The sequence below is a fragment of the Thunnus thynnus genome, chromosome 4, assembly GCF_963924715.1.
Source record: "Thunnus thynnus chromosome 4, fThuThy2.1, whole genome shotgun sequence".
Taxonomy (NCBI): domain Eukaryota; kingdom Metazoa; phylum Chordata; class Actinopteri; order Scombriformes; family Scombridae; genus Thunnus; species Thunnus thynnus.
This window is the reverse complement of record NC_089520.1, coordinates 15,324,552-15,463,202: the sequence shown is the minus strand read 5'-3', so window position 1 is coordinate 15,463,202 and position 138,651 is coordinate 15,324,552. Positions and strand designations below refer to the sequence as shown.

Here is a 138,651-nt window from a genome sequence, read left to right as displayed (position 1 = left end):
ACACACTCTTTTGTTTTTCAGGTGTTTCATAGGAGTTTCATAAACTCTGAGAGAGGCAGGACGGGACAAGGTCTTGTCACAGAAAACAGAAAGTCACACAGGAAAAGATGATATCAGTCAGCCCTTGTGTGTTGACTATACTAAAGAAACTAATGGACTTTTAAGTGAGACTTCATATAAGTCAGTGAGCCCTCTCACCCACCCACACAATCAGTCTCTTAGCCACACTTTTCAGTTACTCACTGAGTTATTCTTGGTCACCCACTCACTGAAATGCAGACACAGACACACACAGCTGGTTCCAATAAGCTGATTGATATTCTCTCTCCCCCCTTTAACTGTAAGTACATTCACACCTTCAGTGGCTTCAGGTTTCATTCACAGTTCAAAACTGCTTCAGTCTCTGATCAAATGATTAAAACAATTCAAACCATGATGAATATAGATAGGCATGTTACTCACTTGCTGCAGACTGTTACACATATGAGTTTATGTAACCCCGCCCATAGATGGCGCCACAACATTAATAGAAATTGCTGTTAAAGCAGCTGGAAATGCACATTCTAGTTATGATTAAGCTTTACCTCTTACAACTTTGAATTTATCCACTGTATGAAATGTGTTATGTAAATAAAGTTGCCTTGCCTTGAATGCAATTCATGCAACACTTAATGTTAGAAAACGTATTATTGGCGCAATAAAAAAACAAGTATAATGAACTTTTGTGCAAAACAGATTTTCATTGTAGACACTAGTATGTGATTTTGACAATTGTATGAGGAGTTTTCATAACATAACATCTTTTTGAAGGTTTGCATTTTGCACATGGAAACACAGTTTTGTTTCTAACCGTGCATCAAAGCAATGGAGCTTGCTTCATAAATAGTCTTAAAATTAAATCCAGTTTTATTATAAAATCCAAATTATATTACCGGTTGTGTAACAAAACACTCCATTTAGCCTATTCCTCTGGGATCATGTGCAGTGAAATAGCTAGAATGGGTGTGCTCGCATTTCATCCTATAATAACCAGTACCACTCCCTCTTACAGCATCCCGCACTATTCATTAATCAATACAGTAATAGTGCTGACTGCGGCTATCTCAGTCATCGAACAGAGGGGCGGCTAAAATGGGAAAAATGACCCTGCCTGTATATGCTGCTGCCTGCTAGCCGTCTAAAATAAGCTCTCTCCTTGAAGTGTGGCTCAGACTGCTGATGAGCACTTGTATTGGGATACCAGAATCATGGACGTTATGGCAGATAATCTTTACAGTCAGCCATTACTTCCTCTTTTCTTCCATCCTTCCCTCTAACTGTGCTTTGTTCTGTCTGAAGGCATTCTTGTTTGGCCTCCTGCCCTAGCTGCCATTAAGATGTTTTCAGCATTTCTTGACATCCTACGCCATTCCTTTCTTCTTTTTCCTTTTCTTCTGCTCTGTGGAATACTTCTGGTATTTATATCTCAAATCCATGTTGCCCAATATATGGAGAATGGACAAGAGAAACACTATGTTACAGTTAGAAACCAAATGTTTTGTTTGTTTTTTTATTTTAGGTAATAATCCGGGACTCATATGAACCAAGGAGTTGTGTGTGGGAGCAAATGCTGACCTTAGCACAAACTCCCATCTACACACACTCCCTCTGACTGATCCTCCTCCCAAGAGACGCAGGCATGCCAAACTTTTCCACATGCTTGAAAACACAAACAGATATGACAGCATTATACACAGTTCAATATTGTTAAATCTGTTACATTTCTAAGGATGAGTAAAAGATTTCCAGCATTATTTATATTTTGATATTTTTAAATCTTTTCCATTACTTAAGATAATCTAAGTGATAAGAAGTTTCCAGTTAAGTTACAAAAGACTGAACCGCTGAGTTTTGTTCTCATTAGTGAACATATGGTTATATAAAGTTGGTAGGTTGGTCGGGTGGTCCACCACTTTCTTTCAAACTGAAATATTTCAACAACTATTGGATGGATTACCATGACATCTGGTGTAGACATTCATGCTCCCCCAGAGGATGAATCCTTATGAATAAAGTGATCCCCAGAATATTCTTGTAGCACCACCATGGAGATGAAGCTAAGCTAGCACCATCATCGGGTCTAAATTTTAATTTGTCCAATAATTTGGTTTTTGACCAAATATCTGCAGAACTAATGACAAATTCCATCACACTCAGATGTATTTTGTGTTTTGTACTAATTAGCAAATGTTAGCATGCTAACACACTAAACAAAGATGGTGAACATGCTTAAAGGATAAGCCTGGTGATTTCTTGTATTATTTTTCTTATTGTCAATAAACCTCATGTGCAGAGCCAAACCAACAATGAACTCATCCTTCTTACAAGTATTTTGTATGTATCCAAAGCCTGACACAGCTTATTCCTCTGTGCCATAGACTTGTGTTGTTGTCCAAAAACAGTGAGACACACTGCTGCGCTACATTCACCTCGAAGAGTTTTGGGCATGTTAGTTTGTTTAGAAACGGCTCGCAAGACAAAGAGCGATAACATATTCAGTCTCAGGAAAGTAGTTCCGTGTACGACAGACGCCACTGTGCATGCACAGGAAAGTACTTCGGTTTACAAAGCTTCGCCAGCTTGTTGTGCTACATCACAACCTCTTGACTTTGTACTACATTGTGAATTCTCAAAGAACTTCAGTACAGAAAAGTGATCACTGTTATTAGTCTTTGGAGCCGTTTCTAAACAAACAATGGTAGCCATTGCCTTCAGGATGAAGGAAAATGTCGTCCAGTGCAATGTTCTGGCTCAAAAACATGTTTTAATAGTTTTTGGACAACAACTAGGGGTCTACTGCACAGAAGAATACAATATATCAGACTTTGATACACACACAATACCTGTAAGTAGGAACAGTTCATTGTTGTCTGGCTCTGCGCAAGAGATTTGTTGACGATAAGAAAAATATAGAAGATTGCCAGCCAAGTCTTTTTACATTATACCTTCTTTGCATCAGCATGTTTGCAGTGTCATTGTGAGCATGTTAATATGCTGCTGCTACCATTTAACCAAAAGCACCACTGTGCCTAAGAATATCCGCTAAAGTGGCTGCAAACTTAATCTTGTTATCAGAATAAGTTCACCAGACTGTAGAGCATAATGAAAATAAAAGATCCTCAACCCTACACAACAAAGACAATGTTATATTTAATCAAAAATAAAATATATCCTGTTCAGAGTTATGAAATGTGACTATAGATACCGTAAAACTTTTCAACCCTCTTCTCATACCTCATAAGGGCAGCAGGGGGCAGTGAGTGTTTGACACCAGAAGCTAGTTCATGATGCCAGATCACATGAGAAAAATTCAGCCTCATCCTTCTAGGAAGCCTCTGTATTTAGATGAAGAAGATAGTGCCCAGAGACACTGATATTACATCAGTTTTTAATCCTCCTTAATGTGAAAGTTTTGTAAAGAAACTCTCTTTGTCAGTGCTCCAGCAAACTTTTCTCGTGAAATTTCAGACATTAAAATCACACCAACCCATCCAATACTGGGAAGGTAACTTGCAAAAACTGCAAGAATTACACGTTCCTCAAAACCGAGTATTTTATCTGCTTGTGTCGTTAATGTGCGGCTGCTGTGTGTGAGGTTTATTGTGTGGAACAGTTGAGGTAACAAACTGACAGCTGCTCACAGATTGACACACGAGAGACAGAGATCAGCTGGTTAAAACAGAGCAGCTGTGGGTGAGAAGGCATAAGTGAGATAGGCTGGCATTGTATTGTTTGTTGGAGCTTCTTATGTCAATGACGTGAACAACTTATGACTCATATCAATGAATAGATGAAATTATATGTGATAAGCTTTGTTGTAATTGTACAATTATCTTGTTCATGTCTCTATGAAATCTGCTCTGTCATGACGCACACATTTCTCCCACTCTCCCTTTTCAAAAAAAGGTCTGTAATAAAGTTTCCTGGGTCACTGTGCACATTTCGGCTCCTTTTGTCCACCAGATTCATTCCAGGTTGCTGCCACCAGAAGTCAGATGTCAGGGCTTTCAAGCTCAAAGTGTAAAAAAAAGCCTTTAGATTTTTCAAAAGCTTTTTAACTTCCAAAATTGTGCCCCAGTTTTTCCCTTAATGTTCCTCAGATCCACAAGCACCTGTAACGAGTGGAGAAAGAGGCAGCTTGGACCGTGTGAACTTAACAGATAAAACAGTCTAGTGTCTTTTCACCCTCTCTGTCTCTATTCAATAGCCTCCAAGTATCTTGACAACCCTGCCTGGTATTTTGGCAGCAGTCCCTTGAGTGTTGATGTCAGCTGAGAGGAGGGTGGTGTTGGTGGTGGTGGTGGTGGGGGGTCGTTGGAGGGACTGAAAGAGAGAGGGGAGGGGGAGGAGTGAGCGGGCTATTCAAGGCACTTGTCCTCTGTCTCCCTCTGAGCATAGAGGAGGGGGGAGGCGCACATGCATCGAGGGAGACACACACTCACATACTAGTAGCCACATTTTCACAGCCTGCTCCTCAGACTGACAGCAGCAAACGGAGTTGAGAGCCAGCACGACAGAGCGAGGGAGGAAGAGAAAGAGGATTGGAAACAAGGGAGGCATCCACAGAGGCCATAGAGGAGAGGAACAAGAGAGGATTTGCCCCTTTTTTCTGGGAGCCATAAAAGGAATCTCCCCTATACTCCTTCTTGAACTGAACTTGCTCTGCACCCTGCCATGACAGCCCCGGAGGGACATGGGAACACCGCCTCCCTCTCATCTTGTTCCTCTCATCGTTGGACTATCCTCCTCTGGGCTCTTTTGACTCTTTTAAGCCAGGTCTGGGGCTTTAACCTGGATACTACTCACACACTGCATAAGTTTGGGGACAATGGCACCTTTTTTGGTTTCTCTCTTGCACTTCACCAACAGCTTACCCCAGAGCCTCAGAGCTGGTGAGTGGATGAATGCGGCATTGAGCTTGTCCCTTGTGTCCTCTGCTCTCTTGACTTTTTTCTGCACCTTGCATATTCAGTCAGTTCAAATGTGTAATATGTTGTATCTGCACCTGCTCCTGAAAGAATATGTTCACTGCACCATGCGTGATCATTTTAAGGTTCTCAAAAGCTGAAATCTGAGTTGTAAGGTTACAACAGTCAGCATTTTTATGCTGCACCAGTTCTCAGTTCTGCTAAATCATTGTCAGTGTTAAACCACTCAGAGTTTTACCATTTTTTTGTGTGACATGTACAGTGAGAGCAACTGAGCTCAGTGAATAGTGGGTGAGAGCAGGCTTGGTGAATCAGCAGGCAGACAGTGATTTCTGAAAAATTGTGATTTTCTTGGAGCAGTTTAGATTTGATGTTGAAGATCCTTTGATGGGGTGTCCCACTGTCAGGGGAGCTGAGATACTAAATTGTCCTGTAGTGTGTAGCGCTGTGTGTGTGTGTGTGTGTGTGTGCATGTGTTCATGGATGTGTCGCGCATGTATGTTTGCTTGTCTTTGTGACTGTGTTTGTTCTCTGATCCGCCACCAGCTGTTTTGATCAGTCTTTCAGTGAGACTGGGACACTCATAAGCCCTGTTCCTGTCCTCCAGAAGTCATGAATAAATTATGACAACAGGTCTGCCTGTAAATCTTTGGAAATGTTTACTGCATGAATGTGAATACGAATCAACTTAATTTACCTCTGCTGATGCTTTGCAGTTAATGTTGAATGCAGAGAAGGTATTTCACCTGATGAGAAAGAACTAGTTTGTAATATATCCATTCCCTACACATTTTATTACCCCTCTCTGTGCTATTTTCCACTACAAATTCAGTTGGCACAGTATATATAGCCATCATAGATGTTTGCATTAACAACTTCCAGAATTTGTGTTAAACATTTCCTTTTAACAGAGCTGCAAAAGAGTAACAGGAGTGAGACATAAACACAACGCGCAGAAATACTATGAGAACTAGTACTCATAGTATTCAGTACTCAGATCTGTTACTTAAGTGAAAGTAACAGTCCCGCATTTAAAATCTTACTTAAGTGAAAGTACAGAAATATTGTGATCAAGAAGTACTCACATTATCAAAAGTAAAAGTACAAACGCAGAAAAATGGCCCCTGTGAGTGTAAGCTTAGCTGAACTGTAAATAATTAGTACTGAATCGATAATGCATTCTGTGTAATTAGGATTTTGCAGCTGTAGTTGGTCATGGTGGAGCTACTTTTCACAACTTTATTGTTCGTTAGTTTAATCTAGTGATATAATGTTATGTTTTGTAAGATCATATAGTATCCTTTGTACTGTATTTATCATATATACTAATCTTAATATGCAGAGTAGTTAGGAAATAAATGTAGTTGAGAAAAAGTACAATATGACACACTGAAATATAATAGACCAGAAGCATAAAGTGGCATAAAAGTATAAGTATCATAAGTACAAGTAGCTCAAAACTGTTCTTACTAAACCCATTTACTTTACTCCTGTGAATATAACAAATGCCACATTGATGTAATGTTTATAATTAAAAATGTATTCAAAACATTCTGAGTAGGGGAATAAATTTACTACAGGTTCCTGTTGTGAAGCTCCATTTTTAACTGCTGGTTCCTCAGTTTACCCGGGCTGGAGTCATCCTGTCGCCTGGTAAGACCAGGAGAATGACATCAGCATTCAGAGAGACACACAGACAGTCAGAAGAGCTGGAAAGCATGTCACCCCTCTGAAAAAACCTGCTCGCTGTCCAACAGCATTCCTGGAGCTTATTTTAAAAACTGACTGTAATCTTAAAGTATTGCAAAGCTCTGCTTTGGCCTGTTTTAAAGTGCACCATGAAGAGGGAAACACTCCTGAGAGAATACATCAGTAGAATTAGCTGCTAGCAGAGCGTCAATAAATGAATCTAACTTGCTGATGTGATGCACCTACTGGAAAAGAGTGGCATGAATAATGCTGTTTCCAGTACGCTGTGACGTCACACTGTATGCAGATGACTTTCACGGAATCATGGATTTATATTATATTTGTTTTGTTTTTTAAACCAATTTATTTAGTCACTGTTCAGTTATATTGTTATATTATATATTCAGTTATTGTGAATTCTGTTTATGACCATAAAAATACCATAAAGCTCTCTGTCCTGTGAAAACAAGTATCTCCAAATCTCATGAGTCAAGAAAAGCAGTCCCATTTTGAGCTTTGGACATTAATCAGATAGTCCAATGGCTTTTAAATGGTTTATTTACATTAAGACAATGTATGCTCAGCTGCTAAAGGAGCACTTAATCCTGAAGTTTATCTGAAAAAAAATCATCAGATTTGACCAAATTTTGGACTCTGCTGAGCTAAAAGGGGTCAAAATATTCTGAGTCTAAAAAACACTAAAATCAGCCAATAAACTATCTACCTGTGTAGGAGATAAATTCCTCAAAGGTTGCTAAAACCCCAAATTCCCAGAAATAAAAGAAATCATGACCTCAGTGTCTTCAATAGCTACAGCCTTTTTGATGATTTCATTAGCACTTAATTGATTTCAAAACATTTGGAGTTGATGCGATTGTATTTTCAGAGGGAGAAATGTATTATTCAGACAGCAAACTTGGCAATTATCTCTCTTGTCTGAATAGTACATTTCCATTAGGCTTCATGATAATGCCCTTTGTGTGTTATGCAGTTCATATCAGGGAATTTAGTTTCCAAGATGCTCCCATTATTATTATTTCTGCTCACATTCTGTCATGAAACAATTTGCCTGAAACTTATGTAATTAGATGCTATTGACTCATTTTCTCTTTGTATCAGAAAGGTTTGGGTTACTGTCGCCTGTGGCCGTAATGTGTTGAGCTCATTGTGTGTTATGCCACTCGATTCAAGGGTGAAAATGATATCACTGCTTTGATGCTCTGTCCTGTGCTTACTCATGATTGTATCACACAGCCCATAATGTTAAAGTGCTTATAGGAATCGGCTTAGTCATACTGTCTCACTTGGAGAGTTTCACCTTCTCTGGTATTTTGAGTTGCAAAGTTTAAAGTTTGAGGCACAAAGAAAAAAAGTTGATTGCTAAAGCATCAGAGAAGATATGTGTAATTCATCAAAGCCAAGGATTTTAAAGATCACACATTATCGGGGCACAAGAACTTCTTGTACAGCTGTCAAGTTCATGGAATGAATGTCTTTTTGTTCAGATTTACAGTATCTATTCAGTACGGGCTTACAGCTGCCCTCAAACCCTAAAACTCCCTTTCGGTATGGCAGCAGAAGTCAAAGGTCAACCCATCTGACAGAAGGAACTCTTACTGACTGATCGCTGTAAGGAGATCCTGGTCAATGACATATCAGGAGGAAGTGAAAGTATGCCACACTCAGAGGGGGATAAGAGCCTTGATGTGGCATCTTGGATGTCTGTGTACTTTCCGCATTATCTCTATTGGTTGTTGTTGTTGTCCTGAAGCAGCTAGAGGCCCCAACCTGAACTTCGGGGGCTTCTTCTGCTTCTGCTCCTTCTGCTGCCAGACAGAGGATGAAATGATAGGGTATTTGAGTCTGAGTTATGTGCACGTCTGCTATTTATACTGCTATGTGAAGTGCTTCCGCTAATAGTTCACTGCCTGGTGAAGACAGGAAGCCCCCATGTGCTTAATCCCTGCACTGCCAGTCTCCTTGAAAACAGCTCCTGTATGTATGTGTTTACACTGGAGTATATCTGACAGTAACATATACCAGAGCCTAAAAAAATGACCCAACCTTATGATATGATACATTTTTTAGAATAATTAAAGGCTGGAATGGTAAATGCGCTACTAATATAGGGATAAATGTTACATAATGGGGAAGTAATGCCTTTAAAGTCAGACATGACTGAGAGTCTATAGACATGCCAGCAGCTCTGTGAGACTGTACTTAGGGATAGCAGTGCATAAGCTAATCTCTAATGTCAATATACTAACTACAGTAGCACACAATGCCAGTGCTAACATGCTGCAGGTATAATGTTTACCATGTTCACTATCTTACTTTAGTGTGTTAGCAAGTGAAGGTCATTAGTTTTGCATGTATTTGGGGTGTTTGGTCATAAACTAAAGTACTAGACAAATTAACATTTTTGATCCGATTATGGCGCTTATTAGTTTTACTCTGAAATGTCTAAAAGAATATTCAGGGGATTAGCAAAGTTTTTACAGTTCATCCTGAAGAAGACATGAATCTATGTACAAAATTTCACAGCAATCCATCCAATAATTGTTGAGATATATCAGTTTGGACGAAAGTGGTGGACCAACCAACATACTGTCACTATGGCTAAAAAAGACATTATGCTGCACTGCTAATAATCTATATGCATCATTCAGGGTAAGATGATTTTACATACTGCAAGCTTTTAATGTCATACACCAATATACTTAGAACAGACTCATGACAGCATTATATAGCATTAAGTGCTCTGCATATATAGATGTTTAGCTCATTGCCAGAGGCATGTAAATCACACTGCACCCAACAAACTCGTGCATGCTGGAAAGCATCCAGCTTTACAATTTCATGTCTTTTCTTTATATTGATCACTGCCTTGTGATTTAATGTTGGAGTCTTTTCTGTTTTAGAGTGTTTTGACAAAGGTGGGGGGAGGTATTCTGCTTGTAGGTCACAAATCATCTGTTATTGTTTCCTGCTGAAGGAGCTCTATCTATCCTTGACAGACGTCTATTGTACTTTATCTATTGACCCAATTGCTAGTCACTCTTTTGTGTTGCGTTCCGATTCATAGATGTAATTTCCGTTTTCTGAACATTTTTTTCCAAACCCTGCCAATCTGTTAGTGGGTGCAGCAGCCACACATTGACAACATTGTTAGACTGTGATCTATGAGGCTGTCCGGCTGCTGAAGGCAGTAGATCTAGAGCTGGCAGCGTTGCATTGCTGTCATATAGAGAAAGTAGAAAGTCTCAGATTGCATTCATGTTTACCATGAACCTGGAGACATACTCAGTGTCATGGGCAGTTGGGCCACAGGTAGCTGATTATCCCAGACATCTAGTCTGGAGTTTGGTTTCATTGGCTGAGTAAGAATCTAAAACAGCTTTCTGAAGCTGAACAAATCCTCTCACTGATCTGGAGCCTTGATTAACACCACTCAAAAAACAGGAGTGGAACGTGGATGTGATTGTTAGATGACCTCCAAAAGGGGGAGAAGGAGATTGCAAGAAAGGTCAAATGCAAAAGATAAGAAACTCTCTTCAGTCATTAGAAGGTAACATTTATATATATGAAAGAAGCAGTTTGACATTTTGGGAAAAACACTTATTTGCCTTCCTGCCAAGACTTAGATGAGAAGATCGATATCACTCTAATATGAGAGTGGTATTGATCTTTGCAGCTGACTCACAGACTGACCAAATGTTGAACTACTACCAAATCTGTTTTATGGTTTATAACTCTTACTTTGCTGTTAAATTGTGATTATGGAATACATTTGTTTTTTGTACCTTCCAGTATCATTTCTTTTGTATAACAAACATAAATGTGTATAAATGGGGCACAGCATAGCTCCTTCACACTTACAATACGCAATGTAAAATTTTTGTGGGCTAATTTGCATTAAAATAGCCATATAAAAGCTTCCTTTTCAGCCCTAGCTTTAGACATGAGAATGAACCTTCCCCCCCTTTTCCCTCCCTAATTCAATTCATGATTTTTCTCTCGCTGTCACTCCCTTTTAGTTTGTCCCACAGTAACTCTTGTTTCTAAATCTCCCAGACGCTATTCATGTGAAAGCCTCGTAAATATAGGAACTCACCTTATCGCAATGCTTTTTATATGGAAGATCAGAAAGAGTAAAATGTATGTAGCATGGGTTTTACAGTCTGGCACACACACACACACACACACACACACACACACACACACACACACACACACACACACAAATACGATTAATGCTCTTTACTACCTCCCACTTACTCTCTGTCTATTTAACATTCTCCCATTCCTCTGCTGACCTGCATGGGCCTGGACAAAAGCTCAGTGGGAATCAGCGCTGCCTGGCTGAGAGCTTTCAGGAATATTACTCTGTGGACCACGTGCTCACAGGAAAGAGAGGGACAATCTGCAGAGTCAGGAGGAAATATACAACTTAGATCTGATGGAGGTCCAGAAAAAAATGCACAGTTTGGCAGTGTAAGAGGACCAGGAGCTGATTCTGCATCTGCACCTTCAGAGATAGTTGGCAGATAAAGTCCAGAGATCCCCCGCGAATATCACGTTTTCTGGCGTTTTGTTGCATTATCAGCACACATGATTGTTTTATCTTCAATCTTTAGTGTTAATGACTCATACCTTTTTACTGATATTTGATAAAAAGCCCAGCTGTTAAAGTATTACCTTGAGTTGATTCCTGCGATCGTCTCTGAATATCGTATGATCTGTATGTGGGGGAGGGGTGAAGGGTCTGATGGTGACAGGAGCTGCAGGGATGAATAAATCATGGAGGGCCTTCCCTTTGATTAAGTGTGTGTGTGTGTGTGTGTGTGTGTGTGTGTGTGTGTGTGTGTGTGTGTATTTGGGGGCTGTTGGGTTGACTCTGATAAAGGCGCAGTTTAATCAATCAGCTGATGGCAGCTCTGCAGGAAAATGATTCTGAACTGAGATTGTAAAGACACCATGAGAAGCACACAGGAAAAGGAAATTGCAAAGGATGTGGAGGCTTTTTGTTTGGATTTATTGAGAGATTTGCTGATTGATTTTGCAGGAGTTGCAAGTCTTGAAAACGGTTTAATTACTTGATCATTTTGTAGATTCTTCATATAGGTGCCCTTTGCATTGTCACTTTCACTTGCTCATCTTTATTCATCTCCTCAGACAAGGTTGTGTATGTCCATGGATGTTAGCATGTGCCATATTGTTGTGCCAGATTTAGTAAATTCCTAGTTTGAAACTAACTAGTGGGTTATGAAGAAATTACATGGGACGTAACACACAGATTTAGTAATGGATTTACAAATAGCTGGTGCATCTTAATCTAGGACTTGTGTTGGGTTAATCCCTGCATGACGTTAAAGAATATTTCTTTGTTGTTTCCTGAAAACAGTAAACACATCTATTCAACAGAGATACCCAGACAGTTCTTTATTATGACAAAACCTGTCTACGTAGCTAATTTTGGAATAGTCCAACCAAATGTTTTGGTTAACACGCCTTCACCAAAGACTCGTACCAGTGTTAATGCTACCTCTCAGTAAAGTCAGAAACTTTATGTAGACCCATGAGAAATACATTGTACCATAAAGGGAATATTGTTTTCAACCTGCAAATCCAGATTCTGGCCCTCTGAAATAATTAATTTTTTTGGGGGGGGGGGGGGTTGTGAGACTGCATGTTGTGTGAAGAGAAGTCCATATTGGAGACTATATGACCATCATGATGAAGAAGCAATTAGCAGTCTCTCACTTCAATCTTGATTCTGTGATTAGGAGAGAAACGAACCTCATCCTTTCTCTGCACTCTCTCCTTTTGATTGTTTCTCATATTTTTTCACACACAAATAAAGAATGTGGTGAGACTGGAGTGCCCTCATAGCTGATTGGTTATGGCGCATGCCATGTCTTGGATTCAATTCCAGCCAGGGACCTTCCTTGTTTCTCTCCTTGATGCCAGTGAGACCATACAGCCTATTAGTTTCCCCCAGGTGCTTCTCCCACAGTCCAAAGACATGCAGGTCAAGTGACCTGGAAACTCTTAATTGCTTGTAGGTGTGACCTATTGTCTGTTGTCGTTTGTTTCCCTGCTTTTCACTCATTGCATGCTCTAGTCCCCAGGAAGATAGTTGGAGGGATAGCTGATGCTCATGACCTGAACCACCAATACGGCAATTATCACACTTTAAGACATGAAGCAGGAAAATAACAAGAGGAAAAAGACAGCACTTAAAATAGAGGTGAAATTCAAGAACCAAAATAGATGAATATCTAGGTAGACAGATCAATAGATGGAGGAGTGGATAAGAGGGGAGAAGACAGGCGGAGATAAAAAGGAACAGGGGCACAATGGTGTAGGGGTTGTGTCCTCTTTACACTTTGGACCTGAGGGCCAATCATTACCCCATCTATGCCTGGAAATAGTCATTCACTTATTGATCAGTGGTGGGGCAGGTGGTGAGCTTAGGGGTTGTTAAAGATGCATGTGGAGTGAGGATGGGGTTACAGAGGAAAGCATAGTTTTTGTGTCCTTCCACCTTAAATATACTTTCACTGTGGTGTTGCAGTTTGAACAGTCTAAACGTTTGTCGTTTTTTAAGTTAATATCAAACTGTTCTCATGATGCCCATGACCAAATTGTTTAAGGAGGAAGTTGAGTCACATCTGTGGGCAGTGAACCCAATATCCCAAAGGGAATTTTGCATAGATTGCCAGCTGTTTCTGTCTCTCTCTTTTTGCACTTTCTTGAGCATCACCCTGCCTATTTCTCTTCTGCCCAGAATGGGAGAATAGAAATGTTAGAGAACTCGATGATTCACAACTCGGTCACCTCATTCTCAGCTGTCTTTTTCTCATCAGCAAACTGAGAGGAGAAACTGGAGTCAAGTGTGGAAGCAGGATTTTAGCTCTGTTTTATGACGTTGTTGGACAGGCTGCAGTCAGTGTGTTGATCCCTAGTTTACACAGTTGTTTCACAGCCTTCTGTTGTCTGCACATGTGCATGTATGTGTGTGTGTGTGAATAAATATTCAGGTCAATTTCTTCACTCATGCTTCTATTAACGTCTGCATGCCTGCACGTGTTTTCCTTTGCGTGTATGTGTGTTTGTGTGTCCAGGTCAGAGGTCACAGTCTTGCCTCAGGATAACAACAGAAGGTCTAAAGAGCCCATGGCCCCTATGCTGATCCTGTGGAGCCACTGTCTATAGAGCAACAGCCTCACATTGCTCTCTGATGGACAGATGTTAAAGGGTGTGAGCAGAGAGATTAGGAGGGAGGGTTTATGAAGCAACTGAAATGGTCATGAATATTGAAAACTAAATATTGAAAATGTTTTAGGGTGTGTTTCACTCAACATTTTAGAAATGTTGTTAGCCTTATAAGGCCCACGCCTGGAGCATTCCAAGGAAGGGTTGAGTTTAAGAAAAACGTTTGTATCCTCTGTTAAAAAGTTTTTCTTTAAATGGTTCTTCACACTAGAAATACAAGTGTGAAGCTGCTGTCTCCTTCAGCATATTGGTTGGATAATGTGCAGTCACATTGACAGTTTACAAATTGATAATGGCAGCTTGTGTGGCTACATTGTTAGTGTCTGAAGTGCTTTCCAGTCTTTTCTCCTCTTACACATCGTCTTTGAATTATCTCTCTCCTTTTTTGGTTTTCCTTTCCATAAATAACAAAACAAGTCATTGATTTATGTTACAAAATACCTCTCTGCAGATCTTATTTGGTGTGTTTACATCTATGCATGCTGCTATTGCCAGGTGAACATCTTGCATCTCTGTATCTCAATATTTTTTCAGGAAAAAAAACAGGCAGCCTTGTTTCTGGCTTAATGTCAGTGGATGTTTGAGTGTAAAAAACTGATTTTGAAAAGGTTATAGCAACACAAGAACTGGGGGATTATATCAGCCAATCCAAGAGCTTGTGATCCTGCAATGGAAAACATGAAAATTGATAAGATGAGCTTTAAGAAACTGCAAATGCATGTGTATGAGGACACTCTTGAGCATTGTTTTTAACTTTTTTTGCACTGTTTTCTTGATGTGTCGAGAGCGAACTCTGGTCTGAGTTCAAGTTACATGTGTGATGCATTGTTGTCCAGTGTTTCCCTCACTGTTGTATGTGAGGCTGTACACAGGGATGTGACTCCTGAGAGTGGGGGAGGAGTGAAGGAGGATAGGATTGTGTGTATGTGTGTGTGTGTGTGTGTGTGTGTGTATGTGTGGATGGGGGAGGGGTGGACAGGACCGTGGAGAGAATGAGGGTTGGGGTCACTGCACATGCTCCCCTCAATGAACATGTGAGTGTAATGAGAGTTTTGTGTATGTCTGTGTTGTGTTTGCAATGATCAGCTAGAAACAGGGATCATTCTAATATCAGTGGAAGGGGGGGCTATAAATCACTATCAAATAAGCTGAGGTACATTCATTTTAGGGGGTTTGGAAATGCTCCATAATACATTATTATTATTTCAGTGACAGCAGCTGTTTATCTTGGACCATATAAATCATATTCAATCATGATATAACAAGAAAACAGTGATTTACATATTCATCCCTTTCTATTTACATCTATATAATGAGTAGTTTTTCCTTGATCGGTGTTAATTACTTAATTGAACAGTGACTGAGAACTTGATGAGTCCTTTCATTGACTATTATTATTTGTGGTGAGTGATGCACCTTTTTATTTAACTCAAACCGCAACAACCACAATTTTGGACCAGGCTGAGATATCTTTTTTTTTTTTTTTAATATATTTTTGGGCATTTTATGCCTTTATTGGACAGTGACAGTTGAGAGATGACAGGAAACAAGGGGAGAGAAAGACAGGGAATGACAAGTGCTGGAATCAAACTGTGGATGTTACAGTTATGTGGCATGTGCCTTAACCCGTAGGTAACCAGGGCACACCCAGACTGGGATATCTTAACAATTCTTGGATGGATTTCTGTGAAGTTTCAAACAAACATTTAAGGTCTCCAGAGAATAAACCCACATGACTTTGGTGATCCCTGACTTTACATCTAGCGTCATCAGCAAGTCGACTGTGCTGATCCCACTGAATTTTCCGGTAACACCATCTATCATCAAGTCATTTTTAAATTTGTTTATTACTTCATGACTGTCACAACCTGGGTCAAGTCTGGACAAAAGAGGGGAGACCACACATGAGTTGTAACTATAAAATAGGTTTATTGTACACAACTAAAAGAGAAATTAATTTAAAGACCAACTAAACACAACAAAACAAAACAAAACAGGGTGGAAGCCAGTGGAGAGAGGAAGTGCGTCTGACTGCCAACAGTTTATATAGAGCAGCCAGTCAGTCAGTCCAGGTGAGCTGAATCTCCCTGATGACCCAACTCTGTCCACCAGATTCCTGCAGAGAGGCCAAGGTGTCCTGTCATGAGAGGGTCGTCAAATATCAGCAAAAATGATATTATGCTGCTCATATGGCTGTAAATTCTTAGTCTTGTTTTAATCATTTTGTCAGATCTAGTGGGGTCCCTGATGCAGGCAGGGCCCAGGTGCATTATCTACAGTAATCTGTACATAGCACCTGGCAATGTAAATCACACAAAAACACACACACTTGAGTCATGCTGGTGCCGGCTCTGTGGTGTCTGGGTTCATGTAGGTTTTCCACTACAGTCCGTCACATTCACACTCAATACCCTGATATCTCCTCTAGACTCAGGATACACACACACACACACACACACACAGTCCTCTCACTCCATGTCTAATGTGGGTTAACTGAAAGATGAGCTTGGGAGTGGAGATCATGATCGTACTATCTGACTCAATCCTGAACAATGAAGTCAGCGGAGAAGTGGGTAAAGGGTAAATAAATGAGTATATGCAGCTGTGACTTTTCATCTGTGTTAAATTGGGGACAAGTGTGCCTGTCGGATCCAACAACTACATAACACAATCACTGAACTCCATCCAAGCACATACGGACATGCTGTTCAGGGCTGTGATGAGTTTTGGGAACATCAAGGCCATGCCCTAAATTTTAAAATCACATAACATTTAAATAAAAATAAATTTTTCAGACAAAGATGCTTTTCATTTTTGGGAGATGAATGTAGGAATGAATGGTCTCAAATATCTTCCCAAATATGGGACTATGGAAGTATAACAAGTAAACGGTAACTGCTAATTCTAGTAGTGATTCATGCTGAGTTCAATAAATAAAAAAAAAAAAAACACAGCTTAAACTTCTCTCACATGAGCTCAACCAGTATCATCGCTGTCTACACTTGATTTATTTTTTAAGTGCTGGTTATATGCACGTACATTTCAAGGTGGAAAAGCTCAGATACACCTTTATATAACACAGACTGCCTTCTTCTTTGAGAAAACATTGCACCCAGTATTTTAAATAAAGGAATGACAATAAACTATATGAAATCTTAAATGAGACTTCTTGGGGAAATAAGCCTTTGGTTTCATCTCTGGATATGAGATACGGGGGAACCATCTTTTTTCACTGAAGAGTTATCTGTCAGAGTTGTCAACTGAATATAATAATTTGCCACACAGACAGTTCGGGAGTCATCCGTTTGTCTTTTCCAAATACTGTTGGTATAACAGCTTAACAGACCCCCCCCCCCCACCTTTACACTCTGACACCTGCCTGTATATCTGCACTTGTGGGGAGGAAAGAGGAGTATCGCCTTAACTCTTTCACATAAACCAGAGCTCCCAGGAATGTTGAGCTATAAGTGGGATCAGATCTTATCATGTTTTACTTAGTGATGTGCACTTCCTCTTAACCAAACCCCTTTTGTCTGACATGTGCTTGCATTAGCTTAACACTGTTTAGTTGGGTTTTTCATGTGGACCACCACTGATGTGAAGTGGTCATTATTTCTCATGATATGCCTTGCTTTGGGTGGCTGTTTGGGGTTCTCACTCATTAAGGTGAGGGGAATCGTTCTCGAGGCATGCACGGCTGCACCTCAACAGAGATATTTGTCAGGAAAGACAAGGCAGGGGTAGAAAATAGAGAGTAGAGCTGTCTGGCAGTCTGGGTGGTACAAGAAGTAGTTTGTGTGTATATTGTGATGGCTAGTGTGAAAGTAAGGACAAAAGTTTTTCTCACTGAAAGAAAAGATGTTGAGTCAGAGTGTACAGCTGTTGTTGTGGTGTAAAACGAGTGAGATGTTGGGATTTACAGCTGTCGGGTACATCATGTTTGGCTCCCTGCTCTTCCAATCACCTTCAAATAGTTTTTTCTTGTGGTTACTTCTGTGACTTGTTGTTGTTCTGACTTGTGGTACCATGATGCTGTGATGCTCATTACCCTTCAGACAACGAAAATGTTGTAAGGATAAAAGGTGGATAATGTTCCACTACACTATTTGTGATTTTAAGACCCTAGTGGTAAGATTAGTGCTGCGCTACTGTGCTGTATGTGCTACAAAATACATCTGAGCCATGCCAACAGCATGCTTATAGTTAGCCTCATTTGTAACCTCAGCACTTAAAGTAAAAACATCACTTTTTATTTATTATCCAGCAACAAGTTGCACCCTCAAAAGTATTTTCCAGTTCCCACAGATGTCAACAGTCTGCCAGGAATGATAAAATACTCAGCTGGGGCGATATCAATGTTTAAATCCAACATTTCCAACAGATTGTGTCAAACAGTGCCCCAGCCTGCCATAGCTAGCACAGCTGAGAAACAGAGTAGAGTGGAGTGGCACAGTCTGTGGAAATATTAACATTTAAATGTTGGTTACATCCTGAACAAACATTTTATCATTCCTCACAAGTTATTAAACTTCTGTTGGATCACAAAAATACCTTTTGAAGATATAACCTGTTGTAACAGGTAAATAATAGTGTTTTGACTTCTCCCCCCAGTGTTTGCATCAGGAACGCTATAAGTTATGAATGAATAATGATGTAACTTATGAAATGTTAGGGCTAGGACTAGGACATGCTAATGTTTGGCATGTTAGAATGCTGTGTAGTAGCATTAAACACAAGTAAATACATTAGTGTGTTAGCTATGTTAAATATTAATGCTATGTGTCAATATTGTTATATAATTAACTAGCATTTAGCAATTAGCATGCTGATGTAAATTTGGTGATTCGTTTATAATGCGTCTATTCATAAAGTTCTTGGACAAGTGGAAATTTTGCTATTGTTAGATTAAAAATGACAACTGTTAACCAAGTACATCATCTGGGGACTATGAATATCAGTTTGGTAGTTTATATTTTAATCATCACTCAGCTGGTTTTGCTACTAACTAACACTTTCCCCAGAGCCATTGTACTAGCTCGGCCAAAAACTTTGTGAAACTACAAAAGATGAAGCTGTAAGTTATTGTACACTCACATCAAAGTCAATGACAGATAAAGCAGATAAATTAGAATTCAGTAAACTGTACATTTCCCAAAACTAGTGTCTACATGCTTGCTTTCTGTGGGACAGTGACACTTAGTAGGAAAAGAAGGCTCACAAAACTCATTTGACCCAGTTACATTACCAAGAACGGAGTGGAGCTTATGTTGTAAGATGAAAACAATGTGCTCTATCAAACATTTACAATTTCAATTATCCAGCACAAGAGTTATTTAATACAGGAGTTGCTGTGCTCCCAGCTCTCGTGTTGTGGCTGGTTAATGAGTGTCTGTGACCACTCAGACATCCACTTCTCTGTCTGGGTTTCTCACATACAGTGCTATCAGCTTGCTACACTGTATTTATAGGCAAAATACTTCTCAGCCACAGAGATAGCTCTAATTTAAAGTGTGTACATAATAAGATAGGTAGGATGGGGGGGCTGGTGCACGGTGGGAACTCCTCACACAGGCATTGCAGCTAGTTGGTAACATTTTCTCTGCCAATGCTGTTGTTAAAATGATAGTGTAAGAATAAGAATAAGAAATACTTTATTGATCCTGACGGAAATTTAAGTGTCACAACAGCATCGTCCAGCACACATGATACACAACAATATAATAAAATAAAATTAGTTAAATAGTAAAACAGAAAAGGATGCTATTGTTCATTGTGCAGTAATTATATACATAATGAGAGTAGTGAGATGGATAAAAAATAGTTATTATTCATTGTGCATTGATTATACAGTCACATAATAGCTGTTTTTATTGTTTCATCGAATTTAAGATTGATTCCTCTCACTGTATATTTTAACGCTCTCCTTCTCTCTCTGACTTGTCTTGTTTTCTTTCCATCTTACACCCTGATCTTTATTCTCTGATCTCTCTCCTCTCCCTCTGTTTCTCCATGTCTCGCTCCCATGCATATGTCATGGCTGACAGTGTTAGGTGGAATGTGGCTCAACGCTCAGTTTTTAAATAGCATCCTCGCCTGATTCAGCCACTCCTAATAAGGCAGAGGGCAGTGACACTGGCCCCAAAATATCAGCAACCAGCTCACTGAGAATAAAACCTTTACCTTGCCTTGATAGTGAGTAATAGCTGGTGACAGCCACAGCATGTTAGTGCAAACAAGATAGAGCACACAGAGCTGTTTTGAATCAATTTCAAGTCAAGATAACAGTATGCATAGTAACTGCGGGTGGTCTCAGCAGGATATGAGTAGACTTGTGTGAGCTGCAGGTGTTTGTACTTGTACAGTATTGGTGTCTTAGGTCAGCTAATAGTCAAGTGTGAAACAACATGAGAACAGATGATGAACAATGGACCTGCCACCAGTGACAGTCAGACAGTTACATTATGGAAACTTCTTCAGTCATGTTTAACCACTCACATTAATTTTACCTTATATTGCTGTTCATTAACGTAAACGTGCCCCATATCGAAGTTAGATTTCTTGTAAAACTCACCTTAGAAGTTTAGCCATGAGACTCAGGATGAATTGACAAAGCAATTCTTCTTTTTGTACAGACCTCTGAGACATACAGTACATCCCTGTAACATACCCTATCAATCTTGACACCACGTATTGACAATTAAATATCACTGATGTTCTTTCAGGATCCTGGTGGGGGCACCACAGGCGGCAGGGCAGGGCTTGTTGCGGGGCAGTCGGCCAGGAGCCCTGTTCAGGTGTCCAATCACACCAGAGGAGTACGACTGTGAAAGGGTGGATATCGATGGAGAGGGTGAGTTTAGACATAACAGAGATTTAATTTTATTGAGTTTTCCACTGAGACTAACCTTGAATTTATCTTCCATCTCTGACTATTTTGTGGCAGTGGTTCTTCTTTAACATCAGATTAAGCCTTTCCAAGTGTATTGGGGGGCTGCAGGATTATGTGAATGTTACCATTATATTTTTGCATCTTATAATCTTATGCTCTTACACTTAGTTATTTACAATGCATTATAGAAAAGTGAAATATAATTTAAACTTGAATATGATCCCTCTCTGTTGCATTGCAAAGTGCTGTTTGCTTACTTTGGGCCAGATCCTAATTGGTTTACAATATGGAAACCTTTATGATTGCCATTTCCTTCTGTGTTTTCCCTTAGTGAGTCTGGACAGAGAGAGCAAAGACAACCAGTGGCTGGGAGTGACTGTAAAGAGCCAGGGAATTGGAGGGAAGGTGGTGGTAAGTGAAGAGCACATCATGTAAATGCATCAGTGTAAGGAACTTGTGCTTGTTTTTTCAGCTGTTGATCCAATGATTCGTGAACATGGAAGACACATTTTAAGCTTTAGTTGACATTTTAAGTTATGTTAAATTATGCCTTATATACATTTATTAGTTTCTTATCGCAACAAGCACAGTGAATGTCATTCCCTGTCCATCACCAGACCTGTGCTCACCTCTATGAGCTCAGGCAACGTGTAAGCCAAACCTCAGAGACTCGTGACCCCATCGGACGCTGCTACGTCCTGAGTGAAGACCTGACAGAGCGAGATGACTTGGATGGAGGGGAGTGGAAGTTCTGCGAGGGTCGGCCGCAGGGACATGAGCAGTTTGGCTTCTGCCAGCAGGGCCTGTCTGTCAGTTTCACCCCAGACAACAACTTTATTCTGTTCGGGGCTCCGGGAACATACAACTGGAAAGGTATGGTGTCTGTTTGGCCGGCGGAGGGCTGGATCAGAGAATCAAGGCTGTGAAAAAAACAGTTCTTAAAACAAGTTTTACAAATATTTCTCCTTATGTTGAGAGCGTTTCTTTAGGTAGAATCAGTTAATTTTTTAAATTCCTTCATATTTTTTACTTTATTATACTATACTATACTATACTATACTAAACCATACTATACTATATTATCTATTACACTATAATTTACTTTTCTTTTTTACTAAAACACATTTTCAAATGTTTTGCTTAATATATATGCTTAAAGAACATTGTGTCACATTTGATTTACAGAAAATAAGGACAAAAGGTAAAGCAAAATATACAATATTTTATCAAGGAAATTGATACCCAGTTGATTTCGTTCAAAGGAAGATTTGTAGTGAATATTACCTATCTCTTAAATTATTTCTGTGTTCAAACATTATTTTTTTTTTGCTGACCTCTCGCAGTGGACAATATAACTTATATTAGAAACAATTCTGGGGGCAGAATTGTTTCTAATATAATGTGCCTATAATGCTCTAATGTGAGCTAGAAAGAAAACCAGTCCACATGGACCATATTTACTGTAATTACATGGACTGTATTTACTGTTATTAAAAGAGTAGCACTAACAGTGCAGTACTCATATAGATAAAAAATGCTAATTGATTTATAAGACAATCTAGTGATTGGACACAGAAATTATGCAGAGCAGTGGCATGTACTTAATCAAAGAAAGCACTGGTAGTCCAATATGCTTGCTTTACATAATAATCTGACCAATTTATAAAATTTCACATAGTATAACGTTAAAATATCATCCTGCATTTTGTCATCCAGGAGATTTCTCAGATTTTACTCTAAAGCCCTGTGGCTAAAATGGTTTCCACTCTTTCTGTCACGGCTACTTTGAGTGCACAGAACATGTAATAGATGAACAGATATTGTGTGATTATACGTGTGTGTGTGTACGAGGCACAGTATGTCCACTGCGTGTGTGTGAGAGCGTGCAAATGTTTTATTGTTACTTTGCTGTGTGGCCTCAACTATTTCCATTCCAGGTGAGATGCGTGTCCAGCTCCTAAACCAGACTCTGCTTGACCTCGGTTTCTATGACGATGGACCCTACGAGGTGGCAGATCAGAAACAGCTTAATGCCCAGCTCATCCCTCTGCCCTACCACAGTTACCTGGGTAGGATTTGCCCTCCCTGCTCACTGCTGCCTGTGCACAGGAGAGAAAGAGAGGGCCAGGGGAGAGCGACACCAGGGCTCAGACTGTACCCTGACATAACCACAGGAGCTAGCCACAGTAGCAACTGCCAAACTGGTTGAGGCAGTGACACAAGCCATTCATGTCACTGGGATTATTTCTGGCTGATCCTATCTGTGTGTGACTCAATTTTTTTTCCCGTGTGAATGTGCGTTGATATTGTCAAAAATGTCCACAGCATTTTCTGGCCTGACCTGAATTCATATGATTCCAGTTTTTGCTAAGGTTTGGCTCTCACCCTATCTTTGGCAAACAAGGAAAATATTTAAGAGGAAGTGGAAATGACCTCATGTTCTTTCCATCCACCCCCCTCTTCTAAAAAATGAAAACATGTCAAAACTGTGGGTGGTGAGCAAATTTTAGGGTACAGCCTGAGCCTGAAACGTCGTTTCTCCACCAGGTACCCAGTGGTTTTGCAGGAAAAACCTCTGCGGCACCACAAAGACAAAACACCAGTCAATCACAGCCTGACTCACATGCACCTCCCTCTCCCCTTTTTTCTCTCTCTTTTCACTCTTTCTCCCCCCCTCACCATTTCACCACCCCATCACTCCCCTCCCACACTTCTGTCTCTCTTTCTGTTTTTCTATTTCTGTCTTGGGCCATAGGGCTCTTGTTCATGGCTAGCCCCATTGAAGATGCACTGCTGTACAAAACTCTGGAGCCTTCCAAGCGGCCTACACCGTTTGAGGATGTAGCTCATAATAGCTACTTAGGTTTGTAGGCGTGAGGTGTTGTTATTGTTGTTTGGACCGGACTGGGCTTGTAGTTGAAGTTGTCCCACCTTCTTCTTCGTCTTCGTTTTAATCCCTTCTGCTAATTCCACCTCGTGTCTACGTATATAGATTTTAAGTGTGTAATCAATGTACTATGTGGGAATTTATCACCTTTACTGTTATAAAGAGACAGCCATCCAAAACTGTAAATTTATTGTAAAACTGGGTAATGCTTTATTTTACTGGTCCCCTCACTCTATACCAATTTCCTGGGAATTTGCAGATGTGTAACAATTCATTTTTAGGACATTTTTTAGAAAGGGTGGGGCAATTTGGTACAAAATATAAGAAAAACAGGAAAAAGTGTAAAGTTGGTTTAGTTCAGTTGTTCTCAAAGGGGGGTCCAGGGATTCTTGAGGGGGTTCCAGGGGTTCCCCACCAAAAAGGGGAATAATTTATTTTCACCATTATACCATCCATAAGTAACACAATGACTGAATGTATTACTATTTTGGTCATGGGTTTCATACACTTTCTGTAATAAAACATCTAAAAGCAAAAATCTTATCAGACGGGGGACCCTTGGATAAAATCTTATCAAATGGGATTCCGTGGTCTAATTTGTCTCAGTTTAGGGGTCCTTGATGTGAAAAAGTTTGAGAACTGAGAGCTGTTTTAGTTGGTAAGTATACCTACTCATTATAGTTGGGTTCATATGTAGTTGTTAATTTGCAAACATTCTTAATAAATTAGATTCTTAACTATTCTTAAACAGACGGAAAATACTTAGTTTTCAGTGTGTAGTTTTGTGGGTCAAACAATAAATTAGTATATTAGTTTGTTTCTTCAAAACTCCATAATGAATGAGCATCTATCAACAATTTCAGTAACACTTTCCTACTAATTTCCAGGACATTTTTTCAGTAATTTCCTAAAAGTAGCTGCTGTGTAACTGTTCACTGTTTAGGACATTTCTTTGAAAGGGTTATTTAGTAGGATACGAGAAATGTGCTCATTATAGAGTTTTTAAGAAAGAATCTAATATGCTGATACGTAGTTTGACACACAAAACTACACATTGAAAAGCAAGTATTTTCTGTCTGTTAAAGAATTGTTAAGAATCTAATTTATTAAGATTGTTTGCAAATTAACAACTACACATGAACCCAAATATGAGTGGGTGCTTACCAACTAAAATAACTCAACACTTTTTTCTGTTTTTCTTATAATTTGTAACAAATTGCAAAATTACCTGTGTAAATACCTGCAAATTACGCAGAAGCTTCTTAGGAAATTAATATAAAATTAAAGTAGCTGTAAAGTAAAATGTTACCTATAAGCTTGACCATGTCTAATTAATTTAATTTAATTTTGTGTTATTTAATTTTGTTTTATTATTTTTATTTTATTATTTCAGCCACTAACTAGCCTCTGATTTGACAGATGGTTGTCTCTTATAGCAGCAGAGTGTTTGTCTGTTCTGTCTGTAGACCTCTGTTGTCTGTAGTCTGCATGTGTGTGTCCAAATGAAGCTTTCCAGGTTATCTTGGTGGTGGTTTTCTCATCGATCGTCGTAGCTCTACTAAACTGTTTTACTGGTTGAGCTGTCTCACTGGTTTAACTAACAATGAACTATGTGTTAGAAAGATTTTCAGATGAATGTGGAAATCAGGACTTCAGTTTCTCCCTTTGAAGAAAGTATTTCTGTCATTAATCTCTAGATATTTTCTGTAGTTCTGTGTCGTGTTCATGTGTAACGATCCGTCGTCTGCTTAACAGGAATTATTTATTGTTATTGTATTGTAGGGTTCCGGTTATTACTTCTCACCGAGTGTGTGGATCTACTATAAATCTCTCTATTCACATACCTCCAAGCCTGCTTACCCTCTTCCTCACTCCATATCGAGCCGTCTCCTTGACAACACTAATTCCCACATGACCTTTTAGCCTTCATTTATAACTCACATGCTTCCATTTATCCTAACCAGATGATATGCCACACCTATGCATGCTAAACTAAAAATCTCAGAGACAGTGTTGTAGCCATTTCTGATTAGTATTTTTTTTTAATCATTATTATACTATCATTAAATCCCAAATCACAGGCTCACAGGATTCCAGCTGTTTACTATATTATGGTCACACACACACACACACACACACACACACACACACACACACACACACACACACACACACACACACACACACACACACACACACATACACTCACAGAAGTCCATAGGAAGACATTCAGGAGTAGTGTCTCACTGAATAAAGGCATACATCCCTTTTTACCTCCGTCAAGGACAAATCAAATCCTGTCCATAGAATCTCTTTATTACAGGGTGTTAGGCTAAATGCAGTGTCATGACAAAGTCAGATCTTCTGGAGGCGTTATGCCACATTTGTGGTTACAACCATTAACTGTGGCAAACACCTCAAAATTGTAGTAAAATACATTGTAATTTGTTATAATATAACCATATATAATATAAACTCATTGTCTTTATTAACTTGCTTAATTTGCCAAAAATAAAAGAAAACAAAAATCCCCCCAGCAAGAACCAAATATCAAAATAAACAACTGATTTATTTATTTTTAACTGCTTATTTCAGATTGCAATCATTAAGAAACTACACAAAAACGAAACAAAACAAACAACCCAAGGTAAACAGAAAACTAAAAAAGTGAATAAATAGCAGTAAGAGTTTATGGATATATTATAGCTTATGGGGTTGCATTATGACTTAACAAACATTCATTTATTTAGGTTTGGGTCTATTAATACTACTTAAACATATTTTACAACACAACATATCTGACTTTGTCAGGGATAGAACAATAAAGTCCTAGACTTGTTTTCACAGACCATAATTCAGCCAAATTTAAAAATAAAAAAGGAAGCTGAGCTCAGAGAATATATTGAGAATGAAATATAAAATTAAATATATAAAAATCTAGATATCAGCACTCGTTGAGAATACCAATGAAATATGATCAAAACATTTTTTTTAACAGCGAGAAAATGTAGAAATGCACATTGGTTTAATGAGGACACACCTCCCACAGGAGAACGGACACGCTGATTAAGTGTGGGAAATGAAAAAAAAAACACCTATTGACTCCTATTACAATTAATTTCTTTAGGCTTATGAAACAAAATGAAACCAAACCATTTATTAATATGACCAGTGTTGGCACCTCCTTTGTAAATCTGTTGCAGGGCCCCCCTCCCCTTTAAAAACCTTTTGCAGCATTAAGCTTCCATTCCCCATTTAGTTTTACAGTGTCGACCTTGTAGCAAGCCTGTGTGTTAAAAGCCACCATGTGTGGAAAAAGTGGCACCTTGCCTCCGTCCGTTGGTTTTTACAGGAGCGCGATGCAGACTGTTGCATTCCACACCTGCCACCCTGGAGCTGCTCACTGTTTGTCTCTGTTTTCGTCTCCCTGTGCATGTTTACTCAGGACTAACAAACGTCTTGATAGATTGTCGTCTCTTTTCACGCTTTTCATGCATGTTTTAAATCAGTAAAGCAAATGCATGAGGTTGCTTCTGTTTATATGAAATGTTTGATATGTGCTATTTTTCACAGCTTGATAAAAAAATTTCACCACAAACATGTCATGAAGCAAAAATGCACACCCCTCCCCCCTTCACTTGTTCACTCTTTTTTTTGCTACCTGATTTATATGCAAGCACATCCTCACATTCCTTCACACACACACACACACACATACATATGTACACTTTCACAATGTACACTCACACAAAGGAAGAGATGCTTTAGGCCATAAATCTTATTAATGTCCACCCACTATGTTACTCACTGGCTTCCACCAAAGGCAACTGATACAAAGCTGCAGCATCATGAATCTCATGAGACGTTAGAGAAGCCCAATACATCTCCCTCTGTTAACATCACAACCGGCCTTTTTGCTCTTATGAGTAGACACACAACCATTCGCTCTCCTCCAACAGCCTCCCTGTAGCAAACACGGCACACAGGACATTTACACCCATCATGAGTTTGGCATAAAATCAATAGTCGCTTAAGGCACACATTTCATTAGTAAGAAGATGAGCAGAACATGCTACACTGAGAGGAGATGAGCCTCTGATCCCCACAGTCAATACTAACCCCCCCGTCTTCCCCTCCATCCTGCCTTCCTTCTTCTTCAAGGGTTCTCTGTGGACTCCGCCATGGGGATAATGAGCCCCAGGGAGCTGACCTTCGTGGCGGGGGCACCCAGGGCCAATCACACAGGGGCTGTGGTGCTCCTGCGGAAGGACAACGTGTACCGGCTGGTGCCGCAGTACATTTTCTGGGGGGAGGAATTGGCATCTTCGTTTGGGTACTCGGTAGCTACCACAGATCTCAACAAGGATGGGTGAGGAGAGGCTGAATGAGAAGACAGTATAGATGATACTCATAAAAAAGAGGGGGATGACTGTAAATTAGAGGAGGTGGGATGCAAACAAACAGGGTGATAAGTTATAGAGACCCCCAAAACTCAAAAAAGCTTTAAAAAATGTTATTAAATGTCAACTCTGTCTCAAAAATGTGCTTTGCTTTTGGTTACAATGATGTATGTTAAAGTTTGACACTAGAAGGCTGTTTTCGCATTCATCTGCTGCACGGGGAAAGTTTCTCTGTGCTCACTTTAAATCTGAGTTTATGATGTGTGTACAAGCATAATTTGTGACATCACAAGTAGTTTGGAGCCAGTCTTGGTCCAGTGTGTACCTTCCAATGAGGGAGAAGGGGTGGATGTAATTTCAAGAATTTTTAAGTTGTTAATTGAACTTTTTGTGGGTAAATAATGATCAGGAACAAATTATTATAATTATTTTTTGTGTATTTTTACAATAAAAAACTTGTCTGAAGGGGATCTTTAATTTGTAATTCTCTGTTTCTGTTGCTGTCTCCAGCTGGACTGACCTGATCGTGGGAGCTCCTAACTTTTTTGACCGTAAGGCAGAGATCGGTGGAGCTGTGTATGTGTACCTGAACCCGTTTGGTCACTGGGATGATCAGGCCCGGCCCATCCGTCTCAATGGGACATATGACTCCATGTTTGGAATGACAGTCAGCAACATAGGAGATTTGGATCAGGATGGATACGGAGGTGAAAACAAAATATTTTCAGTTCATAACTGCCAAAGAACAGAACTGTACCCGTAGAGAAAGTGAGAATAATGACTACAAGGTATTTGTCATACCCCACAGACAATGTTCGTTAACATAGATGTGCACTTTGAGTCTAGATGTTCATGATGGAGGTTGTGTTGATGTTACTGTAAGTCTAAATCTAAGTCAAGACCCCGGATATTTAAACCAAAAAGTTACTGTTGCTTTTTACAGGTGAATAATTAGTATGAAAATACTCATGCAGCAACATATCTGATATGTGGGTAAAAGGGATATGATATAATGTTTTTTAGGCAATATCATCACAAATTTGCTGTGACATTAGCTTTAATTCATTTAAGAAGGAGAAACAGAAAAGGCCAGATTCTGTTCAATTTATGCTGCTTTTGTTTGTACAGTAGGATTTCAGTGTTTTATTGGGGTAACTGCAACTTATAGTTATGAGATTAAATCACACAATTGACGCTATAATTTTCATCAACTGAAATGTAAATTATAAAAAATTAAATGGGGTATTTAGTTCCAATAATGTGCAGTAAAACTGCAAATCAATCAATCCTGTTTCTGTTCAGATATTGCTGTGGGAGCACCCTTTGATGGAGACGGCAAAGTTTTCATCTACAGAGGCTCAGATGCTGGAATTGAAACAAAACCTGCTCAGGTGAGTTAAACATTTCATATAGTAGTTTAATCATTTAACAGATGGCAGAATAGATGAAAGGTTAAAAAAAGATGAAAATTATTGTAAGAATGAATGAATGATCTGTATTCTTTATCCCATCAGGTGCTGGATGGTCGTGACTTTGACGTGAAACATTTCGGATACTCCATCTCAGGTGGTTTGGATATTGATAACAACCACTATCCAGACATTGCAGTGGGCTCTCTTAATGATTCAGTGGTTCTCTTCAGGTGAGAAAAGAGTTAGTTTAAGTGTTATTATTATTATATATATTAATTTTTAATTTTGTCAACACATATGATATAAAATTTGCCCCATACGTCTCCACGTATAGGGCAAATTTTATATCTTGTTGCTCTAAATATATTTTTTAATGTAAAAATTCAGGATAAAATTCCAAACATAATAAAGACAAACATGAAATACACATCTGACCATAAATCCTGCATCTGTACTACTGTTTTAACCATCAGTTAGTCATACTTCGTTCTACCTGCACACTTCTGTGTTTTTCTATGTGTCCCCAAGGTCTCGTCCAGTCATCCATGTGATCAGGGAAATATCTATTGACCCACAATACATTGATCTGGAGCAGTACAACTGCAAAGGCAGAGATGGAGTCTGGTAAGAACTGATAATGTGACAGGCATGTAGGATAACTTAACTAAACCCATATTTTTTAAAAAAAACAAACAAATAAAACAGTTGCTAATGAATTTTTCTCCATGATTTTTTCAGAATTATATATTATCTTGATTTACAACAGTGCCAAAAAGTTGTAATACCTGTAACACAAATATTTTTTTCCCTTTCCACCATCTGACTTTTTTAGCGTGGAGGTCAAGGCCTGCTTCATCTTCACAGCCCACCCAAAACACTACTCACCACACATAAGTAAGTCACACCTCGGTTTTCACGACCACTTCTGTTCTTCTCTCACATGGGACTTCATATCACCCCCGCTCAGTGTCAGGAGTCTTTTCTATTTACAGTGGAAAGTAACCTTATATGTGGGGTAACATTAGACTTTATTATGATTAATTCACAGCTGTGTAATACTGTATTCCCTCAGATGGGGGGGTTTAATATACGTTCTGCCCCTGGTGGGCTGTTTAAGTGCTCTGTGTGTGTGTCCTGACATTTCTGTATTCCAATCCCCCCACCACCACCTCTCTCTCTCTATGCATTGCCCCTTTTTTTTACTCTCTTCAAGCCCTAATGGTGCTCTTTGAAGCTGACACCGAGCGCAGGAAGCTTGGCCTACCGCATCGTGTTAATTTCCTGGGCCGCAGTGCCCTGGAGCCGGAGTACACTCAGACAGAAGAAGTGGAGCTGCATAACCAGTTTCACCCTGCGTGCACCACTGCTGTCTTCCAGCTCCATGTCAGTAACGTAGTAACATCTTTATTCTTGTGTTTTCTTTTGCTGGTAGGCACAAAATTGATGTTGATAATAATGCTTAAATAATAGGTGAAGGTACACAGTGTGTTTTTGACATTTTTTTCAGTTTCAGTGCAGTGAATACTTAGAAGTCAAAATCAGCACTCTTTTACACCCTGTTCCCACTGTAACTCATTGACTTTTTGTTGATCATTAATCTGTTTTATAAATTCTCACCATGCAGGAGAACATCCGTGACAAACTGCGTCCCATCTCACTGGCGATAACCCACACTATCAAGCCGGTGCCACCACGCAGACACTCAGGTGCCAAGAAGCTGGAGAAGCTGGCGCCTGTACTGAGTGTTTCTCCTTCTAATACGCTGTACTCTGAGGTCTGTAACAAAAAAAGGAACAAGAAGTATTTTGTGGTCAGGATTAATTTTAACGGGCTACTCCTGCCCACACATAAACAAGTTAAGTCACTTGTTACTGTATAAACAGGTCAGGCCTTTATGTAACACTTGCCATCAACAGTTTTCTTTTGACTGTAGTTTATACTTTTCAAGGGTAGTTAAAGCTGAAAATTAAATTAAACATTAAACACTGTTTGCAGTCCAGAACATAAATATGCACAAGAATGAGATTAGTGTTTAACTGCAGGGTTTTATATTGTCGTAAAGACTTCCTCACTCTGATTCTGATGTTGGGAGATGGTTACTTCACATGCACCACTGTTAAATATACAACTGCTGCAAGGAATATCACCTGCATATAGTGTAAGATCTTCATAAAGTACAATTAGGTTTTTGGGTTTTTTTGAGTCAGAGTCCTGGAAACTTCTGCTGATTACCCTTCCACACATATCCTGCAACCTTGGTTTTGCATTACCTGTGTTTTTTCTGTAATATCTGCTGTATAGAAATTTCAGTATCTATAATTTCTCTACCATATCTGTATTTTAAACATATGTGGATGTGGTGCACATTTCATTGTTCACCATACTGTGTGATTAAATTTTGTATTAAAAACACACTATAAAAGTAGAGGGAGAATGTGCTTCTAGATTTAGGAATGACTTCACATCTCTCACGTCTCGTTTACCTCCTGAAGGTGAATTTCCTGCGGGAAGGATGTGGCAACGACAAAATCTGCCAGAGCAACCTGAAGCTGAGCTACCAGTTTGGAACGCGACCCCTGACCTCTGACCTCTTCACTCCTCTGCCAAAGTTAGTATCTGCATAGCCCATTTTGTGTGAGCTGGTGGATTTGATGATGTTAAATGCTGCCTGAGAGACTGTTGCTTAGCAACCTATACCCCAACACAAACAATAATGTGTATGCAGTGGGAATTATATGTCTGTGAATGCTTACCATTAAAACATATTTTACTGTTTCTGGGTGTTTATATTTCAACATCCGCTCCACTAACTAAAGGGTTAGTATATGCTAGTTATAAGCCTTTGATAAGAACAAATTTTGGGTTGCTGGGTTGTGAAAAGTGCTTTGGTTGGTTATCTTGTCTGTGATTACTAATGTTTGTAAGCCATTAATAATGAGTTTCCTACTCTGTATAATAATAATATAAATTTATTTATAAAGTGCTTTTTAAAACAGTTACAAAGTGCTTTTACGTGGGCAATTAATAAAATTAAATAAAATCAGATCACTAAAGTATGGAATTGATAAAATACCCAACACACTTACATACATTTAATGAAATAATCAATAGAACAGGTAAAACGTATTGGATCCAAAGTAAAACAAGTGCTGAGATGTTATTTATTCTACAAGCCTCGGATGTTCAGGCAGGGAGTTCTAACAATAGTTCTGAAAAGCCTCATACTGTATCTACAAAGAGCGCCATTGTAGGAGTCTCCGTGATGAACCAAGGGGCTGAACAGACAAAGTGTTGTCTGGAGCACAATAATCACCAGCCAGAGGGATTTTACAACTTCTAAACCTTTTATAAAGGGTGATTCATTAGAAAGTAATGAAATGAAAGAATGTAATAAAATGATGTGAGGAGTCTTATTTAAGATTATCTTCAAAAATCTGGTTTTGCTTGAATATTTGATTGTCAACAGTAAATGGGATTTTCATCTCCATCCTCACTGTCTTCTCTGCGCTTATGTAGGGATGAGGATGATGTGCAGGTCTTCTCCCTGTCTGACCAGCGGATGGTGGTGCTGGAGATCACTGTCACCAACATGCCCTCTGACCCGCTGTACCCTGAGGAGGATGGAGATGACGCCCATGCTGCTCAGTTGCTCATCTCCCTTCCAAACACACTGTCGTACGCCGGCTCCAGGATCCCACCACAGGTATGAACTTACAATAAATCACAGAATCATTTGGAACAAGTCTTGGATTGGTGTTTTATTGGTTGGTTCATATATTGTATTTAAACTTATGACAATGAATCTTACTGCAGTAATTAATCACTGGTATAATGGCTCATCTATGTGGTGAAATTTCACTTCAGACTGAAATGCTCTGTGAACTGCTTGTTAGTTTTTACTGATACTATTTTTTTGATATCCTGACTGACTGTAGATGCAGTGTCAAGCGAACCAGAATGGCTCCCAAGTTGAATGTGACCTGGGAAACCCTGTGAAAAGAGATACTAAGGTACGGAAAAAAAACAGTGTGAATATGTATTTTACAATTTTTTATACTTTTGATACCTTTGATTACTTTCCTGAAGCATGAAACAAAGTCAGCAGAATTTGCATCAAGCCAAACCTTCAACGCAATAAAATGTGTAATTATTCTTGCTTTTTCACGTATTATTTCATCGGACTTGCTTTTCAGCTTAAATTCTCTATCAACTTGAGCACATCTAACATTACGATCGAGACCACTGAGCTGACAGCAGAGCTCTTATTGACTACGTAAGTCTTCTACATTTTTTTTTGAAAGTCAAAATGACAACATTGACAATCAAGTTTTTTTTAAAAAATCATTTTATTGCAGATATTTGACTTGAATAGATGAATAAATTCTGTTATCACTATGTTTGCTCATTGTGTTGTCCTCAGTATCAGTGAACAGCTTGATCTGGCCCCAGTCACAGCATTTGCTAAGGTTGTGATAGAGCTCCCTCTGTCTGTCAGCGGGTGAGTAAAACCTCTGGTTTCTCCATTAATAATTTAAAGCTGTCTGTGGTTGAGAAAGCTGCTTTATCTTAAGTTAGTTTACTTCAACTTTATGGCTGCATATTAAATGAAAACAAAAACTCATCCATTATTTTCCACCTGTCTGTCTAGCAGCTCTACTCATATGAAGCTGTGTGAGTGTGTATGCAGCTGCCTGACCTACTGATGTGACTGTATTTTACTGTAGGCTTGCACGTCCTCACCAGCTGTTCTTTAGCGGAAAGGTGAAGGGAGAGAGCGCCATGACCAGTCTGGAGGACATCGGCAGCCCTGTGGATTTTGAGTTTGTGGTGAGGAATGAGTTTGTGTGTATGTGTGTGTGTGTGTGTCAGGATGGTCATGTGTGGTTCTTTTACTCCATACAATATGTGTGTGTACACATAAGATAGTGGTGGTTAACACATCATGGTGTATGACACATTTTTATATAACTGATATTACATCTAACTGATATTATGTCTAATCAAAAGATGAGATCTTCAGAAAAATAAAAATCCAATAAAAATCCTTGGTACTTATTTATTCATTTAGATTCCCATTAGCCTCCACAATGTGGTTGCTAGTTTTCCTGGGGTCCAGCATGAAATAAATTACAATAAATCAAAAATCAACATTAGTCAATATGAGAGAAAATATATTTTTAATATTTATGCAGCATAAACAAATTGTTACAACTTAAGAAAAGTCAATACAGACATATTTATGCCAACACACACCGATATATATAAATATTTCTTTCTTTCAGGTGGCTAATCCAGGTCAAGTTCTGCAGACGCTCGGCTCGGCCTTCCTCAACATCATGTGGCCTTACGAGCTGGACAATGGGAAATGGCTCCTTTACCCTGTCAGCCTGAGGTTTGAAGGTCACCCAGGCACAGTCTGCACTCCCACAGGGGCCTTGAATCCTCTGAAGCTACACAGCTCCTTATTTGCAGAGCTTCCACAGCCTGCCAATCACATGGTAGGTGGGGCAGTTAATGTTTGGCCATGGCAGGAAATCTGCTCCAACAACAAAGGATCAGCACATTTGTTTATGGATCTACAATCCACTCAGTCTGCATCCACTTTTAAGTACAGAGGATTCAGCTGATTAATCTTTTTGGCAAGGAGTAAACTGATACAGAAATACAGCACCAGTCAAAAGTTTGGACATACGTTCCTATTCCTTTGAATGTGAAAGTGTGTCCAAACTTTTGACTGGTACTATATGTCAGTAGCAGTCATGATAAGAGGTGGCTGAATTCTCTAAACGCTAAGGAACAGAGCTTTCTTTCATATTTCTATTAGCCACAAAAGTCACAGGAACATGCTTTATGGATCTCTAGAAATCAACAATTGTCAACTGTGGGCCAAAACACAAAAATCAAGATAAAATAATCACAAATAGTTACACAAATTACCACCAGTTAAGAAAAGGCCAAGATAAGGTAAAAATGAGTTTTAAGATCTGATCAGATCTAGTGGACTTTTACTTAAATTTCATTTTTGTTATTATTTGGGATTGATAATCATATATTTCTGTAAAAATACTCCAAATGCCAAATTTATATCGGATTACATATGTTACATGACAAAAAATTCTTTAATATTTCATTCTGGTCAAGGAAAAGTGATTCTTTTTGGGTTTTTTTTCACCTTTTGCAGATTTCATAGCATATGAACAAACTATTATGTTGTAACATGTATGATTATGTTGACACTGACACTAACATCATGCTGTTCTTCCACATTTGTGCAGTTTTACATTACGTCCACACACACACACACACACACACACACACACACACACACACACACACACACACACACAGACACTTTAATGTGTTTTCTTGAACCATCTCAAGCAACTGATCCATCTCTGCATGTATCAATGCATCACTCCCACCAGGCTGGACGGAGGCGCCGCTCCCACCCAGAGGACGAAGGTCAAGTGATGACAAAAGGCAGCATGGGACAAACCACCCCAGCTGTGGCAGCTTCAGAAAGACGCAAGTCACTCAAACTGGTGAGAGGGGAGGAAAAAAAGAGGGAGAGGCAGAGGAAAAGGAGAGGAAATAATGCAAAATCATGTTTTACTGATTTCCTGGTAATGCATACAGACAACTGAACACCCCTAAAATATAGATGCACAAATGAATAGAGGCTGTGTTACTTTGCTTGTCACTGCTCTTGTAGCTGCTTATCTCCATTCATTTGAAAACGTTACCCAGGGTGCTCAGCTGTCATTTTTTCTTTCAGGATTGTCTCTTGGGGTCGGCACGCTGTTTGCTCTTCCAGTGTCCCCTCCACAGCTTCTCTGGTCAGGCCGTCCTCAAGATCCATGCCATACTGTGGAACAGCAGTTTCATAGAGGTAAAAGATCGTGTCATAACCGCATCAATCAACATCTTTCTGCACATTACTCCATCTCAGCTTCAATTCAGCTGTTACAGCTGCTGCTGGCACTGAGTTAAGTATATGACTAATGTAAGTGAATGAATGACAACTGCAGGTTGTGCAATTACAGAATGATTAAGATGAGATATCAGGAGGCTCTGATGTTAGGCGGTCAGCAAACTGTGAATACAGCTGCCACAGAGTGTTGTGTGGGTGTGTATTTGTATTTTAGAGTGAGAATCAAGAGAATCAAGGAATATGGACTCAATATAGTGTTATTTATTTATATATTGGCGATTTATTTTTATAAAATGTTTTTTATGTTTCATATTTCTACATGAAACAATGTTGGGGACATTTCTCATTTTATGGTAACTTTAAGAGCTGTACTGTATCTGTCATGAAAAAAGCGCAATCACTCTGAACAGTTCATGTAAATGATTAGCTATTAAATGGTTTTCATTATGGCATGTCTCTCTCTCTGCCTCCCAGGAGTTCCCAACAGTCAGTGCTCTGGAGCTGCTAGTCAGAGCAAACATTACTGTGAAGTCCGGCATCAAACACCTGATCCTCAAGGATGCTGCTGCACAGGTACTCAGCACACACTCTTACATTCATGCAAAGATTTATCTTCCAAAAAAACAAAAAAACAAATCTGCAATTAAAGAATAGGTTTTCAATTTTTAAAGTCTGTCTTAAAATAACAGGCAGGTGCCCATATGAACACTGAAAGAGGTTTTCCTTGCTGTAATCATTCCTGCTGCTCATACTGGCTATTAAAAGATCCCCTTCAAATGTGCTTTCATTGTAATTGATAGGGCCAAAATCTACAGTGTGTCCACAAAGTCATTTTATGCAAAAATGCATTTAAAAGTTTATCTGAAGCTTATATGAGACTTCAGCAGGCTGAGTTAGTCATATCAAGTGGATATCTTCCACATTTACAGTCTTTTTAGCATCAATTTCCCTCTTTGTGTTTCCTCAGTGTTTCCCTGTTGAACTGCGGTGGAAGTATAGTAACAAAAAGAGGAACTTTGGCACTAAAAACATTGTACTGTTGAAAGATATCTACTTGACTAATTTGAAAGCTTCATATTAGCTTCAGATAAATATTTAAATACATTTTTGCACAGAAGGAGGCTTGTGGATTTTGGCCCCCACCACTTACATGGTAAGTACATTATGAAGGGATCCTCTAATGGTCAGTATGAACAGGAGGAATGAATATGGAAAGAAAAACATGTGTCAATGTTCATCTGGGCACCTGATTGTTGTTTTCAGATAGACTGGAGAAATTGTGAACCTCTCCTTTAAGTCTTTTCTATTATAAGGTATCATAATGCTTACACTGCACAGTGAACAACTGTTAGTGTTGGCTACTGAAATATCTTTTTGAAATGTTTTTTGTTCATATACAGTATGTAGACAGTAGCACAAGTTGTCAGCACCCTTTACAAATCCTTACTAGTAGTAACCAGAGTGTAACAAAAACTAATTTGTACACTGCAAACTTTTTTATTTATCATTAGAGGCCTCCCTCATTGATTAATTCAATTTTTCGTCTTATTTTGCACTTTACATCCTGCCTTCACCTCCAGGTTCCAGTGATGATCTATCCTGAGCCTGGTCTGACTGACCAGTACTGGATCCCCTGGTGGATCATCCTCATAGCCATCCTGGCAGGCATCTTCCTGCTGACTCTGCTGGTCGGCGTACTGTGGAAGGTAACACAAATAGGATGTCTAACCCCTCTATTCCTTCTATCTAATCTTGCTTTGTCCAAAACATGAGAATTTTGTCATTAATTAGATAAAAATCTTCAAGGTGGAACTATAATATGAACACTTGCTGTGTCTCAGGATACTCTGTAATAGCAAACATTGATACAAGTGGTTCAGGGGCTTTTACATTAAGACGTTCTTATGGTTTTTTACTTCATTCCTGTCTCTCCACTGTGCCATTTTCTCATCACTTTCCACGGTAGTCCAGTTACTTCTATCTGCTTTGTTCTGTTCTGTCCTATAATCATTTTATTCCTTCCAGCTCACTCTCATCTGTTCCTTTCCTCTTTTGTACTTGTGTTTGTCCTCTATTGTTTTGTCTCCTCTCACTTCCATCCTGGGACTCTCTGTCCCTAAATCCCCTTTCTATTCCATTTTCAATCTTTTTCCCTGCTTTACCGTTTCCCACCTCCCTGTGGTCATCTGTCGCCCCAGTGTGGGTTCTTCAAACGCAGTGAGCGACGCCGACACTATGAGACGGAGTACTACCGCGCCCATTTGGGGGTCCAACCCTCGGAGGCGGAGAAGCAGGCGTCAGAACTATAATTAAAAATATTTCACTCTGGCCTGCTCTCCCCTCCACCTCCTCCCTCCAAGCGGTAAAAATCCTCACTCACAACCGCTCTGTTGCTCACCCCACTGTGGTGTGGCTGGTGGTGTTCATCACAGTATGAAATATGAGAATGTTTTGGCACGCATGATCACAAACAAACACAGGTGTGATATTACAGCACTAATAACTGGGATGGTGGGTAATTGACTGTTCGTTAAGCATTGCCCCCCTCAGTTACTGTTACTACACTTAGCAAGCTTTCCGTTTGCCATTCCTTTAGTAATACCCGCTTAACCGTTCTTAGAAGACATATGCAGTTTTCAATGATAGCAGGAGCAGATTTACCACTCAAAATACTCAGTTATTTTTAAACAGTGAGTCTTGATCCCAGGCAGAGGTAAACAAAAATAGGCTTCTCATTTCTGGCCGGTGACCATCGAGTTTGCAGGCTGAAATGAAACTGTTGCTGGCAGATTTTATCATCTGTGGCTTGGTGGCTAACTAAGCTAACGTTGACTCCATGAGATGGTTTGAAAATGCTGTCTCCAGCTGACTTTTTAATGTTTCCAGCTGATTCACTTCAAAAACAAGAATCTTAAGTTTGGAAACACCTTTCTCAATGAGCACTGTGCTCATTTTGTAGGATAGCTAGTCAATTTTAGCATTATGAGTATGAATAATGCTAGTATAACGTCTAATATAACCAACCCTGCCTGCTTTGCTACTTGGACAAGCAAGCGTAGTTTTATGGGTTGCTGATTGTATCTTCAAAAGGTATATTTTACTTTAAATGTTACAAGAGAAAAAGGCTTTTAGGATGAGGACTAACTGATGTGTTTGGCAAACGTAGCGCTATTCTGGGTAACGAGTGTGGCTAAACTTCCCCAAATCTTATAAAGTGCAGGACAGAGCCGCTAATGTGTAATTCTGATAGCATCCAGGATCAGCTTCCATACAGTGAGGAAATGCCACACAATGGATATGCCAGTCATGAACTCTTTATACATCCATGGTCATGAACGGGCCTTTTTTACATAAAAAAATGTAGTTAGCTAATGATAAGCTGCTTGGCTTTTGAAGTAATGCTAGGTTAGGTTACTACTACAGATAGAAAGCTAGTTAACCAGACAGGTTAACATGTTCAGCCTACAGTAGAGCAGACAGACACACAGTTACACTTTTGCTCATGTGATTTTATTTTGGAAAGGCTAAAAAAGATGCCATCCTCAAAACTCTTTAGATGCAGAGTGTCACACTCCTCTTCAACATGTGGAGAAATTCACATGCCTGCTCTGCCTCATTAAACTATGATTGGGCAATCGCTGGTTAGTGGAGGAATTTAGGTTGTAGCCAGCTGTGCTTACTATGCATCTCTTTAACCGACTTGGTTGAAACAACCTGTAATACATACTTGAACCACTGCTACTTTCTTTCAGTAGATCATTATTAGCAAAAATATGTGTCCTTGTTGTATAAATTAGAAAAACTGATTAATTCAACACTGTTTTCTCTATTTAATCTTTGCCTGCTGAACACCATCCAGCCAACTCCCCCTCAGGGCTTTGAGATGTCTGCTGTGCTGTGTGTTGTGCCTCTGTTGTTGACGTACAACTGTTAATAATCTGCACTTGTTCACTCTGGCGTCGGCCTATGAAGACTATTCATTTTCATGATTTGCTTTTCATGAGCTTTTCAATCTATTAACACCTACTATTTGACCTGCATCTCATTTTCAGGTGCCAGAATGAACTTTCATTAGGATAAGTTTTTGTTCATGTTAATGTGTGGAAATTTTCTTAATGGCACTTGTTTGTTTGTGTGTTAATCTATGACACTTAAGTTAAGACTTGGGCTGAGTTAGAAATGTAAAGCATGTGGATTGCTTTTTGGTTGATGTGCCTTTTATTATCAAGTCACCTTGACTGCACAAAGTCAACAGATAATCACTTTTCATCTGTCTGAGATGAACTAGAAGACACGACTTGGATTAAATGAAACTGTATACATTTCTTACCAGGCATAATATTGGATAGTAGAGCATCTTATCTGCTGAAATGAAGACAAAAAAATGCAGATTGTTTGCAATCACATGCATCTATTTGACATCAGTTAATTTTGTTTTTGTTCTTTCCCTCCTTTCTGTCCCTCCATCTGCACTCCTACCTGCTTCCCTTCTTCCTGCGCCGTCAGTGTGGCTTCTTCCGACGGGCCCACTACAAAGACAAATTGCCTCAGCACCACGCGGTGAAGATCCCTCGTGAGGACCGGCCACAGTTCCAAACTGAGAAGTCAGGAGTTGTACATAAAAAGGAATGGGCTACGCACTGGAGCGATGGGACCTCGTAACTGGCCTCTGAGGCACTGACTGACTGAATTAAATCAAATCACCATGTGTGGCACTCATTCTGTCTTTGCATTGGAACTAACTGACTAAAAAAAAAGTGCACATAGACTGAGATCATGAAATCTTGTGCACACTGACTATACTGCGTCAGTACTTGCGTATTGGTGGCCTGTTACACTGACTGGATCTATACTCTCCCATACTGTAGCCCACTGATGGCTGGCCCTGGATAGTCTATTTATAATAAGCATCTATATATGTATCAGTGTTTTACAGTAAATACTGAAGACCCACAACAATATTAGAACCAGCCTAGCTGCTCGATATCTTTCACAGCCTGCAGGAGGAGCAATGATGCTCACATGGACTTAACGGACAATGGAGAATAGAGGATCACACAACTCATTTAGACACTCGAAGACATGCATGAATGCACAAACATACCATATTATATTAGATGCATACAGACACACTGGACATTGTTGATGAAGAAGCCACTGCCCATAACAAAGACTACTTTTGCCTTAACTACTGTAAGATTGACGACTGATATGGGCAATGAAAAGGTGCATTTTTTTTTTATATGAATGGTGTTTTGGGGTTTTATTTTAGTTAGCACTGGTAAACATTGGGAAAATGTTAGTATGTAAGATATCAGTCAAGTAAGATGAACATTAAATGTATTGTTTTATGGACTTGCTGTCGATGGATTTTGTATAATCCATATTCAAGAAGAGGAATACCTTCTGTTCAGTTTGTGTCAAAATATTTTTTTAAATTTTTTTGTCAATATGTCAGTCAAATGTACTGTACATCAATAGTTAATTGCCTGAGCCAACTTGAATAAGAACAAGGAAACCACAATACAGCCTATGACAGCCATGGCCACGGCACTGTCGTCGCATGGAAACCAAATGTGTCAGAAAAAGCAAAGCAATATTTAAAATGTGGTCCGTGTAGTCTTTAAAATTTCAGAACCAAACTTTGATTTCTGAATGGATGTCCTGGCTCATGAGGGCGCAACATTTTCCCAGTGTATAAAAGGATTATTCGTAAAAATGCATGTATGAAAATGTGTCTAAAATTAAAACCTTTATTACAATATATGACATGATTAGACAGCTAAAGTTTGAGGTTTTCAAGCATTTTTTTTACTCAGTTGTACAGTAAAAATATTCACCAGGAGACATCATGACATTTGAATAAATACTATAGTTTTAAAAGCATTTAGTCGGATTATGTTAACCTGCTTGTCGCACTGTTCCTGATAATGTACATTATCATTATCGGACAGATTGTACATTATTTTCAACACTGACATTTCTAATTGCATTTAAGTGCCTTATGCATACAAGTGCAGCAGCAGATTGTGAGCTACTGAACACAAGACAACTTGCAAATTAGATCATGCTGCCCTGAAGCATCTGGTGGAAATTTGTGGAAAAACATTCATCCCTTCAACACTGAAACAACATCATGACAGGAAAGGAGATTTTTAGAAGATCAGAATATGTTGGCAAGGAGCCAGACAAACTTTTTATTTTTTTTTTTTAAATGTAATTGGGGTCTATGAAGTGGCTGTAAAGCATGAAGAGTCAGCTTGTTTTTTTTAGGTATTGCTGGACAATCTTGTATTAGCTGCATGAAGCTCTTGTTGCTGTTCTGACGTTCCCCTCTTTTTCATTGTCATGATTCAGTGTTTTATTTATTTTTTGTTTGGCTGCACTGTTTTAACATTGTAAATAAAATAAAAGGAAACAAAATAAAACCCATCAGATAACTTAAATTGTGTCAGTTTTCAGTGGCCAGTAATCAGTGAGCCCACAGTCATTTTTATTTCTTAAACCTGCACTTCACTCAGAGGAAACTAGAGGGAGACAAAACTCTAAAAACTGAAATACTGCAGGACTGTTCAGATTTTTTTTTGTAAAAACAGCAACTGCCTATGTGATACACAAGATAATTTAACAGTGATGCAGTATGTAAATATCGCCCTTTATAAGTATAAAAAAAACAAAAACGAAATTACAAGATGATAACAGTGGTTTTATGGAATAAATTTGCATTATTTTATTCCTAATTTCCATGAAAATGTTGCCTGTGACCTTGAGTGTATAGTGTATCTATCATCATGAAGAGATACATATTACCCTACAAGGACAGAGACTAGTGGTAAATAAATTAAAGTGCTTTAATAAAGTGTTTGCTTTTTAAATGTACATTCTCTTGATAAAGAAATAAAGGCATTTCATTTTATTTCTATGGAATACAATATGTAAAATTTGTGTGTGTACTTACTTACTTACTTACTTATTACTCATGTTATGATGTTTACACAATCACATTGTGTGGACTTGCTTCCCTTTTGGGAACAAAAAACAAGTCCACATAACATAAGTCATTAAATTTAAGGGTGAAGACCTGGTTTAAGTTTAGGGTAAGGTTAGGGTTAGGGTTACGTCTCCAGGAAATTAATGAAAGTCATTGTAATGTGATTGAAACACGACTGTATGTGTGTAACTAAAATGAAAAAGTAACAAATGGTTAAAATCATCATCAGGGCACAGTCTGGGATCTCAACCTGTGCTCTGGCTCATAAAAACTAAAAAGGTCAGCTATATTTAACTCAGGGTCAGACTGACGTGAGCTTTATACCTGCAAATCATTTCCTGTTCTAACTGGCAACCAGCAGAGAGATGATTTAATTGGTCATGGTCAATTGGTCATGCTCCAGTTGAAATCCTGGCAGCTACGTACAGCTGAACCAGCGGGAGGTGTGAGAGAGGTGTGTTTGACTTCAGCAGACTAAAAAAAGATTATATATATATATATACATATATATATATATATATATATATACACTCACTGGCCACTTCATTAGGAACAACTGTGCGATCTAATGCAATCCAGCACATAACTCTGCCATAACCTCTGCATTTACGAAGCTTATACATTTTCAGTTTTTGTTGACATTGTCAGAAAAGTGATAATTCTGCTACTTTATGTTTATTACTGAGGTCGTTGTGGGTGGTGATGCTGTACTGGAGTGCATTATATTGAATGGTGTTCCTAACATTTTGTCTACCCCATAAACATACATGAGGGAAGCAAAATATAAGGAACACTTTTCAACATAGTGCATACATGACGCATACATGACCCTTTCCCTCTCTCTTTGTAGCCCCCAGCTTTATGTTGGAAGACACAATTTGAGCTCATTCAGTTTTATATTCAGATTCTCATACAGGCAGGTAAAGGCGGGCAATATTCACAATTTCAAATACAACTATATATCTGACTACCTTAATGTTATGATGCTTTCTCAGGAAAACATAATGAGACTTTGTGACCAAACAAAGGAAGTGACTGTTAATTTCAGATCCCTCAGCAAGAAGAGTCAAATAAATTTTTAAAAAAATTACATTATATAATGCAACTGCTAAAGGAATAGACTAACATTTTGGGAAATTTGCTTATTTGCTTATTTGCCTAGAGTTAGATGAGAAGACTCATGTCACTATTACGTTATGCTCAGCTAACTGGCTGCTGACTCTCACTTCCTGTTTACTGTAGCTACGGACATGAGAGTGAGATTGATCTTCTCATCTAACTCTCGGCAAGAAAACGAATAAGCTTGTTTCCCAAAAAGATCAACCATTCCTTTAACACGAAGAAAGGACATATTTAAAGTGATGCCTGCAAAGGAGGATGTGGATTTAGCTCCAGTAACTGAAAGTGTTTGATTTGATTTATTGTACATTTGATTAGATCTGAACTAGTAAAGACTTACTGCTCAAGGTGACCATTTACACTAAATGTCAAGTAGTAGCTAATTATGACACTTATAATGTCATTTTATTTCTGTTTAAAAATAACTTTATCTTAAGCAAAACAGCACAGACTAAACATAAATGCTACTTTTTAATTTTCATGTCAGAGTGAGTGAATTAGATTTTTCTCTAATCCAAAAGCTTATGATCTTATTATAGTAATGAAAACTAATTCCCCTCAGAATCCTGCAGATGTCATCCTGGTTGCCATGGTAATTAAACAGGGACAGTCTGACTGTGTCTGCATGTTTGTGTGTGTGTGTGTGTGTATGTGTGTGTGCGTGTGCATGTGTGTGTGTTTGTGTATTGCAATTTAAGCGGATTGTCACCCATTAGGCACTTTGATGAGCCAAATCTGTTGATGTCTCATCCAGTATTGGGGAAGTGACTAATTATTGCACACACACACACACACACACACACACACACACACACAGGTTTACTTAAGTCACTTTTGGGGTATTTATGTAGACTTACATTCATTGCTTGGAGACTTACCCTAACTCTAACCTTGACCACTATTTGCCTAAACCTAACCCCTACCCTAACCCTAACCTAACCCTAACCTGTACCACTGTCCCAAAAATCAATGTTTTACCAATTGGAGACATGGCTTTTGTCCCCAATTGCACAAGCCATCCCCAGTCAAATGGTCTTAAGTCTGGTGTGTGTCCCTGAAAGTTATTTAAGTCATACCCACACACACACACACACACACACACTGCCCATGCATACAGTGAGGCAAAGACAGAAACAAAGTGAACACATATGGCACTAATAAAGCAAGAGTCAGTCTCACAAATCAAGCTTAAAGTAGTCCTCGTTTGAAATGAACAAAATGAAAGAAGCTGACATTTAACAAATGAAGGGTTTTGTTCTAAGACACTGGTTCCTTTGGGAGGAGCTGCTTTCTGAAATCCCTTTATCAGCATGTTACTGAATGAAATCCCACCTCCCACTGTGTAAGCAAAGGTTTTGATGACGTATAATGTTACTATTGCTTGACATTCATGCCAATAAACATATGGTGAAAACTTATGTGCCTATGTGCACCTATTTCTTTAGGTTAAACATTTGTTTGTTCTGGATAATGATGCTTAAAATAAGAAAAATACCCAACTTACCAAATTATCTTGTACGTAGTCTTGAAAAATTCTGTCTACACTTACAAAATTCTCCCTAAAATGAAATGAAAGATCATTTATCAGACATTAAAGTGTCACCATTAAGTCTGAAATTGATCCTTCGCCGATGAATAAATCAGTAACTTTATTGCAAACCTTGTGTTATATTTGATTGTGTTATGGTTATATTGCAAAATATTTTAAAAAATGAATTAGCGGTCAGTGTGTCATTCTTTTGTTCATTGTTTATGTAATTCTTTTGTTTCTGTTGTGTCTCTGTTGATCTCAGCCTTACAACACATCGTTGTTGTCTAAGATCATAATATCAAAGTTCTGTTTCATATTGGGGCATGATTAAGTGGGTAATGAGTGTTTTCAGTGTGGACCAGCGGACAACAGGGACTAGTGGATCAGAGTCCATTTGCAGGGATTTATCTGTTTAATAACTGGGAGAGTTGTGTTGCACTACCCTGAGGGCCACATAATAACGCACTCTCGCACTCAGTCATCACTAATGCCCTGATCCTGCTAAATGGAGCTGGTTAAGTCTCATATTAGGGCTGGCACTTCCTCCATCCTGTCCCTTGTTCCCCTTTGTACAGTTGCATCTTTCTCCACCTCTCCTGGGGTTTCACAGCCATTGACTGCAAGGTGTATATAAGACCCGGCTAGGATGTCACCACCACTGAAGTTAGCCAGGACACAGCATAAAGAGGACACTTAACCCTGACCAGGACGAATCCTTCTTCTATTCTCCCGGAGCCTTTGCAGTCAACAGGTGTAATCGGACAGCCGACATCTTCTTCTTCCTCCTCCTTTGTCATCAACATTCATCTGACCTCCTCTCCAGCCTGAGACCATGGACACAGCTGCAATGGTGACTCTTCTGGCTCTGGTTATGGCTCTGGCTGGCGTCAGTCAGGCTCTTCACATCCAAGGCGGTCTGGACAAAAATGACATCCTGCCAGGCAGCTCAGAGGAGAACATGGCCGACCGCCTGCTGGGGCTGGTGAGACAACAAACCACTCACAAACTTGAAATGAATTTTTAATTGAAATACTCTTGCTGGAGATGTGGCATACACATATAGCATTAAAATAATAGAATTTATGTTTGTTTTCTTCCATATAACTAATGTTACATAGAATGCATGCAACATATCCTAGGCACATGGTTCTGTGTTATTATACTGTCTGTATCTAGGCAGGATTTGAATACGGACTGTCTGTCACATTGGACTGAATGAAACATTCTGTGCACAACCAGTCACGCGACCATTTTCAGAGAAGTCTGTCACTCCATGTGACACAGTATGTAAATGGGATTTTAGCCTTTTATCAAGCGAGACAAACTTACTGACACAACCCGTTTAGATTTCAGATAGTGTTCCTCTCCATGTAACAGCGTGTAATGCACTGTAATATATTCCGGGGTCAACAGACAAGTCAGAACAAGACAGAGAGTCTGACAAAGGATGAGGATTCAGATCACATATATCAACATCAAATATAACGTTCCTCCATTGCGGTGTGCAGAGACAGAAAGATCTGGGTTTTATTTTGCATAAAGATAAGGTTGGATGGGAATCTAGGTGAGCATGAGGGACATTTCTTTGCCTTTGTACACTGATATCTACATTTCAAGGTCCCTTGCCACAGCGGGGCAGACTGGCTGGAGTTAACACCCACAGGGTTTGTGTTGCAACCCGAAATTGAATGCAATAAAGACTCTTGATGTTCCCAAGATGTATTTGTGGAGAATACAGAAACAAGCTTTTTGACACCGGGTTTTGCATTTGTTTGGGTATGTGTGTGTGTGTGTGTGTGTGTGTGTGTGTACACTGGTGTGTCCAGGAGAGTGAAAACACAGATAACAGCATTGATGACCGTCTGCTCGCCTCAGTGCTGAGAGCTCTGCTGTTCGGATCTCCGAGAGAAACCAGAAACTCTGTCCTCCATCAGCCACAGAGGTCAGTGCAATTACAGAGCATGTTTTTATCACTCACATGCATAAAAACACAGCAAAATCTGTCATTTTAAAACTATATGATTTCAACCTACTGTATACTGTAGCAGTACTGCATTGAAAACATATATTCCACTGCAGTAAAATGTGACAATAAATGGGGGGCTTAAACAACCACAACAACATACATGACTCTAAATGTGTTCTGGCACCTGACAGAATCAGTGTGTTGCAAGAGCCAGGCAAATAAAATGAAAATCCATTTTCCCATTTGCAACTCCGTATTTGAATTTTAAAATGACCCAAAGTACCATATGTTCCATTTTTAAACATGATGTACTTGATATCCATTAGTGAAAGTGGCTCAAGAGCCAACCGCCCCTCTTATGGCAAAGATTAGATCATGTTTTTGATCTGAAATTAGACTAAAACTGTTGCCTGCAGTTTTATTTTACCTTTAACCTACCTTCTACATGACAGTAACTCCTGCTTAGATCAGTTTAAGACAAATACAACAAAATAGACTAGAATGTTTATTTTGTATTTTCAGCTCGTGGCTTATATCTGTCTATGTTTATCTTTCATAAAAAGCAGTTTTTTTGTTGATGCCCTCACTTAGGTCCATGACATAAAATGTATAACAAATCCTTTCATTTGAACCATATGTTATTTTGAATTACAACAGTTCCTGTTTCTCCTCTTTCGCAGGTTTGGCCGCGGCTCCAGAGGGGAGGTAGTTTCAGAGGATCAGATACATTCCCGCGATTGGGAGGCTGCCCCCGGTCAGATCTGGAGTATGGCTGTGCCCCAGAGATTTGGCAAAAAATAGTCTGGCAAGCAGATCCACACATCACTGTCCTGGCACAAGGCCGAGCAGCACGGAGAATGTGGAGAGACTAAATTTGAATGAATAAATGAGAATTATATTAAAACTCTCCCGTTCTTTTCAGTATTTTTCCGGCCCATTAGGCCTTACTTGCCAACCGATGTTTCATTAAAGATGACACAAGCTTCATTCTACTTTTTTTTCTGATTTCCAACACCGCAAAGCATGTTGACTGGTCCCTATTAAGGTTTCCTGAGCAGACCTTATGTGTCCTAACTGTAATGTTATTTAAGACCAAATGCTGTAAATTGATTGCTACAAATATTTTGTTATTTTTCTGTTTTCTGGTCAATAATAAAAGAGCTTTGAACTTGGAAAAGCTAAATTCATGTGTGTGTTTATTATGGTTAATGTAAAATGATCAAAATTACAGTCATTTAGGGTGTTACCAGTACATACAATAATGTATATTAAAAATACAGATGTTGAAATAATATAGAGCTACAGCAATTAGTCGATTAATCTATTAGTCAGTTGGCAGCTATAATCGAATCATAGTTTCTGTCATTTTCTAAGCAAAAATGACAATTGTTCTGTAGTTCCAGCTATTCCTTTGTGAGGATTTGGTCAGACAAAACAAGACATTTGAAGATGTCATCTTGGACTCTGGAAAAACGTGATATATATTTTTCACCAAACAATTAACCAAACAATTAATTGATTAATCAAGAAAATGACCAGCAGATTAATTGATAATAATTGTTAGTTGTAGCCCTAAAATCGTATGCAATCTCTTCTTAGTTTATGTCTGGGCTTTGATATCCGCAGGGGCCATGTTTGAATTAAATTACATTTTTTAATAATTACAAAATCCAGACTAAAGCCATAACTAACTCTTATTTTCTTTGTCAATTAATCTGTTGGTTATTTTTTCAGTCGATCAATTAATCAATTCGTTTATGAAATAATGAAAAATGACCATCACAAGTTCTCAAGAGCCAAGGTGACGTCTTCAAATGTGTTGACATATTCAATTTGATTTTTTTTTTTTTCAAAGTAGAAAAGTTGCAAATCCTTATATTTGACAAGCTGTAATATTTGGAATTTGTATTGTTGGCTATCAATATAGTCTGTCGATTTATTTACTGACAAATCAAGTTGTTTCAGCACTAATTCAAATAATAATATCAGTTTACAATTATTACTGACATCATGAAATTTATTGTGATGTTGTTGGTCTCAGAGTTATTGCTTGTCAGCGACAGTATCTATTATCTGTTTTGTCTAGGGTTTTGATAGGGACATCTTAGCTTTTTGGACAATTTTAGCTTGTTGGACAACTTTTATGGCATCACAACAGCTGCTGAGATTGTTTGTAATATAATTTTCACCAGCTGATAAGTTTGTGGCATTGTGCTTTATTTGTATTTGTATTATCATCAAAACTCTTTTTGCAAACAATTTCTACAGCAACCAGCATCCAGTCACTAACATCTGCTGGACCACACACAAGCACATAATTACCTCAGTCGTTTTTCCACTAGATTAAATTTGTCTTAACTGTCTCGCTCAGACATCGGAGGAATGTAAACTCAGATAAGGACACACACAAAAAGATGTTTACTGTGATACATTATGAAAGATAATATGTTTAGTTGTGAAAAAACATCACAGAGCAATTAGTTACTTGGATTGGGTTTCATGGGATGTGGATGGAAACTGTTTTATCCATCATCTGTTTAATGTAAAGTGATGCACAGCTCTCTTCCACAGACCAGTAATGGCTGTTTGGTTCTGTGTGTGGTAGATTTATAGGCCACCTGGGGAAGCAGCGTGCAATAAGCTTCAGCACCAATTAAAACACAGCAACATGCAATTACTCTAAGCTGTCATGGTTTCTGCAGCCAATTATTGGGAAGGAAAGGACGTCAGTCCCTCTTAGGAAGAGTCTTTTATTAGCCTGACCTCCCATTCCTCTTTATGAGCCCAGAAGAAACAGTGAAGAATAATTAGTGCTGATTGGAGACTATCAACAGATGGCCTCTCGATTTTCACTTTGGTCACAGCTAACCTACGTCTCTTTTTGGATTGTTTTTCTGACCATTTATGGTTGCATTCAGGTGCATTGTTGCAACATGTGTGGAACAGGGACAGTATATTTTTTCTAGTTCTCTCTCTTACATCATCAATGTACCTAACGCTGTAGTATATTTCAGCAAACCACCATCTCACTATTGTATTTTATCTTTATGTGAAGGATAAGGTGCCATATAAATAAAGTTTATAATAATAATAATAATAATAATAATAATAATAATAATAATAATAATAATAATAATAATAATAATAATAATAATAATAATATCATTATTATTATTCAAAGTTCATGGGAATAGTACTATAAAGTACTTTTAAATAAACTAGCTTGAACATTGTATCACCTCAAGACCTGTTGCTCACCTTGTTTTCTGAATGGTCATATAAAGCCTAGCTTGATATGACGATTCAGAAAACACAAAACTGTGATACAATACACACTCATACTCAAAACAAAAAGGCACACTGCTCTACCTAACCTGCCTACCTCACCCGTGTCACTGAAGACGATGAAAACTCCAGTAATCATTTTTAGATGGAGAGAGAAAGAAGCTGTCAGCTAAAAATGCCAAAGAGCAATCCACCACCTGGATGTCTGAGTGTGCAATATTGAAGGTGCACAGTAAAAACAAACCATATAAAGTACAACAAGGGCATGGCTATGATATATGAGAAATAAACATAAGGTAACAAAGTTGTTGAGACCAAACGATTGATCTGGGTGTGGGTGCTGCTGTCTGCACAGCTGTGGCCTCTGATCAGCAAAGAAAGACTCAACTCATTTGAATTTCATGAGTCTGCAGGGGGCTCAGGCAAAAAGTATGTGTGCAGCAATTATAACAGACAGAGAGAGAGAAAGAGAGACAGAGACAGCTGATACAGAGAGAGGGAGAGAGGTAGATATCGAGATAGCTTTGTGTCCAACCTTTGTATAATGTACTGCAAATTCACAACAAAAAAGTATGAGTGCAGTTATGTCTCTGATAATAATCTTTTGCTTATCTATCTATGGCTTGCTGACCTTTCCCCGACCCCTCACTCCCACTTTCCCTCATGGTCATCATCTTGGAGGGCAGCCATCTATAACAGAGGAGGGGGAGGTCTCAGTCGTTACTGACCGTGGCCATGATACAGCACAATTTGTCACACACAACAGGCTTTAATGGCTACAGGGTGAGAGAAGGATCTTATTTAAAAAAGATAGGGCAATGTGACTTTCAAGGTTTGTTTGCAGAGCTGTGCTCTCCTGCATGACAACAAAGAGCTGTGGTTGAATGATTTTATAATAACACAAGAGATTTAATTGTAAATTATATACAGTGTAATGTTTACTGTAAATCACAGGCATGTGAACACGTCTGTGATTTTACTTGTTTGAACTAATTTACTCAGATTAAGTGTATTTTACATTACAGCTAACCATTTTGTAAATATGGTAGATTGTATAAGGACGTTACATTGCTGAGTTAATAAATGTCATTTATGTATGGAGTAAATAGCAGTGGGCTTAATATTGATCCTTAAGGGACACCATCATATACTGTACCTGATGAAGGTCACATAGACTGGAACATCATAAATTATTAAATATTCCAGCAGTAAGCAAAACAGTGTGCAGGAGTTTTTCTAATTTTTATTCAAGTTGTGCTCTCCTCTGACAGACCTGTCACGTATTCAGGTTTGCAGAGAGTTTTTTTTCCAAATTTCAAGACATCCACTGTTTTCCATTCATACCCACAGAGTAAAGGCAGCTATTAGCAAAGTCAAAGATGACACAGCACTAGGTGGATTTCCATCCCCCCCCTTTTAATGTGGAAATACTGGTAATTTGAAAAAAGTTGAAATATCTTAAAAAATGTTTTTATGCTTGGATGAGGTGGAAAAGTTGATGCAATAGGCAATGGTGCAATAAAAACATTACCTTGCGAAGCAGCTGGATTTATGAGATCATGACATCATGAGATCATTGCAAGAATCCATCTTGTTAGGCTTCAAATTGTACTAATTTGTCTGAACCACCGGTGGTTCAGACCAATTAGCATCCTATGAGGATTCTTGGGTGATCTTGTGATCTCGCGAATCCAGCTGCTTCGCAAGGTAAGGCAGTGATAGACGGTGATAAAGAGATGGTTCATCCAATCACCTGCCAAGTATTGGCATATTTCTAAATAGTGCCTGGTCCTTTCTAAACAGTTTCCAAGGACGACTTCTCAGATGGTTCTGTGTAACAAACCATCTGGTGCAAATAAATTCAAATAAATGAAGATGTAAGAGTGTGACAGATTAGGTTCTTTTCCTTTCTTCCGGCCCACTAAACTGTCACCGGGCACGTGACTGTTCCTTGGATGGACGTTTCTGCCTCTTTCTGGAGCCTGATTTCTGTGACTGCTGGCATTTGCACAGTTTGGCGTTACTGGTGTGTTTGCTGTGTTTCTTCATGATCTGGCCTCCCAGTAAATGTAAGGTGTGTATTTCTACCGTTTTCCTGTGCTGCACGTTCATAGCGTGTGTTATTGACATTATATCTGCTTCTGTTCCTTTATTTCACAGCGTGGTCTGCTCATCTCCTGGCTGCAGACCCAGAGTGATATTGCCTCACTTTGAAGCGAGGCAATATCACTCTGGGTCATGTGTGTTAAGGGAGGCTGGCTTACTTTTATTTCGCTAACTTTAGGCCCCTTTTTTCTGGCCTCCAGCTAAACGTAACTTTTTCTTTTTGGTCTCTGATCTGCTGTGATGGTGATTGAGCTGCAGCTTTGCAGCTCTCCCCCTCCCGCTGCTGGGAAGTTGTACCTCTGCTCTCTTTGGTATGCATACCTGAGTTTGCATTACTTTTAATTCAGGTGTAGTTCTCAGTTGGTAATTCTGGTGTCTTGTGCACTTTGCAGGTATATTTGAGGCCAGACTGTGCACTATGGTGGGTGGCCCTTTCTAAACCCCGGCCACCACTGCCTGAGCAACTGTTGTTTTGTCTTTACATCACTACATCAGCTGTCTCTATAGATCTACATTTCTACAACAGCTGTTTTTGTTTTGTCTCTGCCGGTCTGTTCCTACATTTCTGTGTCAGCTGTTCTGTCTCAGCTGTATATGGACTGATTTTACTTCTATTGTTCTTTTTTTTTGTTTTGTTTTGTTTTTTTGCATTGCAACTGGTTTGGCCCCATGGCTCTGTTTGCATGCAGTTCAGTTGGGAATGAACTGCAGTGGCCCATGTAAGACACTAAGTAATGTGTGTTTTTTTCTTCTTTTTTTTCCTTTTAAGTTTATTTGAAATTAAAGGACCAATTCACACGGTCCTATTTATTGTTTAGTTACATGTTTAGGTACCTTTTCAGTTCATTGGTAGTTTAGTTGAGAGTTGTCCTTTTTTTTGGTAATTCCTGTGTTTAATTACTTTGTTTAATTATTATAATTATTATTATTATTATCATTATTATAATTATTATTAGCAGTTGTGTATTTAGTGTGGGGTGAATTGTTTACAGTGCTGTTTTAATTTTAAAGTTTGATTATACTGATGGTTATTTTAAAAAGAGTGTTAAATTAAATTTATTTATTATTGGAATCACGTCTCGGTCGAGTGTTTTTCAAACCTGTGTGACCTTTCTTTTTTGGGGGGGGTCCCTTAGTGATCTGGGCAGCATTAAAGTCTGTACATATATGTATAACTGACACAGGGCTGTTATCAAAACACTTCCAAAAACAAGAAGCTGTTATGTTAGCTGTTCTCTCCGTTTCCACTCTCCATTATGCTCTCCCTTATCAGGATTTATATCACTTTCACTTTGACAATCGCTCTATTAATTATGTCATCTTATTGTTTTTGTGGTTTACTTCACTCAATATGAGAATCAGTGCCATCAATTATTTACTTTGATGCACTCAACTACTAATATTAGCAAAACAGTATATGGATGGAGATGCATATCAATTTGCATTTCTTTTTATCAATTTTCTGAAAATGTGTGCTACATTTGGATGGAAACCTGACTTCTGAGTGCATTGCTGAGCAGCCAGTCAGTGAGTGAAAGTGGTGTGTTTTCACATCTTATAAATCACTAAGAAGATTGCCTACCATCCATTGAGTTTGTGTTTTACTCATTTATGAGCCACTGAATGACTAAAATGTCCAAGTTTCAGGGCAACATAGATTATAGATTTTCCTACCATACTGAAATAAATGTGAAGGCTTCAGCCATCTGCATTAGTCACCTTAAGTTCAAAAGCAACAGCCTTTTTTGTACACAATATTGATCCTTAAGGGACACCATCATATACTGTACCTGATGAAGGTCACATAGACCGGAGCATCATAAATTATTAAATATTCCAGCAGTAAGCAAAACGGTGTGCAGGAGTTTTTCTCATTTTTATTCAAGTTGTGTTCTCCTCCGATGGACCTGTCACGTATTCAGGTATGCAGAGACTTTTTTTCCAAATTTCTCAGGATGTATTTTTTCCACCACATCAAGACATCCACTGTTTTCAATTCATACCCACAGAGTAAAGGCAGCTATTAGCAAAGTCAAAGATGACACAGCACTAGGTGGATTTCCATCCACCGTTTTTAATGTGGAAATGCTGGTAATTTCTTTCTTCAAAAGCAACAGCCTTTTTTGTTCCCTCTTTTTGTTACTACACTACACTACAGCTTGACAGGGAAAAACAAAGAGGGAACTGTATACTAAAAAAGACAGTAACTTTGGAAGATATCCACTTTATTTGACTAACTCAGATGGCTGAAACCTCATATTATCTTCAGATAAACTTTAAAATAAACTTTTGTACAAAACAAAGACCCCACTACTTACATTAAAAGCACATTAGGAAAGGATGTTTAAACAGCCAGTATGAACAGGAGAAATGATTACAGGAAAAAAAAAAAAACTGTTTCAATGTTCATATGGGCACCTAACCGTTGTTTTAAGACAGACTTCAAAAATTGTGAACCTATATTTTAAGGATGTAGAAGTTGCAAAAACACTGGTATGGTCCATTAATGGAGGAAGATAACTGGACGCTGCACCTTATTATGCAGCATATTTTCATCTATTGTAAGAGATAATCGGCTGGATAAATGAAGGCTGTTGGGATTAAAGATGCATGTATGTCAGTGGTTTGATTTAATTATTCCAAGTAGTATATAGGGTCTATCAGTGACTTTTTATTATTTTCTTACAATGATTGACTTACGATGAATAATAACAGAATAGTACAGTTTTGGCTCAAAATGACGTACTGATAATAAGTGTAATAACATACACTCACTAAATGAAAACTGGTGAAAATCAGCAGTAAAACCATTGGGAGGAACCATCAAAAATATAAAACAATAAAACTCAATACTCAATGGTACAATATGCAGTATTTACCAGTTTGTAGGAGACTATATGCTCGGCTGTGGACTTTTTTTCTTTGACGCTTGCTCAGCCAGAGACATAAACAATATGCTGGCAATAAGAGATAACACTTAAAATACAGCTTCATTATTGTCTTCCTCTCATTCACTGCAATACTCTGAGGTTGTATATTCACTGCTAGCTATTATAAGCTTTCACTCACTCACTAACTCACTCACTCACTCACTCACTCACTCACTCACTCACTCACTCAGAGCATGTGGCCTCTTATACACACACTTCTCTGCGTTGGCGACAAACATATTTCTTGAAAAGCTCTCATTACAGTGGCAGCTTTTTATTATCTCTCTTCCCCTTTCGCTCTCAGCTACAAGAAAATAAAATTGTGTCTTTAGTGTGGGGACGGCTTGTGTGCGGCTCTAACAGAGCAACATAATGGCTGCATTAAAAAAAAAGAAAACATGATTCTGATGTTGTTTTTTAATTTATTTTTACATGGACATGGAGGGAGGGAGTTTTTCAGGCCAGGAAAAAAAGAAAGTGGAAAAACTGAGGGAAGACATTGAAAAATGGAGGACCCTTCCTCTTTCTATGGTGAGCTGCATAAATGCCATCAAAATTATCTCCCTGCTGAGATTCTTGTTTCTCTTTCAAAATCTACTCATTTTTTGACAAGGTCTTTTTCCAAATCATTAGACTCAATAGTTGTGTCTTTTATCTGGGGCAGTAAAGCTCACAGAATATCAAAAAATCATTTCCATAAACCAAGAGAGATGGGTGGACTAGGATTACCATACTTCCTGCATTATTACTGGGCAGTGAATGCAAGGGCCCTTGTTTAATGGCAGGAAGGTTACAGTATGGAAGTATCCACTGAGACTCCCCCCTGGATTGCCATTGAAAAGAGCTGTGTCAAAAACAGCTCTGTCCCCACACTTCTTTTTTCAGCACCCAGATCCCCTGCAAATATTAAGGTGGATAACTTAATCATTTTGAACTCAGCAGCAAATTAAGAAGGGCTGCAGATTACCAGACACTTCTATTCTTCCCGCTATATCGCAAATCATGCATTCCCCCGTCCCTCTCAGATGCGTTTTTTGACAGCTGGAGGCTAAAAGGCATAATCACCTTGAAAGATCTGTATATTAACAAGCAATTTGCCTCATTTACACAGTTAAAAAATAAGTTCTCCCCTCTCTCAAACACATTTCTTTAGATACTAGCAGTTTGGGAATTATGTCAGTCAGTGTGTGCCGAACTTTGAGTCTCTTCCTGAAGAAAATATTGAAGTTTTTGTTGGGCCCACCTGAATTCAAAATACTGTAAATATATTTTCTGAAGAAATGAATTATGCCACACACTCTCTGAAAGATGCCTGTGAGGAGGAACTGGTAACACAGACTGGGGATCATGTTTGGGAGGAGGGCCTTAGCAGGACCCAATCTTGTTCTATCAATGCCAGGCATCAATTAATCCAATTAAAGGTAATGCACAGGCTTCATCATTCAAAAACTAAATTGCCAGAATCTTTCCTACCATTTCCTGTTTATGTGATCGATATAAATCTGCAGAGGGCTCTCTGACCCACCTTTTCTGGACATGTCCAAAACTGTATGATTTTTGGTGTGACATATTCAAGTGGTTCTCTGACATGTACGGCTCTGTGTTTGAACCTGATCCAGAGATTGCACTATTTGGGTTTTCTCCCTCCCTATGGAACCACAATGTCTCCATGCAAAGTACTATTATGTATGGAATGGTAATCGCAAAGAAAGTAATTTTAAGGCTCTGGAAGACAGATACTGTGCCTCAGTTTAAAACCTAGCTAACTGAGCACTCTGCTATATTACATATGGAGAAAGTTTGATGGAAAGTCAGTAAAAGTTAATACATTTTCAGATATATGGCAGCCATTTCTGGATCTCCTTGCTCAACATGACACTGAACGTGACCAGCAAAAAAATCCATAGTGTTCCATCCACCTTTCTCATTGAGCACTTCTGCTTAGGCGTGTTGTGTTAATGATGCAGCAGTGTAATTCATTATTTTCCTTAAATATGCCTTGTTTCCTTTTTGTCCTTTGTTTCTATTTTGTTTTTGTTTTCTAATATGCGTCTCTGTTTTCAGCACTGTATTATGGAAAATCCCAATTAAAATATTATCAAAAAAATTAGTTATAGACAAAATAAAAGTTGTGACTCATTTCACTGCAGAAAAGACAAACTGAGGTTGATGGTCTAGTGTTCTGAGGTACATGCCATGTGGTCACAGATTCCCTGGTCATCTTTGCTGCTTTTCAACCCCAACCCCCTGTCCCCTTGCTCTGTTCCCAACTCTTAACTGTGAACTGTCATAAAGGCAAAATGCCATTAAAAATAATCAAGAAAAAGTTCATAGCTTATACAGTCATGGTGTTCATGTTCTCAACTGTCCAAGAAATCTTCACTAATGCTGCCAGTCAATATTTGGGGAAAACTGTGAAAACATCTGTTCAGCTTTTTTCCAAGATGAGCTTTCAGCTTTTGAGTAAAATACATTTCAGTCAGAGACATTAGCATCAGCCATTTTAGAAAATAGTTACACAGTTAGATTTGGCGGGAAAGGCTATGCTCTTTGACGGAGCTCTCAAAGAGCAGCAAGGACGATTCTGCTGCTCAGAACAATTGAAATAAACATACATGAACATCTTAGTAAAACACTAAAAATACCACAGTGAGGAGGAAGTTGGGGTAGTCGAGGGAATATCAAATGGTGTTGGCATGATCAAATCAGCAAAATAATGCTGCAGTCACACCAAAATCTGCCTGGCAGCGTATGTAAGGTTGTACATACATAAACTGCAACTGCTAGCATAGCTAATGGGCTAACAACAACAGTCCAGAAAGTTATAAATTATACAGCGTTCTATTAAATATGTTATGAATATTAACCTCTGTCACTGTCCTTACAGTCACTGCAGTCAAGGAACATCCCTTCTTCTCTGCTGCTTGTATTTATTTGTTGTGCAGCTATAAAACAAGATTATAAGCAAACAATATTTCCTGAATGAGGAGGTCAGTCCCACTTGCAGGATATTGGAGACCCTCATGATTTTGTGAGTCATAGTTCAATCAGATTGAACTCTGCATGAAGCGATGGGGGTGGGTTAATATGTGTCTGGCTCGGTCCAAATAGACATGAATGGGAAGCAAATTTCAGTCTGACTGCACCATAACAGTGATAAGTGTCAGTTTATAATGAATAGGACTGGATGTTACTAGCTACACAGCTGTTAATTAAACAATGATTGTGAGGCTTACAATATATGAAACAGCTGATCTCATGCCTGAACTAACATTATGCTTCATTTTTAAAAACTGTGGAATTCAACCTGGTATGTTTGCTCACAAATTATTAATACTTCTGAAAGCTGAATTAGTTACTGGATACATTATGTCTTGTTTGGTATATTTATTTCTCCCAAAAAAATACTGCAAATCTGGAACAAAACACCAACCATATGTTCTTTGGGTGGTGTCAGGTATCAAGGCCCAGTAGATGTATGATGTAGGGACACTCAGGCTAAGAGGCGATCAATAAAAACTGTGCTGGTCAGGTGGCCGCGAGGACAAGCTGGCTCAGATATGAACAAAGATAATTTCCTGGCTCATTTCAGCTCAAAATGATCATTATACGGGCTTCTGACATATAAAATATCCTGTTGTTAACTGACTAAAATAGCTGTTATTCATCAAACAAAAAAAACAACAAAAAACATGCGAACATATTTGTCTGTGACTCTATCTTACTTTGTGTCATTGTATTAAATAATGTCAGATCTGAATGTACATGTGTGGGAGAGTCATGCTGACACTTTGATAGAATATTTGAAGGTTATATTTCAGCATGTGTAGGCAGGTTATTTTAAAAACACTTTCTCTAGGATTTCTAGGATGATGCATCTTTCCTACCCACTTGAGAGAGAGAGAGAGAGAGAGAGAGAGAGAGAGAGAGAGAAAGAGAGAGAGAGAGAGAGAGAGAGTGGCTTTGTCGTCCTCACTCTCTCTCTCTCTTGTGCTGCTGCAGAACAGCCCTGGGCTCAGACGTCCAATACAGACAGAAAGAACTGTGAAAAGAGGGTGGGACTTAGCATGAAAGGGAGTCAGGAACAGCGAATGAGAGCGAAGGAGAGGTGTTCCTAGCCCAGAATGTCCTTGCCTCAGCGCTGAGAGGCAGGAGAGACAGAGAGGAAGGAGAGTGAAGCCAGAATAGGGTTAGTCACACCAGCAGGTGCTGAAGATAAAAAAAAAAACAAGGTTCAAATAGAAATAGGGTGCCAAAAAGAAAGATAATCAGGGCAAAGTCTGTTAGAAGATAAAAGTAAAGAACAGAAAATACAGAGACGACAGAAACTAAAACAATCTTATTAATCTTCTTTTTCCTAAGCTGGAGTACAACAGCCCACTTATTTTCTTTTTCAGCCACCTTCACTGTGCCCTTTACCCTCCTCCTCTCGTACGGATTCTCCTTCCTCGGATCGTCCCCTCTTCCTCCTCCTCCTCCTCTCCCTGTCATCCTCTTCACTGACTGCTGACAGACAGTGCCACCATGGAAACCGGGAGCCCCAGGAAGATACAGTTCACTGTCCCCCTACTGGACACCCACCTGGACCCAGAGGCAGCTGAACAGGTAAAGAGGATGGAGAGGAGACAGGAAACAAGGGGGAGGAAGAGGAGGGTGGTGGTGTGGGTGATGGGGGACTTTCAGGCTTTTAAGGGTTTCTTTATGCATCAGTGACATGATTGGACAACTACTTTTAGACAGATTGCTGTGGAAAAAACTCAGAGGGAAATGATAGAAATGATAGATTCTGCTTGTCACTTTGTGAAATTTGAACTGAAAAATATTCACTCCACTTGTCAAAGCGAGCAGGTGCAGACACAGCCAAACAACTCAGCTGGAATAAAAAGCGCAGTGTTCTGTGTCCAAAATGCTGGAGTCTAGTTTAATGACAAATTTGCCTCTTTAAAGGAACCGCATTTTCAGTCTCTTATTACTCCCATGCACCTAATTACCAGTCTGTGTCTTGTGAATGCAGCGCTGAAGCGAACAAGATGAATTTAAGATTGATTTTTCCACCTCCACTCACACAGTATGTTATAAAGGGGTGCTGCAGCATGGATGCGTCTCCGGGGGTTTGGTGGTGTTTTGGTTTGGGTTACAGGCTGCACATACTGTACAACAATGAGATGCTGACAAAAGTTACTGGGTGTCTTGTTACAAATCAAACTACTATCAGCAAAGGGATGATTTCTTTGTGGCAATCTCAAATATGTGATTATATTATAACTGCATAACGAATGTCAAGGCTTGGTATAAAACAAATTATTACTGGAGGAAGTTTTAGGAAATCAAAAAATACAAGAAGTCATTTAATCAGTTATTTTAGTATCTTTACACCCAACATCACTTCATGACATGAGAGCAAATAAACCCAGTGGGTGAAAAGTATGTGCCTGTAGAGAATATAGTGAAAAGATGTGTCCCATTTTCTCATTTTTATAAATATAACATGAACAGTCAGGCCATTCATAATGAATAAGCCTCAAGTAAAACCAGCTAAGATTTATGGGTCTGACTACTGTTTGAGTCTATGTCTCTCTCCCTCTTTCTCTCTCTCTCTGTTTCTCTCTGCTGTTCACTCTTTTGCCCACTGTAAGATTTTTAAGACTGCTGTGTGTGTGTGTGTGTGTGTGTGTGTGTGTGTGTGTGTGTGTGTGTGTGTGTGTGACTGTATATATGAGTTTGTTGAAGATATTGTTCTGGATAGTTTAGGGATATGGTCACGGTTAGGAACAGGTTGAGTTAGAGCTATTCAATATTCAATAATATTCAGATCTTCAATCGAAGAAAGAAGCAACCCAATCTCTGAAAGCACTGACAGAACTGACAGCATTGTTGTTTTAAAGATCCTGAATAAACAAGTCAAATATTTGCCTCCTACAGCAGTTTGGAAATTGGAACTCTTACAGTTATAATGCTTAAGATTTTCAAGTAATCAAACCTCGCTTTTTAAACTATTTATGGTGTGTTTTTTTTCAGTGTTTTTTTTAAATTCTGTAATTACCTCTCTATATAAGAGTTACTATTGTTAGTGGCTGCCAATCCTGAGCTGAATTCAAATTACTTATGAGGATTTCACTTGAAACAATACATGTGTTTAAAACCAACATTACTGTTTTTAATTTTATCTTAACAACCTCACTGTTTACTGTTCACTCTCCCGGAGCCGAGTCAGAGCTGGATTAAATAAGTACTAATGCAAATTTCCTACTGCAGCTGCTTCACAAAAAAAGCATTCAATTGGCGAAACACAGGGATGACTTGTATTGTAAAGCAGTCACCTGAAACACTGTGTATTTGTCGACAAGGTTTGCACAAACAGCAAGTATTCATTCAAATGCGTCTATAAACAAGACAGTCATTTTGACCATTTACTGACAGCAGATTGATTTTAAATAGTGGAGCATGAAATCAGATCATTTGCCAGCATGATGTAAGAAGGCCAATTATTGACTGACTTCTTTATTAAAACATGAGCTTGTTTGGTTTCACAGTAAACAGATATGCCAATTGCATGTATCATGTATTTATTACAAAGTAGCTGTGCAAGTAGTGTTCACTGTTACCATGGAAACCACACTAACCACAGGTGCCACCAAATCAACCAAGACTAAAATTTTAAAAGGGCATATCCTTTGCTCATTTACAGGTCTATATGTTTAACCTGGGGCTCTACTGGAATGTCTTTACATGATTTAGAGTTCAAAAAACTCTATTTAAATCATGCTGAACTTTTATGCAGCCCTTCAGTTCAGCCTCTGTCTGAAACAGGTCATTTTAGCTCCTGTCTCTTTAAGGCCTCCCTCCTGAGGAGCCCACTCTGTTCTGATTGGCCAGCTCTTGGAAGCTGACCCCTGGGACACTTCTGCCAGCGCCAGAGGCTACATCAACAAACCACCCAATAATCTATAGTAGTAGGATTTAATTATTTTTTCTCGTTCTTTATTCGAAATGTCAACTTCTCAAATACATCTGCAGTAATCCGATCTGAAATATGAGAGTGGACAACGCAAACAAAACATGGAAAAACATTAGCAACAAAGGCAACGGAACGGACAGCTGTTTACACGATGTCATTATCAGCAATTTAGAAAAAAACGTCACAAACGAAGTGTTCACAGCAGGTTGAAGCCCTGGCTTTTGACTTACAGTAAGCATTTCTACATATGCATTTCTACTTCTTCCTCATGTTCTGGAAATTTGACCATGTTTAGCAAAGATATTCAACATCATAACTGTATATAAACAACAGAAAATCACAAAGCTTAATATTTCCCCTTTAAGGATTATAACTTTAATGAAACTGCCAGCAGATAAGCATAAAAGTTCCATGACATGATTATCCAGACCAGAAATTTATTAGTTTGCGTTGGTGCAAAGCTCATTATGTTGATATTTGTACTCATTACATCTGTAATTGGCCAAGTGATATTAGGAACACTGTGTATGTAAATTGGTGCCTGTGGTATATTTGTAAAAAAAAATAAGTATACTTTATTTGTTTAATTTGTATCTTTGAGTCTTTCTGGGAATCCTTGCAGATTATTTTGTCTACTGTTTCTTCTTTTTATGTATCTGAAAGATATATAAATACAAACATAATAAAAGTTGCTCAGGTCTCTCTATTTGCGTCTGGATGTCAGGGACTTAGTGTCCACTGTCTGCATTTATTATACAGGCTCCAATGTTGACCTACTCCTCTTAACCAGCAGACAGAGCTTCTTTTACCTGAACAAGAAAAATTCAGTTTACTTCTTCTGCAAATACTCAAGAGAGTTCTCAGCTCTCAGTCTCAATAAGTATGATCAAAGCTTGTCTGATCGCCACTGGGACTTTATCCTTTTAGCCTTTTATTCTAAGACCGCTGTTTGTGGCCACACTGAGCCTGCATGGCTTGCTGGTTCTTAAGTGTGTGGTTGTGTGTGAGACAGATGACAGACAGCCCAACAGCGTAACAGTCAGATATATTGAAAAAGAAAATAAACAAAGGGGATTGCTACATGGAAAAAAACAAAAGGTAATGTGTGTGTATGTGTGTGTGCATGTTTCTGTGTTTGCAAGCACACTTATGAATGTCACGCCAGGGGGCTTCACCCATGGTTCAGTAAACCCTGCAACCTGACACCTCCCAGCATGGTGAATCAGCCTCTGAGGAGAACTGCACATCAGTCAGAACGGCCTCCCTAAGGTCTGACCCTCACAACAAAAGCAAACACTCATCCTCTTATCCGCATACAGAGACAGTATGTGCTACCCTTATCATAACCGTACATTAGAACTCGCTGTGTACCTAACGAGCACAAACTGACTGTGCAGATAGAGGCCAAGACCTGATGTGTCAGTGAATGACGTAAAAGACAGTAGCTCCATTTTTTTTCTGCAATTGTTTTGAGAAAGGGTATCTTTTATATGATATTAGGTATTGTTGATATTAACATGTTATATTACAGTTTGATTGACTATAATAGTTTTACATTTTGGGAAATACACTGATTCACTTTCTTCCTTAGAGTAAGATGAGAATATTGATACCACGTTATATCTGTTTTAGGTTTTTGCACCTGTGAGGATGGAGCATGGATTTAACAAGCAAGATATGACTTAACTAGTGAGCTTTAGATGTGCAAGGCAGATTTTCTTACCTTTGGAAAGAGCCGGCTAGCTCATTCCCCCTGTTTCCAGTCTTTATGCTGAGCTAAGTTAACCATTTCCTGGCTCCAGCTTCATATTTAACAGACAAACATGAGAGTGGTATCGATCTTATCATCAAACTTTCAGCAAAGGGGTTTCCAAGGCAAATAAAGGCTATATGTTGCTATATATACTGAGGTAATAGTCTGATTAGTGCACTAGTCATGTTGACATTGGATTATTTGCTCACATTAAAGATGTAATTGGAGAAAAAATAATACCATTAGCATAGATAGTTTACCTCTCAACTGGATTCAGATTTCTCTGAGCTTATTTACAGCTTTGAGTGACAATGTTCTTCAAGGAATAAAGGAAAGTTTATATTGAATTCATTCATTAACTGTATCATTCAGACTTGCAATATATTCCTGTTGAGATGATGAATTGTGACATTTTGAAGTAATGCTCTTTTATTACAGACGTTTCAGGGCTGAGACAATATCCTCCCTAATATTCCCTACGCTAACATGTCAGACCATCTTTGTCCTTGACTGAGAACAAAACAATTACTCTGTATTGCCTCAGAAAGGCCATTTTCCAAGAAGATTTTTTGAGTGCAGTAGATCATCATTATTATTATCACACCATGCATATCTTTCATACATTAAGGCAATCTCGACCTGTTCAACTGAAAATATGTTTTAATTGGGAGACACTCATTTGATTTGTAAAGTTAGAGTTAATTTTTACTTGTAATTTCTACTGCTTTTTTTAAATCTCTTTGATGGTGCTGACTGTTTGTCAGCATCATCCTGTACCCTAGGTCTGTCTTTGGATTTCTCCACAGCAGCATACATAAGCTCTAATGAGATACTTGGTAGCCTATTTAAAGAGGTTTGAGGCTGCTGACTTTTTTCTAGCCTTTCCAAAACTAAAAAATGTCTGCTCTCACGTACAGTAGGCTGGAAACGTTATCATGTCTGGCTAGTTAGCTTACTGACTACACTATAACTGAGTGTTACGTCCAAGCACAAAATTAGCTAACTACATTTGTTTTTTGGAGGTTACAGGTTACGTTAAAAAAAAGCCCTGCTCTGAACTATAGCATACTGAGTTTAGGGAAATGTTAGCTGTCCTGCATGTAATTCGATAAGGTTTACTCTTCAACATCACCAGCCAGTTTTACTTGGAAGCATTTTCTCTTGTAAGTGCTTTGAAAATAAAAACAAGTACGTAAGCTAAACAGCCAAATTAGGTTATGTTAGAATGAAATAACACTGAACTCAAATTGTTCCATATGAGTGTAATATTAACACTAACTAAAAGTCTAGATGTTCAACTTTTGCCAGGCACATGTAGCTTAAGACTTAATCTCAGTCTTTTAGTACAATATGTATTTTGTAGCCTTCAAGTGCACATTTAAGACCGGTTTCACAAGATTCTTGTTTTAGAATTAGTTTTAAAACATCTGGAGAGAGTGTTTTCAACTCATGGAGCTACTGTTAGCTCACTAGCTACAGCTGATAAAATGCACCCATGACAATTAAAGGTAAAATCAACGGTGTAAATCAATGTTGCTAGCGTAGGAACCAGATCTCCTGTGTTTACAGATGACGTCACACATTATGATTGGCTGTACATCAGAAAGTGTATATAATTGGCTGTATGTCTGAAAGTACGGATGCCGTGTGTCCACAGCGCAATGAGCAAATGAGCAAATTTTGATTGTGCATATGTTTGTTGAAAGAGGTCCACATCCGATAATATATATATATATCCAATAATATATATATATATATATATATATATATATATATATATATATATATATATATATATATATATATATATACATATATGTACTATATGTCTGTGTGTGTGTGTGTGTGTGTTTGCGCTGTGCATAAATGTCTTGCTGCACTCTGGGACTAATATTTATTGGAGCAAATATTAATGCCAGTATTTATATCTAAAAATACATCTTTCTATAGATATAGATATTTTAAGAATACAATACCAGATAGATATTTTTAATGTAGTGATTTTTAATACAGTATGTTTAATATATTTAATGCAGACAGTAATCCAAATGTAAACAAGATTTTTTTTTATTTTTTTAATTCTTTATTTAATTCTGTGCTGGGCATAAATGTACTGCTGCAGTCTGGGACATGGGCTGCTCCATTATTTATTAGATAAAGTGCAACAACAAATTCCATGTACAACCCACAAATGGAATTCAGTAAGGCAAAAATGCTGCAAAACTGAAAAATCAGTAGTTTCCTCTGTTTTGACAGAGGAAACCTCAGTTGTGTCTCCAGCATTCAAATCTCTCACTAACTAACTCTTCCATATCCTAATTAAGAATCTCTCCTAGAACCATTTATTCATCCTGAACTGTCACAGTACGTTATGATTTGTTGCATGCAGTTATATAAAGAATACACTGTGACCCAAACAATTACTGTCAAAATATTTTAATAATCCACTTACTTAGACATGCAGAACAATAATTCTAGAGCGCAAGTTCCACTCAGAAAGTTTTGGCAGCGCATCACTTCGCTGTAACATTGATGTGCTAAAACATATGAATTCTCCATAGCAAGACATGTGCTAACTGCAAAAAAATAAACAAATGTAACTCAAGGACTTTTGTAAATGACAGTATCAATAACAGTAAGTTAGATTAGTTAGTCAATTAACATTAGCTAACATAGCTAACCTTAGCTAACAAACAAAGACCACAAGGAAGTATGTCATCATTACTCTGTGGAACACACAGCTAGGACCCCGAGCTGATCTGGTACCTACATCGGCTACAAATGAGAAACAGTCTTTTGTCTGCCTCTGCCTGAAATCAAGCACCCACTCTTTGAGCGGAAATCCTGCCTACAGTGTTATTGTAAAATGCATACAGTATGAACTGTGCAATAACCTGAGCCTGACAGGCATTACAGCAGTAACTAAGGGAGCAGGACTTAACGGACTATAACTTTACAGTTAAATTTGGTTCATGTTTTCATCAGTCACAAGTACAGACATTTACACAGGTTCACAGCTGCTTCAATAAAAGGCCTGAGCAGATAACTTCCCTGCTGCATTCATTGAAAACATAATGTTTAGCCGTTTTTGCTCCTAAGTTGTTTTTTTTATGAATAAACTGCTTAACTTTGTGATTCTCAGCAAAAGTGAAACTTTTCTTGGAAATATTACAGCAATTAAATTACCGCATCTAACCCCCTGCTCCGCCTGTGCAGCAGGTTGTGTGATAGTCAATGAGAGAGAAAACGATAAGGAGGTCTGTCTTGGAGCAAAGACAAAGGACTGATAGAAAGTGAGAGGGAGGCCGGGGATTGAAGGAACTGAGATAAAAGAAAGAAGTCAATGATCTGGGTTTTCAAAGTCCCTTGAATATAGTAATTTATTCTATTCAGAGCTAAATGAGACCACAGTTGGAGAGAGTCAGTGAGGATTTATAATGGCTGAGCCCTAGCTTATACAATACCAAGATCATATTTCAAATGACAGTATGAATGATGAGGAATCACATTAATCCTCCTGGACTGACACGTCCTGAACATTGTACTGAATCCCTAACGTTCCTGGAGTTTTCTTTAACCTTCATTTCTGCAACTATTTAATGGGCATGAATGCCCTTTTTCTGATTCAGGGTGCTGACCAGTACAAACACAATGTTCAGCTGAAGGTCACAGATAGTACTCTGATAGTGCCGTATTGTGATTAAAACTAATGATAAAGCTGCCACTGATATTTTTCAAACGAAAATCAGAGTTAAGAAGGATAGGCTTTACACTTCCTGATTTTGAACTATACACCTTTATTTCTACCTCTACTAAAATACTGAGAATACCACATTAAATATGAGACAGAACTCTGCTGTCCCATGATGTGACCTATATTTTCCAGTCAAAGATATTTTTTCCACTGCCCCCACACAACAAGAATATCAGGCATACATGGCTTCTGCTGCCCACCCACCACTTTGAAGGTTGTTTTTGTCCATTGTTGTGATGCTGCGTTGAGAAGTGACAGAACTGCATTTTAAATGGACTGTGGGTTGAAAGGCAGGCGTGGTGGTTTGAGGGGTGAGCCTGTCCAGTAAGCGGTGGTATTTGTGTGAGCGAAGGATCAGGGAGTTCGCTCTGCTGCCGGGTGAAGAGAATAACAATGACTCTGGGCATAATCAGTTCTACACAGCCATGGCTCATTGTGCCATATAGTGCGAACCACGGGGGGATCTTCTGGAAACACACACATAAGTCCAAAATATTAGTGCGTGGATTCCTAGTATATGCAAGAGTATTTTTATTACAGTTTTAAAAGCCTGTATCCCTAAACTGCTTCACAGTAGGTTAAGTAGGTTGCAAGTAGACAAGACAAATCAAATAAAAATAACATAAAACACTACATGATGAAAACAAAACCTGTCTCATGGTACTAATATCCTCGCAGACTAATGGATCTGCATAGAGCCTCATAATTTATACTGTAAGTTGATATGGCTTTTTAAAACCGAGGGATCACAAAGTGACCCTTTTTTCAGAACTGTTAGCCCCTCTATATTTGAGGCTTTAGGGAAACCTGCTGTGGTCTGGTAATTCCTGAAGTCTGGTCCTGGCCAATGATGAGGATTTCAGATTGTTTCGGTGTAATTGAAGAGATCTCTCGATGAATTAGTCAATGATTTCAGCAAGACCTTTATGCAAAGAACTCATATCTGTAAGATGACCATATCCCAAAGATATTAAAACTGTAAAGAAAAAGAAAAGAAAGATAATAAAACTGTGTTTTATCAGTGTAACAGAGCGCAATAGAGTGATTTCTTCTGATTTAACTTCCACAGTAAGATTTTGATTTACCTGTGTAAAAAGTGTGACAGAAAAAAATTGACATTTACACTTCAACACACAAAGAAGAAGATCGTGGTGGCTTTTTCTCATTATTTGGCTAAAGCAAATCAAATGTATGTGGAAGGATTGTTCTGTTTTTTGCCCAGTTGTCTTCAGTGTGGTGGGTAATGCACTTGCATTTACACAACACTACAGACGGTACTGTAAGTGAGTATATGCAGGTGTGAAAGTGGCTCTAGAAATTGTATCTCAATGAGCCCTAAATGTAAAAAAAAAAAAAATTCTGGCTGCCAATTTAGCGATTGAATCACTGTCTTTAAATACTGCATCTTGGGCAAGCCTGGATTTATTGTTGGTTGCGCACAATTGGATTTCTATCCAATGACGCACATCCACCTGCAAAAATCTACCTCTACCTGTGTTTCAGTCATTCTAACACACACATTACTGTGAAAACGTATTAGTATGAGGGACAGGGTGCATGGATACAGAAAAACAGCAAAACCTCAAGCTTAAAGAGACGGGGGAGGTAACACTGAATAGTTGACATGCGTCTAAGGATATGAGGTCAGCAGTTTTCTTGGAAAAGTGTACAAAGCAGCAATACACCCCTGCCTGCTTGTTAAAGAAAAGAAAAGGCACTCAATGCCTCTTTTTATTCAGACAGCCTTCCTGTACTCCATGGTTTGAAAGTTAAATGAGGCCTCTTCAAATCTGAATACCCAATTAGCCTGTGCTACTGATATAGTAGTGGCTGCTCATTTTTCATTACTGCACATTATTTCTGAGCTTCTGTATTTCATGTCATTATGGTGTAAAGCCAATCGATTTAGGTTTAGCACCATGCAGTGCACACAGACAGCAAATCTATCAGTCTATGTGTATGTGTGTGTGCTCAGTAACGTATTGTTATTATAGTGCAGTAAGGTTTCTGAATAGAGGTTCAGTCTAGATGAATAAAGTCTGAAGTGACCTTAAGTGTTTCTCAGTAATTTTGTGTTATTTCATAATTTCCTCTTTCATTTTTGTTCAGCCACAGTGAAACCTTGGGAATGTAATTCAAGGGCAACGATTCATCTCTTGATTCTCCTCTGTTGCTTGTTTTCATTTTATTTTTGAAAGCACCTGCAATAAAAGGAGCCCCGTCTTTTTGCTTTAAATTGTAAATACATGTTATCTTACTGTATATCTCAAACCTTTGGTTCTTGATGTTTGCGTGCACTTTATCTTTAGTTGTTTTTTTTTTTAATCTCAGAAACAGTTTAGCTTCTAACCAATTTAAAGTCTTATAAAATGCCATGTGATAGTGCTGTGTGTGGGTTTAAACAGTTTGGATTGAAAGTCGTGCCCTGAGCTGTAAGGCTGACTGCAGTATACTACAAGTGCACAAGCAGCACTTAGAGAGATTCATGGAGAACTGGAGCTCTCATGACTTCCAGCATTAGTCAGCAAGCCTGTCAGCTATGTGTAAGGAGTGTGTGTGTGTGTGTGTGTGTGTGTGTGTGTGTGTGTGTGTGTGTGTGTGTGTGTGTGTGTGTGTGTGTGTGTGAGTAACTGACTGTGTATTTTGAGAGTCCTATATCACAGCCTTTTTAGGTTTATGGAGCAATTAAATGGAAATGCAATCACCTGATCCTGGAGGCGATTGAAAATTTATCACATCGTTTTCCCACAGAATCTTTCGTGGCAAAGGCTTTGGCAACATAAATGCAATACTGATTTAATCTGAAAGTAGCAGAGTCATCTAAAACTATCTATAATTACATTTCAGATTGTGGCACTCTGAAAATTAGGGTGGATTGGACTTACAGTATGTCCAACAAGGTAACAAAGAAAAGTTAGTCTGATGTTAATGGCTCACCAAAGTGTGTAAAACTTTATGAAGAACTACGTGTTCCCAAGGCAACATTTAAAGTCAATATAAATGCAGGCGCGCTCAGGGGTCACATAAACACTGGAGCTGGATGTAAAGTGCAAACGAGGACAACTGTAGCATCATTTTACAAATGATTAGCTAGTACATTCACATTTTGGGGAAATTAATTCTTCCCAACTTTTTTTCACCTCCTTTCTCTTTATTTCCAGTAGAGTTAGGTTGATATTGTAGTTCAGTTTACATGTGTTTCTTGTACTTACAATTTTCTAATTGCAATATGTGTCAGGCCAATTGGCAATCTTGGCAATATAATCCAACTTTCCTAAGTAAGACCACAGGAATACTGACATTTCAGTGAAAAACTTTTTTGCATCACCAAACACATTCTTAATAGTTTTGCTGCTGTGGATGCTTCAGCCTGCTAGCAGTAAAAAATAATACAGTCACGCGTCGAAACTCTGGTTCTATATACACAAGCACAGTTTTGTAACAGGTGCTCTCCAAGGTGCTGATACTGCTGTGGGGAGCGGCTATAGGGAGCTGCCCTGAATCATTGACTACGTATATATACCCCTGTGGGTGTTGAGTTCATCTTTCATGTGTGCACGTACCAGAGAAAAGCTGTCTTAGTTCTATTTGTTGTTTTCAGTGTCGTATATTGACAGTCATCAAGTGAGATGAGTGAGATTGTCTTGTTGGCTGCATTGTTTTTTTATTTTATTTCCAAGACATTCAATTATTTAAATGCATCTTCAGTCCTCTGTCTCTCACTGCATTCTTACAGCTGCTATGGGTTAGAACACTCTGAGGAGCAGCTCGCTGAAATGTGCATGTCCTCTCATGAACTATCCAAGAATGGTCCTTAGCTGCCACACTCCAATAGTCATAAGCCAAGAAGCAAGTAGGTAGTGGCAGGCTGCCCTGCTGATCTCACTGCACGGCTCTGTAAGATCCAGCATTGCTCTCACACAGCTCAGGCATCTTCAAAGTGTCACCAAACAGAAAATATGGAACACAAAGCTCCTGCTCTGGTCTGCCAGCATCATGAGAAAGAGTGGATGCTGATTTGGGTAACAATGACTGATAGAAGAGAAAGAAAATGTTCATTTTAGTGCATTTGATTGGCTGAGCCAAATTAAGTCCATTAGAGGGGAAAGCCTGTGTGAAATTATCCCCTGGAAGCACTTGAAATTTATCAGTCAACACTTGAAACTTCTTCAATCTGTATAGCAACAGTCTTAAGATGATTCTGAGCTTCAAAAGCTTCAAAATGTGCTTTGTTGTCATGCCAGTAACTAATTTTCAATGTTGTGTTTTTTCCCAAATGAGTCTAACTTTAGAATAAAACTGTTCTACTTTTTCAGATCAGAAGACGTAGACCCACACCTGCCACTTTAGTGGCATCCAGTGATCAATCATCACCTGGTAAGGGACTTTAATACAAACACACACACACATACAGACTATTATTTCTCTATTGTGAGGGCTTTGTATTGACTTTACATCATCTGTAGGCTTACCCTAAACTTCACAGAATATTTGTTTTGTTGACCATAATTTCTTTTTGTAATAATAACACTGTACTCACCTAGTTAATTTCTGAGATTTGGGAATGCAGGGACATCACTAAACAGATGTTTGATGGGACAAGACACAAGAGGTCATACCATCATGCAGGTTCTAGACAAATCTCCAAGTTAGCCAAATTTATTTGGAAAAGAAAGAAATTATTTCCAGACTGAATTCCTGCTGCATCTTTGACCCCCTGTACATTCAAGCACTTTTCCAAGTGACAGATCATTACCAACATTTCAAGTGCGCACATATTTGGTTTTACTGTTGGCTCGTTTACAACCAGTCTGATCTGTTTGTGTTTCTTGTTGTGGTATGTCTCCATGTTCCCAGATCTTACCATTACTTTACCTTTTGTGTGTGCAGTTTTTTTTGTCCCCACACACTAACAACGTACCATAGTCACAATATGTGTCACACAATTCCAGACATTTCTATTTCTTATTTCGATTGCTGTGATGCTGATGACCTTATTATGCACCAAATTAATCTTTCTGCTGCATTATAGCAACAAAAACAGCCATGTGTGTGTCCCCTCATGGGATCTTAATGATCAACACAGCAGAGCAGAACTCCTCTAGAGAGTTATCATGTTCTATGAGTCATCCACCGGCTCCCTGCTTCCCTCCCTGCCTTTGCTGTACTTTGGCGAGTGAGCATGTAATGTGGCCCATGCAATGCAGAATGAAGTGATGGTCAACTGGGAATGTGGGGCGGAGAGTTATTTTCTCCTGGTGCAAAAAAAAGAGGGTGGCATTCTTGGTTTTCAATGAATAAATAAGAGTTGATACATCATTTATATGTTTTAAATCACAGCATTTAATCATTGAGAGTTGGCATGTTTAGCGTTATTTATCCAAAAACATCAGTCTTTCTAATTAAATCAAAAGTGTTTTCTTTGCCTGTGATCTGTTTGGTTAATCTTTGTTTGTGTGTGAATGATTACATGAGCATGTGTCTGTGTATGTGTTTGATTCAGTAATTGGATACTAAGCATGTGGAGTGTCTCACAATCAACCTTGATCTCTGAACAGCAGTGCAGAGAAAACCCTGAACAATCCTCCCCGCTTAGTAGATCAGAGACAGAGAGAGAAAAAGAAGAAAAAAGAGAAAGACAGAACTTAAGAGGGTTTGAAGTAGCATAGCGGAGAAATTTCTGAAGTGAAGGAATGAGAATATGAAAAGACAATGAAACTGAGAAAAGGCTTATAAGGCAGATTATGTGGAACGAGGGAGTGTGTTACAGTATTTGAAATATGTAATGAGATCATATTTTCATGGTGTTACAGTGTGCTTTTGAAAGCAAACTTATTTTAGATGTTTGTGTAGTTTTTTTTATATTTATTGCTCTTCTTCTTCTTTTCTAAGTTATATGCCTGACATAAAAAGATATTTGACTTGAATTAAGATTTGAGTGATTTACCATAAACAGCTAACGCACCATAGCAGAATACTGAGCTCTTCCTGAAGATAGCTTTGGATAAAAAAGAGACTAGTTCATCAAATTGTTTTGGTTTCAATTACATTTTTATGTATTGCCTATTTTATTTGTCTTGATTTTAGGTACATCACTTACTTACTGTATGATTAGCATTTTATTACTTTGTTTTTATTAAGTTGAAGTGATCCCCTGACCATTTGTGGTTTTGAGTGAAATGTCTCAATGACTGTTGGATTGCCAAGAAATTTTGTACACACATTCATGCCCCACCCACAATGAACTGTAATTTGGTCATCACCTGACATTTTGCCAGTTTGTCCATACTTAGTTTTGACTTTCCCATCAGCCTTAGCTGTACTTTGTGTTCAGTGCTAATTAGTGAATGCTAATTAGCACTGAACACAAAGAGCACACACTAAAGATAGTGAAGATGCTTAACATTATACCTCCTAAACATCAGCATGTTAGCATTGTCATTGTGAGCATGTTAGCTGATTTTAGCATTTTGCTCAAGTACAGCCTCACAGAGCCGCTAGCGCAGCTGTAGAGTCTTAGTCTTGTTTTAGCTTAGTGGCTAGGCATGCAGCCTCTAGAGCTACACTAATGTCCTCTTGGAAGATGTGTTATTTTGTGTGCTCTATATTTTGACCTCCAATCCCACCAGCCTGTTCACCACAGGCTGCTGCTCTCTAAAAGTACAATCTCACCACACTGCTAGAGCTTGCTGTAGTTTAAAATAGAGGAAATGGTGAGCAATACATAGTAAGTTTTGCTAACTAGTATCATAAACCCTGTTTATTGTCTCAAACCAGATAATCAGACTTTGAAGCTGATGTTGTTCCAATACTGTTTCTCTTGATCTGTCTGTTCTCTGCTGGTGAAGAGGTGTATCGTTCAGGAAACTCAGGTAGCCTACCAGTAAAATCAGCTCCTGTATCGTTTCTCAAATGCATTTCCCTCTCCATCATTTCTGTGCTTGCCATGGTCACATAGCGAGTTGCAGTGCCAAGTAGAAAAAATTTAACCATTATGAACTCTGAAGGCAGCGGCAAAGAGCTGTGCACATTCACGAATGCCAGCCGCCCCCCTCCCCTTGCTGCCATGGCATGGCTGATGTCGTGTTTACATTGAAAACAATGGAGGCGGCAGCAGCAAAAGCTCACTGTCTGTACAGCTCAACAGCTCGCTGTCAGTCGTGGCAATCTTTCGTGTGGTGTCTGTTGTGACCTATGTCTCTTTTGTTATTTGACACTGTGCATGGATGACCAAACAGTTTGGGATTAATAGTTATCACATCAAATCTAATCTACAGTACTCCCCGAGTGGCTTTTTTGCTAGGTGAACCTGCTGATCCTTATGAAGGCTAATGATGAAGCCAAGATAGCTGAAATAAAGCATTGTACACCGGAGAAGAGCTGTGTGACATATATTTTAATGGATTTGTATATAATCTCACACTAGTTGTTATGTGTGCATTCTTAAAATTCATCATTATTAGAAAGACAGCCATGCCATGGAAATATCCCAGGCAATGATAAGAAAGAAACAAAATTAGATAGTGAGACAGATGGATTGATACAGACCAACAGAGGCAAAGACAGATATCAAATCAGACACAGAGACACAATCAGAGACCGAGACAGTTACAGTTGTGTGTGTGTGAGAATGAGGATGTGCCGGAGAGAGGGGGGATGGGAAGGAGTAGATATGATGATGAGGGAGAGGAGCTGTGCTGGTGCAGTAATGGTGTGCCCCACATCAGACAGAGCCCTGCATTATTTAATGCTCTGCAGATTGCTCTGCCCTCTGCACTGTGAACCCCAATAGCACATCAGAGGAACAGCCACAGATGCAAAGACAACTCAAAAACAGGCTGAAGGCTAAATAATTGTGTTAAGAGGGTGTCTGATTTGAATTTCCCCTGAGGAGGGGGCTGGCTTTTTGAAAGGATTTGTGTCTTTACTGATTCTTTGAGAGAGACAAAGAGAAAATATAAGTGAGATAAAACAAATTAAAACAAAAATAGTATATTTACATCTATTATATATAGTATATAAAACCTGGAAAAATGTCTTCTTTATCAACTTTTTTGGTATTTTGTGTTTCCCGATGAGCTGTGTGAAAATTATGACAGCAGTACACAGCCATATGTTCTTTGAACAGGGAGGATATAACCACATGCCCACTTGTGATCACATGTCATGAAGTGCCCTTTAAGTGAGATACTTCATCCCCACAAGCACCAGCAGCAGCTGATCTGTGCATCTGCCACCTGCAACACTTTTGAAAATGTATGAAACTAAGTATATGTAGAAAAATGTAAACTGGATTTATTAATAACTTTTAAATCAAGACCTAAATGCACATGCAGCCAAACATATTTTAATTTCAGTCTGTTATCAAAAGAAAAACAGCAGTATAGGTAGAAAATTCAGCCGAGAAAAACAAGTTTGAGAAGTTACGTTTGAGAGACAGACGCCATCTAGCGGCTGTAGTAATTTTGTGATGCAAAGTGACGCAGTTCAGATAACGTCAATATAAGGTGACAAACTTCCATGATCAGGAGAAGGGTCTATCTGCAGTCTTGCAGACCTACACAACACACCCACTTCACTACACAACACCCTCCCAATGTTGTCACCATAACGGCATGTTACACGACACACCCCCCCGACCCCTAACCCTAACCAAGTGGTTTTTGTGCCTAAACCTAACCAGACTTGTAATGGTTTTGGAAAGCAGCCTATTAAGGTCCTATGGGTCATTCTGGAGTGCAGTGCTATGGCTGCCTGATGGTGTAAACGTAACAGTAGGTCGTTTTTCACTGGATGAATGTTAGACTTCCAATGTCGTTTAATTATGAGAATGTGTTGGTCAAGTAACTTTTTTCCTAGATATTGTTTTTTAATTGTATTTTTTCTTTGTTAGACAGTAGACATAGATGTCTACTCGGACAGAATTGGACCAGAGGCATTACAGTCACACAGTTAGCATCTTAAATTAGATCCCTAGTCTTTCAGGACACCCCCTGTTTCTGTTTCTACTTGGGGTGGGACATCTTGATCTTGATCCAATGCTATTGCTACTCTTGCACCAGTATTGCAATACTTTACATTATGTTAATGAGGTAGAAGTGTTTCCCTACAACTACTAACATTTGTAACTGGAAGGTCAGATTAGCAGGTCAGATTTTTGCCAGTTTATTGTTTGTGGTGAATAAATGATGGCACGTGTGATCATGTTGAGAGTGTGTTGATTAAAAGACACTTTCGTTCACTTTCACCTGTCTTATTACCATAAAAAGGACCATTTTATTATTTATCTATTTTTTACTATTTTTGTCATTTTAGAGGTATATTTTCTTTTAAACACAATACCATTTTATATAACAGATAACTGTCATATAATAGCCTTTGCCATGATTACCTGATTATCATTGGCACAATATCATGATAGTATCTTTCCACACCCTTTGATATACATCCCTAATTTCTACATTTCCACTGATAACAAATAGTACCATAATTTGCATATTTATTTCTGTACTCTTGTTGAGGGGATAATATCTGTATCAAAATACAGATAGAGGCTGCTTTGTTTAAACCAAATAAGTAGGAGGTGAGGATGAAGAACATGGTTATTTATTTATTTATTTTTTATAAATAAGGAGAAAGACATTCTTTTTCCTCCCCCACTTACTTTGCCCTCTGCCTAGCAACAGTAAATGCAAAAAGAACAAAGATAAATCATCCCCTTTAAATCCAAGACTGACTGTGTGTAGTCTTCTGGTTTGTCTTCGTTTACCAGATTGAGCAAATGTTCTCCCTGTTTTGCATATTTTTCTTAATCAAATACAGTACAACAACTGTGAACCAACAGCAGATATAGTAGACTACTAAATTAGAGCAGCTTGGCTGAGTAAAGTGGAGTCAGGAGATCCTTTCTGTTCTCATCTGGCTTTGTGTCAGACAGACAGTCAGCTGGGAGTTGCAGTGATAGACTCATCACTGCTGGAAAGGCTTTTTTTTTATTGGCCCCTTCTCTGATACTGGGAGCACAGATGGGCTCGATACACACAGAGAAAGCAATCAGAATATCAAGCATGTGAATATTTTATGTGTCTTGACCCAAATAATATTTTAACCACATCTACTACTGCTACAGCTGCTCATTGTGCTAAGTCTTGTGATTATATAATGAAAAACTGAGAAGACACCTGATAAATTTGAAGCTCCAATTCATTCCATCTGTGGTACACAAACATGTCTAATTATTATCTCCGAAATTACAAAATGTTCTGGCATCTTTTCAGGGTTAAGACATTTATCTTCTTTAATAACAATATCTACTTTGACTCTTTGACATCATGGCAGGTGTTTAATTGTTGGAACTTCTTAAGATGTTAAAACTACCATCATCACCAGAAGTTAGCTGCATTTATGCATTTGTCTTTCCACATTACTTCTAATTTCATTCTGGTAAGACAACTGTTTTTATTGCTATACACAAAATGTTTTGGATTACAGTTCAGTTTCAGACTGATATAGTTTGACAACTGCCTGTCAAATACCAGTCTATAAATCTTAAGCTTTTGCCCCGTGACTTGAAGGACAGTCCAAGACCAGCCCATTTCCTAGGATTGATTCGTAACAAAATCGATAATGGTTGTATGAACCTACTCATACTCCTGGGAGAAGCTAAAAATAAGATTCAGTTTCAAGCCTCACAGTAAACATGAACAGCAGAGAGATGAATCCCTCTCAAAATGAAAAGTAATGCTTTTTGTGTTAGGTTTTATACACCACTGGGTCTGTGTTTGGTGCAGAGAGAGACAGAGAGAGAGAAAGAAATGAATAGAGAAACAAGCATCACATAGCTGGCATTTTGAACAGCCTCGCACATACTTTTAAGTGGGAATAATATATGCACATGCTCAATGGCACACACATACAGTACATACACACAGTGCCTTCATAGTGCCTAGGGATGCATAGGTTGCCAAGCAACAAGGTGGTGTCCTAGAAAAAAAGTTCAGACTGGAAACGTGGAGTTGGATGTGGGTTCAGCACTCACTATTGATCACAGTTAATGGTTTCACTGTACAACAGTCAACTGATTTTTTTTCTATTTCTGTCCTTTCATATAGTGACAATAGAGTCATGTTTCACATATTGACTACAGATGATGAAGCTTTTACTTTACCAGTGGGTGTCATACGAGCTTCTCGTGTGTGTTGTACTGTGTTGGAGTATCCTTGTTCTCATAAGAAAATTCAATCTCTACAACAATATACTGTTCCTTTTCACACTGTATTTACTTTTAGAAATATAAATCAAGTGAGCACTTCAGTTTGGATAAACAGAGTTCTACTCTTAATCTGTCATCAGGCTGTACGCAGAGTGGATTAGCAACCCCTTTGTTTGCAGAAATGAGACAGTCTGTTTTTATTCATAGATGATAGTGGAAAATAATAAAAAAAATAATTTGAAATAATTCCACCCACCATGCTCAGTAAAAAATGAGCAAACACTTACTGCAATGCTTGTAGTGTGTGTCTGATAACCATCTGGCTGGAGGTCACCTCATATCAACTCTGTTCTGTGCTGTGCTGTCTCGATACACAGCAGCACTCCAGCTACAGTGCACTGACATACTGCAATTATAACCAATATTAACTGCACAACATATGGGGTGGAAGTGGAGTCTTTGAATTTTGAGTGCTTTCTATTTCCTTGTCAGTACTGTACAGTATGTGCTTAATATATTTAAGTATGATTGTCTTAAGTACATACAGTACTTAACTGATTATATTATTTTCCTTCTCACAGAAATTGATGAAGATCGTCTCCCAAACCAGTTGTACAAGGTAATGTAATCCATGCTTCCTCAAAGTCTGTTTGATTGAAATATAATCACAGAAATGGAATTATGGGAATTCAATTTTTCCCTTTTTAATGAAAAATGATCTTTTTCTATGATGAAACAATCTCTTTTATCTGAGTGCTCTTTCTGCCCGGCTAATACACGTTGATGTTTTGCAGGCAGCCTTGCTGAACTCACCTCGACAACGGCGAAAAGGTCAAAAGGGCACACCTACAATGAAAGGTAGAGTCAGTTATCAGTCCTGTCATGTTGTGATGAGTGACGATGTGTGATGCTGGCATTTAATGTGTTAGATCACACTGTTTGTACCCATGAACAGGTAGAAGCCTAATATTTATTTATCTATTTCTCCTTTCTTTACAGTGAGACAAGTGTATTATTGAAATGTAGTCTAGTTCCAGACCACTGAATCACTACCCAGTTTGTTAAGATACTCAGAATGAAGTGAAACAAAATGACTGATTTATCAGGCTTATTGAAAACAGCAAAACTATACATGTAAAACTCCTAATTCCCAAAGTACTGCAATAACTGTTTATTTTGACATAAACATAACAGAATATATGCCCCTCTCTTACACCTCTTTAAACCCCCTATTGACTCTCTTATGCCTCAAATTAGTGAGAGAAAATAAAGTGAGTTAAGGACAACAAGAGGTTTGTTCGTTTGTGACAATGTCAAACCCAGTGTATGTACAATCCTCACATGCAATGTCTGAATATGCTATACAAGCCTACACAGCAGTTGCCAACTGAGGGAAACTTTTCCAACAAGAAAAAGCACCTGAAAAACCTTGATGAGGTACTAAAAAATTATTTTTAAAAAATAAATAAATAAATAAATAAACAAGGGGTTTAGAATCCAACAATGAATTTATCAAAAGTTCAATACATCCAATAACAGAGGTGCAATGGTTAAAATAAAAAGAAGTCTAATTGAATAGGTTCAGTGGTATAAAACCAATAGTATGTCTAATACCCAGTTTTCCCATTGTTACAAGTCTTGGATGTCAGATGTTAGGTGAACTGACTTGGCAAAGTACTGTAGTTAAACTAATGATGGAAGTTTGTTCTACCCTGAGTGTTGGAGCCAATCAGTGCTGCACTTGCTTAAGAACACATTATCCAAATTATCCATATTTTCTGACTAGAATTTCTCCCAATTTAAATCTTTTGAGCTAAAAGTGAATGTTTTAGGGCACCTGGGATGCTGGAGAAAGCTTGAAGAACAAATTTCAAATAGGCACACACAGAATCCAATTGCTGTCCAAGTGTTCCAGCAGCTGATATTTCTGTAGGCTGCGATGCAATGCAAACCCTATTTCCTAGTAATAAATCCTTGCATTCAATCCTAGTCGTCAATTACAATTAAATACAAATATCAAATGTGAATAGTTCATGCAGAATGTGTGCAGTAAAACAGAGAATAATTACAATAACAAAGAAAATGAAGCAAGGGAACAATAATGCAAAGTTAAGTGAAATTTGGTGCACTAGGATGTTTATTCTTCAATTAGTTTCACAGCTAAACAGCTCATGAGTGTGATGAGTCACTTCTTAGATAAAACCCACACGAAAATCAGTCTGCTTAAGTTTCCCCCTGCAAGGGATTAAGAGTAATAAAACCATGGATGAAGGAGGTCATTTAAAAAATACGAAGACAGCGATTAAACTAATCATCTCCCAACTTGGATGTGTCCCTGCCTGCCCCCACACTTAAAGCAGTGCTTGCTGTTCATGAAATGTTGTGAGTTTATTAAAAATGCTTAACCTACAATATTCTTTTGAAGTGCTGTATTTCTTCCACCTTTCTTTCCTGTGTAATGTTCATACCCTCTCTCCCATTGGTTCCCTTCGTCTCACACCACTTTCTTTCCTTGCTTGTCCTCCTTTTGTTTCCATCTCCCCGACGACTTCATGCTTTTTACATAACACTTTAACACCACTATTTCATAAATCGACTCCTTTCTCCTCTAATCTTCCCTCTCCTTCACCAACTCTTTTTTCTCTGTTCATTATCATCTCTTTACTCCCTCTCACCAGAGCTGCAGTTCCTGGTGGAGCACCACCTATACAGGCAGCAGCAGGGAGCTGGGGACGAGTGCTCCTCAGAGAGTTGCCTGTCGGACCGGCCCAGCCCTGACTCTGTTCCCACTGGGGAGGAGCTCCCACATGATGATGAGGCCACTGCAGAGGCCTTTGAGAAACTGCGCTGCCAAATGGAGGGTATGTTTGGAGACCATGAAAAGAGGAATTATGCTTACAGCTTTGCAGCTACATACTCAGTGACACAACACTCCTTGAAAATCTATGACTGACTTTAGCACGATCAGGAGTAATTCACCGACCTATAAAACGTAATTTCAGTCAGTGTAAGCAGGTAATAGGAATAAAGTATATGAATGAACGTATGAACAAGGCCAAAAGAGAGAGTCTACCAAAACATGTGGTGGGTAAGAAAAGGTGTAGAAAAATGATGAAAAGATGAATGCAAGAGTGTATGAGAGTGCTGGAGTGAAGGGAGGACATGGATGGGACAGATAAGGAGGTCACCACTGTGGTACCATGAAAGGAGAGCAGATGGAGGACTAAGGAAAGAGGATATTAAAGAAAAGGAATAAAGCCAAATACAGCTTATTAACATGTGAGAGGGAGTCTAGAATGAAGGGAAAAGGGATAAAAGTCATGTTTAGAAGTAGGTAGAAAGCTTGAAAATGGCTGTAAGGGATATATGTAAATGTTGGGTTAAGGAGAAAGAGGAGAATTATAAGATGTGAAACAAAGGGATTGGGGCTGCAAAGAAAGGAATGATTAAAGGAATAGTTCAATATTTGGGGAAATTTGCTTTTTGCTGAGAGTTAAAAGATTGATACCACTCTTCCATCTGTCCTAAAAATAGTGTACTATGTGAGCCAGCGGCCTGTTATAGTTTAATGGCAAGCCTGGATCTGTCCAAAGGAAATAAAATCGGTCTAACAGCACCTCTGAGGCTCATTAATTAACATGTCATATCTTATTTGTTTAAAAAATAAAAACCTACATAAAAATTACAATTCAGTGTTATGTGCCGCATGATTTCTTGTCCACAAACAGTTCACATTTAAATGCCAAATAGTTGTTCTTACACTGCAGTTTTTGTGTGGTTTAAGTTAGGTAGTGAGCTTTAGGAGTGCTGGTGGGTAGATTAAGTTAACTTTAGACAGAGCTAGGCTAGCTGTATCCCCTTGTTTTCGGTCCTTGTGCTAAGCTAAGCTAACCAGCTGATGGTGGTACCTACATATTTACTGTACAGACAAAACTGTCCTCCCAAGAAAAACAACACAATAAGTCTTAATGTCAGTCACCCAAAAATGAGTCACGTTTGAGTGACAGATGCCATCTAGCAGCCATAGTAAGTATGACCGAGAGCAGTGACGCAGTTCAAGTGACGTATTTAAAAGTTGACAAATTTCCTCATTCAGAGGAAGTCTAGTGGAGAGTAAAACTCAACAGTGGACTTTGCCACAGGTTCCGCTGTTTGTTTCCTGTTTCCATTCGTGAGTGTCACATTTCCAACCACGAGTCAAGACAGACTTAAAAAACTTAAATGTGACTGTCCCCTAACCTTAACAAAGTGATAATTTTAACCCAAACCATAATCTTTCCCTATACCTTGCCAGGTTGTTTTTGTACCTAAACCTAACTAGACCTTAACCACAGCGTTGTCACATCATGAAACATCATTATTTTTTAACAGTGACAGTAATGGTTGACAGATAAATGTTGTCCTGCCGATTACTGCACCGACAGGCACCAGATTAAAAAACGCTCCTATGTGTCTAACTGGAGTGTATGGTCAAACAACGGTAGGGCTAGGGTCAGGGTTAATGTTACATTAGAATGGTATCAATCTTCTCATCTAACTCTCAGCAAGAAGTCACGTAAGTGTATTTCCCAAAATATTGAACTGCACCTTCAAAGAAATCACTTACATAGTCAGTAGTCAAGTGCCACCTTGGCAGATACAGTGTCCTTTCTGTGCCAAATACTTTCTATCTAATGACAAAAAGCAGAGGTCAGCCTTTCAGTTCAGGCCAGATAATTCATTTTAATGGCAGGTGAGTAGATGGTCACAGAGTACAGCAAATACTGTACACACATTCAGTAATTACTCAGGACTAATGCATCATGAGTGGACATGGTTGTTTCTCAGAGTGGTGCCAAAAAACATTTTTATAAATTTTGTTTTCATTTTAATCACTGGGACACACATGGTTGATTCTTTGTGATGTAAAAGCTTGAAAAAAACCCCCACATACTTCAAGGTTGTGAGACGGCTGTGTGTTTCTTTATGGATTGTTCACGTTATAGAGCTGCAAATTAAGTTCTCAGTCTTGATGAAAGGAGAAAAGAGGAAGCCGGGGGAAACAAATCGATGACCATTAACGCCAGCCCAGTCGAGTGTGGCTTCAGCTTAAGATCAGCCTTTAGAATTCACTCAGCATGAGTAAATAACACGTAACTGTAAATGTCAGGTGGCATTGACTGATGAGACAAGGCAGTCTGGTTCAATACACTAACATAATTTAACAGAAACAAAAGGACCAAAGCATTTTATTCACAGTATTGTATGATGAAAAGTGTATTTGCATCATCTATAATTTATGGACAGCTGTATCAGTCACTATCTTCATCTCCATCTCTTCCTCTGTTTGTTTCTTTGCAGAGTTCTCAAGGGAGAGTCGATTAGAAGCTGCAGGTGGACTCGAGTGCCCCCTTTCCAAGGAAAAAGAGGATTGTTCCAGCATTGCCAATGTAGCAGATCCCTCATCGAAACAAAGCAAAGCACAAGCAGGTACAGAAAAGTGAAAAAAAACCACAGGCACGCAGTAATCCTTCCCCCCGGAGACCCTTCATGATCGGTTCACCAGGCAGTGTTTATTTAGAAATGTTAAACAGTTCAACAGGCTTGGCTTGGTGTAGTGTAATCATGGCTCATCAACAAACATCTGTGAAGTGGCTTTGATCCACACTACACACAAAAAGTCTGGGGGTATTCTGTCATTACTGTGAATTTTCCTTGTTATTTTTGTTTGTTTCTTACTTTTTGATTGATTTATTTATTTCTTTTTTGTCTTTTTATCATCTACAGTATGTGGACCTATTAATCACGAAAATTTAGTTGTGTTAAGCCAATTTAAGCATTATATAAAACGTATAAAACATAGACTAGCCTAATGTATTCTAAGAGTTGCTGTAAACCTTCATAATGAATTATGATGTCACACATTTACAGTCACAGGGCATTTATAGTACATTCATAAAACTTTAGAAGGTCAAGAATCACGACTGACCATTTATTAAGAAACAAAATTCATGGTCATTTTTAAACAATGGGTCTTTGATTCCACATGAAAGAAAATGAAAGAAAGCGATGACCATTGATTTTGTTGGCTGAAATTAAAAACTGGCAGATTTTAACAGCTGTAGCTAGTTAGCTTACTAATGCTAACTCTGGGAGTTGGTTTAAATCTCCAAATGACTTTTTAATGTTTCCAGCCAACTCATTTCTAGACTTTTGCTTTATTGTTCTTTTTTTTTTAAGCGCATGGTTCACTGATAACAAGTTGGTGGAAAGTTTGGTCTAAACTTTCCCAAATCCCATAAAGAGCAGGAAAGGGCCACTAACATTAGCCTAAACTTATATGTCAAAGCATTCAGGAATAGTGAAGTCCTGGATGGGGATTTTTCTAATGTAGCATGCAACCCCACAAAATAATTAAGTTACTCAGTGATTGACTTGACCTGGCCAGTAACTCGAGGTTACTACTGTGGGCAGTAAGCTTGTTAGCCGGACATGCTAATGATTGCACCTTATATTAGAGGAGACATTGTTTAATTAATTTCTTATACTATTGCACCTGTGTTTTTGGTTTTGGAAAGACCCACCCTTCAAACTCTCTAAATGAGGAGTATTGCTGTTATCACGCCACTTCAACATGTGGAGAAATACAAACTTGGCAGGCCTAGCAACGGTTGCTAAGCTGTGATTGAACAATCACTGTTTGTTTGAGGAGTTTAACGAACTGTCAAATGCTCATAATTGCTCTAACCATATTGGATGTTAAGTTTTGGTGTATGAATTTCATAGTGTTTTTTCATCCGTTTACCATTTGTTGATCTGGTATCAGAGCTTCTCATTCAAAACCTTTACAGAGCATGACAATTTTAAATGTAAAAGTGGAAGAATATGTAAAAAAATATATATATATTTTTTTTTTCTCATATGATATCATAAAAAAACAAAAGTGTCAGTGAATTACAGAAAGGAAATCCTATGTGGCTTCCTGTGTAACTCTCCACCACTCAAACTGAAAAGCCAGAAGGAATAATGGAGGTATACCTTTTACATCTTGACCTTTGCCTCTGTGCGGTAAAACACAAACCAAGAAAAAAGAAACAACATTGTAATTTTCTCTTCACATGGAGAAACAACTGCTCCTACACGGGACTGATAAAAAAGTATTACAAAATATTTATTTTTTGCAGAGCTGTGAGAGTCCATTAAAATCCCTTCAGTCTGCCTCTTCTCTCTTTTATTGTCTTCAAGTCTTTTATGCCTCTGTCTATATTTTACAGACACAAAAGCAGCAGCATCCAGTGCGAGTCAGCCGGCAGAGTAGAAGACAAAGAAACCCAGCCTGGAGAAAGAGAAATGGAGCGGTCTTCTGTACAACACAATGCTGCTCAGTGTGCTCAGCCAGCCCAACACAATGACAGAAGATTGTGTCTTCAGATCCACTTTTTAGATACATCAGGGCGCCTATATTCCTCTACAGTCAGGCCTTATAGTTACCACCTCGAGAACAAGAACAAAGGTTTCTAAACTTATTTTGTGTCAAAAAATCATAAATAAAGGGACCGTTATTATAATATATTTGTTTTTTACAGCTTCCCCTGCCCTGAACTTAACTATGTATGAACCAGTTGTGACTTGCTGTCTAGTAAATGGGAAGGAGGGAGCATGTCCTGTGTCACAATCACGCAATCATTATCATAAAGTACCAGAACTCAACATGCTTAATGTCTCCTTTAATGTTCAAAGGCATCAAATATTCAATTTACAATCCTTTTAACAGCTTTTATCATTAAATATGTGCCATGACCTCTGCAATTGTTGATCCATCTCAAAGCAATAAAATTGTATTTGTACTTTATAAATCACTGGGAATCCATTACATTAAAATTGAATACCATCACTTAGTCCCAGTGTTAGATGTTCAGTCATAAATGAGTGGACAAAACATCAGGGTTAAATTTAAGATAGATTTTTGTGTGTTTACACTAGTGAATTTGATATTCCAAACATGTATTTGAAGTAACAGTAACTGGATACTAAAATTAAATATCTTTTCACTCTTAAATTAGGCGGGTGATGAAGTGAAATGTATTAATATCCCAATTATTAAAATCATGTACAATACAATGATAACTAGACTTTTACCAGCCAGACTGTGTGGTTGTAAATGTCTAGTTAACAAGCAGGGCACATTACAGAAGACTGTGTCTGCAGCCTCATTTACATATTTTGGATTAACAAGGAAGATTCCATCTCCAATGAGCAAATTGCATCCTCATTTTTGACACTTTGAATACTTTTGAGAGTCTAAATCCTGGTCCTAAAACAACTTCTTGCATGACACTGAATGTACAGTGACTTTTTTTTTAAGCCTAAAGGCTTTAATGTGGTTCATTTTGTAGGGGAACTCATTTAAACAGTGAATCAAACATTTTAAATACGGTACCAGACACAAATCACAACTACTGGCATTCCCTTTTATTTACAGTTTTGTATGTAACAAGAACATTATGAAGTCATCACCACACTCTTAAATGTTTTCTCTGTTATTTGTATCACTCAAGTGGCATTATTATGTAGATTATGTGACAATCCTTCCATAACCACCACATTATACTTGACTTGTCTGAAAGAAATAAAGTAAAATAAATAAAACTGAAACAGAAGACTAAAGCCACCCTAGTATTGATGTCACTTCACCAGATTTATCAGCCACAGTGTGAGCAGTATCTTTCCCAGCTGCCAACAGAGACCACTATGTCCACAATGAACAAGAAAGATTGTAAAAACATTCCTGTGCAAGCTTTTCTTTTTCTCCTGCAGTGTATTTATGGACCATGTAATGTTTGTTCTGTTTTGAATGGTAATAGTGTACTTTACATGAATTGAATCTGGGGAATTTTGTTCCAATTTTACTTGAATTGATGGATGATTACATCTGTGATCTAAATTTGTTTGATACAATAAAATGTTTAAATTGGTGATTGCATGTTTTTCTTTCACACTTATCCAGGGACAGTCTATGACGTTTACAAGCACTGACTCAAGCTGACACCATGTTTGACTATCAGTGTCAACATAAAGTCAGCACATAATTACCTGTCATCTTGAGTGTCCAAAGCAGGATCTACTTTGCTTTTAAAATGTCAAAGAAGGGGTATGTTAGGGCAAATCTCCAAAAACCTCAAGTTAAATCTACAGTGTCTTGACATCACTGCACACTGTTCGTGTTTGGTTGAGGTTGACTTTAACTATATGCTAAAAATAAGCACTCTGCCAATAAATAATTCAATGGACTTGGGGCCAGAAGCATAAAAATGCATACATTTTTCATAAACAGGACTGTTTTCCATGAATATATTTTGTCCCACTGCAAGTTAAGCTTCAAGTGATATAGACTCTTCCAGTTGACTTTAAAGCTAGCGTGAGTGAGATTGATCACTTCTATTGGAACTTTTTGCTGTGAAAGAATTTTGCAATCATCACCTCATGTTGCTGTTGTATAAACCCATAAGAGTAAAGTGTAAAGTTGCTGTTTTGATTGATTTTCTATATTTGGGTGAGAGATACTCTGAGAGAACAAACAATATGGTTTTGAATTCACACTGGTTTAGGGAAGGATGTCTGTATCTTCAAAATAATTTGAACATCATATGGGTCTTTTGCTTTTGTGATGAGATGCTAAAAATACCTCAAATATTGTATGCATGTGTAAAGTAGTAAGATTAGTGTTTTTCTTTTAAACACAGTTACTACAATAAATGTCATGCCTGTTTTGTATAATGCATTTATACTGATATGTATATGTGTGTGTTGGAGGTCGGGGTGAAGTTGTGTGTGCACTGCATGCACAGCTCAGATCATGCACATTTAACAGAAGACGCAGGGCTGTGTCTTCAATTATTGTTGTGCTATTTATTAATTTACATCCAACCAGCTGATTTGAATGTAGAAAAGCTTTAATTCTTCCACTCTGCCCTGATATGAAGAAAGCTGAGGATGCAATTACAAGTTGCCAAAAAAAAAAAAAAAAGATAGAAATTAGGTTTGAAGCTTAACCCTCTGGGCAACCCTGGAGCTAATTCTCTTCTTCACTTCACTTACAGCCCCTCCTGCTGGGAGAGCAGAGAATTGAAATAATTGATTTTCTGGGCATTGGCTTAATTGGTTTAAGTGGGCACTACACCGTTATGTGAAAGTCAAAGGAAGGTCCAACAAAAGATGCTTTTCAGTTGCGATATAGGATGTGCATTATGATTTGGAACCTGAGCCATATAAAGGACTAACAGTCAGGATGTCTTGTCCTCTGCTGCCTCAATTTTTTACATCTTCGAACAAGGGTCTCTTTAAATGTTCAATTATATTTTCTGTAACTTAATTTCCAAATGTAAAGGTCTAAATGCTGTTTTAAAACTTACTTTATAAAACCAAACTGAAGAAATGTCAAAAACACCACTTCTTATGGCTAAACATCAATTTGAAATTGCGTATCTAGACAGGCTAAAATATCACAGAAGTTGGCCTTTTAAGTAAAATGTGCACTATGTTTTGTCAGAAAACTGCAGAACTGATCTGCATATTTGTATGTATTATATAGTTGTTTTTGAAAAGGCCATTGGATGTGCTGTAACTTATTTTGCAGACTTTAAAGGGGATAAAATTATGCAAGTCAAGCAAATGGGATTCAGCCAAAGATCAGGATCCTTGACCTTGCAGTTGAATTTTTCATATGTTTTAATAAAAAAACAAGACACCATATCCCCTCATAATAAGGCCAGCCCTATAATGAATCAATAGCAAACTTCAAAAACAACGACATATTTTTCAATTTCAATGCATGATTAAGTGATCGGTGTACAGTTCAAACTACAAAAGGTAAAATGTTCCTCACAAGTGTTTAGGTGGCAAATTAAATTAATGACATGGATTGTACTGTATAACATGGCCAGCATGTACACTTTGCAATTAAATTATCTCAGTATACTACACTAAAAATAAGACATGAGGACATTTTCTGCATCTTACCCTGGGAAGATGAACTTAAACCACCCTTCCTCCTCCTACATCTTTGCTTTCTCGCCTCTGACTCCCTCAATTATGATATGAGAAGGCATTGTGGTTTTATTACAAACAGTGACTCTATGTTAACCTCATTTAACCTTTGTAGATATTCTATGAAAAAAACACAGTCCTTTCTACTATTTTGTATCTTTACTGGGGTCTTGCAGGGATTTTTCTGACAGGTCCGCTTGTCTGGCTCTCTGCTCTTTTGTCACACTGGGATCTGAAAATCCTGGAGGATAAAGAAGATTGGAAAAGGCATTGGAAAATTGTGTTAAGCCGAAAGGGAAACAATATCTGTATCTGTTAATCTCTGCATGAGATCATTCTAAAATAAATGGAGATAGCAAATCAAATCAGGGAGACTAAGCACATTTATGGAGCAGTATAAGTGGCTCTGTCCCTGCCAAATCAGCCACAAATCCTGGAAAAACACCTTTTATTACACGTTAACAGAGGCTGTCAAACTCTGAAAGTCTGAATTGTTGCAAAAGATGAAAAGTGTAACAATTTCTCAAGATTATTATGTGGTAAGAATAAGTATGAATTTGGTCTGCAACTATTATTATTTTCATTATTAATTAATCTGTTGATTTTTTTTTTTTAATTAATCGAAAGAAAAAGTTCTCATCACAAGTTTTGAAAGTCCAAGGTGATGTATTCTGATGTATTGTCAAACCACTGGTCCAAAACTCAAAATATTTAATTATTAAATAGAAAAGAGACAAATAAATAAATAAATAAATAAATACTATATTAAGCTTGATTAAAAGATTTAAATGATCTCTTATGAAAATTGTTGTCAATACATTTTCTGTCATTCAACTAATTGTTTAATTGGTTTGCATTCATTCCTTCTATATAGGATTTCTTAAATACTGACATTACGATACTAAATACAGTATGGGTTTTATGGGACTTCAATTTCATTCCATTTTTCATGCATATGACCTTTACCTTTAGAAATTAATATATATATTTAAATGTCATACCATTGGAGCCACACTCCTTCCATTTGAGCTTGTTGTCTTCAGTGTGTCGCGTCCATATAGAGCGAAAGCTCACCAGCTCAGCTGTGATGTGGGCCAGACTCCACTGCAGACCTCTGGAGCTCTCTTTCCAAAGATTACTATAGAGAAAGTATATTATAGAGAGTGCTATCATACAAGGACTTTTACATCTATCTATCTATCTATCTATCTATCTATCTATCTATCTATCCCTCTATCTATCTATCTATCTATCTATCTATCTATCTATCTATCTATCTATCTATCTATCTATCCTTTTCTAAGGAAAGAATGATAGATTTCCCTCTTTGATGAGAATACTGATACCACTCCCATTCAAAGCTACAGAAAGGAGATGGTTAGCTTAGCACAACATAAACATGGGAAACAGGAGGAAACAGTTTCTCATCTAACTCACAAAAAACTCTGCAGAAGGCAATTGAGCTTATTTCCCACAACGTCAAACTATTTCTTTTAGCATTCTGGTGCCAATCTTCAGTTTACAGTATTTACATTTATTTATATTCATACTTTATCAACAAATATTTTTCTAGCAGGTATCAACATTGTGCATTCTTCGTCTGTGTTTTACCTGTGTCTGTTGCAGGGGTCTGGTGGACCTGGGTTCTCCTCCACCAAAGGAATAACAATCTTTTCGGCCATGTCCGTCAGCAGAGAGAATGTAGGATACACAATGAAGTCTATGAAACCTGCGAGAACAAATGTCAACTTTTTAGCATGTGAAAATAAGACAATTCTGAGGTGTAAAAATGTGATTGCCTGAAATGTTTTTTATATCAGTAAAGAAATTCTAATGTAATTCAGTGATTTATACAATATATACAGTATGTTGCAGGACTGAACTGTTAATAAATTAGCATAGATCTTGCCACTGATCAGCCTGTTGTGATAGGGTAGACAAAAGAAAAAAGAAAGCTGTTTTCAGAAGTGATTTTAATACTTTTTTATGTTTTTATAGTGGAACAACTGTATATTTGGTGTTTCACAGCCGTTCCATGACTTCACCCATCAGAATTGTGGACAGAAACCAAATTGTTATTATAAAATATCGCTGGCAAGAGAATTGAGTGAAGGAAACATGTTTTGGAAAGTGTTTTGTGAGACATACCAATCTGGGACTCAGCTACCAGGGTGCTTTTTCGATCACACAGAGGAGAGAAGGGCAGGCCGAGCTCCGCCTCTCTATCACCCTCACAAAGATAGGAAGAGAGAGAGAAGATATCTTAAAGGGCATCCCACACATGGACTGAAAATAACTTTTTAAAGGTTATTTAACTACAGCACTGGCCACCTGAGACCATATACCAATGAGACCAGTGAATACCATATAAGAGCTGTTTTTAAATAACACAGCAAACATTAAAGAGCTTTTTCAGAGGGAAGTTTCTTACATCTTTTTTTATTCAAAGAGAGTAGTGCTGCCCAGCACCTCCTTTATTGTATTTCTTCTCCAAGTGAAAGCAGAGGTGAGAGAAAAACAGCACAAAGCTGCTTACTGTATGGCTGCATTTACTGGAAATCCATTCAAAGTACAGACAATGCCGGCCAATTCTCTCATTGCCATCTGGCAAGGTTCAGTAGGCTTTTTCTTTAAAATAAATGGCATTTTAAAGGGATTTCATGCACATTTCCAGGTCTGTATTTTAAATCTGGGGCTCTACAGGAAACTTTTTGCATGATTTACAGTTCACAGAACTCCTTATTTATCTTATACTGGCCCTTTATGCAGCCCCTCAGTTCAGCCTCTATCTGAAACAGGCCATTTTAGCTTCAGTCTCTTTCAGGACCCCTCCCGACGAGCCCACTCAGTTCTTATTGGCTAGCCCGTGGAAACTGCCCCTCGGCAGACTTCTGGTTGCTCTGGAGGCTTTCTGCTGCTAGAGGCTTCCTTTTCTTGTTCTTTATTCGCAATGGAAACTTTTCAAATATATCCATACATGTTCGAGCCTGAATCCACTCTAAGATATGTGAATGGACAACATGAATAACCCATGGAACAACCTGAGCAACAACCTTAGCAACCAAGGCTAACAACAGATGGCCATTAGTGGGCATGCGCGATCATGCAATCTGTCATTACAGAAAGAGGAAGAAGTAGAGGCAACATTGTAAACGGAGCATTCGGAGCAGCCTGAAGCTTTAAGCAGGCTTTGACTTTAAGGGACCATTTTTACATACATACACCTGCAAGTTTTGGAACTTTGACCATGTTTAACATAGACATCCGACATCACAACAATATAGAAATAACAGAAAATCACAAAAAGCATGATACGTCCCATTTAAGTTGGTTGTAATGATTAACAGTCTTCTTAAAACAGAAATTCAGATATCAACATAAACACTTCCTACACCTGATTGGTGTTTCTGAAACATTTGTTCCAAACAACCAACTAAAATCAACTTCTTTCATTTCAATTTCAGGGGAGACCCATGGGCCATGGAGTTGCAGAATTATGCTTAATTTATTTGCATTTACAAGTTGCCAAAGAATCTCACCTCAAGATCCATTTAGTCGCTGTTTTGTAGCTTCTAGTCATATGTCTTATTTATTTATTGGGACCATGAACAGTGTTAACATAAACATAAATGTTACCATTTGATGTACTGTACCAGAGTTAGCTTATAGCTAATTTTCATCCGCAGTCCCTTCAGCAGGTCACAATTAAAACATATAACCGCACAATAACAAACAGTACAAAGCAAAAAAAAGACAGGACACATAATACAAAATACAAAGCTACACACAGTAGCACATCACATACACCCACAAAGGCAACTAGAAATGACTAATGTATGCTTGTCAGATTAAAAGCAAGATTATTTGCATTCATGAGAAGACATGAGATGAGATAAAAATGTAGATTCAGCGATTACAGAGAAGATGGAGTTTGCCATTTTTTTTGAATTGTAGATATTAAAATTTCCTGAGAGCTTTAAGGACTTCTCCCTACATGTTGGTTTAAAAGTATGTAAATCACAAAAAGTAACATCTACTAGCCAACTGTCTGCTGATGAAGATCATGTGATATGACTGAAAGCTCCTAAACAGCTACATTTGACCTTGAGGAGAGGTTGTTTTGTCAACTGCTGTTTCCAAGACAAAGAATGAATTTTTGAACCTTTTTCAGTTCAACAAAATAATCTAATCTCAAAGGTTTACAGCTTTTCAGAGCTTCAACTAACATCTTGAAGTCCTCTCTTCATCTTTTATTGCCCATTATTTTTAAAATACTGTTCCCAAAAGTCAGGAGTGAGTTTCCACGCTCAAAATTTTTCACAAGGTTTGACAGTTTTGAGAGGCAACATCATCCTTTCAGCAACATCAAATGGTTTGGTAACACATCTGACCCTGTGGATGTTTTCCAGACTTAAATCTTGTTTAAAATCTGAGCTTGTAAAATTTAGTCTGGCTTTCACTACCAACGAATATGTACAATAAACTTTTCAAAGAGGCTTTCTTCTCTCTGACTGTCTGTATTTCATACCTGAGGTGCTATATATGTGGTTTCCTTTAGCTCATTTGTGAGAAAGCTCTTTGAAGGTTTCCCACTCTCCCTTTCAGACTCTGATGAGTCATTTACAGAACTGTTGAGCTGCTATTAGGCGTCCAACCTTTTCACTCATCAGTCATGCAAAGATAATAACACATCAAACCGATCAGATAAGAATAGAAGTAGGTAGGACATGACAGAACAGCAAAAAACAGCAATGATATGAGCATATTTGAAGATAGAGAATAATTCAGTACAATACTTCAGTGAAAATGAGAACTGACATCTATACTAATAAGGAGACTCAACAATACTATCAACAAACACTGAGACAAAAACAACATATTAACTCAAATTTAAGTAATTTTAAGCAAAAATTTAAAAATCTCTGGTCCCTATCTTAAAAATGGGAATATTTTCTGGTTTTCTAAGTTTTCTATGACAGTAATCTGAATCTTAAAATACAAAACCGAAATCTCATATCAAAATTACATTAAATTACACCTAACAAACCAACAATACAAACAAATAAACCACACATAAAAGTAAGATTGATATCAAGATCGTTCCTATCATTATCAAATATTTTAAGAGCAAAACACATCCTATATTTAGCCCCCACATTTCTTATGTGCTGTAAATACATCTTAATATTTTTTAAAAACATGCTTTACCACTTTCAGTAGTAGTCAGTAGTAGTAGTCAAAAAACCTACTAATGAATTCCATGTCACTATTACTCCCTAATTTACAATTCTCTGTATTGCACTAGTTCTACATGACAGCAATAAAAAAATGAGGTTTCTATAAAGTATCTCTAGATTTTAGTTATGATTATATTTCATGGAAAGCACAATAGAGAATACTTCACCCTGACGTATAGTGTGACATTTTGGGAAACACTTATTCACTATCTTGCTAAGAGTTTACTACTCTTATAACTTTACAATATAATATGAAGCTGGAGCCTGTAGTAGGTTATCTTAGCTTAGCATAAAGACTGGAAACAGAGGGAAACAGCTTGCCTGGCTCTCTCCAAAATTAAAAAAAAAATCTGCCTAATAGACTCTCTTGAACTTACTAACACTTAAAATCTCATTAGTTTAATCAAACACTGAAGTGTAAAAACAACATTTTGCCATTTTAAGGGGGATTATATGCTGGACTATTTCCTGGCCAGGAGCAGTAACTTTCTATAGTCTCTATTGGTTGCCTGGCAACTGCTCCAAGCCAAGAAATAGTTCGGTACATAACGCTGTAAAACCACAACTTGTCATTTTTACATTTTATTTTTTGTACAGATGAAATGACTGATATATATTGTGTTAAGTAATGATATTTAGAGGTGCTAGTTGGTGAATTTTGTTACCTTTGGACAGAGCCAGGCTAGCTGTTTTCCCTGTTTCAAGTCTTTATGCTAAGCTAAGCTAACTGGCTGCTGGTTCAAGCAACCAGTCGCTTCTTGCAACGTCTATAAATTACTTTCCATCATGTTTAACTATAGTACTGAACAATAACCAAAGTGTGATAACACTAATGCTTGCACTAAGATGACAAGAAGAAAAGAGAAGAGCAGAGAAGAGAGGAAACAGTCACATTGATGGTTCAGATTTATTAGCGTTCCTACCTGCCTGAAAAACTCCTCCATCAGGGCTTTAGTCCACCGAGAGTGCAGTACCCAGGGTTTGGAGGGATGGCTTATGTCAGCAGTGTGGAGTAACAGAGACAGTGCTTTGGGCTTGTCAATCCTGTTGGAGAAAGCATAAAGCATTTCTTATTTTTGTTGTTGTGTTGTGCTTGCAGACATGTCAAAAAAAAAAAAAAACTTGACACCACCCGCGTGACACTAATTTGTCTGTCTGCCCCTCTGTGCAGGATCAGATAAATCTGCTCTGAACATTCATTACACAGAATGACCTCTAGATTATGCACCACAGCATCTATAACAGCGCAGTCCATTAGCGTTACCGTTCTTGTTGTTGTAGACAGGACTTCATTGCTTTAACTTGGAGTAGGTGGGAGGACATGTCTGTGGACAGCACCATCTCTATAACAAGTGATCTCAGCTCCCTGTGAAGAAACACACACAAAGTCACACAGTTTACTAGTTGATCTTGGCTTATGGGAAGGAGCTGTATAGAGTAAAAATGGCAGGCAGGAAGACTCAATGGGGTTGTAACCTCTTTAGATTTCCTGATGGATTTTCTTGTTCCCATGGTAACACTGACTGCTAGAAAAGCCCACTAGACTTTGCTGCTGGTGTTTATCTTTGGAGATATCTGCAAAGCTCTTCCATTCAGTCACATACTATATGTATGATAGATGAAGCAGCAGCCTCCATGAATATATAAACTACAGTACAGTATAGTATAAATATTATCTCATCGGACACTACATTGCAATTAAGACATGGATTGTTTACACTAATATGAGCACATATGGAACGGAAGTGAGCTGATGCCAATTTGTTTTATTCAGTGAAATTCACAGTTAATAACCATCAACAATGGCCTTTTACCATGGTTGATGGTTATGGACTTTTACCTTTAACTGTTTATGTGAATTTTGTATCACATTGTTAAAATAAATGATTAGCTGATTGAGCACATCTTTGACTGTTAGTTTCTGTAAAAACACATAAAAAATAACAGTAACACAAGCCTTTATTGATTCCTAAAGGAGAAATTTTATCTAAGGAGGTCAAAGATAAGAGGTCAGCTATATGAGCAGCCATGTAGCTGGTAAGTGCCACTCAGACAATTCATGTTGTTCATGTTATACTCATGAGGTCTCTGTCTCTGTATGTTGATATGTCACCCTAATGTCCTTATATTATTATCTATGTACTAGGGTATGGTATATTTTGTACATCTCTGTTTGGTGTCATGGGGAGATTATGTACCTATGTTGTCTGTACCTTGTATTTTCTATATGCATCTGTATTCAACACTTGAGCCAAAGACAAAATTCTCCATGGGAACAATAAAGTATATCTTATCATACCTACCTGTATCGTATTGTATCGTATCGTATAGTATCGTACCGTATCGTATCGTATCATATCATATCGTATCGTATCGTATCGCATTGTATCGTATCGTATCGTATCGCATTGTATCGTATCGCATCGTATTGTATGGCATCGTATCACAGCGAATCATATTGTATTTTAAAGGATAAGGCTGGAGTTATTCTATATTTTTATTATTGCCAACAAATTCAGTTTAATTCACTTTAATGACCACACAGCTAAGCCGGTGGAATTTGGTTCTGATACAGTATGTAACAGCACAGTTCAAGCCCATTGGTTCCTACCAAAGACATACATTTTTAAAATGGGTAACTTATATATCCTTTCATTTAAAAAAAATCCTAAAACCCCTGGGCACTGTAGTTTTGACAAATATTACTCACATGGGAATAAATTATGTATTTGCTCATATTTTCAGCCGTGGATCAATACACATTTGGAGCTCTAGTGAATATTTAAAGTACAGCAGCAGAAAGGTGTACTTTATATGGGATTGACACAAAACAAACTCTAGTGCCCATTCATCATAATAAAAGAACATGTCATCTAGTGCAACAATGTGGATGTTTTTTTCAACTAAGTCTGATGTGTTTTTCATAGCTTTTACACAACAATGGCTTTGGGCAACACTTGGGTCAGTTCATTGTTGGTTTTGGTCATGGTTCATGGAATTTTGTTGCCCATAAGAAATTCATACTTGACAAACATTTATTCTTGCAGGGTCTTTGTCTCCTTCCATTAATATGGCACCCAGCATTTCCATAATGAAACTGGCAAAAAAAGAAATCTACAGCAGCCATTTTATGTGAACCAGAAACCACTCCTCAACCAAAATTATAGTCTTGGTTTTGTCAAACATCTTTAAATTGTGCTCACTGCAAAAAAAAAGTGTTGTTTTTGTTTGCTGTACACACATTGAAAGGTTGCACAACCTTTCTCATCTCTTTCTATTCCAGTAAGTGATTTCCCGAAATGCCCTTTGACTCAGAGAGCACAGTTGAGAACTTGTCACATTCAACTCTGTAGTTATGTAGGTGGAGAGAGAGCAGTAGGGGTTTTCCACTAAATTAGCCTATCAAGCCCTTTGACAAAAAGTAGAGCAACATTACATGGCAGTGCAAAAACACAAGGAATATTTACTGCACGATTTAAATGTTTTATATTTTGTGATGGCTATTGTATCCTCTCTGAATGTAGAACCAGTACAACATTTTACTTTTTTCTAAAACGAACACTGAACAGCTACACAATTATACTCGGTAGAAATATTGTCATCTTACATCCATTCCTCTCGTGTCAAATTAATGAAGATGTTCATTTGGTCGTCCTGCAGCAGGCGGAACGCTGCACTCAGGTGATGACTTTCCTGCACCGACCGGTCATTGTAGATCAATGCAAACTCTGACCTGGCAGAAAGACAGACAGTGAGACAGCAACAGAGGGGCGGAGGAGAGAAAGAGACAGATAGATGGGTAGGTTGTAAAATGCGAATGTGCATAAAAGTGCAGTTGTACATTACTGAAGTGGTAAGGGTGGAGGAGGTGAGGATGAGATAAACGGAGAGTCCTGAGGGAGTCATTTAAGCACTTTGACTGTAGGTCCGTATTAATAAATTTAAAAGTACCGAAGAGGGAATGGGATGTGATAGAAACGAGCACCATGTGGGTATTAATGATTCAGTATAGCGAGTTAATGAACTAATTTCTCAATCAGGCATCCTGTGTCCACTCATTTGCATAATCTGCTTTATTACACGGTTTAAATGGATACCAAAGTGCACTGTGAAAAGTTTTCCAATCAGTGACTATTTTGGGGCGCCCTAGCAGCCTAGACACATATTACATAACCACGATATCCACCACCTTTGATGCATGTCATACCCCTCTTTCCCTCCATGTTTGCTGTCTCTCTCTGTACGTTCAACTGAAAATCTCTTAAAAATGTGAAAATGGCTTCAAAGTTATCAAAGATGACATTCAGTTGTATGTATGTTTAAGTGGTATTCTGCCTTCTTCCACCATCTTTGGGTGCTCTTCATGGAGAAAGTGGCTGTGGTCAGCTTGAAGAGCTTCATGTTAGATACAGTGGATTTCAATAGTGACAAGATTTCATGTTGAAAAAAAAAAACTTTGTGTTGTTATTTCTTAATAATTTTCTGGGAGGTTTCCTGGAGGAAAAATAACACATAACAGCTACTACAAATATGTGATTTGGCTGTAATTGTTGGAAAAATAAAGACAAAATCTCCAAGACAATCATCTTATGTAGAATTTACTGTGCTGAGTTTATAAACAGCCATTGATTTCCAGAAGATTTGAAAGAACTGTTCAATTTAACCCCAAGTTTCTCATTTATTACTGGGAACCTTATTCTCCAAACTAAATATGTTCAATTTTATGTCCGCACATTTTTCACACTTTTACATGTTCAGCTGACCTGCTATGCAGGACTAAAAGACTTGAGGTTACACCAGTGATCAATATGAACTAATTCATTGGAAATGTACATGATCCTCTCCAGTAACCTTCATATGAATACAGTTATATATCATTTTACTCTTCTCCTCCTCCCAGGCAGCCATCAGCCAGTTTGGTTGAGGATCTGAGATTTGTTTGCCCACATCACACACTGCATTAATTACTGACTTTCCTGACAAATTGTATTTTTATTATAGTTAGTTCACAATAAATGTTTGAGACATTAGTTGTGTGACTCCCTTTTTTGTTACTTCCCTGAGCCAGTTTATGACACAATGTATTTAGCATCATATTTTGGTGAAACTATGAAGAAACTATGAATGTTTAACATACTGAGCATACAGATGTTCAGCTGAGAAGCAGCTGATGATGCAGGAAAACACCTTCCCATTCACTTGAATGAGAAAGTGTGTCCAGACGTTTGCATGATACTGTAATAAAACAAGTGCCACAATTGAATCAATTGTAACTGACATGAATTGAAGCTGAACACAACAGATGTTCTTCATGAAGAAACAAAGACTGAATATGACTTCAACTGCCAAACATATTGTTCAAACTTGTAAGTGTCCATTTTACAGAGTTAGATAACCATGATATGTTCACTTATTGTGGACCTTTGTGCTTTATTCCCAAAATAAAGCATGATGATGATGGGTGCCAAGAGACTGCGTTCTTCAGCCCTCTTATGTGGAAAAACGACATCTAAAAATACTATGTTCCCTCCATGAAGATGTGTTTGCTTTAGAAGAGCTCTTTCAGTTCTTCTAAAATTGCACAAAGACCTTTCAGAAACACTGCCTTACTATTTCTACATTGCCCTGATATCTCTTACTATTTTACCATGTCACAACAGGATGTGGAACATTTAGCTGCAGCTTTATAAGACAAGGTTAATAAAATATGTTTCAGAAGTAGAGCTTACTTTGTGTGGATGAGAAAGTTGTTTGTGGTTCCTGTGTGTTCGTAGTCATGGATGGCTGCGGCAAATAGCGCCGCCATCACCTCAAGCTCTGTCAGCCAATGCTTGATAGACACAAGACACAACGCAAAAACACGTTGACCATGTTGGTTATTATGTTCTTTGCTGTGCAGTCATATCACTTGTTAATAGACTTTTTTACTGATACACATAGCAGCAATGCCTCACAGTGATGACTCAGAAATGTTAATTCAGGGAACAAACAAGTAATCCTTCCTCTATATGTAAAATCAGACTGAATCTCTTGGTTTTAAAGGATAAGGCTGGTGATATTTTATATTTTACAACAAATTCAACCATCCCTCTGTGACACTGACCTCCACTGTTGCCCAAAAACTATTAAAAAAAACATCAATTAAATAAACCGATGCAGTGTGGGCATGTTCTTTTATTACGATGAACATGGCCACTGTAGTTATTGAGCCAATTCCACATACATTGTCCTGCTGCCATAAATAGTCACTAGACAACATTTTCTCCTATTATTAATTAACATATTTGCCTGGTCATGCAATGTTCATACTGAACATATCTGCAAACCATTCACTGGCAATGTATTACATTTGTTTTCACTGCACTCATAGCAACTAAAGCAAGAATGATGTTTTTTATGGTTAGATTTTGGTTTATGGTCAAAGCACTTGTTAGGGAAGGATTAAATATTGCGAAAGTCAGTTGTGACTTGAAGTATGAGACACAACGTACTAATCTTAAATAACATTTCATGAATCCCAGAATCAACACAGCGCTTTTATTACCTAAAGACCCCACTCTGCACGTTGTAAGCCCACATGACATGTATTGCACTCCTCCCAACATATGTGCAGAACAAAAACGTAACATTTTGCACGCAGGAAAAAATGTTTCCAGTGAACATAATCCTAGCAATGTTTGTTGACAACAGGAGAAATATAGAAAAACACCATCCTTATCCTCGAAAAATGATGATAAAGCAGTCGACTAACCACAAGTCCAGAGCGCAGTAGCAGGCAGTGCATTGTCTGAGTCACGTCAGCAGCGTGAACATGGTTGTGGTATGGGTTTTTGTGTTTGCAGTATCCTCTCTCAACTGCAGACAGGAACTCTGTCAGGCATGAGATGGGGATCTACAAAATGCAATACGTAATTATTAAAAGTGAGGCTGAGTTAGAAAACTCAAGGTTCAAAAGTTTGTGTCATCAATAAAAGCTAAAACAGCTCAAATGATGTAATGAAGTTGTGGTTAGCACTGACAGGGCCTTCGGCATGATGCATGCAATTTGGCAACACAGTGCACCACAAACTGATAATGAAACCCATATGCCTGATCCTATCTGCAAATTACAACAAAAGTTTACCAAAAAAGTAAAGGTCAGAAATGATCATATTACCGTAAGATTTTTCATTCAAACATATTGTACGGGAAGGGTGCTGTATGTACTGAACAATCAAATTCAAAACTAAAATACCTTGAAGCGACTGTTGAGCTCATATCTAGTGATCAGTTCAAAAAACAGAGTTCGTAGTGCATGATCAGAGCTGGCTGCGTTCAGAGCAAACACGTCAAAGCTCCAGCGGTCAACATCCTGAGGAGACAGAGAGAAAAGTGACTGCATTATTGATGCATACTTGTGATGTGTATACAATCCTTTTTTGTGATGTCCGATTTATTGCACAAACACTCGAGGCACAGTGAGATTCATTATTAGTGCAGGCTTACCCTGAGGCAATTTACGACCTCTGCAGGTTGGTCTGGCATGGCTGCTGTGTAGGCCCTCTTGAACATCCTGGAATAATGCAATGTTTATGTTGAGTTCAGTTAAAGTTCAGATGTTGACATTGTGCAGCGAACTCGTCTCAGGAGCTGTTTATATAAATCCTCCAAAGTCCCTGTCCCCTTTGGAAGGATGTTTTAAAGAGAAAAGGAGGCTCATGTTTCACAGTCCAGTGCAGCTGTCTGTGTTTTCTATGGTTGGAATAGTAACAACACTGTATTATCCTGTATTAGAGTTATAGTACAGATGTGGAGATCAGTCATTTACAATGGGAGTTTTATAGTATTAGATGATCGTTCCTTTTTTTTAAATTGTATTTAAGTATCATAAATAAAACATATAGCCATTTTGTTCAGCTACATTGTTACTACTAAGTAACAGTTCAAAAGTCACCACCACTACTATACTTCAGAAATAAAAATAAAAAATAAACATAAAAATATGTGTTATACCTCTCTACAAATATCCCAGCCTGCACTGCATGCACAATGCTGCGGAACTTGGGCTTCTCGTCTGAGCGTCGCACTGGGCGTCGAACCCTCTGGGTGAAGGTGGATGCCAGCCAATCAGTGACTTCCGAAGGCACCCCGTCTGACTGCAGCTGCTGGAGGTCGTCCTCAGACTCCAAGCACTGCCTGAGAGAGACAACACACACAGTGATTGTTTGACAGACACAGAGTCGTACACAATCACTGTACCTTACAGAACGGTGGATTAGTGGTGGTACTGTTGGACTTCAATGACAGACATCAAATAAAACACACAGAAATGTTAAGGTAAGGCATCTCTGTTACTTCTCTTGAGAGTGAGGAAAAGATTGAAGATTAAAGCTGTAGGAAGATTGTACAGATGACAGCTTCTCCAATAAGATCAGGGACACAAGAGACAGAAATGCACTAGCTGTTTGCTAAAAGTAATGACAAATAACTCCAGTATATCACAATAGTTAAACAGAACAACTCTGAAGGTTTACAAGGGTTGTTTCTTTGACATTCTAAAAAGTGAACTCTGTTGTATTTGGTCTGTATGAGTTTGTTTTACATAATAATTTGTGACTTTTGCAAATTAACTGTATATAATGCCAATAACTTGTAATTTTGGCACCTGATTATCAGTATTACACGGCTATGGAAGTGTAGGGCCCCAACCAAGAAAAAGCAATCATCAAGACTTTGGGTATTTTCTTACTTTACTATGTAAGTTCAAAGGAATTAACTGTTTAAAATGATAATGTATACATACATACTCTTGTATAAAAATGGAAAGATGACAGCTTATTAGCTTTTGTTTTCCAAGCCATATCATCATACTATATTCTACCTTGATCCATCGAGGTAAACGGCCTCCAGTAACGAAGCTGTAAAATCCAGATTCTTTTTGATTTCCTCATAGTCGACATCTTTCTCCTCCAGCTGTTTCAGCACACTCCTCAGCCTGCGAGGGGACATAATCATTTATCTGGCTGTGATCAAAACAAAATAAAATGGTACAGGAGATGTCTTTTTTGAGTGTGGTGGAAAGCAGTTTCACCTCTCAAAGCAGCAATCGCTGAGAGAGGCAGTCATGGTGTGAAAATGGTTGGAGGTTACAGCAGTTTTGGCCTTAAGTCTTCAGTGGGTACAGTAATAAAAGTTATAGCTACAGAGGAAAGGTCATTTTGAACAAAATGCGGGTTTTATGCTTTGCAAGCTTTCTGGAGACAACTCTATAAATGGACAGCACTTTACACTAACTTAACAAGTGTTGGCTGCTGGAGAAACAGGGCTGAAGAAGTGCTTTAACAAGAAGTTGAGAAATCCTTGTGGACGGAAGGAGTTAATTTGGAAGAGATATGAATGCAAAATTGTCCACAGAAAGCCAGTGGCAAAAGGACATCATTACTGCCAAATTTTCCATGAGAGTAAAACTTCCCATGGTTAGGATCTTATGTAAGCCAGATTTTGTTAAAGTGGGCTCCATGAAAAATGATGTTTTTGAGTTTTTGCCACATTCTGATCTTGTCTGAGAACAAGTTGCTCAATCTGGGTTTCGAAACACTTAATTAAATTACTATAGAAAACTAGTTGACATGCATTAATCTTCTGCAGTATAATAAAAAACACAATGCTTAAGGCACATGTCGTCGACAGTATAATCCACCTGCAGTGTGTTAATGTAATCTCATCTCAGTAATAAATCCAAAAGCTTTCATAGCTTAATACAGCTCTGATGGGAAATCTCACCTTCAGTTTACAGAAGTGGAAGTGGAATTAGACTTACTTCCTCTCTCGTCATTTCAAAGACAGATTTATCTGATATCATAACACATTTGTGCCACCAATAAGTTCTTTCAAAACATTTCTGATGGGTTTTCCCGTATGGTGCCGTGACCGGAGTGATTGTGTTCAAACTGTGCCATGGAGCCAACTCCTAGGGATGAGACGCTCACAGCTTTTCAAGTGTTTATCACGCTGGCAAGGGCTTTCAAAAGCTGTTGAGTCGTAAAAATAGCATGCATCTGAATGCCACCGCTCACTTTCTATCTCCAGTAATCTTTTGTGATAACACAGCCTTTTTTGTTTCAACTGTTCACAGTAGAAGAGCCTTCGACAGGACGTTTACAGGAAATTACTCGTCAAGCGCACTTGTGAAATTTTGTTTATAGAGACAAATGACAAATCTTCCTTTGGCACAGACTCTGTTGAATCTACACACTGCGTAGTGTCATCCTTACTAGGCGTGTATCAGCACAGCAGTGTAGAAGACTAGTAGCAGCTTCGTCAGCACGAATTTTTAAATATATGTCAGTGTTACGTAGATGTTATTGAGAAAAAACAAAGAAACATGAATTTAAATCCACATCAGATCATATTTCATGTCACAAAAAAAAGTGCTGTGAATTGTACCTTCTTATTATTGACTATCATGACGTGAGCAACATGTGAATTTCTGGCAACAAGAACACCCAACAGGGTTTAGAGCTCTGAAACCTGCAGACACTAATACATCAATGTGTTAACCAAAACAAAACCACATGTACTATCACCTCTGCAGCACATTTCCCTCCCACAGTATGAGTAGGTCAAGTGTTCACGCAACAACAAGTGTTTGCTCACATGCTGCTAAGAATAGTCGGGGAAAAACCTTATGAATGCATGAAAAAATACATGGATAGCATTTTGAAGGTAATGATAAATATCTCATTCTTTGCTTTGCAGTCAGAAAATGTGTCAAACAATCAATTCCTGCAATGCACACTCATCTATGTGCATTGCAGGATGTATGTTTGAGTCATACATTTTTCCATTACTGCTAAACAAGGAAACAACTCCTACAGCTGAATATAATCTTTACAGCCACACTGCATCAAACAGTGATTAATAACACTAATTTCAAAGATGTAGCATGTTTAACTAAGTTTTTAAAGCTTATTTATGCAGTCACACATGGGCTAAACATGTAAGTAACTAACTATGATAGTGTAAGCTGTTCTGATCTTAACAGACTGTCTTACCTAGAGATGGGGATCTGCAGCCGTTTCTTACGGATTCGCACCAGTTCAGCCATTCCACACTCAAGCTGTGCCCTAATGGACCCCAGAGTTCAATAAAAAAATTATCACAGGATGAAAAAGTAAAATTATTGTAGAGCAGTAGTAAGCAGAAAAGTTCTCCAAAGCACCAATGCAAACTTGTGTGTCCTGAGACAGACTTCTGTTTCAACAGCTCTCCCTCCCACTTCTGGAGGGGACCTACTCCACTTCACTCTGATTGGTTAGGCAGTCCCAGACTGTCTCAGTGTGTCTGTGTGTGTATGTGTGTGTGTGTGTGTGTGTGTGTGTGTGTGTGTGTGTGTGTGTTTGTGTGTGTGTGTGTGTGTGTGTGTGTGTGGGTGGGTGTGTGAGCACCTGGTGTGAGTGTCTTTGTCAGTGAGTGTTTGTGTATATGTGTACACCCGTTCTGTGAAGTGTGAGTGAGTTGACCTCACTGATGAAGTGTTGACTGCGAGGCTTTCAAGCAGTGTGTGTTCAAATCCCAAATGAGAATTTTCCACCACAGCCGCAAATCAGGGAACTACAGAGAGAGTCTTTCACTGAAACCCACCAGAGTCACCCAAACCAAAATACATAAACAAAGCTTGTCCTCGAAAGCCACCCACAACAGCCTGATAGGTTAACTGCTGTTCTGTTCCTGGTACATACTGCCATGAGCAGAAAATGTGAGGGGCAATAAGGGGGAGAAAATGAGCGCTCACTTTTAAAATATTTTTTTAATTTGTCTGCTTAAACATGTTTTTGCCTTTTTTTGCTGCTCTGTTAAAGTTGAAAATGATTGTCCACAAAGGTTGCAGATATTAAAAGTAGTATACATTCACCCTTTGTGCAACACGTCATAACATATTAAAACTGCAACGACACAACAGCACAGATGTGCAAATAATAACTGAGATCACATCAATAATTTATGTAAATAGCACAGCCAATATTTTTATTGAAAATGCCACATCAATAAATGTCAGTTGAGTGTTTTGCGAGCAGCAAAAAGTATGTTTTGCCAACATACAGGCAGTTTTCTGTTCATTGAGGCACCAAAAAAGGAGAATACCCCAACCTAGGAGATCAGAGAAGACACGGAAAGTTGTCCCTAAACACTTTTCTAGGTCCTAAATCCATTACAAGTCCATTATAAGTCTTTTTATAGAGTATTGTGAGAGCTGTGCAGCAACGTGGCTTGGGAAAGCCCCTGCCTGCTGTCCATCTCCCTCCTTGCTTGTCCTGCTTTGGCTTCTGGGTCAGACTAACTCTCATGCTCCCATGCTCTTTGACATGGCACGACATACTGCAAAAATGAGAAGTAACAGTACGACATATGATTCTCCATCTCCTCTGTCACTTTAAGTTTTTTTTTTCACCAAAAGCAACTTGAGAGAGAAAAATGAGCAAGTAATTAAATCAATCGACACATAAATGCTAGAGAACAATGCTCCTAATAGACTTAGTCATACTATGATATTAAAAATGTAAATTCAAGGCTACAGATGAGTAATTCATCTAGTGTCACTTACAATCAGTAGAGAACTCTAAACTAATTTTTCCTTTGTGTGCTTGCCAACTTCTTGCGTTTACTTTTTTCCACCATTTGTCCCTCGTACTCTCAGTCTTCCTTCTAATGATGACGAACATACAGCCTCTGATCTCTCTCTGTCCACTGAGTGACCTGAGCCAATTATTACTCACAGACTCTACACTTCTGAGGGAGAAATCCAACTGTGCGGCACCATAAATCACATCTAAATGCTACGTGTCTCGGCTTGGGAACTAGACTTCCAAGAAAATGAGGGTGCTGAGGGGCATGGAGAGTGGTCATTTTTGTTTTTACAGCATTGGAATTAAATATATATTTCACCCAATGTTTTTGACTGAACACAATGGACAAAGTGTCAAAGGTTTAACATCTCTGACTCAAGCTTCTCTGGTCTCGTGGATAAACCTCAATCCCAGTCAACCACACAGATTTGATTGAAGGACTTTGTCATCCCTCACTTCCCTCCTGTAATATAAAACTTTGGCAGACTATCACGGACATCCTCTTTTGAAAGACACATTGATTTTAAAGTTATTGCCACTCTAGTGATGTTACTCTAGGGATGGCAGTGTTGGTCTGTTGGTCAGTCCATCCCTTTGGTCCAGACTGAAATATGTCAGCAACTGTTGGATGGATTGCCATGAAATCAGGTGCAAACATTCGTGATCCCCAGAGAACTGTATCCTAATGACTTTGGTGACAAGTGCTGTAGTGCCAGGTTTTTATCTTATCTTTTAGTGAAATGTCTTGAGAAACAGAATGACTGAGCGCTTATGAGAAGATCAACATGTGAAGTTGTTTTTGGGCCTTAAACTGCACAAACCACAGAAGTAATGGAAGGAAAATGGTCATTATCCCAACAAGAAAACCTCCTGTTAGCTCAGAGTGCTGAATTAGCTGTTAGCTTCAGAGATCTGGTCAGAACTCTGGATTTTATAAAGGCGGTGGATGATTTTACACTCAAACTGCTGGAAGAACTTACAGGTCAGACAGATCACTCTGTTACTGTGTTTAAGACTGTTTGTAATAGAGTGTGAATGTTTACTTTTGTGAGGGGAGCTTCTGTGGTTTTAACCTGTGCTACCGCTTGATGTTTTGGGACACATTCAGTTAATTTCTTACTACCTGTAGAGCTAACTTTGTGTAATCTGTGGTAGCGCTATCGGTGCTACTAGTTGACTAGCTGACTAGCGACACATATTCTTTGGAATATGTGTTGTGTGTAAGCTAGCAAGAGCTGATAGATATCTGTAGGTGGTATGTAAAAAAAGAAAATACAAGGATGAGTGTTGCATACAAATTAACCTTTAAACAGTAATTTCAATTGTTTCCAGCAAGTTGCTTTATTTCTAAATACGAAAAATGTCCATATATAAGCTATCAGAACACTGTGGCTACATATTTTCTGCCAGTTCAACATTTTTCAGCATTATTTGTTCAAAACCTTTTTTGGTTTACGAGTACCTAATCACATTCCCATCAGCTTTGATCAACGTCATTCTGCAATCTGTTCAGTGCATTTAGGTCAAAGTGCTGCTGTGCCCAAGTACAGCCTTACAGTTAGTCAGTTTACTGTAGACTCTTATTCTTGTTTAAATCTAATTTTTTAAATACTGTGAACCCCTCAAATGACATTCCACACACCTCCTCACCTAAAAAAATAAAATCAAAAGTACCTGCACAACCAGATACCATCAAAGGAAGGTGAGAAAATGAATACATTTTGTGTGTGTGTGTGTGTGTGTGTGTGTGTGTGTGTGTGTGTGTGTGTGTGTGTGTGTGTGTGCGCGTGCGTGTTTCGGGTGAGCTGACCCTTTAAAATTAATTAAACTGACTGTTAAAAGACAACATGTAATTTACTGCATATTGATAAGAAGCATACATAGTGTGTCCTGTATAATATGTTGCATAAGAAATACACTTACATCTCACTGCACGACACACTAACCATTAATCGAATAAACAAAACTAACCCTTCATCATCTTTATGGCTCCAGAAGAAAAATGTTACTGAAAACTGTCCAACTGGCTGAATAACAGAAATTATTATTGTGTCATGATGTAAGTAATTTAATACGAGACGTAAGAAAAATAAAACATTAGAGGCAGTCTTACCGGTTCAGTGTGGTCCTCCATGTCACAAGACTCAGATGTCTATCAGCGGCTCTGTGTATTTTGCAGGCGGGTGTCATGACCTCTGGCCCCTAACACTGCTGTGGAACACTTGTGTGTTACTCTGAATCCAGTATGTGTGATTTCTTGTGTTTGAATGTGTGTATATAGTCCTGTAGTTTATGTTAACCTATGCCGCTCTGTGTTTATGCTCACAGATACTTCTAGTGCTTTCCTCTGTATATGTATAGTGTATTTGTGGTGTGTGTACAGGATGTGTGTGTGTGTAATCCTCAGTGATCCACAAGTCAGCAGGAGAGGCTCTGCGTCACCAACACAATCAGCAGAGAGCCTTTATATCAGGACCAGAGTTTCCACCATTAACTGGCTTCAGTGTCTCGGGACGGTATCCACTGTGGAGCTGTAAGGAAAGAATTCATCTGCATGCAAGGCCTCCACATGCAAAAAAAGAGACACATGATAACACTACTTCTACAACTAATGTTGATAATGCTAATAATACAATTTTATATTTAGTTTCATATCAAGCCCTAGTAATGAAATATGAAGGAGCAATTCTCCCAACTGATATCTGCTCTCTCGGCACACAAAAGATGAAAATATAATTGGAAGAAAAAAATATAATTTTTTTTTACAACCTGGATCTTTTATTTGTAGTTTTGGCCATAATTCTATTCATTTTTCCTCAGTGACACATCATACAGTTTTAAATATCTCTCCATTGAGACGTAAACCCTTTATGCACACACACACACACACAACACAAACACAATGACTCATACTGAATTAATGCATGTTTGTGATTTGCATTAAGCATGTGCTTTGGTAATCGTGCTGTTTTTTAGGAGCTGTCATTTGTTTATTCATGAATGTTTCCTGTAGTGGGAGTTGAACCTCTTGTGTTCTTGTGTCCCTCGGCCATTGATGCTGAATCCCTAAATGCAACTTGCACACACACACAACTGCATAAATGGATGTGAGCATCCATATCTCCGGTGTGGCAACCAAATGAATATAAAAGGTGGAATAAGGTAAAAAGGAGAGAAAAGAGGAATAGGAAAAAGGAAAAAGAATGAAAGGAGGATCAGTGCTGGTTGCAAAATAAAATCACCAAAAGAGCGACTAAAATTAGCGACAAGCAATTTCACTTCGGTAAAACTGGAGTGCATCATTTAAATTGTACATGGAAAATGAGGACAAGACTCTCATCCAGGGAGGACGGCTGGGAGGGCAGAAGAGGGTGGAGAGTAGACTGGAAATAGACGAGGAACACATGTTGAATTGAGACCAAAAAGAAAACAAACTGCATATTATTATAATCTTTATTCACGGAAAATTAGAAAAAATAACTTCATAAAATACAAATCTGCATAAATGTGTTATTTAGAAAACATGTTTTATTTATGTGGTGGAGTTTGACACTGATACAGAGGGATTGTTACAGAATATACCTGATCTGCATTAGAATTATTCAAGCTGATATTAATAATTTTTCAGCAATCTTAAATCTACTCCATAATACTGGCTGATAGACACCATAAGAGAGAGTTTGCAAAACAAAGAAGATCTTTTGAAATCCAGGTACACAAAGAGCACTGAGTCAAGAAGCTTTGTCAATACCTACTGTTATCAAGATAGACTGATGTGAATGTGCAAAGCTTTAGAGTGAAAGACTGAGTGTTAAAGAAAACATAGCATGAACTGCGTGCACATTAAAACAATCTTTAGGATAAATAAAGGTTAAATTAAAAGTATTTAACAAAGTCTTCACCCCAGAGTGACAACGAAGGACCTGTACACCTCTCTGTAGGCATTTCGGAGCAGAACATAAGGGAAGCAGCTCTCTAGCATGTCCTGGCTCAAGAACGCAGACTCCTCCACGATCTAAATGAATCAGAGAATAATGAATAAGATAATTTTTACAATATTATTTATTATTAATAAAGCTCACTGGAAGACAAAAAAACAGCCATGTCTTTGCTCTCTCACACATTCTGAAGATGCACAGCTTTTAAATGGGTCACAAGTATACTTCCTACTTGTCAAACCAAAGAAGAAGAAGATGTACTTTATTGATCCCCGTGGGGAAATTGATCCTCTGCATATGACCTATCCTATACACACACACACACTAGGAACAGTGGGCAGCTGCATTGCAGCGCCCAGGGACCAACTCCAGTGCCTTGGTCAGGGGTACTGACAGGAGTATTAACCCTAACATACATGTATTTGATGGTGGGAGAAAACCACAGCACCTAGCAGAAACCTACACAGATATGGGGAGAACATGCAAATGCAAAACAGAGAGGACCTGGGACAGCTGGGATTCAAATGGTTCACCCCCCCTCCTTTGTACACTTTGGAGTGCCCCAGGGCTCCATTTTATGACCTTTGTTTTTGCTTCTGAAAGTGTTGTTTTTTAACGTATTCCCTTATTCAATTTCGTCATTTGTCTACATGATTGTATTCATGTATTTTTCTGTTTCTTTCTCATGTTGTCCTTTTGAAGCACTTTGCAATCTCTGGTTTTGATAAGTGCTATATAAATAAACAGGTGAACACTTACAGGACCAGTGTGTAAGATTTGGTGGCATCTAGCGGTGAGGTTGCAGATTGCAATCAACTGATTACCCCTCTCCCTCCCCTTCCAAGCATGTAGGAGAACCTATGGTGGCCATGAAACTTGCAAAAATCACAAAAGGCCCTCTCTAGAGTCCGAGTTTGTTTTTTTCTGTTCTGGGCTACTGTAGAAACATGGCATTGCAAGTTGGCGGGCTCTGTGGAAGAGGACCTGCTCCCTATGTAGATATAAAGCTAACGAAAACACAACAGTTCTTATTTTCAGGTGATAATACACTAATTAAAACATGCTTATGAATATTCCATTTCTGCCAAGTCCTTTCTGCTTGATGCCACTAAATGCTACACACTGCACCTTTAAGTTTCGAGAAAATGCTACTCAGACAGGAGGAAATAGTGCATTTGTTGGGGATTATTTTCAGATGTGGATTAATAATTATATTAATATTAAGCAGGACAGTGTTTGTAGGACTGACTCAAAATAAACTACAGTTGCCATGTGTATCATAATAACAGACTATGTCAGCCTGTGTAACAGTGTGGCTCACTGATGTGTTTTTAATAGCTTTTGGACATGATGGAGGTCTATGGCAGAGAGAAAAAAAACAATAAAAGGCTTTGGTTCTACAATACTTGTTAGTGAAAAAACTTCCTCTCCATCTTTTTGAAATTTCTGCACCAATTTAAAATATGCATAAATACTATAAAGGGTTTAAAAGTTGCCAGTAATTACTTTATTGCTAATCATTAATTTATTGGTGTTTTAGAGATAATGCATAAACCATCATATAAGACACTGCAGGCTTGATGGCTTATTGTAAAGAGAAAGACCTCAATTAATGACAGGTTACAGGCTTTTCTATTAGTCAAATGTTAAACTCTCATGTGCCTTGTTGTAAATTTGAAGATATTTTAATCCCTATCATAATTAGTGTTGTCCTGGCAAGCCTACCATGTGCAGGAGCAAGTAGATGGACTCTCGGTTTTTGCTGTCCATTCTCTCCACGTTCTGTCCCAGCTGAAGCAGAGTGGAGGACGCCAGCTGTGGAATGACACAAGAGTTTAAAAGAAACAGATCAAACAACTGGAACGTTTTTACACTGGTGGACGTGACCTCAGCAGGGGAAAAGGTTGGCAGTGTCTTGAGAAATCTCTTGAACTTAAACACTGTCAGAGTAGTGTGCCCAAGAAACCATTTATCCTTCAAATGTCTTTTCTATTTATTTCTTGGCATGCCATGATCACCCTTTTCTGTGAAAACTGGTAAAAGGCAAGAGAAAAGTTTGAAAACACAAATTTGTTCCGCAGAATTAAGAATTTCTTGTTTCCTACCTCATATTAACATATTTATATACCGCATTACTGTAATCTGCTGATTTGTGAGGCCAGAATTTTTTATAAAATCTGGCCCCTTTTTTGAGATAAAATGTTTAGAAACTTGATTCAATATTTGTCACTCACCAGGAGAAACTCTTTGAGATGCTGCTCTATGTTCTTGTTCTGAACAGTGAACATGGCAGCAGCCAGCTGGTTGATAGCTGTAGCTATACAGTGGATGTTGTTGTTGTGGCCTGAGAAAATAAAAATACATAATTCAACACAGAAAAAAATAGAGAGAATATGTCCTGTAACTTTAGCCACAGAGAGGATGTTTTTGTGGCCCAATGATTAGAGAAATTTACTTAATGATCCATAACACTTAACAGGGAGCATACTGAGCATATTTCCTCAAGCTCGCAGGGTAAATCTATTTCAAACATGCCAGTGGAAAATAGAGACAAAGAAAATAATCCAAGACAAACGCCACCCCATTCTTTGATAGAAATCTTGGCTATTTGCTGCTCTTAATGTTGCAGTCCAGGCTCGGAGCCAAGCAGTTAGGGTCAGCAGGGCTGCATGCCAAGAGTAACTGTATCGATGCACGTCAGCTGAAGTTATCTGTAAACAAAAGTCTCTCAACAGAAACGTGTTTCTCATTAACCAACATACTTTGTTTCGGACCGCGTCAGTCAGACTGGAAAGTATGATACATAGAGATGCTAATAAGCCTCATGTACAGGGTGGAGCACCTTTTTATACACTATCAGCAGTCGGCTAGTAATGACTGGAAGAAGTGATTAGTGTCTGGTTGAGTGCTGTCTGGATATTCATCACTGTCAAGCTGCTGCAGCTGAAAATTAATGAGTGAATGACTATGCACCTCCATGCTCTCGGCTGTAGAAAGAGTTGGGGTCCAGGGCCAGGGTGGGCAGGGACACGGCGATGTAGACAAGCAGCAAACAGGAAAGCTTGTACTCCTCATCAATGGACGTGTTATCTGCAGGTTTTTCATAGAGGACATTCAAAGATAAAAGAACACTCTCTTTTCCTGATGACTAAGCCATTAGAGCACATCATGCTGGCCTCAGATGTGGCACTAATAGTTTTAGTGTTACCTGTGTGCATACTGCCAATAGCTGCGACAAGGGCAGGATCGATATCGCATTTCAGCCCTGCAGCAGAAGCCAGCTCAAAAACACTCAGAGTCACCTGCATAAAAGGAGGTGCAGATAAAATAAACAGTTAAGAATCAAGCTCCAGCAGCAAAGAGGTGCAATTTAAATCTAATGTATAATTTATGTTATCTTTATTTTGTCACATTTTGTAAATCACATCACAAAAACACAGCTAGTGGGATGCTGATCTGTGTTTTACACTTCATATAGCTGTCATAAAAGTGACATACTGTATATTCTCTAAGGAGCGACACTAAATCAGTTGTGGGTGTCTTTGTCTTGACACACAGGTTTTGATCTTGCACTATTTCTGGTTGCACGCATGGTTGGCCTGTCTGGGCAGAATGTTTCCACTGATGTGGTTTAGAGCGCAGAGCTGCAGCGGCGATCATCAGAGTCTCTCTCACGGAGGCATGAGGGGGCTGCTGACGTCTTTGGGGTTATCCTGGCCTGGGCTGTGACACGGTTGTCATGCCTCACTCAGAGGCCAGACGTAAGTACAGGAGGGGGAGTTCATGAGTCACATTCACACAGATTGCTCCAGAGGGAGATAAGGAATTTAATTTGGTTGGTACTAAGAGCACAAAAAATGTTGTTTCTCTTCATTTCTCCAGCTCAGATCTACTGTTGCATGGATCACATATAAATTAATACAATACTATACACTCTGATTTGCACTATATTCTGCATTCTTAACGTTTGTTGGAAATCAGTCAATTCCAAAAAGTCTAAAATGTAAATATACATTGGAATAAATGTCATTACAATAATATGGCCTCAACCCTAAGCAGTTTTAAATTCTCCCACATTCAGTTGGCCCTGTGAAAATAAACAGTGTTAATATACTGTTGATAAACTGTGATGCGATGATTCATACACAGTGAAACCCTGATTTTTGCACTTCAATTCCTCTGTGGGATCTCTACATATGGATGCCTTTTTTATAAAGTAACTAGTTCCTGTGAAGAAGGATAAAAAGCTGTGCATTACCTTGATGTCGGTTTCAGGGGACATGAAGTCCCGCAGGCTCACGATGGGTCCCATCAGGTACGGGCAATGCTTATGCAGGATCTAGATTATGAGATTATATGACACAATTTTTCTTTCATAATAACAAGAAGACCTTTATATATCAAGCTGTCAAGGACAAATCTCTTTCAGGAAGACTACATTTGAGCTGTAATAATTTGTTTTTTTTAAATTTAGATTTGTAAAGCACTTTAACCTGCATTGTTTTATATGAAAAATGCTAAAAAATATATATTTCTGTTGTTTTATATATGGAAACTGACGTCAAGTCAATAATATGTACCCATAACAATAAAGTTAATTGGGCACTAATTAATTAAGACATTCAATATCTATTCTTAGAGAAGTTTGACTTGAAATCTTAACTCCACTTACTAGCTTTTTCTAGAGCTTTCAACTGAGTCTTTTTCAGCAGTTTGAAGTTTGCTCAGTTGTCATCAAGTGTGGAACTTTTTCACATAATGAACAGGTGGTCGTATATAACTTATATATACAACATACAACACATACATGATAACTAAGTAAACATCAAACACTGACCATGAAAGGCAGTTGTAAGCTGGTGAGTGAATCTTGAGTTACTTTTTTAAAAAACTGTCTAACCATAATTTCCAAGGTCAAAGAATGAACTTTCACTCTTAATTTTAACTCTCTGATTTTATACATTTTAACTTCCCATGTCCGTTGTACCGACACTGCATTACTGACAGTTTCATCAGCATATGATTCATCTAAGAGTTTTAAATTAAATCATAAAATCTTGATGGACATTACATCTTTCAGACAGTCCTGTGTCATTAATCTGAAGGACAGGATCACCCCGATGATGGTCATCCTCTTCAGCACGTTCTCTCCACCTACGAATGCATATTAAACATATCAGGGTCTGACAGCTGTAAATTGTTCATTATGTAAACTTACGCACAACACTGCATCATCAGCTGCTCCTATAAAGCAATGCCCTTCAGCTGCTCCTATAAAGCAATGCCCTCCAGTACAACACTATGGGTAAATGTGTAACGTGTTATCAATGAGCAAATGAGATTATATTGTCTGACAGTTCACCTGATTATTTGTACTTCAATTAACTTCTGATAATGTGGACTTTAAGAGAAAAGAGTGCAGCTCTGGGAAAGGTGGCCAAGTAAAGTCATTTTACATTATCATTAGATTTTTATGAGCTTTACATAGTAAGGAGGAATACAAATAAAGACTGATTATGAATCTAGTGATTACAGACATAAGACATAGATACATCCATTTATTTACAGACGAGTCCGCACAAATGTTACAACTTTCTTCTCATTAAATCATTAGAGAAACTTCACTACAGCACACACACAGATTGTCTTCTTCAGCATCCTCACACAGTGTTCCTAATAATTTAACAAAAAAGCAAAATGTAAAAAGCAAAGTTGTGAGTATTTGCTCTCTTTTAAAATTTAATCAACTTTTGCTCTTGGGTGGTAGCACCTTAAAAGATTTCAAGTAACTTAATATAAAGAAAATGAGTAAATAATTTTACCCAATCTAAAAATACAGCCATTTTGTAGAATCACCATTATTTGACTTTATTTTTTAAAAAGAAAGGCCTGTCATATTTGTGGCATTAAAGGATTTAATTGTAATGTTTCAATTTTTGAAGTATTTTTACTAACACAAACTTGTAAAAATACATTCATGTTGTATGATCACTGGCAGTAGCCCAATTTGTAACAGAAAGCATGGTGTTTTCTTTTTTTTTAATTAGGAAATATGAATGTAAAATTAATTTCTTGGTGTATTTTTATTAACAAAACCTACAAAACAGTCATGCAGTAGGATAACAAGAGTTGACCATAATTTTAAAAGAAAAATTGACTTTATTATTATAGAATTTATGTTTTAAATTAATAGCAGAGAATCTAAAAAAACAGCCATTAACTGTAAATATTCTTTTAAAATGTGAAATGTGTGTAAAATATGTTCACTTTTTTATTTAGTCTTATATTTGTTTGTCTTTCACCATTCATTCTGCCTGCAAGTGCTGATTATAATGTTGGTTCCTCCTCTGCATCAGGTTGTTATGACAGCATCTTGAAATCAACATCTGAATTCAATTTTATGCTTATCTGTACATTGAAAACTTTCCAGAAGTTTAATCCTGGTCCCAGTTTTCTGTACAAGTGAGTTTATTATATCTAGAATACTGTATCTTCATCCAAGATTAACAAATCAATACTCATTTTGCTCAAAACATCGTTAGATGGATGAAAATGAATAAATATCATTTTAGCAGGCTAATATTATGTAAGACTGAATTAGATAACTGACACAAGTACAAAGAACAGGATCCTCATGATTTGTTAGAAATACAAAGATGTGTATGTATTTGCAGTTAACACAGAAGTAATTATGGCCTCGGTTTTCAGTTTAGAGTGATTCATCTATAGTACTCCTCTGCTTCTTGTTATTGCCAAGCCAACACCTTTTATCCATTCCCTTCCTTTCCACCTCCTACCTCTTTCTTCACATCTCCTCCACCTTATCTGCCCCCGCATACCTGTTCCCACTTCTCACCTGTCAGCCTCTTTTTAAGATCGACCATTTCCTCTGGCTTATCAAAGTTGTTTTTCATCTGTACCAGGACGTCCATATTCTCGATCACCAGTTTCTGACAGAGAAGAAAAAGGTGAGATAAGCGATAAAAAACACCTTCAGGTGGGAGTTATAATGGAGAGGGGTCATAGCTGTGACAGATCTCTCTGTCGGTAAGCTCAGAGCTGCAGTGCTGCAACTCCTCACTTCAATCACAGGTGTCAGAGTGGGGAGCCTGGCACAGTACAGTAATAGTCTCTTGTATGTGAGGAGGAGTTAAAGGGGGTGTATCATGCACATTTCCAGGTCTATATTTATATTCTGGGGCTCTAATGGGAAATTTTTGTATGATTTTCAGTTAAAAAAACCTTATTTATGTTATACTGACTCTTTATGCAGCCCCTCAGTTAAGCCTCTGTCTGAAACAGGCCATTTTAGCTTCTGTCTCTTTAAGTCCCACTCAGAATGAGCCCACTCTGTTCTGATTGGTTAGCTCCAGGATGCTGCCCCTCGGCAGACTTCCAGGGTTTCAGGAGGTTACGTAAACACACAGTAGTAGTAGGATTTCACTTTTAACAATTCTTTTTCTCGTTCATACTTGAAATGGAAACTTTTCAAATATATCTGTACATGTTCGAGTCTGAATCCAATCCAACATATGCAAGTGGACAACACGAACAACCCATTGAACAACCTTAGCAACAAAGGCTACAGAACGGACGGCTGTTTGTGGTCATGCACAAACAATCTGATGTTATCATGAGGAGAAAGTAGAGGTAACAAACGAAGCGTTCAGAGGCCTGGGCCTTTGACTTGCAGGGAGCATTTTGCATAAATACACCTCAAGTTTTGGAACTTTGATCATGTTTAACATTGACATCCAACGTCATAACAGTATAAAAATAACAGAAAATCACAAAATGCATGTTATGACTCCTTTTAGCAAACGTGGTGAATCTTTAACAAAATAAAGGCTAGCTTTGAAGCCCCAAACTGCTTCTGGGTGCACACATTTTCAAGCAAAATAAGGAATCGTGTGAATTCAATATATTTTAGTTTCTCTACTAGAATTTATTCTACTGGACAAATGTTTAAGCTTGACTGCTGTGGTCATAGATTTGACTTGAGCAGCAGTGTCGTTTCCCCACTTCAGACAACTCCTGGTGCCAGTTCAAGCAGGTTTACTGAATTGTCTTTGATTAAAACACAGAATATATGTCCATGTTTCAGATTTGAGGAGGATTTACTCAGAAGCATTCCCCAGATAACAAAGTAAACGTGCTTCAAGGTATGAGTCCTTAGTCTCCATTCTTGAAACAAACACATTGCATCATACCGTACCTTTAGCTCACTGACTTGCGAGGTGATGTGCCACATCAGGTTCTCACTCAAAAACTTCAGGCCATATGGACCAATTAGCTCCGCCAGTGCCTGTAACTCTGTTCAGAAGAAGACATGAATAATTTAAAAATCATGGCTGGAGAGAGATGAGAGATCAACAGAAGCTTAATTGTTGTTGATATCATGTGGCCAAAAAAGCACAATAGACCGAGGCTCGAGTGGAGATGTGTTGTTTCATCCTAGAGTGGTGTTTTTAGAGGACTCAAATACAAGGTTTCAGTCAAGATAAAGGACACAGATTAAATCTGATTTGTGTGTGGAGCTGAATCAATGAGAGAAAGACACAAGTGCAGCTATTAGACCTTTCACACAGCTTCCTGAATATGGATGGATAGGGACGTGTGTGGTTAAAAATGGAGGTGGCTAATGGATGGGTGAGTGAATCACCGTGAGGCAGGCAGATACCTCACTACAGAGCAAATATAGACAATGATGATGACATTGTGAGGGGGTGTCTATTGATGTGCAGTGGTCTCCAAGGCACCGAGTGTGTGCATGCCTTGTGAAAGCATCACAGAGTGTAGGTGTGTATAATGTTCATGTATGCTTGTGTGTGCATGACCTAAGATCTGTAGCAGACTGAATATAGCCTTAATACAGTTATAAGAAGGCCCATTACTCCTTCAAGGCAGCATGAAGGTGGAACAGGAGGCTTTGTGAAGGAGAGACAAGTGACGCTGGAATAGTTATGAGGCAGGGACGGAAGAGCAGGGGAGATGATAAGCAATACTGAAGTTTACATTAGCCAGGCAGTGTCAGAATAAACTGCATGACAGGCAGTGTGAGAGAAAACACCGCACCACAATAACAAGGCTAACATTCTCTTGAGCAATAATCTTCCCTCTGCATGTGGTGTCACAGGAGTGAATTTGATCTGCTAGTTATGTCTTTTGAAAAGAGTGAATCATCTCTTGGATCTGTGGGTCCCTGATCATGAAACTTCCAAGTTCAGGGGAACTTTTTGAGCCTGTCAAATGTAAAAACATGTGTCTGTAAAAAGTAAAAACTGAGACAAAAATCATTTCTTTCTCATTGATGGCTTTTTGCACATGTCATGCAAAGATACATCATTCTGCACAGTGAAGTTCAAACATCCAAGTTAAGTAACAATAAGCAAAACATATTTTTGAGTGGAGAGGGACTTAAATAACTGTGATTAATTTCTGGGCCCGACCTGATATATCCGAGTACTCCTCTGCTCTGAAACTTGGTTCGTTGTCAGTAATTTGGTTGACAAAGCAGTGCATCGTAGGACAGTGGACGATGAGGGAGTTGCTGGCCTGACGCAAGAGACTCTCCAGATACCTGTGGCCCAGACAAAACAAAACAAGACTTACTGGTGTTTGAATTAAAGAGAGTGAAAGTGAAAGACTCAGAAAGAAAACAAGGCTAGTATGCTGCCTGTACCTGTTTATGGCTATGCAATGTGCAAACGAATTGATGTGTATTTGGATATTTGTGTTTTTAATGCAGTACAGATACACCTGCGCGTCACACATACCAGTTTGTGTAAAGGGTTGTGATGGTCTGCACTCCGCGGGAGTCCAGTGGCTGGGTTTGCTGCAGCAGGACGTTTTTCACCAGCCGGGTGACGTCCACATTGATGTAGCTGGAGAGGCTGTGCAAGCTGGCTGTATAGGCTCTTACTGCTGCCAGGAGGTCCAAGGGACGGGCTATCTCCTGGGTGGTCTGGTTGTAATTGGCCATTCTCACGATGATCCTGGAGAAACATGTTTAACCAACGTCACTTATCACCGGGCCCGGGTGGACAGATGGGACCTTAAAACGGGTTAAACGAGCCATGGTGGCATTGGAGCGCTCTTATTAGGTCAGCAAATTTGCTGCTCCAGGGCTTCACTGCAATCTTATTTATTTTTTGTCAGGGTCCTTCCTTTTCTTTCTCTCTCTCCCTGAATGGACTGTATTTACAATTTTGGCCTCGTAAGAACCAATCACTGCAAGCACGCTGCTTCTCGAGGGCGCTAATTTTAGGGTGACTGGAGATAATCATCAGCTAAGACAGAGAGACAAAACAGAGTATATACACAGAAACATTAGGTTGCCCTGGTACCAAGCCCTAATCTAAATAACAGTTAGCACTGAAATGACACAGAGCAAGGGAGTGACATGATGGATCTCTTCTCAGATTTTTAAGTGGGTGCAACACAGCCTGACACGGAGGAATCAGATAGTAGAATTGGGATCATTATAATGATGGAGGAGACATTTCACAAGTGACAAACTCCAAATGATTCCCTATTTGTCTAGAGGACAAAAAATTATGTCCAAGTGTGTGAATAAGTGGCAATTTGGGGCGAATGCAGCTTGAGCTGCTTTTAAGTTTTCACAGCACTCTGTCACACCATGGTCAGAGTGATTTACTTTTCATGGTTAACATTTCTACAGCCTCTGTCCAGCAAGGAGGTCAGCCTACCGAACAGCATGTATGTGAGTATTCAAGCACTGGGAATGGCATGATAGCCAGCAGTATAAAAACTGTGAAATGATGGTACCATTGTACATTTATTTATGGACTAGCAGTATGATCAGTGGACAGTATGTTTCTTTCACTCAATAATTAACATTTTTCTTTCAGTATTGCTGAAGTGACATGTGCATAAGAGTAGCTTCTAGGAAGCACAGAAAACTTCAGAGGAAATAACATTTGCAAATGTCACTCCAGGGACTCTTTACTAAACCTTCAGGGCCACATTTATTTCAACACATAAGATAATCCCCCGCATCCCTGCTCAGCTTACTCAGAGAGGCGTGTCTCCAGATGAGAAAGGAGGAACTCGGTGGGAACGACAATGTGGTTAAAGACAATAAAGTCACTGCAGAGACTGTAGGAGGAGCAGAGCTCTGTCAGGTTCAGATGCATCTTGTCCACACTATGAGGAAAGGGGGAAAGACAGAGAGAGAGAAGGGAGGAGACAAGTCTTAAGGGGAAATATTTTGACAATGACTGCAGTATGGATGTTCATTTCTCAGACAAATAAGGTGATAAACATGCTTAAGAGTTGTAAAACACATATCCAAACTGAGGCAGAGGGGAGTAAAACTGAGAGGAGTGAGCGAGACAGAATTACAACTCTTAATTAAGGAGCTTTCTCTGACCAAAACAATGAAAGAGCCAACATAGAATGTACTGCCAATAAAAAGTGTTTCTCTAATAGGCGGAGGTGTTTTGTTTCTTATTTCTAATAGCATGATTCAGTACCTGTCAGCCCTGACTCATGGTAAAGGTTAATAAGGTTCAGTACTAATCATGTCTCGTTGGTTGATGCAATTTCATCCTGTCTTCCTGATATCTTAAGGCAAAAAAAGTGTCATGGGGTGAAGGAGATGATTTGAAAATGCATTATAATATTTTTATAGACACGAACTGCATTAACTTGACTCTAATCATTGCAAACTAGAATCGTACACAGTTGAGTGTTTATTTAACTTCCCCGTTGATAATGATGCATGTCTTCAGAAATCAGGGATATATTCATTGCACTCAGTTTTCCAAACTCCTGCTAATGACTAGAGGCTCAGGCAGGGTCAGCAAAGTAGAGAAAGTGATGCACATAATCAAGAAAACAAAGGGAAAAGCTGACTTGGTAAGGACGGTCCGGTCTTTCCTCAAGCTTTCAGCCCCTGGTTTCTCTTTCTGGACCTCTCCTTTCTTTGGCATCGGCTTCTTTTGCTTTCTATGGCGAGCTGCACTGATAGTCTCAGCACAGTGTTTGGGCAGCAACTAAGGGTTTATCAAGTAGAAAGAGGTGGATGTAGAGAAGAAGAAAACAGAGTGAGAGGAAGACAGATAGAAGAAGAATTCAGCCTCACAAACATTTGGTACCATGTTCAAAGACAAACATGAGAGTTTTACGTTCACATTGGAAGCACTCAGTCAAAAAATTAACATTTTGGTCATATTTTCCTCAAGGGATTCAAGAAACAACACCACATTAATCAACTCCAGAGTTTTAGACCTGTGTTATCATTTCACTCAATTTCGAAAGTCTGTCTCCTGCCTCCAGCAAAATCCACAGATGCCAAGCTGTTACTATGATTATAATTGGATAGGGACTTTGGCAGAATCAATCTCTGCTAAATAATTAGTTTTTTAAAACCTGAAATAGACTCAGACTTCACCTGGTCGTTGAGGTTGCACTGCTCAGCACATATTTCTAATATAACATTGCTGGTCAGCCTGGCTATCTGCTCCAGGAAGGTCACACACAGACGCAGACTCTTCTTCTCCATTGCGTCTGTCTGGGCACACAAACAAATGCAGTATATGTGAGTGTGCACATATGTAGACAGACAGAATATAGAACACAGGTAAACATGTAAAGTATAAAGACTCAGACAGATGCGTTCCCTTACAAAAATACTAGTTTGTGCAGTATTTACTGACAATGGAAACTGTTTTATATTCCAATTTCAGTCTGACAAGCTGACAAAAGTTGCAAACAAGCAGATATAATGACTTCACAAATTAACACTTGCTTTAAAAAAGCACTCGCTAAAACAAGGAAATTGAGTGAATTCTGTGCACAAAGCTCAAAACTTTGTCGTGACTGTAGCTGACAGGATCCACGTGGTGATGTGGAAGTGTAAGAAATTAAACTTTATGTGGAGTGTAGTCAGTGTTTTTAGTGCTCCTCAGCTGATGATTAATAGCCTCATCAGAAGATGACTGAACACTGACCTCTTCTGGACAGAGAGGGTGCCCACAGTAGCTGAAGTGAGAGCAGACACAAGGGAAGGCCATGAGGTAACGCTTCATGGTCATCTCCTCACTGCTCTGGGTAAACATCTTCTCAAACACTCGGGGATAGGAACTGGGAGATGAATAGAGAAAAAAACAGTCAAGACATTAAAAAGAGAAGAAGAGAAGAGAAGAGAAGAGAAGAGAAGAGAAGAGAAGAGAAGAGAAGAGAAGAGAAGAGAAGAGAAGAGAAGAGAAGAGAAGAGACTGACCAGAGTATGGACAGATCAGATGTCTCCTTCAGCATCCATTCCATATCGTCCACCATCCTAGTGTGAAACTGGATCATGTTCATCACCTTTGCTAAGTCAGGGTAGTCCTTTATTGGAAGAGGGGCCTTGTTCACACTTGTGTAGGCCTAAAACAGAAGATGAAGAAAACTTAAAGGCAGATAAACATAATTTGTACTCTTGTAATTGAACTCTTTGTGTCATTTGATGCTACACAATCAACCTGCGTACCTGTAGTCTCAGCCAGTCCAGTCGCAGGGCTTTGAAATCAAACTCCTCTTTGTTTTCCACTGCAGAGTGAAAGGTAATCCATCATTATCCAAATAAAATTGAGTTTATTGCATTTTAAATGCAATGTACTTACCCTTGTTTTCTTTTTTGCTGGAGAACAATATTGGGTATACACTAGCTTAGATAATCTACTGTATTATGTTGTGATTACCTTGTTTGACTGAGAGAGCGGACAGCGTTGAAACAAATGAACTCATCAGGACTGACTCCTCCTCTGGACACACAAACATGTTCTGCAGAGGAGAAAAAGAGTTAAGGAGGTAGAGATGCTGTTATTTCATTAAATGAAAGCCGAGGCATTCAGCAACAGCTTTATTGTTGGATTTCCCCCACCTGCCACCGTCTGCACCTTTGCTGTTCAAAATACTCTTATGCAATAGGCATGCACATTCACACCAATATGTTATCTACCTGTATGGTGTCATTGAGAACCAAGGCATCAAACTGTGCCAGGTACTGAACATGGTAGCGCTGCACTACATGGTTGTACTTTTTCATCAGACCTCTTAGTTTCTCCATGTGGAACAGCAACTCAGCCATCTGACTGGAAAAAAAAACAACAGAAAAAGCAATTAAAACCAGACTCACAATTCCCTTTCATACCTTAAAGTCAGTACAAAATACATTGTAAAATGTCCTCTGCACATTTTCGGATAATTACACTATAATAAAAACTACTGGACATAATGTAGCCACTGCACTAATGTTCTTTCAGGGAGGAAAAACTTCTAAAGTTACACCATTTTGCTGTTATAGCTTTGGGATTTGAAGTAAAGATGCATAAATGAATACCAAATGAGCAGAGGAGTTTTATACATCAGACATTATGCCTCACTCTCTCTCCACTGCTCATGTCCTCTGAGTGAATGACAACTGACTGTTTTTTGCACATTATGTGACACAGAGTGACCTCCAGCTGCAGCGGTCCCTGGTTTGATCTCTCTGTACCTACAGTATGACCTACTTGTCGATGTAGTCCTCGGGCGTTTTTATCTTTGGCATATTCTCAGAGTGTCTAACGAGCCACAGGACCTCGTCACGGGAAAACGACAGAGCCATGAAGACAAACAGGGCCTTGGGGATTTGATTGGCAAACAAAACAGAGAAGAGGCGGAATGTTAGGAAAGAGTCTCAGGAAAAAGTCATGAATTCAAAGGAATTTCCCGCTCCTCTCCAAATATTCCCCAGACTGTAAGATGTGTGCTGGATGAAAGTTGGATCAAAGACACCACTTTTCACAAATCATGTGACCAGAATTTCAATTTAGTCATATAAATTGCAGTGATGAAATGATTTAAATTCCTCAAGTATCACCATTATACTCATTACTATATGCCTACCTTTGGTCCCAGTAGTCCAGGTTCATCCTCCAGAACTTTAAATAATTCCTTCATTGCTCCTCTCAGAAAATGCCTCCTCTCTCTGTGCATAGCCCCGCTGTAATAACATAGAGGAAATGGACATGGACATTCGGTTCTCACAGCTCATATCAATACATTGAATATTTATGACAGAAAAGTGGTAAGCATAGTCTCCTGTCAGTCTCACCTGTGGACTATCACATACTCACGACACTCTTTGATGTCTGCAATTCGCTTGCTGTATCTGAAAAAGTTGAAAAAAAAAAATAGAAATACAATAAGAAGCTTTTCCTAAAAAATAAAGCAGTTTGTTGTTTGTAATTTTATAAATGTTTCAACTGAGGATTATTTTATTGTCATACTCATTTCAAGCTGCTCCAGCTTCAGCTGCACATATAACAATTTAAGACTATGTCATAGCAATATATTGTAGACAGCTAATTATTTTGTCAAGTCTTTTTTTTCACCACTGATGCAGTCTTGTTTATAACAAGCACCAGTAGATTGTGCTGTTTAATTAGTTGGATTGTTTGGGGACACACTACGTCAAATGTTACAGGGTACCCCTCCAAAAAAAGACATTTGTGTTGTAATCTGATTACTTACAAAGTAATAATGAATTCTATAACTCAGAACTGAATTGTTAATGTATCCAAAAAGTATCTGGCAGTTCAACTGATGTAGGCTCAGTCCAACTTTTTATATTTAAAATGAATGAATAAAAGAGTAATCAAGGAGAGGAGACGAGAGGCTCTTCACAGTTCAGGACTCTTTAATCCAGAGCAGACAATGGCACTTAAGACACATTTCTAAATCAGTTCTCATTCGTTTCAACTGTTTCAAATATGAGGTTGCAAAAACAGTCTTGCCTATTATCTTACTTTTTCAATTTTAATTAAGCAACGGCTACTTTTTCTCATGGTCTGCAGTGCAGAGTAAATACCATAGCACTGCCTTGCAGCTTACATACCCTTTAATGCCGTCGAACAGGTCCTCTGAGACCTTGTGTATGTTGAGTGCTTCATCTCTGGTGAGGGTGAGGTAGAGGCCGCTCCGCAGAGCCATCTTCCACAGCTCCTGGGAGGCCTGGTTTGTATTCAGACTGCTGTGGCACAACAGGAAGCCGACTAGAAGGAGGACAGTAGGCAACAGCTATGATGCAATTTTAAGGACTGGTATGAATTTACTACTTTCTGTGCTTACAGTACATAGTCATTCATTAGGTTTAGGACTTTTTTCTTGCTAAAATGAATTATCTGAGTAAGCTTTTAATCAAAAGACAGCACTGTTTTTGACAGAGAGAAATTATGTTTGTTAATGAAAGTTTTGAGCAGAAACAAACTTAAGATTGTTTAATTTAACTTTATCTAGTATCCAAACCCAGTGTGTCACTGTCTGTGAAATGTGTTCAGGCTACAACAGACACACACATCTCAAAATGCTACAAATACTGATATTTAAAGGGGACGTATCATGCACATTTCAAGGTCTGTATTTATATTCTGGGGCTCTACTAGAACATCTTTACAATTAAAAAAGTCCCTATTTATCTTATGCAGCCCCTCACTTCTTTTTCTCGTTCTTTACTCAAAATGTCAACTTCTCAGATACATCCATACATGTTCAAGCTTGAATCCGATCTGAAATATGTGAGTGGACAACGTAAACAACCTGTGTAACATCCTTAGCAACAAAGGCTATGGAATAGATGGCCGTTTATGGGCATGCGAAAAAAATCTCATGTTATCAGGAGGAGAAAGTGGAGGTGACATTGCAAACAAAGTATTCAATGAAGCCTATGCTTTTGACTTTCAGGGACCATTTTTACATAAAGTATGTTAAACTTATGTTTTGGACCTTTGATCATGTTTAACATAGACATCCAACATCATAACACTATAAAAAAACAGAAAATCACAAAAAGCATGATATTTGCCCTTTAAATATGTTATTATAATTTGATAAAGTGCACTGATGGAATAAGTTATGATCCATCAAGAGACATCAAGTACTTACTAATGATCCACCGCTCCATCACCTCCATAGACAGGTATTCACATGCCATCTGTGGTGAACATTAAGCTTGTTAAATGCCATTACAGACACATTTACAATAACTTTACATACACTGTAACAACCTTATGAGGAAAGTAAAAGCCAGTCTACTCAATTGCGCTCAATGGTCATACTAGTCCTCTGTACACACTACTACTGTGTTCTTACTGGAATAACTACACCATAAAAACCTCTGTGCATTATACACTATGCACAAAGTATTGATGGTCCTCCCAACATGTGATTAAAATGCTAAAATGTACATTTGATAATGCAACTCAAGAGAGCTCTAAAGCCTTTAAGGAGTGGGTGTCTTTGGCTTTCAAATATATTGTATCTTTTCATGGGCTAAATGGTTGCCCGGAGGTTGGTCTCTCGGCTGGGCTTGTGTTTCTTATATGAGGAAGCCACAGACAGCAGGCATCATAACATTACATCAAAGGGACAACAGGAGGAGGACCGGACTAGGCAGAAAAGGGAGATGGGTAGAAATAAAAGCTCAGGGAGGAGAAGAGGGGTTAAAAGAGAAAAAATAATTAATTTTCGAAATGATAGCTCTTTAACTAGTGGAGAGGGAAAATGGGACTAAGTGGACTGTACTTGACCTGAAGAACAATACATATCCTGTTATTGCATCTTAGCCGCGACACCTTCTTTCATTTCTGCACCTAACATTACTGGAAAGACCATATTTTAGACATTATCCCCTTCCTCTCTCTTTCTCCTTCTGTCAGAGATAAATACAGGCGGAAAGGTGACGGGAGGGCGGGCTCACAGTGTCACAGCAGGCTGGGTCCAGCATGGCAGCTGGAGCACTGAGCAGGCTGAGGAGCTGGGCGCTCCGCCACTGCTCTGCTGGCAGGTTCCTGCGTGGGTAGACCATCTTCAGAGACAACAACGCTGCTGTCACTGACTGGGAGAAGGACAAAACAAGGAGAGGAAAACAGTGAGTATGAGAGATGGAGAGAGAAGCAGAGAGAGAAAACTTGGAGTCCAACCAAGGGGGTTAAATTAGAGCAATTACAAGCTTTGAGGCTCAAAAACTGTGGTTGATTTTGTTTTTAACACACACGGAAAATTTATTATTCACCACACAGAGTGATCTAAGTACCAGTGTTAAAGAAGTAATTTGTAGTGTTATTGCATCATTTGTATTGCATTGTGTTAGTAATACCTAAAGCACTGGCAAGGTGCCACTGTGTCAGAAATACATTTTTTGTACTTTTGGTCTGTTTTTAGTAATTCTCTTCTCTATTGTCTAACACTGTCTTACTCTACTGAGTTAAAGTCTGTTTAAAAGCAATGAGCTTGAGGCAAAATAAATGTCCACAAGCAGTAACTCCATTTCAAAGGATTACTACGATAAATTAAGTTAGAAGAAGAATATTAATGATTTTGGCTATGCCCCTTCATTCTAATTCTGGGAAATTTTAATGGTACAACACACAATGATATTTTAGACATCTTTTTTTTCAACATTTTGGAGAAGGTTATTTCCTGTTTCTCTACAGCAGTGCTCCAGTGGACACAGCCAGATCCACAAAGAAATGTTTTTCTGAGCATGGTTTTGAAGAACCTGACCAGTTTGCACAGAGCCCTGATTCAACACCTTTGGGATGAACTGGAAAAAATGAATGTGAGCCAGGTTTTATTAACCAACATCAGTGATTGATCTCACTAATGCTCTTGTGGCTGAGAGGGAGCAAATCCCTGCAGGATCCAAAACCTTGTGGAATGCCTCCCCATAAAAACTTTTATAGTAGCAAATTAATGGTTTTGGAATGAGATGTTCAACAATCACATAGCAGTGTGCTGCTAATTGAGATCTGAATCCAGAGGATATGATGTGATGTGTTTGACTGTTTTGATTGTTCAATGTGTTATGTACGGCTATGAAAAGTGTCATATGTGTAACTATATGTTCAATCTATGTGTCAACCTCTTAAATGGAATTGCTTAAGGGTGCAAAAGGAATTTCAATGTAAGCTGACAATAAAGTTATCGTATCTTATCGTATCGTATCGTATCGCATCGCATCACATCGCATCGCATCGCATCGTATCGTATCATATCTGGCTGTAATGTTTGAGTGTCCACAAACTTTGTTGGAGTGCTCACTGTTGGCAATATAGAACTTATATCCTTACTGTAAGTGTAGTGGTGTAATATCCAGAACAGAAGAGTGTCATTTTGTATTTATGTGCTGCGTTTAAATATGTGAACATAAATAAAGGTATTAAAATTTGTCATGGAGGTGCAGAAATCCCATTAAAATTTGGACAAAGTTGAATCAAATGGAACATTTAACATACTCAACGGTGCTACTATCCACCTTTGAATTAAAGTGAATCATGAACTTTGTACTTGTATATACACAGTAACACATTTTGCTCCCAATTGAGCTTACCCTTGTGTGTGGGCCAAACTCCTCAGTGAGCTTCTTCCAAGGATGATCATACTCCATCAACATCTGGCCAAGTCGTGGGTAGGAAGGGTCACTGCAGGATTTTTTACAGCGTGCAATTAATCAGTGGAAGAAGAAGAAAAAAAAGTTGTGCATTATAATAACAGAATTGCGAATATCTAGCATTACCAACAGGGACAGTATGGATGATTAACATTTAGTATTTCATAATTTTATACATCTTCATTTTTAGGCATCTGAATAATAAAGATCTGAAGCTGTTCCCTCTCAAGGTGGTAGCTGTGTGTGGTGTGCAAGTCAAATGTGACATTCAAATAAAATGTATGCATTTGTGCTCTCTGCTCATGTATCAAAGTGAGATAAGCATCCTGCTATTTTGGAGTGTATAAATAAATGTCATGCAGAGTAGGTGGAATCAAAATGACAGTATACCACTTGGCACTCAGAAAAGGCAGAAATTAAAATTCTAATTAATTATGAGGATCACAAGAATAGCTGTATGGAAGGGTATGCAAACTCATAATGGCATTAATCAAAGCACTTGAATAAAGTGTTTGTCACAGCTAGAAAGCTGCACTTAGCAAGTGCAACCCATTACTGACTATGTTGTCTGGAGTGAATAAATAGAAAACACATCCATCCATCCATAAAAGCACATTGTGCTCTATATGTGATGTCACTTCCATGTTTTCTCACCTGCTCCCATTGGTCATCTCATGAGCACAGTTGAACATGCCCGCCAGAGCCTTCTTGTCATCGATGCGAGAGAGCGTTATGATGACAGAGGTGTAGGTGATAATCAGATCCAAGTAGCTCTTGGTAAAGTCAAAGTTGATGGCCTGAAATCGACATTTCTGTTTAGTCAGTGGCTCTAAAATGACCAGTACTTAGTGGTGGAAAATACATTTACTCAAGTACTTTACTTAAGTAAAGTTACTTGCACGCTACTTTATACTTATGGTAAATGTTGTATTTTTTTACTTTACTTCATTTATTGATAGCTCGATTTTTCATGATATGATTATAAAATACAACATATTGTTAAAGATTTAACTTGTTGTTCCCAACCTTTGGGAAACTTTAGCCTGTGACCTCTTAAAAAAAGCAGAGTGAGGTTGGGCACCTTGTCACGTTTCAGATGACTACGAGTTGTTAGCACCTCTAAATTTTTAAATTTAAAATAATTTTTAAAATTATCAGTGTTCACAATATTTGGCAAAAAAGCTAAGTTTAAGTAAAAATGAATACAAATTTGTGAAGCAAAACTTCCACCAAATGTTCACATCGATACATCAGTATTAACAATCTAATATTGTCATATACAATAATATGTCATTCACAGAGGCCAGAGGCCATTTCCTGCAGAATGAGACAGTACTTTCACTTTTGATTCTTAGAAAACATGTAACTAATAATACTTCAGCGTTTGGTTTTTTTTATCGAAGTATAATTGTGAATCCATTTACTTGTAATGAAGCATTTTAACATTGTGGTAATGTAAATTGTGTGTGTGTGTGTGTGTGTGTGGGGGGGGGGGGGGGGGGGGGGGGCAGGGGTTCTACATACTACTGCAAGGGTACAGCTTGAATGCTGAAGCAGTGGTTTGAATGATTTAGATCTTTTGCTATTTTTTCCCAACCTGAAATGCTGTCCCACATGAAATCCATCATAATCACTGAATTCATATTCAGGACCACTACCATTATTCTCCCTGAATATCCAAACTACAAAATTTTTACAGATACCTTTCAAGCTGGCAGGAGCAGATTGTTAAAGTGAAATATCACTTTAATATTTGTCAGTTTGAGATGAAATTACATCACAGACATTTTTCTTTAAGGGTTTGAAAGGTAAATGTAAAACATGTTACGACTGCAATAATGAGAATACCGAACAATGAGAAATGTATTGGATCAGGACGATCTGCAGTTATATTAGGCAGAAAAGGTCCTGTGGTTGAAAGATGCTGCCCAAATAAATCCAAGTAGCACAAGATCCTTATAATGTCCCCATTAACTGTACAAATAAGGTAGAGGAGACACAGAACGGTGAAATATACAGGAGCATATACAGTACATAATGCACAAGACAGCAGCCACTTTCATTATGACAATAAAAAACCTGATAAACTGAACAGGAGGTGGGTGTGGTGAAGAGAGAAAACAACATCATCTACAGTATGTCGCAGGCAGGAATAAACAGTATACTGTAGTAGAATGAATGAAAAGAACACAAGACAGAGAGTGTTTTCTTCTACTTAAAACAATGCTCCATTCAGAGACACATAATTAGTACTTACAATATCAAAGAGGCACTGGCAAGCATCGATGGTGTTTAGCAACTCATAGACATTGTCCTGAATAAGAAAGAGTGAGGAATTAGATTAGAAAACAGACAAGACACACACAGCAACTAAACAACATTTAAATCATGTTACAGTAAACCTTTCATGCTATTTCCTAAACACATTATCATTGTTATAGATTCCTTTAGCAGTTTTTAACAGTGTTTTTACATTTGCATCGTCCTACAACATCATGATTGAGTTATTCACAATCTTACAAAGACCAATGATGCCTCGGCCTGGCTCTGACCTCCATCAAAGAAATATGCAAATGCACAGGGAAGTGTAACAGACTGCACTAAACCGTGGTGAGCGAACTGTTCTTGATATTTGGAATAAAATCAATTATTTTGCTGTCAGAATAAACCACTCTATATGTAAATATATTCTGGTTTTTGTCTAAAACAAAGGCTGTGCAGAAGGAAAGAAGAGAGAATGCTGTGAACACCACCATTGTTCTATAATTTCAGATTTGTGTTTTTATATTTAGAGCATAATGTATATTGGAAATTTCACAGAGAAGAAGAAAGAAAGTGAGGGAGAAAGATAAATGGAGAAAACACAACAATTACCCTGAACTCAATGACATCCAGGAAAGAGTCGTAGTAGCTTGCTGTGGCTGTCAACACTTCTGATTTCTGTCGCTGGATGCCGTTCAGATTTTGCTGCAATGACGATTAACAACAGTTGGTTGCTGGTTCAGTATCACATTGTATGAAAGGTAAACTGCTATTTGAAATCTGTTTTCCTGTTGATGAGTTGATTAGCTTCGATAAATGATTGATTAAACCAACTAGACAAATGCAAATAAATCAGATTATAAAACAAATATATTAAAACAATGTGGACACAATAACACAATACAACATACAATACTTTTTTGTGAGGCATATCATGTTAATTTATTAACATGATATTTACTTACTTATTAACTGTTAATTTATTATCTCAACATAAGTTAGTTTTCTTGAGATCACAGGACTGTAGTTTTGTGATCACAGGAAAACAGTTTTTCAGTTTATTGACTCTTATCTTTTGTCTTTAGTTGACAGCTGTGTTTTCAGTGGATCACAGAATGATTATTTATTGGCCTAACAATGAACAAACAAATCTTGTTGTATTAAGATCCCAAAATAATATTTTCATTATCACAAACAGAACATGAAAAATATGTACAAGCATCTTCTCGTATAGAAAACAAGGTGAAAAAAAAACAACTTAAACTTGTGCAAATGCTGCGTTCATACTTACAATGTTTCCTCTGAAGTCAATGTTTGGGAATTTCTTGTTGATGTACTTGATGGCAGACTCCATGGTTTTATCTGTCAGGAAGGATGGCCGCAGCTTGGCGTCTGCACAGGTCTGTGACAGAGATGGGGAATGATGTGACGTGAACGGTTTACCCATTATACTGTAGCACTCAGAGATTGATTTGTCACATTTGACTTTTTGGCAGTTAAATTCTTGATTTTCAACACATTTTTATGTCCTGCTATTACGGTCTGTGGATTCTCAGACAGGTTTTGATTGTAATGTTTTGCATTATGAGCAGCCAAAGAACAGAAAGCAAGCTTGTCAGCAGAAAATCACTGAATTCTCAGACTGCTTTTGAAACATGTGGGCAGAGTGAGTAATACATGTTCCCTGCTCCCCCAATAACCACCCTCAAGGTGACATTGAGCAAGAAAGTTAACACCCAACTGCTCCTGTGGGGCTGTTTTCTTTAGAAGCTCTGTGTAGCAGCTCCTAAGTGTGAAGCCAGACTGCAAAGAACATGCATGCATGCTCAGCAAATCTTCACAAGTTTAATAACGGCTCCAAGTAAATGCAAACATACAGTTCTTGCACACACATGCTCACAGGGTTGCAAAAAGGGGGACAGATGTGTACAGTAGATGAGGAGAGTGTCATTTCTTGCAAGTCACATCCAGAAATGTCTGGCATGTCAAAATAAATACTGTCCCTTCAGCCACTGTACAACATTTAAGCCCCACACAACAGAACAGGTAATGTTAAATATTACACTGTCTCATTCCGTCACTATACGCTGACGTATGAGACCAACGTGGTCTCATTTTTTCTGTCTTGAGTCTCGACTGAGTTTCAGAGCAATCGGTTTAGAATAACTGAAATTTGAGGTGAATGACAGCGCAGACTGACTTCCTGTTTGCACTTCCTCTTGGGAGAAATGAGCTCAGATGCAGTGGGAAGGCAATGTTGCCTAAGCAAGTATAGACACAAACCACTTTTATTTAAACAAAGTTACAATTATCTCATTTTATCTTGTTACTGCTTTTTGTGTTACAGCTCCTGGAGAGTTTCTTGACATCAAGAAATGGTGTATTTTTGGGATATTGTTGGTATTTCGCATCTTCATACCGTAAGACTCTGTAGTACTTTACTTTAAACACATGATAAAGTACTTCTATATGTTGGCTTTAATCATTATTCTTTGTACTGTAGATAACAATTTACGTAGATAACATTTTCTAATGTGTACAACCAAGCCTTTTGTTCTTCTACAGTTCAGTGGAAACTGAAAACAGAAATTTACATATAATATTTTAGTTTATTCTGAAGCAGTTAATAACCATGTGTTGATATTTTTATTTGTATCCTTGTATTGTCTAATAATGGTGTCCTGGTACATCTTTAGAGAAAATAACTTAGACAAAGCGTAAACAACAAAAATGAAGTTCCTTATTTCTCGCCGCTGTCACTCGCACCACTTACTTCTCTCTATTCTCCCTCACCTTCTTAATGTAGTTCATGCGTATCAGCACCCCATTCCCTCTCTCATTGAGGATGGTGAGTTTCTCAGCCAGTTTCTGTTGGTAGTCCATGGCTCCAGACACACTTCACCTCTCCCTCCGTTCGAGCCTTGGCCTCCTGGTCCTGTGTATGCTGCAGTGGTTGAACCCTCGGAAACAAGTGCACCCAGAGCCTCACCCTGCTGCTGGGTCACATGGTGACATAAGTGTAGGTGGAGTCTTGAGTTGAGTTTTTTGAGTAAGTTGAGTGTTAGAGAGTTAAAATTACTTATATACTGTTATTGTATGTTGAAAATAGACATGATTGTATGAAAAAAGACAGCAATTCAATTCAAAAATTCAAAACATGATATTTAATTACAAAAAGTTTACCAAAAAAAAAAAGTGATTTAAAATGAAAATATTTTGGTGCATTTAATTTTTCAGTATTTACAATTACACCAATTATTGTATCACTTTGTAACACTTTGAAATCATCCTGGAGGGGAAACATCATTTATAATATACTGTTATTTACAGTAAATGAATGGCAACATCATGTTTCCTGTCTAACTTACACTGCCTCTTTTGTTGTGTGCTAGTTGACTTACTTCCTCTTGCTCTACCGAAACACTTCTGTCAGCAGGGACGTCAGAAATGAACAGATCACTACATAATCATGTCATCTAAATAAAGTCTGCTGAATGTAATTCTTTCAAAAAGTTTAAAATAATAAGCCAGAAAAGAAAAACAGGAACTGAATTTTGAAGAGGAGAAAAAAAAAATGCTGTTCTTTCTTTCACCTCAAGATGGCATCATTTACCAACTGAAGCTCTCCGGCTCAACAAATGAATGGGGGATCAATTATTCATCAAAGTGTGTGACACCTTTGAACTGAATTCTCAGGAGTTCACTATATCACAAAAATGGCTTGGCCTACATTGACAGGTAACAAACACAACAAACTTGAATGACAGTATATAAGAGAATAGAACAGATTAAGTACAAAACAATACGGTATCTATGTGTTATAAACCTGTTTGCAGTTTTCAGAAGCTCACTGTAACTTGTTGTTGGTCATTTTCTGGCAGCCTGATTCTTTCCTATTTGTACAACCAGACAACTAGAATAATATTAATTTGACAAAACTGACCATTATCAACCATCTGCAGGGCAGTTTGGCTCATAAATGTGCAAAAATTCATCCTGCATTATCAGTTCCAACAAAAAGGTTGTAGGATATATTCAAGTTTTTTTTAAGTCTGCCTTAAAGCAATATCTACATAAGCATATAAATA

At 38.4% G+C, this 138,651-nt stretch overlaps 5 protein-coding genes across 8 annotated transcripts; 3 read left to right on the top strand and 2 right to left on the bottom strand.

Annotated features, from left to right (window-relative positions):
• The first annotated feature begins 4,437 nt into the window (after window positions 1-4,437).
• On the top strand, window positions 4,438-43,394 carry itga7 (integrin, alpha 7). Of its 3 annotated transcripts, XM_067586904.1 has the most exons (26): window positions 4,438-4,931; window positions 20,657-20,784; window positions 21,155-21,234; window positions 21,441-21,696; window positions 22,761-22,892; window positions 27,872-28,079; window positions 28,621-28,817; window positions 29,413-29,501; window positions 29,625-29,752; window positions 30,051-30,146; window positions 30,355-30,416; window positions 30,736-30,905; window positions 31,147-31,296; window positions 32,015-32,130; window positions 33,039-33,225; window positions 33,458-33,532; window positions 33,716-33,795; window positions 33,943-34,020; window positions 34,247-34,349; window positions 34,805-35,020; window positions 35,948-36,064; window positions 36,298-36,411; window positions 36,928-37,026; window positions 38,034-38,159; window positions 38,652-38,815; window positions 40,960-41,062. In XM_067586904.1, exons 1-25 carry the CDS (start codon window positions 4,714-4,716, stop codon window positions 38,760-38,762), a joined length of 3,336 nt encoding a protein of 1,111 aa, XP_067443005.1. In that variant the 5' UTR covers window positions 4,438-4,713; the 3' UTR covers window positions 38,763-38,815; window positions 40,960-41,062. The 3 variants fall into 3 exon arrangements, with proteins under 3 accessions (XP_067443005.1, XP_067443004.1, XP_067443003.1); XM_067586903.1 differs by lacking the exons at window positions 22,761-22,892; window positions 38,652-38,815 and adding an exon at window positions 23,579-23,686 and having other exon boundaries at window positions 40,960-43,394; XM_067586902.1 differs by lacking the exon at window positions 38,652-38,815 and having other exon boundaries at window positions 40,960-43,394.
• Window positions 43,395-46,520: 3,126 nt separating this feature from the next.
• Window positions 46,521-49,243, top strand: npffl (neuropeptide FF-amide peptide precursor like). Its single transcript, XM_067588582.1, has 3 exons — window positions 46,521-47,076; window positions 47,921-48,036; window positions 48,741-49,243. The coding sequence occupies exons 1-3, from the start codon at window positions 46,927-46,929 to the stop codon at window positions 48,859-48,861; spliced, it is 387 nt and encodes a 128-aa protein (XP_067444683.1). The 5' UTR covers window positions 46,521-46,926; the 3' UTR covers window positions 48,862-49,243.
• An 11,199-nt stretch (window positions 49,244-60,442) lies between these two features.
• LOC137181301 (protein phosphatase 1 regulatory subunit 1A-like) lies at window positions 60,443-89,013 on the top strand. The gene is made up of 7 exons (XM_067586901.1): window positions 60,443-60,986; window positions 73,163-73,223; window positions 80,640-80,677; window positions 80,853-80,916; window positions 82,737-82,919; window positions 85,399-85,527; window positions 87,312-89,013. Exons 1-7 carry the CDS (start codon window positions 60,906-60,908, stop codon window positions 87,353-87,355), a joined length of 600 nt encoding a protein of 199 aa, XP_067443002.1. The 5' UTR covers window positions 60,443-60,905; the 3' UTR covers window positions 87,356-89,013.
• A 1,634-nt stretch (window positions 89,014-90,647) lies between these two features.
• Window positions 90,648-107,595, bottom strand: LOC137181300 (dual specificity calcium/calmodulin-dependent 3',5'-cyclic nucleotide phosphodiesterase 1B-like). Of its 2 annotated transcripts, XM_067586898.1 has the most exons (14): window positions 107,354-107,586; window positions 105,181-105,294; window positions 104,313-104,495; window positions 103,806-103,872; window positions 103,555-103,671; window positions 103,072-103,212; window positions 102,050-102,150; window positions 99,928-100,053; window positions 97,585-97,686; window positions 97,244-97,364; window positions 93,232-93,313; window positions 92,695-92,812; window positions 92,085-92,221; window positions 90,648-91,324 (listed from the first exon to the last, which is right to left on the bottom strand). In XM_067586898.1, exons 1-14 carry the CDS (start codon window positions 107,404-107,406, stop codon window positions 91,230-91,232), a joined length of 1,557 nt encoding a protein of 518 aa, XP_067442999.1. In that variant the 5' UTR covers window positions 107,407-107,586; the 3' UTR covers window positions 90,648-91,229. The 2 variants fall into 2 exon arrangements, with proteins under 2 accessions (XP_067442999.1, XP_067443001.1); XM_067586900.1 differs by lacking the exons at window positions 90,648-91,324; window positions 92,085-92,221 and having other exon boundaries at window positions 93,232-93,305; window positions 107,354-107,595.
• Window positions 107,596-112,364: 4,769 nt separating this feature from the next.
• Window positions 112,365-137,557, bottom strand: nckap1l (NCK associated protein 1 like). Its single transcript, XM_067586897.1, has 31 exons — window positions 137,357-137,557; window positions 135,855-135,965; window positions 135,176-135,268; window positions 134,559-134,615; window positions 132,956-133,098; window positions 132,242-132,332; window positions 130,610-130,747; window positions 129,796-129,844; window positions 128,750-128,906; window positions 127,967-128,023; window positions 127,759-127,855; window positions 127,383-127,492; window positions 126,830-126,962; window positions 126,570-126,651; window positions 126,359-126,417; window positions 126,110-126,255; window positions 125,838-125,970; window positions 125,279-125,398; window positions 124,741-124,880; window positions 123,898-124,029; window positions 122,640-122,858; window positions 122,313-122,443; window positions 121,079-121,176; window positions 119,720-119,813; window positions 117,935-118,017; window positions 117,122-117,202; window positions 116,072-116,165; window positions 115,837-115,953; window positions 115,098-115,207; window positions 114,589-114,678; window positions 112,365-112,940 (listed from the first exon to the last, which is right to left on the bottom strand). Exons 1-31 carry the CDS (start codon window positions 137,444-137,446, stop codon window positions 112,824-112,826), a joined length of 3,372 nt encoding a protein of 1,123 aa, XP_067442998.1. The 5' UTR covers window positions 137,447-137,557; the 3' UTR covers window positions 112,365-112,823.
• Window positions 137,558-138,651: the final 1,094 nt, after the last annotated feature.

Bases quoted from the DNA above. Each gene is read 5' to 3' on its own strand.
- LOC137181301 (XM_067586901.1), top strand. From the start codon at position 60,906: ATGGAAACCGGGAGCCCCAGGAAGATACAGTTCACTGTCCCCCTACTG. The intron at 80,678-80,852 runs GTAATGTAATCC...GATGTTTTGCAG, and splicing joins TCCCAAACCAGTTGTACAAG to GCAGCCTTGCTGAACTCACC. The intron at 80,917-82,736 runs GTAGAGTCAGTT...CCCTCTCACCAG, and splicing joins GGGCACACCTACAATGAAAG to AGCTGCAGTTCCTGGTGGAG.
- nckap1l (XM_067586897.1), bottom strand. From the start codon at position 137,446: ATGGACTACCAACAGAAACTGGCTGAGAAACTCACCATCCTCAATGAG. The intron at 125,399-125,837 runs GTCAGTGTTCAG...TTGTGTGCCCAG, and splicing joins ACCCTCTCTGTCCAGAAGAG to ACAGACGCAATGGAGAAGAA. The intron at 124,030-124,740 runs GTCAGCTTTTCC...CTTTCCTCATAG, and splicing joins GACCGGACCGTCCTTACCAA to TGTGGACAAGATGCATCTGA.
- itga7 (XM_067586902.1), top strand. From the start codon at position 4,714: ATGACAGCCCCGGAGGGACATGGGAACACCGCCTCCCTCTCATCTTGT. The intron at 21,235-21,440 runs GTAAGTGAAGAG...GTCCATCACCAG, and splicing joins GAATTGGAGGGAAGGTGGTG to ACCTGTGCTCACCTCTATGA. The intron at 38,160-40,959 runs GTAACACAAATA...CTGCGCCGTCAG, and splicing joins TGGTCGGCGTACTGTGGAAG to TGTGGCTTCTTCCGACGGGC.
- npffl (XM_067588582.1), top strand. From the start codon at position 46,927: ATGGACACAGCTGCAATGGTGACTCTTCTGGCTCTGGTTATGGCTCTG. The intron at 47,077-47,920 runs GTGAGACAACAA...TGGTGTGTCCAG, and splicing joins CCGACCGCCTGCTGGGGCTG to GAGAGTGAAAACACAGATAA. The intron at 48,037-48,740 runs GTCAGTGCAATT...CCTCTTTCGCAG, and splicing joins GTCCTCCATCAGCCACAGAG to GTTTGGCCGCGGCTCCAGAG.
- LOC137181300 (XM_067586898.1), bottom strand. From the start codon at position 107,406: ATGGCTGAACTGGTGCGAATCCGTAAGAAACGGCTGCAGATCCCCATC. The intron at 102,151-103,071 runs GTTAGTCGACTG...GTGTCTATCAAG, and splicing joins TACTGCGCTCTGGACTTGTG to CATTGGCTGACAGAGCTTGA. The intron at 92,222-92,694 runs GTAAAACACAGA...CTTTCTCTATAG, and splicing joins GACCCCTGCAACAGACACAG to TAATCTTTGGAAAGAGAGCT.